Source organism: Odocoileus virginianus, chromosome 3, assembly GCF_023699985.2.
Source record: "Odocoileus virginianus isolate 20LAN1187 ecotype Illinois chromosome 3, Ovbor_1.2, whole genome shotgun sequence".
NCBI classification, from domain to species: Eukaryota; Metazoa; Chordata; class Mammalia; order Artiodactyla; family Cervidae; genus Odocoileus; species Odocoileus virginianus.
In genome coordinates this window covers 17,139,183-17,280,802 of record NC_069676.1, presented here as the reverse complement: position 1 = coordinate 17,280,802, position 141,620 = coordinate 17,139,183, and the positions used below count along the sequence as shown (strand labels likewise).

The window sequence follows — 141,620 nt, the reverse complement described above, 5'->3', positions numbered from 1 at the left end:
TCTTTTATAGTGTTTTATGATCAACACTATTTTTTCCCATTACTTCCTTTTTACCTTCTCTTCAATCTCCTGCTGAACTTGTGGGATTTTCTCTATTTCCTTTTTTTATTCCCTCTAGTGGCTTGAAAATTATTCACTCTATTTCTGTCCTCTAAGTAGTCATTCTTACCATACCTTTTAAAAAATCAGGCATACTTAGCTTACTATAGCAGAAAGTTAATGAGTGTCTCTTTGTCTCGCGCAATAAGACGAGATCTTAGGATTCATGAACACTACAGTCTCCCCTACCCACTACCCAACACTCACACACACACACACACACACACACACATACATACACACACTGTGAATGTCACTCCTGCTGGTATTTGAGTCCTGCCTTGGCACACCCAAGGATGGAGGTGAGCTGGGAGATGCCCTTGTGGGTTGTCAGTGTCTGCAGCCGCGGTTGAAGAGGCGCAGATGGATTCCAGAGGCCCTAACTTTCTGTGTGACAGGTCCTATTTGGGGCCTCAATTTCCCCATCTGTAGGAGAGTGTTGAGTCCCTCCTATGCTAACATCTGAAGATTCTGCCCTCACCTCCATGTCTTTATTCCCACCATTCAAAAGACCATGCAGGAAATGAATACAGGAATGAAGTGGGGGACGGGGGCTCCAGGAACTCGCAGGAGATGCTAATGTCATTATTTACTTCACTGAGCTAAATAATCTCGGGAATTGCTCATCAGGGCCTGATAATTCGATTGGATTCACGCACAATTAGGCCTTCAGAGCTGAGGAATTTGTCGTCAAGTTCAGGGAAAAGCTAGGCTCCCGGCCAGAAAGAATAAGGTGAGGGGGCAGTGACACGGGTGCCCAGACCCAGGAAATGGCCAACTGTGCCAGAGGGAGGCCTTGGATGTCCTGGTTAGTGGCTCCAGCTGGGGCTGGAGGTGAAGATCCACCAAGCAAATTCAACTTGTCGTTGTTCATGTATTATTAAGAGTTGATTTATATTTGGGGACTTTTTCTTTCTCTTTTTAAACATAAGGTCCAGAGAATACCACTGCATAAGAACCAACCTCAATTAAGGAACGCAGTTAATGTTTTGTCACTTTTTTTCCATCTATTATTTTGTTTGTGTTGTTGTTCAGTCACTAATCCGTGTTTAACTCTTTGCAACCCCGTGGACTGTAGCACGCCAGGCTCCTCTGTCCTCCGCTATCTCCTAGAATTTGATCAAATTCTATGTTCGCTGAGTCAGTGAGTATTTTTTTTATTGGAGTATAATTGTTTTACAATGTTGTGCTAGGTTCTGCTGTAAAACATGGTGAATCAGCTATTATAATGGACACACAGATCCTCTTCTTCTTGAACTTCCCTTCCACCACCCCCTCCCCATTCTTCCCCTCTAGGTCTTCACAGAGCACCGAGCTGAGCTTCCTGAGCTATATAGCAGGTCTCCACTAACTATTTTACACATCGTAGAGTACATATGTCAATATTAGTCTCCCCATTTTGTTACTTTTGCCTGAGATTTTTTGTTTTTCTTCTGTGAAATAATTCAGAATGATCAATTTTAAATCTAAGTCAGATCCATCCTCCCTCTGCCCACAGCCCTTCAGGGCTCCCACCTCCCTTGAGATAAAAAACCCACATCTTCTCCATGGCCCACAGGGCCCTGGATGACCTGCCCCATTCCTTCCCTCCCCTCTTCCTTCTCTCCTGTCTCTCACTTTGCTCCAGCCACACAGGCCTCCTCCCTGTTCCTCTAACACACCAGGCAGGGTCCTGCCCCAGGGCCTTTGCACCTGCTGTGTGCTCTGCTAGGATGCCTTTCCCCCAAAATCTTTTCTTCCTAGTGATTGGTCACCAATTTATCTTTTAATGCCCCTGTTCCAAGTCCCTCTTTGGTGCAGCCTTAATTCTCCCACCTAAACCAGAGCCTCCTCTCTCCTCAGTGCCTGGCTAGGAGTCGGGGTGGGGGACAAGAAAGGGAAAGAGACCTCCCCAAGGTCACACAGTACCTCGCCTGGGACCCCCTGAAGCCACTGGTCCTTGCTTGCTGTGCTCCCCCTTTGACAGTTCAGCTTCCTCATCTGTATGGGGGAAGATGAGAGTGTCACCTCAGTGGGTGATGATTAAGCAAATCTGCGCAGAGAAAGCACTTAGAACACATGAAAGATGGAGTCAGAGGGATCACTATAGACTTGGATGATCCTGGGGAAGTGGAGAGGGATGAGAGAGGGGCTGGCTTGCATTGGGACCCTCATTCAGAAGCCAATTTGGTTTGGAAGGGGTGGTCAGGGGTGTAGGGGTTAGTGGGGAGGAGGTGGGTTGGTGGGACAAGCTAGTCTGTTCAATTCCAAGAAAAGAAAGTGGATTAAGGGGCTGGGGGTGGGGAAGTCAAGAGCACTGGGTTGCCTAGCAACAAAGATGAAGCTGACAGACAGGATCAAGACCACTGATGTCCCAGAGTCTGAGGTTGGGGGTGGAGGTGGCATATAAGAAAAGAGTTGACATTCAGGATTTTCATCAGGGAGAAGACATTAAGCAAAGAATCTGTGGGGAGGGGACATGTTTGTCTAAATCCATTTGTTCAATCCATTTTTTTTGAGCACCTACTGTGTGCCAGGTGGTGGGAACACAGCAGTGAACAGAATAGACAGAAGTCCCCGCTTCTGTGGAGCTGATATTCCAGTGGGAAGTGGAGAACTAACAAGATAAATATGTAAAGTCAAATGGTGAGCTGAGCTGTGGACCAAACAAAGTAGGGGGCATAGGGGATGGAATGATGCTACTTTAGACAGAAGGTGATCAGGGAGGGCCTCTCCAATGTTGAGCACAAATCTGAAAGAGATAAAGGAGGGAGCCACACAAAGATGTGAAGGAGAGGGCATTCCAGGGAGAGGGCATAGCAGTTGCAAAGGCCCTGAGGCAGGAACATTACTAGATTATGAGGGATCGTAACAGGGTAATAGTAACAGGGCACTATTCCTTTTTTCTTTCTTTTCTTTTTTTTTTTTTTTTACAGATTTTTCACCTCCCTTTTCTTCTCTCTAGTTCTTTTTATTTCAGTTGTGCTGGGTCTTCATTACTGCAAACAGGCTTTCTCTAGTTGCTGACAGCGGGGGCTACATTTCGTTGTGGTGCACGGGCTTCTCACTGCAGGGGCTTCTCTTGTTGCAGAGCATGGAATCTAGGTGCACAGGCTTCAGTAGTTATGGCACCTGGGCTGAGCTGCCCAGGAGCATGTGGGATCTTCCTGGACCAGGGATCGAACCTGTGTCCCCTGAATTGGCAGGCAGATTCTTATCCATTGTACCACTAGGAAAGTCCAACAGAATAACATTCTAACTCAAAACTCCCTTATCAACAGCTGTGTAGCATTCCACAGCATGAACCTAAGGTGATACCCTTAACGAAGCCCCAGTTCTAGAATGGCCCTCCAAGGATCCCCACCTCCTCCTTTATCACATGTTGTTCAGTTCCCTCCAACTAGGTGTTAATGGGGTCTCTGACACTTCTTTTTTTATATTTAATTAATTAATTAGGCTGTGCTGGGTCTTAATTGTAGCATGCAGGATCTTTTTTGGCTGCATGCAAACTCTTTTTTGTAGCATGCTGGATCTAGTTCCCTGATCAGGGGTCAAACCTGGGCCCCCTGCATTGGGAGAGTGGGAGTCTTAGCCACTGGATCACCAAAGTCCCTCAGACTCACTTCTCAACAACAGAATAAGCAAAATGCGATGGGATGGTACTTCTGAAGTTCATTAAATTATATGAGATTGTAAATTCAGCTTTGCTATTTCTTTCTGTCTCCCCACAAGCCTGCCCCGATGGAGAAAGCCCCTGGCAGGACTCAACACCACTAACAGCATGCGACCAGTCTGCAGGGCTGAACCTGTCCCAGTTGTGCTGCGGATGAGATGGGGTCCTCAGGTGTCTCCTTGAATGAAGTCTCACCAGACCCTAAAGAAAGACATCTGGTTAAGCCAAGCTGGGTTCCTGACCCACAGAAACTACAAGCAGTGACGTGCATTGCTTACAGTCTTTATATTTGGGGTCATTTCTTGGTCGCCAGCATGTGTGGTTTCTTTAGACTGGAACGCGGTTTTCCCAATCCGGGCAGGAACACAGCGTGGGGCGAGGAGAGAGGAGTCTGTGTCTTGCTGGCAGGGCAGTGGGGAACCTTGGGCATTTGGGGGCAGCGTGGGATGGGATGGAGCTGGATTTAACTTGGTTGTTCTCATTACTCATTATGTCTGTGCAGGGACAGAGCTGCAGGGGGCAGCACTGGAGAAGGTGGGGAATCCAGGATGGGACCCCTGAAGCCTTCTGTCCCAGCAGGCCATATCGTATAGTTCCTCTGGGAGTTTTACATCTTCCTCATCCTCCACCCCACCCCACCTCCATCTCTCCCTGCTCCACTCCCGCTGCTGCTGCCCATGACGGAAAATGGAATTATATTTTTATAACTCCTTGTTTTTCCCCTGAACTGCGTTCCATGTGCACTGGGCTAAATTTAAAATCAGATGGATATAGGGTGATCGTGTTCACGCTCACTCTCCTTTGGGGGAAAAAAAAATAAGCGCTTCTATTCAGGTGCTGTTTCTCTCAAGAATGTGGGAAAGTGGGAGGGGCGCATTTTTGCTGTGGTGGGCTGGATTGCCACCCCTAGAGACCCCCAGCACGGCCCTGCTCACCGTGTGCTGCAAACCACCAGTTTATATGTTTGTTGCTTCCTCAGGGCCTCCGCCCTTGCTGTTCCCTCTGCCTGGCACACATTTCTTACACATTTCCAGGGCCAGATCCCCATTCAGGTCTCAGCTCAAGTATCACCTCCTCCGAGAAGCTCTCCCTGACCAGCTGGCTCAAAAGGCTGCTCGGCTGCTTCCTATCCCATCATCTTCTTGCATTTTCTTTCTTTCTTTTGTTAAACAATTTAACAAGAACAATTTATTATTTAAAATGTTATCAACAGACATTGAAGAGAATATGATTAATTTCATTATTATCTGCATTTTCTTTACAGCACTTGTTATCACCTGGAATTCTCTTAGGTTGATGATGGCCTCTCCCAAGTCCAAATGACAGGCTGGCAGAGGCCTGTCCATCCCCCTCAGCTTCTCTATGACTCTCAGCAGACAGGTATTAAGTGGCTACTGCACTAGACTGTGTATTCAGTGGTTCCCAACAATGTGTGCATGCTAGAATCACCTGGGACATATTAAACCCTGCCACCGTCCTCCACCCCGCCCCTGCTTGCCCTCAGATTCTGAGTTAATTGGTCTGAAGTGGGGGGTGGGTGCTTGATCCAAAGGTGCCACCAGGGTGTAGAATGAGAGGTTCTAGGTTTCCTCATCGCCCCAAAAGACCAAGCTCACTGCTGCCGTCAGGCCTTTGTGAAGAGGGTACCTCTGCCTGGAACCTCCTTCCACTTGCTCCCTTCCCATTTAAGTCCTCCACCACTGACTTTCTCTCTTCCTTATAATCATATATTTTTCATTTTGAGAAAAGTGCAAAGATGAATATAGTAAACACCTGTGTGTCTCCCACCCAGGGCTGACAATGAATGGTAAATGTTTGTCATATTTGCTTCAGGTCATTTTTCATTTTTTAAGAAACAAACAAAATGTGGGAGTGCTTATATCTGTATGTTCTCCCAAGCACACTTATATCTAGGAACAGTGAATAGGATTATCTTGTGCATTTAAAAAATGCAGGGAATTCCTTGGTGGTCCGGTGGTTAGGACTCTGCATTTTCACTGCCAAGGGCCTGGGTTCAATCTTTGGCTGGGAAACAAAGATCCCACAAATTGTGCAGTGCTGTGAGAAAAAAAAAGACATTAATGTACTCATGGCATATATAATTGTGCAACTTATTATTATTATTGTTTTACTAATGTTGTATTTTTGACTGCCTGGGTTCGAATTCAAGCTCTGCCATGTGAAGACTCTGTGACTTTGGGAAAGTTCCTTAACCTCTCTGTGTCTCAGTTTCCTCACCATCTGTTGCAGAATAACGAAATATTCTGAAATGTAACAGTTTAAAACAATAAACACTTATTATTGTCTCATTTCTAAGGGTCAGAAATCTGAAAATGGTTTAGCCAGATGGTTCTGGGGTCCTTCATGAGGTTGCAGTCAAGACATGGATTGGGGCTGCATCATCTGAAGGCTCAACTGGGGCTGAAGGAGCCACTTTCAGGGCAGTCCGTGTACACCGCTGCTGGCAGGAGGCTTCGGTTCCTCTCCACATGGACCTTGCCACAGTGCGGCTTGAGCATCCTCACAATATGGTGGCTGGCTCCCCCCACCTGCTCCCATCCATTGAGTGATCCAAGAAAGACACCAAGAAGGAAACCAGAGTGCCTTTTACATCCTAGTCACTCCTGCCTTATTTTATGCACTAAAAGCCAGTCGCTGAGTCCACTCACCCTCAGAAAGAGGAGGATTGGGCTCCACCTCTTGAATAAACTGTCAAAGAATTCATGGACTTATTTTAAAATTGCTACATTTGGAAAAATACAGATACTAATACTCTCTCCTTTTTAGTGGGTACTTTTTAGTAGTCGTTTCAGGATTGCTTTCTAAGAGTTGCTATGTGTTATCACACATAGCGTGCTTAGCACAGTACCTGGTACATAGTAGGTGCTCAATAAATGTTAGAAATCATTATTTTTTAAAAATTCTTCTTATTTATTTAATGAATTTATTTGACTGTACCAGGTCTTTGTTGTGCCATACGGGATCTTAGTTTCCTGACCAGAGATTGAACCCAGGCCCCCTGCATTGGGAGCATGGAGTCTTAGCCTTTGGACCACCAGGGAAGTCCCTAGAAATCATTATTGTATGGATTTAATTATGTTCTTTTTGACTATTCCACACTATTGCATTGTTAGAATATGCCCTAATTTACTCGATGGATTTTTTAGGTCAATTCCTGCTTTTCTGTTGTTGTTTTAATTATATGAAGTTCCTTTATTATTATTATTATTATTAAACCTTTTATTTCTCTATTGGAGTATAGCTGATTAATGGAGAAGGAAATGGCAACCCACTCCAGTATTCTTGCCTGGAGAATCCCATATACAGAGGAGCCTGGTGGGCTATAGTCCTCAGAGATGCAAAGAGTCAGGCACAAGTGAAACGACTTAGCACACACACCTCTCTTTATGTATTAGGCCAAGTGTTTCTCTGAGGACTAAGACTAAATATGGAATCAGTGGGTCATTGGCTGGATGTACTTGGCAACATCAACTCTCCTCCATCATTTCCCAAATCCACGGCTCACCAGGGTTAATGCCTCAGGGCCTTTGCACATGTGCTGCCTCTACCCGGATATCTACACAGCTTCCTCCTCACTTCCTTTAGGTCTCTGCTCAAATGTCATCTCCTCAGAGAAGCCTTGCATAATCACCCTGGCCCTCCAGCAATCGGCTTCATGTTTGATGAGAGAACTTGCCATTGTATTGTGCATTTTATTGGATTGTTGATTATATGTCTTCCCCACTGGAATGTCAGCCCTTTGAGGGCAGGGATTTATCTCTGTTTCCTCCACTGCTGCAGTCCCAGCATCCAGAACAACGCCTGGGAGTAAATACTGGCTGAGTGGATGCCAGTTCTGGGTATAGCTCTCCCCGGTTCTGACTCCTCTTCTCTTTCCACTGGGTTCCATCCTGAGCTCCCCTGAACTGAAATTAAGGATTTTACTCCTTCTGGAGGCTCTAGGAAAGAACCCACTTTCTGGCTTTCCCAACTTCTAGAGACTGCCTGCATTCCTTGGTCCATGGCCTCTTTCTCCATCTTCAAAGCCAGCCAAGACTGATCATGTCTCTCTCAAACTATTGCTCTCTTTCTCACTTTGCCTTTGTTGCTTCTGTTATCACATCTTGTTCTCAGGCTCTGGCATTTCTGCCTCCCTCCTGGGGTGACACTGAGCTCACCCAGGTAATCCTAGATCACCTCCCCATCTCAAGATCCTTAACTTAACTGCATCTGCAAAAAAGTCACTTTTGCCACATAAAGTGATATATGCAGAGGTTGTGGGAATTAAGATGGGGATCTCTTTCTTGAGGGGGAGTTATTATCCTGCCAGCCACAAAGAGATGCAGACATGGACACATTCATTAAATCCACCAACATTATTGAGCACCTACTGTATGCCAAGCTGTCTTGGGTACTGAAGACAGCAGGCGACAGGCAGACAACCATTCTGGCCTTCGTGAAACATAAGTTCTACTGAGAGAGACAGAAAACAGTCAGGGAAGCAGACAGAATATCTGATGTTTGCTACCAGGATGAGTCTGCCTGAGGGAGCGGTATCTTGGCACCTGACCCTAGAATGGGGGGTCAGTGTTGCCCAGAGCTGCATGCCCCTTGTTCAAGAACAACATGACTTCAGAGGGTGCTCAGCAGAAATAACTTCAAACTCCAGTTGCAAAGAGACTCTTCTTAAACGTCATTTCCATCTTCCCCAAGTCTCAGTTGGGCCCTGGGGGAGGGGGTGTCTGTAACACATTTTCTACCTGCTAATTCCATCACAGGATCAGTGCTCCTGCAGGCATCAGTAACCAACGAGATTCAGATTAAATTGGATTTTCAGTTACCTTCTAGATACGATGAGAAATGCTGATCTTTCTTTTATGTTTGTGATTAAGAGAAAAGGACTTTGAAAAACTCATACAGGGAATTTCTTGGCAGTCCAGTGGTTAAGACTTTGCCTTCCAACACAAGAAGTACTGGTTCGATCCTTGGTCGAGGGAGCTAAGATCCCACATGCCTTCTAGCCAAAAACCCGAAACATATAATAGAAGCAATACTGTAACAAATTCAACAAACACTTTTTAAAAAAACCTTAAAAAAATCCATACAGGTATTGATGTTTCAATGTCAGCGGGTATAAAGGAAAATATTAATCAAACACTTATGGGTGCAGGGAAAATTGAATATGTAAGAAGTCATTGGCACAGGTTTGTGAAATATTACCTGTCCATTTTACAGATCCCTATATTAGAGATTCCCTGATAGCTCAGTTGGTAAAGAGTCTGCCTGCAGTGCTGGAGACCCAGGTCAATCCCTGGGCTGGGAAGATCCCCTGGAGAAGGAAATGGCAACCCATTGCAGTATTCTTGCCTGGAAAACCCCATGGATGGAGGAACCTTACAGGCTACAGTCCATGGGGTTGCAAAGAGTTGGACATGATTGAGTGACTTCACTTTACTTTAACCCTAACACAGATCCAATACTTTGGCTATTGGAAAAGACCCTGATGCTGGGAAAGACTGAAAGTAGGAAGAGAAGGGGATGACAGAGGAAGAGATGGTTGGATGGCATCATTGACTCAATGGACATGAGTTTGAGCAAACTCCAGGAGGTGGTGAAGGACAGGGAAGACTGGTGTGTTGCAGTCTATGAGGGCACAAAGAGTTGGACACAGCTGAGCGACTGAACAACAACCTGCCCATTTTACAGATTGAAAAAGAGAGTCCTGAGAAAGAGGAAGGACTTCCTATGATCACAACCCACTTGTGGGCGGAAGGTCTTTTCTCCAGGAGGGGGAGGGTGAAGGAGCAAAAAGCTTGGGCTTCGACCTGCGGGAGGTGGAAGACCTGGAGGGCTGTGGGCAGAGGAGGCGCGCGGCCTCACTCAGGTGCTCATGGGCGCCCTCTAGCAGGCGCGGGGAAAATTCATTGAAGAGGAAGCGCAATGGCCGAGGGGAGACCAGTCCCAGCTCTGTCTCTCATTTGCTCTGTATCCCCAGGCGAGTGAAATCCCTCTCTGGGCTCAGTTTTTATCTGCTAACGATGGACCATAACAACTCCTTTTTCCTGGGGCTGCGGCAGGGACTCTGAGATAACGCGCAGAAGGTGCCTGTTGCCCCAGATTCCGGCTGGGTGTGCTGCCGCTGTGTTATTTTAGGGTGTCAAGGTTATGCTCACACACCCTCCCGAAGGTGGGAGGATGAGGTCAGCGGCACCCCCAGCTCAGGCCCCGATGAAGTCACCAAGACAGACGGGCGGGTGTAAGGACAGCGGTGGAAATAGATTTCCCACCTGCGCCCCGTGTCTGCCAGAGAGGTGAGAATGAACAAACATCACACCCCACAGGCTGTGAGACGCACCCTCAGCACACTTCGCTGCCCAGGAGACCCCTCCCTCCCAGACTCTCAGGGGTCTTGCAGGGAGCTGTTAGGGGGAGGATCTTAGAGAAACAGTAGGGACCCAGAGGCTGGTCAGATGGGGGAAAGGATAGTCAGAGGACCACGAGAAGTGCCCAGAATGCAGGAAAGCAGGATGGAAGTTAGGCAGGTTTCAGTTAGAATCCTAGTTCAGACTCATTCGCTTTGAAACTCTAAACCACTCCTTTCTGGACTCTGCTTTCTCAGCCACAAAGTGGAAAGAAAAGTCTCCTTAAGGAGCTTAACAAATATTTAGTGAGTGCCTACTGTGCACTAAGCCCTGTTTTGGGCACCAGGGACACAGGAGTGAACAAGATAGACCCAGTTCTGCCTTCCCAGGGCTCCCAGGCTGGGGGAGACAGACATGTCACTGGGCTGCTAAAATACCGGGGGACTATGGTTGTGGTAGGGGGCACCTAGGGTTCTGTGAACCCCAGCGGAGGACCAGATTCAGCTTGGGGAAGGAGATCAGGGAAAACAGCTCCTTCTAAGATGACCCCTGGGGAGTGAACAGTTCTCCAGGCCAAGGGGTACAGAAGAGGGTATCTGGCAACAGGCTCAGCATGGGCAAAGGCCTGGAGAAGAGAGAGAAGTTCTGGATGATGTGGTGATGTGGACACACCTGAAAGAGAGCAGTAGATGAAGTTGTGCCCGGTCACGGGCAGATTTTTTTTTTTTTAAACTGTACTGGGTCTTCGTTGGGGCACATCCCATGGCATGTGGGATCTTAGTTCCTTCAACCAGGAATCAAACCCACATCCTCTGGCTTGGAAGGTGGATTTTTTTTTTTTTTTAGTTGGAGGCTAATTACTTTACAATACTGTAGTGGTTTTTGCCATACATTGACATGGATCAGCCATGGATTTACATGTGTTCCCCATCCTGAACCCCCCTCCCACCTCCCTCCCCATCCCATCCCTCTGGGTCATCCCAGTGCACCAACCCTGAGCACTTGTCTCATGCATCCAACCTGGGCTGGCGATCTGTTTCACACTTGATAATATACATGTTTAGATGCTGTTCTCTCAGATCATCCCACCCTCACCTTCTCCCATAGAGTCCAAAAGTCTGTTCTATACATCTGTGTCTCTTTTTCTGTCTTGCATATAGGGTTATCATTTCCATCTTTCTAAATTCCATATATATGCATTAGTATACTGTATTGGTGTTTATCTTTCTGGCTTACTTCATTCTATATAATGGGCTCCAGTTTCATCCATCTCATTAGAACTGATTCAAATGAATTCTTTTTAATGGCTGAGTAATATTCCATTGTGTATAGGAAGGTGGATTCTTGACCTCTGGATCACCAAGGAAGTCCTCATGGGGCAGATTAAACCAGAAGATCATCCTCAAGTGCCCAGCTCACAGCAGCAGCCCCAGTTTCTAGGCTGTGAGCTTGCCCAGAGCAGAGGCTGTCCCCAGCTCTGTCCCCAGAGACTGTACTTCCAGCCAATACCAGGCCTAGCGCACTAAGTGCTCATTGTACAGATGAGAAAATTGAGGCTCAGAGAGTACAAATGATTTGTGCGGGTCATACAGCAAGTAGCTGGCAGAGCAGGGATTTGAACCCATCTAATGATGGTTTGTTCAGGGAAGAAATGATTATGGGTTCACGGTGATTATGGGCTGTTCTTGGTGCCCACTTAGAGCCCCTAAATGATTATGGGCTCTACTTCCACTGGAACTCCTTTGAGGCTCCCTTTTGTGTTGAGATGAAATCTCAAGGTCAAGATTTCTATGGTTCCTGTGGATCCTTTAACTCAACCATTGTGAGTGAATTGCTGTTTTCACACCTTTAAGCCTTTTGCCTGGGATGTCCCCTCTTCCTGGAACACTCTCTTTTTCTGCTTCTAGTTTATCTTCAAAAACTCCTATTCAAACATCAAAACCCTAGCTCCTATGCCCCTGCTTCCAGGCAGCCCACAAGGACATTCACAGGCAAACTCTTTCTCCCTTCTACTACCTGAACTCTGGAGCCTCCCTCTGCAGGAAGAGTCTGAGTAGAGCTCTGTTTTCCCCAAGAGTGAGGAGTCTTTGAAGCCTACGTCTGGAGAATGAAGCCACTCTGGCTCTGTAATCTCCTAGCACAGGGCTGGGCACACAAAGAGAAAGGGAGTTTACAGTGTGAAAATGAAATGAATAAAGACAGTTTTAAGGTTTTTTATTCTGGAGGTCTATAGTGCTATGAACCTTTTCCCTGATTCACAGCTCCTGCCCTCTACCCTATGCATACATCCTATGAAGTGCCAAGATGATGTCCTTGGCTGGATCTACAGGTTCTAGATGCTAGAACATCCAGGGCCTTCAGGCATAGTTTGATCAAGAGCCTCAGAACTCAGTCTCCTTCTCTGCCTTGCTTCTGCTGTCCTCCATTGACTTCTGTGTCCAGCAGACCACCCTCTCAGCTGATCTTTAGCAGCTCCCAGCTCTTGTTTCCCCAGTTTAGAGATTCCTGTCTTATAATTATCAATCACGTCCCAGGGCGGGTTCCCCTTGACTAATACTGAGCTGTGTGCTACAGCAGATGCCCTTGGAGCCCTATGTCTCCACGGCACTGGCAAACACTTATAAGGCTCATCCTGGAGTTTTCACTCTGCCCACAGCCAACATTCCTGGCAGCAGGCCGCAGGCAATGCTGGTTTAGGGCTGGAGGATGACTATCCCAGCTCCCTCGCTCTTGGGGTGGAACAACTCTGTGGGGTAGTCTACACTGTCTCCCAGAAGCTCAGCACGACTGAACCTCAAGTGGCTCGTGACAAACCATGTATCAACTGATCTCTCTATCTAATTTTCTACTTTCCTACCAGTGCTGAGCAGACACCAAGGCAAGGCTGCAGGTAGTTTATCTGGGAGGTGATGGCGTTTTAATATGCCCGCAGGGACTTCCCTGGTGATCCAGTGGCTAAGACTCTACACTCCCAATGCAGGGGGCCTGGGGTCTATCCCTGGTGGGAGAACTAGATCCCACAAGCCACATCTAAGAGTTTGCATGGCGCAACTAAAGATCCCACATGCTGCAACTAAGACCTGGTGCAGCCAAATAAATAAATAAAAAATATTAAAATACACAGTTACTTTTTAAGATAAATTAAAAATGCCCCCGAATTCTTTAACACACCTCCCTTTAGAAAGTGAAGCTTAATTCCCCTCCTCTTGAGTGTAGGCTGAATTGAGTGACTCACTTCTAAAAAATAGAACATGGCAGAAGTGACAGTGTGACTTCTGAGATGAGGTCATACACACAGAAAGCCAGGGCTTTCTCTTGGCTCCTTCTTGCTCTCTTTCTGATCATCCATTCTGCGGAAAGCCAGCTGCCATGTTGAAAGGACACTCAAGCAGCGCATGGTGATGCGCAAGTGGCAAAGAATTGAGGCCCTCCTTTCAACAGCCAAGTGCAGAAGTCAGCTTGGAGGCACAGCACAGACACGGGGACATACACACCGGCTATGTGACACGCTCTCGTGTGTGCACACAGGCCACTTCCAGCCTCATATCCACCCCACACCAGAGACATGTCAGGACATGGACTGGTCAGATCAGGGGCTGTAGGGAGGCCTGAAGGTCCCAGAGGAGCAGCTGACATTGAAAGCTGAGGGTGTGCCAGGATAGGAGAGAGATCATCTGATGAATTTCAGAGTCACACCTACCTCCCCACCCCAGCCACACCAGTGCTCTGCTAAAAGCACTCAAGGCCTCCTGATCTTTGCCTTTCTTTTTCTCTTTTGGCATAATTTAGATTTACAGGAAAGTTGTAGTGATAGTACAGACAGTTTCTACTCGTCACTCAGCTTTCCCCAATGTTAAAACCTTAACATCTGTCCCAGTGAACAAAGCAGCCTGGGCACGCTAAGATGCACAGATGCTCCCGATGTCCTCTGGATGTCTCCCTTTATTCCATGAGTGCCCTTTTTTCTGTTCCAGGTTCCAATCCAGGATCCCACATTGCAGAGTGTTCACTTCCTTTTAGAATTGCACGATGCAGTTTTTTTGTTTAAGATATATTTATTTATTTTTATTTTTGGCTGTGCTAGGTCTTCCTTATTGCCCACAGGCTTTCTCTAGTTGCAGAGATTGGGAATATTTTCCGAGCAATGTGCAGGCTTCTCATTGTGGTGGCTTCTCTTATTGTGGCACGGGATTAGTTGCACCGGCAAGTGAGATCTTCCTGGACCAGGGATTGAACCCGTGTCCCCTACACTGGCAGGCGGATTCTTAAGCACTAGACCACCAGTGAAGCCCATGATTGCAGTTTTGAAATGCTTTGCATTATTCCTATTTCAAGCCCCTCTGGGAAGTCAGCTTTGTGAAGGCGGTGGATAAAAGAAACTGAGGCTGATGGGACTTCCCCAGCGGTCCAGTGATTAAGACTCCAACACTTCCAATGTAGGAAACACGGGTTCGATCCCTAGTCAAAGAAGTTCTCCCTCGCCACCTTCCCCCTCCCCACCCTACTGGAAAAAAAGGAAAAGAAAGGAACTGAGGCTGATCGACAGATAGGAAGTCACTCCAGTCTGAGCCAGAAACAGCTGGGTCTGTGTGATGATTCAGGAGCTACACCTGCTCCCTTGCGGAGCTATCTCACCCCCGGAGGAGAAGGGTGGGAGGAGGGTTCTGGGGATGGAGAGAACTGCAGGAGCACTGGTGTAGCAGTGCGTCCTCGGCAAACCAGGAGAACACTATCAGGCGGCAGGGTGATGGGGTGGCGGGTGGGGGGAGGGGAGGGGATGCCTGGGCACTCCGGGATTAGGTCTGTAGGACCCTGTTACAGCGCTGCAGGTGATGATCTGAACAAGGGCGGTGGATCTGGGGAGTTTCTTATCTTCTCGCTGATCAGGGCCAGTCTAGATCTCTGGGAGGAGGGAGTAAAGGGGAGGGCGGGGAGGCAGATTCTTTGGATGTGGGGTTGACTCAGCCCCGGGAGAGAAGTAGGTGGCCTGTGATGATCCGGAAGAGGTAAATCCTGGGGAGACTGTGGAATCTGGGATCCCTAGAGTCTGGGACGGGGAGGGGGGGTGCGGGGTGGAAATCACAGAGGAAACAGGCTGAGCCTCAAACTCCACCCTTTACCTCCCTCTCTCTGCCTTTACCTTATCCTCACCTCCAGTCATGTCTTCAGACATCTGGATTCCAAATCTTGCCAATGACCTCCCAACTGTCCCTCACCCCAACTATCTCCCAGGAGAGACAGCTCAGACAGGTCCTCCGCACCCTGGTGCTGCCTGCCGGCTACCCTCCTCAAGATCTCCAACAGCTTCTCCTCCTCCCCTCTGGGGTGCAATGGGGGCAGGGCAGCCCAGGGCAGCCCCCTTCTTCCCCACAGCCCCCTCCTTCCTTGCCCCCCAACTCCAGTCTTGCACACTGCTGTCTACCCACACTGGCCAGTAGAGAGATATTCCAATATTCTCATCTCACCTAAGCTCTGACATCTTCTGAGGCTCCCTATTGCCCTCAGGATGAATTCTGGATTATTACTATTATTATTTATCTTTTGGCCACCAGCGTGGCATGTGGGATCTTAGTTTCCGGACCAGGGATTGAACATGTGCTCTCTGCCTTGGCAGCGAGGAGTCTTAACTACTGGACTGCCAGAAAATCCTGAATTCTGGATTTTTATATCCAGTGTTTGATGTCCTGAAGGTCTCTGTGGTCCCATCAGCACACACACTTTTCCCTGTCAGCCCCTAGAACTTCCTAACCCCCTCTCCCTTGTTCACACCGGGGGAGCCTTTCCATCATCAGCACTTCAGCCCTTTCTACTGTCCTTATTCCTCCAGAGCCTGGGAGTTCCTGGGGGCAGATGATAATCACCCATCCTCGCAATGGGTTGAGCACTTCCCTACATCCTCTCAGGACAGTCTTTGCAACTGTCCTGCAAGGTGTGTTTCATGAGTCTGATTCACAGATGAAGACACAGTGGCTCAGGGGCTTCCACGGTGGTCCAGTGGTTAAGAATCTGCCTTGCAACTCAGGGGATGTTGGGGAACTAAGATCCTACGTGCAGAGGAAGTAAGCCTGTGCACCACAATTACTAAGCCCTTAGGCTACAACTAGCGTCCTGTTCCACAACAAAAGATTCTGCAGGAGGCAACGAAGATCCCTCAGGCTGGGACTAAGAACCCGAGCAAACCAAATAAATGAATAGTTAAAAAAAAAAATAAATAAATAAAGACAAAAACAAAAACGGGGGGCGGCGGGAAGAAAGTAAGAGAAACAGAGGCTCAGAGTGGGCCTCTGAGGCTATAAGATGCCCAAGATCAGTAAGCCAAGAATAAAAGAGACCCTCCTTCCAGTTTCTTCCCTGTGACTGACTCCTGCTCTTTCTTTTTCAGCTCAGCTGTCACCTCCCCCAGGAAGCCACCCTGGTTGCCAGATGGGGTCAGGTACCTCCTGTGGGCCCCCAAAGCTGCCTGTGTTTAACCATCACAGCTCTGACATGATTGCCCGGTGCTGTGACTCTGTGCACCCGTCTTCCAGATGGAGTAACTGAGACTCCAAGAAGTGAAGCTTCCTCCAGCCGGGAATAACGGAGGGAGGGTGGAGCTCACCACCCTCAGAAGCAGCTGCAGATCCGGCCCTCCCCTCCCCCACTACCCGCGTACCCACAGACCCACACCTGACCGTTTATCTCCGCAGACGCCCGCCTCCCACACGCAGGCGGCCGACTGGCGTCTGCGCGGCGGAAGCTTGTAAACACATCCTAACGCTGGGACCGACTCGTTGCTGCGCTCCTTCACTGCCACGGGGAGGGAGATGCGGGGAATGCGGGGTGGGGGGACGCAGGCAGAGGGCTGAAATATGGTTCTTAGGACCTTGCGGTCCCACTTTCCTTCTGCTCCCCTGATAGTTGGGCCGGGGGTCGGGGGTATGGGGAGAAGGGCCCTGAGCCCCGACTCCCGGCTGAGCCCGTGACCCTGGGATGAAGACAGCTTCCCACGCTCAGTGCCCTTGGAAAAGTTCCACGGGACTTCCTGGCCTGGCCTGGAGGCTCAAGTAAGGTCCGCCCCTCCTCCAGTCCCCCATCTGTGTCCGACCACCCACTCCCTTTCCTAAGTGGCGTTGGGAGGGGTCTTGCGGGGACAGATTGATGGGTTGGGGACAGATGGATCGCGGCACGTGGGAGTTACGCCTGGGTTTAGAGCGGGGGAGGGTGGCGCGCTGGTCACCGCCACCATCGGCCCCTGGAGAGCTCCGGCTGCGGGAAAGCCGCCAGGCGAAGGCGAAGGGGCTCCCGGAGGTTCCTGGAGAAGAGGCTTTCCTACCTCCCATCCTTCCATCGCCCCCGCCACTACTGTGGTCCCATTGCGCAGGCGCGAGGGAGAGGCCCAGAGAAGGGGGTCGGCCGTCGCGAAACACACAGCACCGCCGGGTGCGAGGTCTGATCTCGGGGTGCAGATGACGCTGGGTGGGTCTAGGATCTGGGGTGACTTAGACTTAGGGACCCTGTGTCGGGCATTGAGTATCCCGCCCATTCCCGGGAAAGCTAGAGCTCAGCCGGCCCTGGCTGTGGGCAGAGCACGCCCCCTGCTGGGCACGGCCGGAATCCGCGCAGCTACGAACATTGGTACCCTGGATAGAGGCCCCCACTCAAAATGAGCACCCACCCAGCTCCCCGCTCCCCGGCTGAAACTGACCCCTGATACAGAGCTCCCGACGCTGCGCTGAGCCCCAACTCTGAGCTAAGCTCTAGACCCCGAGTCACTGGTCCCAGGCTTAGCCTCCAACCCCGGATAGAGACCCTGGTCTGTTCAGACAATCGCTCCCTAAGGATGTCCGACCACCTAGAGGAGCTGTATCCATTGCTCCCAACTCACTAATCCCACCTCTGCCACGACCTGTCTGAGTGGCCTGGGACAGGTTACTTGTTTTTCATCATCTGTGAAATGAGACACCTGTAGGGTGTCACAGCATTGTAGGGTTGCTGTGAGAATTTGGTGAGTTAATGTATGTAAAGTCCTCACAGTGACTGGAACGTAGTAGGTGCTCAGTAAATATTAACTATAGTAGTAGTAGTGTCAGTCACTCTGTCCTATCCCACTCTTTGCGACTCCATGGACTGTAGCCCACTAGACTCCTCTGTCCATGGAATTCTCCAGGCAAGAATACTGGAGTGGGTAGCCATTCCCTTCTCCAGCGGATCTTCCTGATCTAGGGATCAAATTCAGGTATCCTGCATGGCAGGCAGATTCTCTATGGTCTGAGCCACTATGGAAGTCATCAACTATAGCATTGTTATTATTGCCAGATATACTGCTAGGCACTTTAAAAGAAAAATAACTTTGTCGAGACATAATTTATATACCATACAATTCGCCCACTTAAAGCATACAATTCAGTGGTTTGGTATGTTACAGTATTCATTTTCTAAAATTATGGCAAATATATAATAAAAATTACCATTGTAAGCCTTTTAAAATGCACAGTTCAGTGGCATGAAGTACCTTCACAATGTCGTGAATCCCCACTATCATCTCCAGAACTTTTCCATCAACTGCAACACAAACTCTGTCCTCATGAAACCCTAACTCCCCATTCCTGTCCCCCCAGCCTCTGGTCATGTCTATTCTACTTTCTGTCTGTGGATTCTCTCATTCAAGTTCCCTCATATAAGTGGATCATACAATATTTATCATCTATTTTTTTTTTCTTAAATTTTGACTGCACCTCACGGCATGCAGATCTTCCCTGACCAGGGATCGAACCTGTGCCCCATGTAGTGAAAGAGAGGAGTCTTAACCACTAGGCCACCAAAGAAGTGGCGAATGTTGATCATCTTATGATTGGCACCTTAAACCTATTTTTAAGCTTCATTCATGTTAGCATGAATAACTTCCTTCCTTTTTATGACTGAATTATATTTCACTGTTTGGAGAAGGAAATGACAACCCCCTCCAGTATTCTTGCCTGGAGTATCCCATGAGGAGAGGAGCCTGGCTAGCTACAGTCCATGGGGTCGTAAGAGTCGGACACGACTTAGTGACTAAACCACCATATTTCACTGTGTGGGTGGGTTGGGTTTTCCAGGTGGCTCAGTGGTAAAGAACCTGCCTGCCAATGCAAGAGATGTGGGTTTGATCCCTGGGTGGGGAAGATCCCCTGGGGAAGGAAATGGCAACCCACTCCAATATTCTTCCCTGGGAAAGTCCATGGACAGAGAAGCCTGGTGAGCTATAGTCCATGGGGTCACAAAGGCTTAGCAACTGAACAATAACAAATGGATGGATCACATTTTGTTTACCTATTCCTCTGTCGATGCACATTTGGGTTATTTTGTCTTTAGGCTAGTGTAAATCATACTATTAAAATTGTTATGAAAAAATATACTTGTTAAAGTCCTTCCTTTCAACTCCTTGGGGTATATACCTAGGAGTGGAATTGCTGGATAATATGGTAATTCTATGTTTACTTTTCTGAGAAATGACCAAGCTGTTGTCCACAGAAGTTTCACCATTTTGTATCCCTGCCACAAACTATGAAGGTTCTAATTTCTTCGTATCCTCCTGGACACTTTTCTTTTTTGGCTGCACTGCCCAGCATGTGGAATCTTAGTTCCCCAGGATCGAACCCATGCCCCCTGCAGTTACAGGATGGAGTCTTACCCACTGTACCACCAGGGAAGTCCCTCCCAGGCACTTCTTATTCATTCTTTTATTTTTTGGCCTCGTTGCTTGTGGAATCCTAATTTTCTGACCACGGATTTAACCTGTGTCCTCCTTTGTGAAATCACGGAGTCCTGGTCACTGGACCACCAAGGAATTCCCTTCATTCATTCTTATTTGTGGGCTTGTAGGCTTTATTTTTTAAAATTTTATTGTTTTAAATTATGAAAGTATGATAACACATTTATTGGAGACCTGGAAAATGCAGAACAAGGTTACATATAGTTCCACTATATATTACAATTATCTTTTTAAGTAGATAAAGATTTTTAGTTGGAGTTTCAATATCAAACTCTCAAAAATTAACAGAATGAATATACAGAAGAGTAGAAGGATATGAAGTGAAGAAGTGAAGCCGCTCAGTCGTGTCCGGCCCTTTGTGACCCCATAGACTGTAGCCTACAAGCCTCCTCTGTCCATGGAATTTTCCAGGCAAAAGTACTGGAGTGGGTCACCATTTCCTCCTCCAAGGGATCTCCCCAAGCTAGGGATCGAGCCTGGGTCGCCCGCACTGCAGGCAGACGCTTCACCGTCTGAGCCCCCAGGGAAGCCCCTGTAGAAGGATATAATAGACCTGAAAACCACTATGAACCAATCCAACATAATTAAGATTTATACAATTTCCACACAACAGTAGGATGCAAACTCTATTATTATTTCCATGTCAGTGCATAGGAACGCCAATACAGAGCGACCGGGATGAGAAACTAGTACCTGGCTGTGAATGGGAGGAGGTGGGACAAAAATTACTGGGCTAAAATCCTGGACCTGCCACTTTCGCTTGCAGGTCCTCAGGCAAGTCACTTCCACTCTCGGGGTCTCAGTCACCTGATTTAAAAAACTAACAACAAAAAAGGGTGGGATAAAGAGACATTTCATCTCTTTCTGCCTCCTGAAGTCTGTGCCAGGGTTGTGTGTGCCCCACGTAGAGGACAGAACTCAAGCTGCACTGGTTGTGCAGCCTGCTCTGGCCCCCCTGGTCCTAGCTGCAACTGGGACCCAGGGGTTGGAGATTCAGGGAGGAAATGGAGCGGCAGGGGCTCTGGGAGCTGCTCCTGGGTCCTGTTCCCAGGACTCACAGCTGCATCCTCTGGGGGCCCCAGCTGGCCCCATCGCCCCACCCGCCAGCGGCCTGGAGGCTCCTGCAGATCTCGCTGGCTCATTCCCACGGACATCGTGCCTGGATCTGGGAAGTCCCCTGGTGGGATCTCCAGGGTCCATCCGCGTAGCGACTGCATTAAACCTAACCTGGTGAATTTATCTGCAACCCAGAAAGATGTATCTTCAACACTGGGTTAGATTCAGCCCGTCTGGAGGGTACAGCAATCTATATTTTTTATCTACATTTTTAATGGTCATTAAAATGGTCATTCTGTAGTAAAGGGTTCCCGGGGCCGTACTTTAAACGGAGTCCCAGTGGGAGAAAGGGGCAGTCCCAGAGCCACACAGTTGTTGTTTTTCTTTCTGGCTCGCTTTGTCTCCATGATCCTCATATCTCTGTTTTTGACTCTAAGTCTCCTTCCTCTCCTTTCTTGGACTGGCCCCGGGGTTGGCCTCTCCCCTGGCATCCGGTCCCTTTCGTGATTCCGGAGGAATCCCCCGAGCCGCCTGGCCCCGCCCCAGGCCCCACCCCCACCGCGAGGCGATCTGCTCCCATTGGACTCTTCGTACACCGCCCGCGCTGCCATTGGCTGAGCCTACGTCCTCGCTCGCCCCCACCTCCGCCGGCCCCACGGCGGTCCTTTCCTGGAGGGCGGGGGCGGGGCGGGGCCGCACAGAAGGGCGGGGCAATTGGAGGGCGGGACCGAGCTTCCTGCCCCGCCCCGCCGGGTCCCAGTCCTCAGGCACGAGTCTCGCAGCCACAGCAACGGCCTCTCAGAGGCGGCCGGACAGAACCTCGACGGTCGAATCAACGACTGAATCCCAGAGAACAGGTAAGCGAGCGGTGCTGGGGCGCCCCGCATCTCAGCATACCTCGGGGGCCACTTGGTCTCTCTGTTTCAGTCGCTCCCTCTGCTCTGACAACCCCCCTTCAATCAGAATTCCTGCCTCAGTTTCCATCTCCCTCTCTGTTTCTCCCTTTCCCTCTGTCTCTCTTGCTCTGTGGGTCAGGGGAGGCGGACTGGATCTGATCTGCCTCCCCCCACCCCCCGCATGGGTAGTGCTCTGAGACCAGAGCACACCCAACAAGAACTCTGATGGACTCTGCCCGTTTCACAGTGCAGGGCGCCAGGTCCCAGGGCCAGATATCAGAGCCAGGAGGGCATTCCAGGTGTGGGCAGCCAGGCCAAAGACGTGGAGGTGAGGATGTGTGTGACTTCTGGCTGATCCAGGCAGCTGAGGGCGTCCGGAGCCAGGCCCACCCAGACTGGCCACCTGGGAGTTCCCCAATAGCCTGAAGCCTTGGGCTCAGTTTTGTCAGCTGTGAACTGGGGCTTCGTCACTGAGGTAATTGGTAGTTGACCTGACCCAGATCTGTGTGCATAACCACCCCCTCTATCCTGGGGGGGCTCAGCTGGAGGAGGGGCAGCCCCATCTGTAAACAGGCCTCTGAGGTTACTTCCTGAGCAGGTTTCAGCCCAGCTGGGGGAAGTGAACGTCCTGGGTTTGGGGGTGTGTGGGTAGCATGGGTGAGGGCAGTTCAGCCCAGTGGTTGGGGAGCTTGGAATTTGGAATCAGACAAACCAGAGTTCCTGCTCGGCTGCTCACCACCAGTACCTTGAACAAGTTGATTCCATTCTCCCAGCTTCAGTTTCCTGTCTGAGGGACATAACAACCCCCCCCAGGGGTGAGGGCAGCTTGCAGGATTAAATGCAGGAACATGGGTCTTGCGTGTCTCTCCCCTGATCCCCACCTCCTCCTTCTCATCCCCCTCACTCACTCTGCTCCAGCCACACAGCCGCCACACTCCACAAACGCACCAGGCACTCTCCCGCCTCAGGGTCTTTGCAGGAGCTCTTCCCTCTACCTGAATGCCAGGTGCCCAGGAGCCAACTTTAAAAAATAACAAGTTGCTAGATGGGCCGGGCCAAGGGCCGGCGGGGCCAGGGCTGGGCAGCTGGGTGGCTGGGAGGGGCGGAGGAGGAGCCGACCCAGGGACGCTGTACCTATGGAAACCAGAACAAAGAACTGTCGTCCCAGCCACAGGAACACCTGGGCTGAGCTTCTCCCACTTGGCAGGCGTGGTGGCCTGGGACGCCAGTGGTGGGTGAGTGCCCAGATCTCTTGAGGGAGGCAAATTGGGGACTCAAACCCCACTCTGATGGAGGGTGGGGGTTCCTAAGTTAAAAGACCAGTCAGGCAGGCCCCGTGGAGGCCCCATGGTATCCCCTTCTGCTGTGTGGTCTTAGGCAGGTCAGGGGCTGCCTGAGCCTCAGTTTCCTCACCTGAGACCTGGGGAGGGGAGGGGCCTTTTGGTTGCTTGGTGATCTGATGTGATGGGTTCAGAAGGCCTCAATGTCCCTGTCTGTCAAATGGGGCCACAACAAGGGTGCCTAGGACATAACTCCTGCTATTGTCATGGAAATAGCTCCAGAGGCAGGTGCTAAAGAATGACTCATGCTTGTGCAGGTGTTACAGACTGAGATGACCTAGAGACAGGCAGGACTTGGCCTTACAGAGAACTCGGGCTTTCACCCCAGAATCCGCCACGTATACGCCTCCATCAGATAACTTCCTCCAGCGTCTCACCACGTGAGGCACTCAGGACTGGTCTTGGCATCCTCTGGCCAAGTCCTTGGGATCTTCCAAGGCTCCATCCTGCAGGTCTCACTCTTCCCTTCTGTCCAAAGGGGCGGTGGAGGTTGGGGCGTGTCCACCCGAAGAAACCCTTCCAGAAGTGTTCATGCTTTGCTTCTATGTGACCTTAGGATATCTGTCTTTCTCTTTGCCTCAGTTTCCCTGGCTGGATAGTGGGGGCCCTTGGACAACATCTCTGACTTTCTGGCACTGAAAGGCCATCTATTCATTCAACAACCTGGTTCTGGGTGCTTACTGTGAGCCAAGCCTGGTGCAGGGTGCCCAGAACCCAGCAATGACCCAAGTCCATGTGGTGCACCCCTCCATGCCCCCCGGATTCAGCTCACATTCATCCAGAGAAAGTCATTAGGCTTAGCTGTAATTGCATGAAGGACTGGAGAGGCAGATGGATGGGGAAGTTAGTTGAGATGGGGAATTTTAGAGGGACTCCTGAGGAAGTGACATTTGAATTGAAGCTCAATAGCAAGAAATAAATAGCCATGCAGAGACGAGGGGCAATCCAGGCAGAGGGCACAACCCATGCAAAGGCCCTGGGGCAGCACCAGGCTCCATGTGCTGGCGGAACAACCAGGAGGCCTGTGTGTCAGGAGCAAAGTGAGTGAGGGAGAGAGAGGAAGGAGGGGAGGGCAGGGAGGGGACGGAGTAGGCCGTGCATGGCCTTGTGGGGCCCAGGAGGACTTGGGATTTTACTTTGAGGGAGGTGGGAGCCCTGAAGGGCTGTGGGCAGAGGAAGGGAGGACTCAGGTGTTCACCGGCGCCCTCTGGCGGCTTCTCCGGAGAGGAACCCGGACCGGGGACGAGGACCAGAGACAGGATGGAGGCTGCGGAGAGGTGAGAAGTGGGTGGAGCCGGGACTCTAAAGGGCTGTGTCCACAGTCCTGCCAGGTGACCCTCGAACCTCTGCCACTTGCTGTTAAAAATCAACCTGAGTCCCAGCCTCTCCTGTCCTCTGCAGTGGGGTGGGCTTCGGTCTCCCAACATTCATTTTTGCCCATCCGTTCTTTACCTCCAACCCCCGTCCCTCGCCCAATCCCTGCTCTTTCTTCAGTGGAGATCTGACCACCATGGGAAGTGTCCCAGTTCTTGCCGCAGTCTGGCAGGCAGGCAGACCCTGCCCATCTTTGGGGTGGCCCCCGAAGGCTCTGGGAAACCCGGTTTGAGAACCACTGGTATACCCTCCCCAACCCCCACCTCAGACAAACAGGTAGCCCCCAGCCCCGCTTTCTCCATATCCAAATGGGCGCCAGATGTGAGGTCTGAGTGATGGTTGATAAAGGGCTGGAAGCATCGGGTACCCTGGTGTTGGCTGGAAGCAGCAGGTGCTCTGGTGTTAGCGGAGAGTATGGAATGGGAACAAGGACCATGGGGCATTTACCATGGCGAGCAGAGACCTGGAGCCCCCTGCCACCCAACCCCACCCCAGGCTGCCCTGGGCCCCTACAGCCAGAGCTGAGGGAGAAAGGTGGGGCAGCAGCCCTGGCCCCGCTGAGCGGGCCCATCAATTATTGATGCCCTTTGTTGGGACATGAAGAATTCATGTGGAGGGCAGGCTGCTTCGTGGACCAGTGGCATGCCTTAGCCGGCCTCACCCCAATCATCAGAGTCACATGCTGTATTGTTGGGAATTTTGCCACCCAGTTGTTAATATCCCTGTTATTAAAAATGACAGACTGTCAATAAAACTGGAAGAAAAAATAAATTTAAAAAAAATGACAGGCTGTGAACTTATAGTCAAATACATTATGTTTAAAACAAAGGTATGGATGGGAATTCCCTGGCGGTCCAGTGGTTAGGGTTCCCAGCTTTCACTGCAGGGGACCCAGGTTCCATCCCTGGTGGATAAATGAATGGCACAAGCTGCATGGCACTGCCAAAAAGAAGAAAAACACCCACAGAGCTATAGAATACTGTCCGTCCATAAAAAGGAGTGAAGGGCTGACACTCATTACAATGCTGATAAACCTTGAAAACTGGATGCCCAGTGAGAGAAGCCAGACGCAGAAGGACACAGAGTGTGTGATTCCATTTATATGAAAAAACAGGCAAATCCATGGAGATGGAAAGTAAACTAGTGGTTGCCAGGGCCTGGGGGAGGGGATGGGGAGTGACTGCTAATGGGGATGGGGTTTCTTTATTATTATTATTATTAATTTATTTATTTAAAAAGGGACTTCCCTGGTGGTCCAGTGGTTAAGAATCTGCCTTGTAATGCAGAGGACACTGGTTTGATCTCTAGTCCAGGACGATCCATATGCCTCAGGGCAACTAAACCCCTGCACCACAGCTACTGAGTCAGCTCTCCAGAGCCTGTGAGTGGCAACTACTGAAGCCTGAGCACCTAGAGCCTACGGGCCCCACCAAGAGGAGCCACCGCAGTGAGAAACCCATGCCCTGCAACAAAGAGTAGCCCCTGCTTGCCGCAACTAGAGAAAGCCCAGGTGCAGCAATGCAGACCCACCATTCCTTCCCCCCAGATAAGAATAATAAATAAAATATATAGATATTTTATTTACTGGGTTGCAATAGGATCTCTGAACTTTGTTGTGGCTTACAGACTCTTACATACCATGCATGCAGGATCCAGTTCCCTGAGCAGGGATCGAACCTGGGTCCCATTCTTGGAATCTTAGCCACTGGACAACCAGGGAAGTTCAAGGGATGGGGTTTCTTTCTGGAGGGATGAGAATGTTTCCGAATTAAATAGTGGTGATGGTTACCCAGGTCAGTGAATATATAAAACCCACTGAATTGTACACTTTAAAAGCATGGATTTGATGGTATGTGACTTAAATACTTCAAAATAACTTATAAAAAAGCAAAGGTCATAAATGGTCAAAAATCCTAACTTTCAGGACTCCCTTGGTGGTCCAGTGCTTAAGACTCTGACCTTCCAATGAAGGGGGCACAGGTTCCATCTCTGGTCTGGAAACTAAGATCCCGCATGCCAGGCAGTGCAGCCAAAAAAAGAAAAAATATATCCTTTCTAATTATTTTACTGCATTGCACAATGACCTCTATGCTCTCGAGGTTATTTCTGTTTGGTGGAAATGGTGAGCAGTTCGTTCCAACTCCGTGGTCAAGTTGGAAGCTTGAAACTGGCCATGGCAAGAGAATTTACACCATGGATATTGGCAGATGCTACAAATCAGGGTTTGATGTATTGTTCAGCCATCCTCTAATCCAGAGGCTGGCCAGCCTTTTTCTATAAAGGGCCAGATAGTAAATATTTTTGGCTTTGCAAGCCATGTGGCCTCTGCTGCCTCTATTCAAGGCTGTGCTTTGATATGTATACAAGTGGGCATGGCTGAGTGCCAACAAAACTTTACAAAAACAGGCAGCTGGCCAGAGTTTGCCACCCCCAGTATAATTCCAGGTAATGTCAATAAAGAAAATTAAATGTTAAAGGGTGGTGTGTCTCTAGTTGCTTGCTTTCGAATAGCACAAAAAAACCTTGAGGGGGGATATTCCCTCACATTGGAAAACCACTGTTGGATTCTGCAAAAAAAAAGTCACTCACTTGGCCAATGAGTAAGTGAAGTCCAAGTTTTCTCTTCTCATATGAAAGAGAAGATCCAGAGACATCCATGTCAGAACTGCTTTCATTTATCCATAGCAACCATAGATTGGCTTTTGGTACCAGTTTTACAACTGGGCTTCCCTGGTGGCTCAGCGGTAAAGGACCCGTCTGCCAATGCAGGAGACATGGGTTCGATCCCTGGGTCAAGAAGATACCCTGGAGGAGGAAATGGCAACCCACTCCAGTATTCTTGCCTGGGTAATCTCATGGACAGAGGAGCCTGATGGGCTGTATGTAGACCATGGAGTCACAAAACAGACACGACTTAGCGACTAAACACCACCACCACCACCAGTTAGGCAAAACTCACTGAGAAATTTATCAAGCATCAATTGGCTGCGTGAAATTTACAATGAGGTTTGCTATTTTCTTAAGTTGCACGGTGCACATCCTTTATGTCAGTAAAGTTTATGGAAAACATACGTATGTACCTACATGCCTACATCCTCCCCCCCCCCCCCGCCCCCCGGAGAGCTGATGGCTAAGAACTTTGCAGCAGGTGGTGAATGGAATGAGATGTAGCGTTCCCAGTGCACCTGGGGAGGAGTGGGGCCCCTGGGAGTCGGAGTGGAATCCCCATCACCCCCACGCCCAGCGTCCAGCACCGGGAATGTGTGGGTGGAGAGGCCACCCCCACCTGGTGGAGACCCCGAGGCTGGACCATGCTTAGCATGTTGCAGGGACAGTGAGAGAGGAGATGAAGTGGGGAAGGTCACTGATGGGGCAGAGGTGGGGGTTGGCCCTCCCCCAGAGTTTGGGGACTGAAAGGATTGGGAGGAACAGATCTGCCGGGCCGAGTGCCCTTCCCCTCTGGGAGGGCTCACATAGAGTCCTGCCTCCCCGCCTCTGCCTGGGCAAGGAAAGGATGCTGTCATGTCTAGAGCAACCTGAGGCTCCAGGTCAATGTCTGGTCAGTTTAGGGGACTGTCCAAAATGGGGACAGGGACAAAGGTCAGAGCCGAAGAGAGAAAGTGGGGTTGGCAGAAGGCAAAAGTCTGAGGCAGGGATGGAGGCCAGGGTTCTGGGAAGAACATGGAGTATAGGAGTTGACAGAGTCAGAGATTCAGCAACTGGACACACATTTCACAGATGGGAAAGCTGCCCTCGGGGGCTGGGGCTGGTCTGGGGTCTTGGTGGGGAGACCTCAGAGCTGTGGGAGACTTGGACGGTGGGCTCCTAGGAGGCTGGGGTCCGGTCTCCTCTCTGCACTGCCGTGCCCCAGGGCCTTTGTACCTGCTGTCCCCTCTGCCTGGCTCATCTTGCCTCAGGCCCCGCCCTTCCAGTCCCAGCTACAGGGGCTCCCCCTCCAGGAAGACTTCCTGACCGCTGGCCTAGGTCACCTGCTGTCCCTGGCTGTCACTGCCCCCCACCCAGGCCTTAACTGTCTCTGAAATTATCCTGTTTATTCCACATTCATTGGTTCCTGCTGTCTCCTCCTCCCAGCAGGGGTGACCCCTCTTAGGCGGCTGTTCTGGAAATTTGGAGGGCTTTTTCCCCTACTTGTGATAATAACAGGATGTACTTGCATTTCAGGGGCAGGGGCCAGGGACACTAGGCATCCAGCTATGCTCAGGGCAGCCCCTCAGCCCACAACTTCCTAATGTCCTGCCAGAAATGTAAACCAATGACCAGGAGTTTTAATTTTCAATGAACATATCTGAAATGCAACTCCTGGGCAAATCAGGGGAAGATGGAGTTTTGGTCTGTTTGTTTGTTTGTTATGTTTTTGTATTATGGTACAAGTCACATAATATAAATCATACTATTTTAACCACGATTAACTTGTACATTTCAGTGGTACTAAGTACATTCACGTTGTGTGTAACCGTCACCATCATCTGTCGCCCGAATCTTTCACTTTCCTAAACTGAAACTCAGTCCCCATTAAACACTAAATCCCCATTCTGCTCCCCACCTCCCTACCCCATGGCCCCTGGCATCGACCAATGTACTTTCTATGAATTTGACTATTCTAGGCATAATGGAGTCAAACAGTATTTGTCTGCACCTGATGTATACTGGAATGCATTTTTAAGGTTAACCTGCAATATGTCCTACAAACAGATGGTACCTTTGGAGTTCTTTCTGTGATAGAAGTTTGTATCTACATGTTCACTGCAATGCTCCATTAAGGGGCAAACCTCTGACAGATTCACTCCGTCATTGAGTGCAGTGGGCCTAAGGTTTTCTTTTTTGAAGATTTCTGTTTTCTTATGTGGACCATTTTCATTTATTTATTTTATAATTTTATTTATTTTTGGCTGTGCTGGGTCTTCGTTGCTGCGGGGGCTTTTCTCTAGTTGCTCTAGTGCTCGGGCTTATTGCAGTGACTTCCCCTGTTGCAGAGGACGGGCCCTGGGGCGCTCGGGCTTCAGTAATTGCAGTCCCCGGGCTCCAGAGCACAGGCTCGATGGTCATGGCTCACAGGTTTAGTTGCTTCGCGGCATGTGGCGTCTTCCCACACCAGGGATCAAACCCATGTCTCCTGCATTGGCAGGCAGATTTGTTATCACTGAGCCACCAGGGGAAGCCCTTAAAGTCTTTGTTGGAATTTTGTTACAATATTGGTTCTATTTTATGTTTTGGGGTTCTTTTTTGGCCATGAGACATGTGGGGTCTTAGCTCCCCAGCTAGAGGTTGAACCCACATCTCCAGGATTAGAAGCAGAGTCTTAACCACTGGACCACCAGGGAAGTCCCAATGTATTTATCATTTTTTAAAAATTATTTATTATTTTTGGTTTTGCCTTTGTTGCTGTGTGGGCTTTCTCTAGTTGGGGCAAGCAGGGGCTGCTCTCTAGTTGAGGTATGCAGGCTTCTCCTTATGGTGGCTTCTCTTGTTGCAGAGCATGGGCTCAGGACACACAGGCTTCAGTAGTTGGGGCTCGTGGGCTCAGCAGTCGCAGCGCTCAGGCTCTAGAACACAGGCTCATAGCTGTGGCACATGGGCTTAGTTGCTCCCAGATCAGGGATCGAACCTATTTCTCCTGCGTTGGCAAGCAGATTCTTTACCACTGAGACATCAGGAAAATCCTATTTAACATGTTTAAAGTGAGGCATTATACATATATATATATATATATAGGCTTCCCTGGTGGCTCAGCGGTAAAGAATCCGCGTGTCAATGCAGGAGATGCTGGTTTGATTCCTGGGTTGGGAAGATTCCCCTAGAGAAGGAAATGGCAATCCACTCCAGTATTCTTGCTTGGGAAATCCCCTGGACAGAGACACCTGGTGGCTTATAGTCCAGGGTGTCACAAAGAGTCAGACACGACTGAGTGACTGAACAACAAATATATAGTAAGGGGCACAAAGGTATAAAATATGTCCACTGGATATAGGTGCAATGAGTGTTCAGCTTGATGATGTAAAATTCACGTATTGTAAATTCACTAAAGTGTTCACATCCCAAAACATTCTTCAACTGCCAAAAGACATCCTGTCTCCATTAGCAGTCACTCCCCATTCTGTGCTCCCCAGCCCCTGACAACAGGAACCCACTCTCTGTGTCTGTGGATCTTCCTGTTCTGGACGTTTCCTGTCAGTGGAATCACACCCTGTGTGTCCTTCTGTGTCTGCGTCTCTCACTGAGCATTGTGTCCTCAGGGTCCATCCATGTGGTAGCGAGTGTCAGGGCTTCACCGCTTTTCAGGGCTGAGTGATGCTCCCGTGTGTGGAGGGACCACATTTATTTGTCCATCTATATGTGGGTGGGTGTTTGTGTCATTTCCATGTTTTGGCTAGTACAAATGTGCTGCTATCTATGCCCATGTGTGTTTACGTTTTTATGTGAACATATATTTTCATTTCTTGGGGGGGGGCTGATGCTTAGGAGCGGAATTGCTGGGCGATGGGGTAACTGTGTTTGTTCGAGGACCTGCCAGAAAACTGTTGCCCACGGTAGCTGCACCATCTTCTGTTTCTCCCAGCCTCGGATGAGGGCCTGTTTCCCCCAGCCTCGCCAGCCCTGCTTCTTGTCTCTATTTCTGGCAGCAGCCACTCTTGTGGGGTGACGTATTATATTATTACGAGCCCGACTTCCATTTTCCTCCTAGCCAGTGATGTTGAGCATCCTTTCACCTGCTTATCGGCCATTTATATACCATCTTTGGAGAAATGTTAGATTTTTTTTTAACTGAGATCTAATTCATACACCATAAAGTTCACCCCTTGAAAGTCGACAATTTGCTGGGTTTTAGTGTATTCACATTGCTTTGCAGCCACCCAGCTCGATGACTTTTTACATTCATGTAGACCCAGATCGAGGCCCAGAACTGGAAACACTCCAGGGACTCCCCTGGTGGCCCAGTGGCTAAGATGCCCAACTGAAAACGCTGGGGGCACAGGTTCTCTCCCTGTTTGGGGAACTAGGGTCCTGCATTCTGTGTGGCATGGCAAAAAAAAAAAAATTTGTTTTTTTTTAAAGAAATATTCCAGAGTTTGCCTGTACAATCCTGCTCACTGTTCTCACCACCTATTAATTTTATTTTTATACTGGCGGGTGGAGATAAGACAGTGCCGCCTGTGGACTCTTGTTTCAGGGAAGTGAGGGCACGCAAATTATTTTGGAACAAGGAGGTGGCATGGGGTCTAGCAGGCCGGGATCCCTGGGGAGGTGGGGACCCAATCTCTTTTGGTCCAGGTATAGAATCTGCCTAATGAGCAGGAGAACCAGGTTCGATCCCTGGGTCAGGAAGATCCCCTAAAGGAGGAAATGGCAACCCACTCTAGTATTCTTGCGTGTGAAATCCCCTAGAAAGAGGAGCCTGGCGGGTTACAGTCCATGGGGTCACAAAGAGTCAGACGCGACTGAAGCGACTTAGCACACACACATTCCCAGCTGGTGCTCTATAAACACTCATTGAGGACCTGAGTGAGCGTCCCAGCCGAGCCCTGGAAGCTTCATCGGGCATTTCTGGCTCGTGACGATAGTGGGGTGATCTGGCCTTGGGTCCGCTGGGCAGTCCCTGGGAAGGCCCTGCCCCCGCCAGGCCCCTCCCGCTGGCCTGCCCTTGGACCTGGATGAGCACAGCTGGCAGGAAGGAAGGCTGGGGTCTATTTTGGTCCCCAGAGTGCTCCCCTGGGAAAGCAGTCATCTCCCTGTCTGGCTGTTCGGAGGGGGGCGCGTTTCTGACAGAACAATGGACGGAGGAGAAGAGGGGTGGGCCACCGTGCAGCTGGGCTAGTCCAGGTGTCACAGATCTGGGGACTGGCCCGAGGGGCTAAGAGTGTGGAGTCTCCCACTCCATCCCCACCCCTCTTCCTCCTATGCTTGGCAGGGTGGGGGTCGGGCAGCGCTGCTGCTGTGGGCCCAGGCTCTTCCTGAAGCCAGTAAATAGGACCAGCCTCCCCTCTGAACCAACATGCACAAGCTCAGGACTTGCAGACGGGAAGGTCAAGGCCCAGAGAGGGGCAGAGCCCTGCCTGGGGCCACACAGTAACGGAACAGGGCAGAAAGACCTGAGCGCCAGGGTTCTTGGGATCCAGGGAAAGCCCTTCTCCTCGCTCTGAGACTCAGTTTGTCCATCTGTAAACTGGGGGACCCAGGGTGTTGGGAGTTCCCTCCGGGTTTCAATGTCTGCAGACATCCCCCCCTTATTCATTCGCAAACACTGAGTGCCTGCTGAGTACCAGGCCCCAGGCTGGCCACTAGAGCAAGAAACATACAGCCCCTGCCCACGCCGTCAGGCCTGGTGTGACAGACACTGAAACCAAGTGCTCAGGACTGCAATGGAGGACGGACGCCGGGGAAACATGGGAGCCACGGGGGCACCCGGCACAGCCTGGGACATCCGGAAGTCTTCCGGGAGGAGGTGACAGTCACTCTGAGACTTGAATGAGGAGCAGGAGTTTACAGGTGATGAGACCAGGAGGGGTCCACATAGAGGGAACAGAATAGAATGCCCTAGGGACTTCCCTGGCGGTCCAGTAGTTAAGACTCTGTGCTTCCAATGCAGGGGGTATGGATTTGATCCAGGTTGGGAAACTAAGATCCCATATGCCACCTAGTGTGACCAAAAAGAAAAAAAGAATAGAATGTTCTAGAGAAATTGGTGAGACGGCATCCTTGCTGAGAACATAGCGGAGAAATAGGTCTGTTCAAAGAGCTACAGGACACAGAGCCTGAAGGTCAGAAGTCGGGACAGTGGTCCAGCCTCTTGCACAGGGAAATCTCACAGCCTGGGGGGCCCTCAGGTTGGCCACAAGTTTCTGTCCTGAGATGGAGTCAGTTCTCCATCTTGACAGTCACCATCCTCCATTTTACAGATGGGGAAACTGAGGCATAGGGCAGTTATGTTGCTTGGCCATGTGGTCAGAGCCAGGAACAAGCCCCAGATATCAGGGCTGGTTTTGTCACGGGGGATATCTCCCAGCCCCCCAAGACTGAGGGTGACTCCCAGGCATCAGCTAGGTAGCTGGGGTGCAGAGAGGGTGGGACAGGCGGTCCCTGTGTTGCTGTGTGGCCTTGGGGAAATGGCTAAGCCTCTCTGAGCCTGGTCTGAGCCATTCTGCAAATGGGCAGCCAGCTCAGTACAACATCAGGCAGAAGTGATGAAATAGGCACCGGCCACTGCTCAGGGCCTGCCATGTGATGCTGAGTCACCCGCACCCCGCTCCGGCCCCAGCCTGTGGACAGGGTCTGGGACTGGTGTAGGGGGCAGGGAGGCCCGGGTCATTCATCACCAGGCCTGTCCTGACCTCTGTGGGCAGCAAGAGGGCGGCTGAGGGTTGGGACTCCTCCCAGCGTCTGAGCTCACACAAAGAGGGGCTTTGTGGGGGCTCCCATGGCTGAGTGGGCACCCACATGGCATTCCTGGTCTGGCTGGCCTGCAGCTGGGGTGGCGGTGGATTCTGACCAGAGCCTGGGGCAGCAGTGGGGGAGGGCTGGGGGTGGGCCTCAGGCTCCCTCATTCATTGGGCAGATACTTCTGGAGTCTCCAGAAACAGAGTGGATAGGGAATCAGGCCATAATCTCCCCTGGGGCCTGTGGTGACGCAGACCACTGAGGCAGCAAAGCCAGAGTGTGGAGCAGGGATGGGGGATGCCTGGGGTGCTGGGTGACTCATAGGAGGTGCCTCACTGTCAGTTTGGCTATTCAGGGATGGCTTCCCAGAGGTGGTGTTCAGGCTGAGCTGAGGGATGAAGCTGCCAGGGGAAGAGGCAGGGGCTTGGAGGCCAGGGCTTTGGGGCATATATATGAGTCCACCAAGGAAGAGGCAGGGGTTTGGGGGCTAAGGTATTGAGGGATGTATAGGAGTTCACCAGGGAAGAGGCAGGGACCCAAATGGAGTGTGGGGCTTGGTCTCAAGAGCCGTGAGGAGCTTCCAGCTGGTTCTTAGAAGGAAAGGACTATGCCCAGATGTGCAATTTAGGAAGAATTCTGGTGCTGAGGGGGAGGCTTCAGAGCCTGGGAAATCTGGAAGATGGCCATGGCAGGAAGGACATAAGGGACAGGCAGAGGTCCAGGCTTCTGCAGTCGGAGGCGTGGTTGCTGTTCCAGGAGCACCAGCCTGCCACTCACCTCGGCCACCTGCCCGGTCCTTTCCTGGGCGGAAGCTGATGCATGTCAGTGTTTCTGTATCAGAGGAGTCATCAGAACACTGTGCTTCCCAAAACCCCACAAATGGCCCTGGGGAACCCCCACCCAGCTGCTGCCCCCCTGACTCATCTAGGGCCAGACTAAGGCCTCAGGGGTGTCTGCTGTAAACTCATGGGGCTGGGGAGATGGGGGGCTGCTAACTGCGCTCCTCCCCCACCCTGAACAGCCTGAGGCGGGGGCTGGGACCCTGTCTCCTGGAGCTGTGGAGTGAGGCCAGGACCCCCTGTGCTCACGCAGCCTGAGCCCTTCTCAGCTCAGAGCAAGGCTACAGTGGGTTTGTGAGGCTGGAGCCAGGGCCCACACGTAGTGGGATTCAGAAAGCCCTACTCATTAATATCCAAAATATATAGTCAGTTCATACAACTCAGTAACAGAAAAAACAAACATCCCAATCAGAAAATGGACAGACCTAAATAGACATTTCTTCAAAGACATACAGATGGCCAATAGGCACAAGAAAAGATGCTCAACATCACTAATAGAAGAGAAATGCAAATCAAAACTACAGTGAGGTATCACCCCACACCTCTTAGTTCAGTTCAGTTGCTCAGTCGTGTCCAACTCTTGGTGACCCCATAGACTGCAGCACGCCAGGCTTCTCTGTCCATCACCAACTCCCAGAGCTTACTCAAACTCATGTCCATTGAGTCGGTGGTGCCATCCAACCAACTCATCCTCTGTCATCCTCTTAGAATGGCCATCGTTAAAAAGTCTATAAATAACAAATGCTGGACAGGGTGTGGAGAAAAGGGAACCCTTTCATACTATTAGTGGAAATGGAAATTGGTGCAGTCACTATGGAGAACAGTATGCAGGGTCCTCAAAAACCTAAAAAGAGCACTGCCAGATGATCTAGCAATCCCACTCCTGGGCATATACCTGGACAAAACTCTAACTCAGAAAGATACGTGCACTCCTATGTTAATAGCAGCACTATTTACAATAGCCAGGACATGGGAGCAACCTAAATGTCCATCAACAGATGAGTGGATAAAGATGTGGTGTGTATATATATATAATGGACTACCATTCAGCCATAAAAAGAATGAAATAATGCCATATGCAGCAACATGGACGGACCCAGAGATTCTCATACTAAGAGGACTAAGTCAGAGAAAGACAAATACCATATATGATATCACTTATATGTGGAACCTAAAGTATGGCACAAATGAACTTATCTACGAAACAGAGATACCAAAGGAACATTTAGAGATACCAAGGGAACATTTCATGCAAAGATGGGCACAAAAAAGGACAGATCTGGTATGGACCTAACAGAAGCAGAAGATATTAAGAAGAGGTGGCAAGAATACACAAGAGAGCTATACAAAAAAGATCTTTATGACCCAGATAACCACGATGGTGTGATCACTCACCTAGAGCCAGACATCCTGGAATGCGAAGTCAAGTGGGACTTAGGAAGCATCATTACAAACAAAGCTAGTGGAGGTGATGGAATTCCAGTTGAGCTATTTCAAATCCTGAAAGATGATGCTATGAAAGCGCTGCACTCAATATGCCAGCAAATTTGGAAAACTCAGCAGTGGTCACAGGACTGGAAAAGATCAGTTTTCATTGCAATCCCAAAGAAAGGCAATGCCAAAGAATGCTCAAACTACCACACAATTCCACTCATCTCACACGCTAGTAAAGAAATGCTCAAAATTCTCCAAGCCAGGCTTCAACAGTATGTGAACTGTGAACTTCAAGCTGGATTTAGAAAAAGCAGAGGAACCAGAGATCAAATTGCCAACATCCGCTGGATCATCGAAAAAGCAAGAGAGTTCCAGAAAAACGTCTACTACTGCTTTATTGACTATGCCAAAGCCTTTGACTGTGTGGATCACAACAAACTGGAAAATTCTTCAGGAGATGGGAATACCAGACCACTTTACCTGCCTCCTGAGAAATCTGTATGCAGGTCAAAAAGCATCAGGTAGAACTGGACATGGAACAACAGACTGGTTCCAAATCAGGAAAGGAATACGTTAAGGCTGTATGTTGTCACCCTGCTTATTTAACTTATATGCAGAGCATATCATGCAAAATGCTGGGCTGGATGAAGCACAAGTTGGAATCAAGATCACCAGGAGAAATATCAATAACCTTAGATATGCAGATAACACCACCCTTATGGCAGAAAGTGAAGAATTCAAGAGCCTCTTGATGAAAATGAAAGAGGAGAGTGAAAAAGCTGGCTTAAAACTCAACATTCAGAAAACTAAGATCATGGCATCTAGTTCCATCACTTCATGGCAAACAGATGGCGAACATGGAAACAGTGACAGACTTTATTTTGGGGGCTCCAAAATCACTCCAGATAGCGACTGCAGCCATGAAATTAAAAGATGCTTGCTCCTTGGAAGAAAACCTATGACCAACCTAGACAGCATATTAAAAAGCAGAGACATTACTTTGCCAACAAAGATCTGTCTAGTCAAAGCTATGGTTTTTCCAGTGGTCATGTGTGGATGTGAGAGTTGGACTATAAAGAAAGCTGAGCGCCTTTTGAACTGTGGTGTTGGAGAAGACTCTTGAGAGTCCCTTGGACTGCAAGAAGATCCAACCAGTCCATCCTAAAGGAAATCAGTCCTGAATATTCTTTGGAAGGACTGATACTGAAGCTGAAGCTCCAGTACTTTGGCCACCTGTTGCAAGAACTGACTCACTGGAAAAGACCCTGATGCTGGGAAAGACTGAAGGCAGGAGAAGGGGACGACGGAGGATGAGATGGTTGGATGGCATCATCAGCTCGATGGACAAGAGTCTGAGCAAGCTCTGGGAGTTGGTGATGGACAGGGAAGCCTGGCAGTGCTGCAGTCCATGGGGTTGCAAAGATCGGACATAAGTGAGTGACTGAACCGAACTGAATGAAACAGAAACAGACCCACAGACATAGAGAACAGGACTTCCTGGTGGCGCAGTTTAAGAATCTGCCTGCCAGTGCAGGAGACGCAGGTTCAATACCTGATCTTGGAAGATCCCACATGCCACGGAACAACTAAGCCTGTCTGTCACAACTACTGAAGCCTATGCGCCTAGAGCCCAAGCTCAGAAAGGAGAGAAGCCACCACAATGAGAAGTCCTCGATCCAAAACTAGAGAGTAGCCCCCACCTTCTACAATTAGAGAAAGCCCACACAGCAACAAAGACCCACAACAGCCAAAAATAAAGACATAGACAACAGACTTGCAGTTGCAAGTCTGGGATTAGTTGGGAGTTTGGGATTAGCAGGTGCAAAGTATTGTTTACAGAAATGGCTAAACCACAGGTCCTAGGGTATAACACAGGGATCTATATTCTGTAATAAACCATAACAGAAGGCCCTGCCCAGATTTCACCACTACACATTAATTCCTTTAAGAAACAAATTCCCTTAGGTCCCATCATATCTTCAGTGTGAATGTTGTTTGTTTTTACAAGCTTTTCCTAAAAATAGGTTTTGCTATTTGTTCATAAGTTTCTGCATCAGGTCCTCCAACAACTCTGAATTTCCCTTCCCTAGGCCTTGGAGCCTATGATTCCCTCCCCATCTTGTTACCTGTCCTCTTGTCCAGGGCCTTCCTGGGCCTTCTTGATCTGCTCGGGAGTCCCTGCTAAGGGCTCTTGCAGCATCTCCGATGGCGGCACTTGCTGTTTGGTGGAGGGGGGCTGGGGGTGGGGGTGGAAGGGTCTCGAGGTCAGCTCTGCGCACCCAGTACGTCTGTGGAGTGGGCACATGGGCTCCCCTGGGGATAGGCTGGTGGCGTGCGTGCCCATTTCTCCCATGCGGAAGACAGAGGTCGCCAGCATTAGCCGCCCGCCCCTGCAAGGTCCCCACAGCTGGGCACCGCGGGCTGACGGCGGGTCTGTGTGTCTCCCCCCACAGGACAGATGGACACCTTCAGCACCAAGAGCCTGGCCCTCCAGGCCCAGAAGAAGCTCCTGAGCAAGATGGCCTCCCGGGCAGTGGCGTCCGCCTTCATCGACGACACCAGCAGCGAGGTGCTGGACGAGCTGTACCGCGCCACCAAGGAGTTCACCCGCAGCCGCAAGGAGGCCCAGAAGCTGGTCAAGAACCTGGTCAAGGTGGCAGTGAAGCTGGGCGTTCTGCTGCGCGCCGGGCAGCTGGGCTCCGAGGAGCTGGCGCGGCTACAGCGCTTGCGGCAGCAGGCGCGCCGCCTGGCCATGACCGCTGTCAGCTTCCACCAGGTGGACTTCACCTTCGACAGGCGCGTGCTGGCCGCCGCCCTGCTTGAGTGCCGGGACCTGCTGCACCAGGCGGCCGGCACGCACCTAACCGCCAAGTCCCACGGCCGCATCAACCACGTGTTCGGCCACCTGGCCGACTGCGACTTCCTGGCGGCGCTCTACAGCCCCGTGGAGCCCTACCGCTCCCACCTGCGACGGATCTGCGACGGCCTCACCCGGATGCTGGATGAGGACAGCATATGATGACCTCCGACCCCGCTGCGGCTGCCTGCGGGGAGGGGGGGCGGGGCTCGAAGTGGAGCGGAGCTAACCCGTTCCTTCCTGTCTGACTCTGGCCAATCACCCCTCCTCCAACACATACACACCGGTGACTGCAGCTCCAAGGACCTGGGTCCCCTGTCCTCGGGCCCAATCTCACCGGGCTCGGAGCCTGGCTCAGTCTGCCTGTGCCTGCGGCCTCCCCCAGGCACCTGGAGACCTCTGCCTGCTGTGGCACCATCTGAACAATGCCCCTTGAGCCACTGTCTGTACCCCTCAAATCACTGGGTGTCTCTGACAGCTGGGGGCTTCTCACTTAAGTGTTGCTTGGGCTTTTTCATTCCCGCAGAGAGGGTCACAGGGAACCAGGAGGGGGTGTTACAGAGTGAGCTGTCTCACCCTACCCCACCTCCCATTTCCCAGATGGAAGTCCTAACCCCTGGGACCTGTGAATATGACCTGATCTGAAAATAGGGTGATTGCTGATGTGATTGGTTGCAATGAGTTCATATTGGAGCTGGGCGGCCCCTAATCCACATGACTGGGTCCTTTTGAGAAGGGGACATGTGGAGACAGGCTCAGAGGGAGAATGCTATGTGAAGGTGGAGGCAGAGACTGGGCAGATGTATCTACAAGACAAGGAATGCCAAGAGCTGCAAGCCAGCACCAGAAGCTGGGAGAGAGCCTGGGACACCAGCCCGGCCCACACCTTGATGTTGGGCCTTCTGAGCTGAGCAAACAAGCTGCCGTTGTCTCAGTCTCCCAGGCTGGGCACTTTGCTCCACATCTCAGGAAATAAGGCCAGGGAGCCGCGGTGAGAGCTGTGGTGGGCTCAGGCCTACTGGCGAGGATGCCCCTCTGTCTGCTTGGCATCGTGGCCCTGACTCCCAGAAGGGAGGGGTCGGAGGGCACCTCTGATGGGAGGCCGTCGGGAAAGCCATCTTAGACACATGCCTGTTTTTAAAGGATCATTTCATATTTGGGAAACAAGTACACATAAATACTTGTTTTTATAAGACAAGCCTCAGAGACAAAGCTCAACAAACCTTGGCTTTGGCAACACCCGGCAGGTGGGACAATGCTTAACTTGGGGCATGGATGGACACGTGGGGGTGTGGGGGGGGTGTATTTGCAATTTGTTGGTCAGAAGTGGGCATAAGTTTTAAAAGATTGCAAAACCCCGCTGCAGGTCTGGCTGTGTCAGGTTGTTTTGAGCACCCTGGGGGGAGGGAGGAACAGTGTCCATTTCTGTGGAACCTGGTCTGTTTAGGGGAAATGTTGCCAACAGGAGGTCCGCAGGCCATATTAGGTGAGACGATGGGTTTGCTTAGCCTCATTCATTGTTTGAAACATTTGGAATTAGTTGCCAACACCTGAAACCAAGGAGATTGCATGTCCCAATCTATCAATAGATCATGAAAACTCTAGAAAACCTACCTGCACTGCCCACTGGTGAAGCTGCAGAGGTGGCCCGTCTTTGCTCCGCCACAGTCCTCACCACTCCCTTTGGCCTCTCCATGGCATGCTGGGCTGGCTGGTAGATTAGGACCTCAGATCCAGGGCAGCATTTCTGTTTGGTTTCAGCTGCCTTGAAAAAGCCAAAGACTTCCACCCAATAGTCAGCTGTTCCCCTACCTTCCACTTCCAAAGCAAACTTCCCCTCTTCTTGTGTGCCAAGAGACAGATCCTCCAATTCAAGAACAAACGTGTATTTTGATTATACTGAGAAGCTCCAGATGAAATCCTTTGCCCTCTGCTCTGCTGGCTGAAGGACATTCATGTGACAAGGCTTTGGACTTGTTGTCTTGACTCTTTTCATACATTTGAGATTTAATTTAGAAAAAAAAAAAAAAAGGACCAGAACTTCCCTGGTGGTCCAGTGGCTAAGACTCCACCCTTCCAATGCAGGGGGCCCGGGTTCAATCCCTGGTCAGGGTACTAGATCCCACATGCCACAACAAAGACCTGGTGCAGCCAAATAAATAAAATGAATTTTTAAAAAAAGAACCAAAGAGAACTATGTAAATTAAAGCATCTTAGAGCTTTTTCTCACCTGCCCAGGGTTTCTACCTATCAAAAATCAAGGTTGGGGTCTTCCCTGGTGGTCCAGTGGTTGAGAATCTGCCTTCCAATGCAGGGGACACAGCCTCCATCCGCGGTCCAGGAACTAAGATCCCACCTGCTATGGGGCAACTTAAGCTTGAGCGTGGCAATGAAGACTCAGCACAGCCAAAATAAAATAGAAAACAACTCCAGGTTGCACACAAATGTTATAGGTTTGCAGCCTGCTGGCAGGCTTTATTCCTGCTGAGCTTGATGACAGCCTAGCAGTGGTGGCAGAGCTTGGCTTTGGCAGCCCAGAGGTGGCTCGGTCCTGCTCCTCATCGTGACCTGGGGCCAGGCGGCTCTGCTCACCAGGCCCTTGGAGTAAAGGGGAGGCTTCTTTGTGTCCAGAGATGCTCTGCCCTGACCCGCTACATCACGCCCACCACTCTGCATCTCTGCCAGCACTCAGGATGTGGAAGTGGTAAGTGATTCCCAACTGACTATACAAAAATCAATATTCCTCTTGGCTGGGGTCTAGCCCTCACGCAGCTCAGGGCCCAGGGAGCACCACTGCCTCTGCCTGTGTCCCGCTGCCTAGTTTCTGCAGGCAGCCCCGGGCAAGCATCTCCCGGGCCCTGTTGAGACCTGCAGGTTGCCATGCTCGGTGGAGCGAGCATCCCCTAGGACATGTGTGCGTCCAGAGCTGCTCTGGACTTGTGTGCTGTCCAGGGGGCGACAGGACAGAGGACAAGATGGTTGGATGGCATCACCGAATCAACAGACGGGAGTTTGAACAAGCTCCAGGAGATGGTGAAGGACAGAGAAGCCTGTCATGCTGTGGAACATGGAGTCGGACATAACTGAGCAACTGAACAAAAAAAGAGCTGCTCCTGAAGAGGTACAGGTCGTGTGCACTTGATCGCTGAGGCTGCTGGTTCTTTCCTCAAGTCCTGTGGGCCCAAGGTCCCTATCAGGTATTACTGGTTCTGAGCACAGCTGTTTTTCTTGCTTGCGCCTCCCTTGGAATGGCTCCTACACCAGTAGCGCTGGAGCCCTGGGGCTGGACCCCATGCCCTTGGTCAGCCGGCTTCTTCTCTGGCTGGCGGGGTTCCAGCAGCACCTGACTCCTTGATCACACGAGGGGCGGGCCAGGTGAGTGACAGACACAGAGAGGCCTCAGCCAGCCCAACGTGTGGTGATTCTGATCATCAAGGACCCAATTCATAGCCACAGGTTTCTTTCCTCCTGGTCAGAGACCAGGCAGACAGTCCACTGGGGGTCAGACTCCCAGGCCCTGCTGCTAGGGCTGGCTGAGGCACTTGGGGATTTCATTTATTTATTTTTGTTTGCCTGTGGGTGTTTCATTATTTTTTTTAAGTCACCGAGTTTGCAATCCAGCTTCAAAAAAATTAGCAAAGCCAACTATAGGGTGCAGAACAGTTGGTCTGGGAACTTCCCTGGTGGTCTAGTGGTTAAGACTCCACACATCCAAAGCAGGGGACGCTGGTTCAATCCCTGGTTGGGAAAGTAAGATCCCACATGCCATGCCAAAAATAAAAAGAGCCAGGCTTCCCCAGTGCGTTCCTCTTCGGCTAGGAGTGGCCCCACAGGTGAGGCCATGTGAGGCTTGTTGAGGCTGCCTCGGGTCCGGCACGTCTGCGCCTGCAGGAAAGTCCTGCCAGGAGGTTCCCTCTGCCCGGGGGTGACTCAGTTCGCCCGTCTTCAGCAGCAAAGGAAAGTAGGGGACCCCGGCCCTGCAAGCCCCGTCAGTGGGGAGGCACCAGCGCCAGACGCCAAGACTGTGGGTGCTTTTTAGTTGTCTTATTTATTTAAATATGAAAGAACAATTCATTTCTGCCCAGTCTGAAAGTTGGTCCCCTGGGGAGTGAGAAGGTGGCTGGTGTGGGATCACAGGCGGCGGGGGGCTCCCCTGCAGAACATCCTGGAGCCTGGCCTGATCCCAGCGGGGAGGAGGGGATGCCCTGGCTTCAGAAAAGCCATGATTCCGGGAGACGCCCCCCCTGGCCCCCCACCATGTGTCCTGATGCCTCTTCTGATGAGAAGAGCTGTGGGTCTCAGACCCACAATCTTTGGGGTGAGGGAAGGTGGGAGCCAGGTGAGTCCTAGCCCTCCAGACTCCACTCTGGGGCCTTAGCTGTCCTCCAAATGGGGCAACATCAGCTGGGACAGAAAACCAAGAGACCCCCAATCCCACCTAGAAAACAAGTACTGGGCCCTCTTGGGGTCCAGCACCTTGCGTGGAGAGGAGCCGCCCTCAAGAGGGGCTTCGGGTCACAGTTCGCTGCGTGTTGCCTTGGCCACAATCACCAGCTTGGACAGCTCAGCCTTGAAGGCCCCAGGCCTGTGGGACACTGCAAAGGAAGAGACCCTGGGTTGGTGCTCGCCTCTGCAAGACCTCTGGGTCCTGAGTTGGGGGGTGGGGTGGGGGCAACGATGGGGGCAGGGCAGGGGAGGGGCCTCCAAGTGGACTCCGTAAGGAAAGGCTCCTGGTCCTGAGAGGCTCATGGGTGACGGACAGGGGAAAGGTGGGGAAGTCGAGGGCCTGTCTGGAGGGCAACGAGAGGCCACGGGAGAGGCTGAGGTGGGAAGAGCTGTAATCGCTTCTGCCACGCTGAGAATAGCAGAGGGTCGGAGGTTTGCCCTGGCAAACTTGTCTGGCCGTGCCCTGCTCTGCAGCCCCAGCCTGTCTCCCACTCCCTGTCTATCCTCCCCATGGCACTCCCCGGGGCTCAGGGTCTGCCAGCATCCTAGGCCCCTCTGTCCTTGATCTACACTCAGAACAGGCCCTTGACCTGGAGGACCTGAGGGCAGGGCGGGCCTCCTTCCAGGCCCTCCTAAAACCCCCAATCACACTACCACCTTCCCTCCCCTCCCACTTTCCACTTTGGTGCCTGGTGACACCCGTGGCCACATGGGTTCCTCATCTTACTTCTCCCCTATCCCTCAGGACTCTCAGGCTCCCTGACTTAGCTCAACTCCACATCCACTGTCTCACTCACTCATCCCCCACTGCTCTCATCCTTCCGAGCCCCAACTCTAGCACCTACTCTTTCTGCTCTGCATTTGGCCTGCATGGCTGTAGCTGAACAGGGGTCAGAGGCCACAGGGGTCTCGGAGCCTCAGGACGTGACCCCCTGCCTCTCCCGTCACATGGCACACACAAGGTCCCAACTTTTCGATGCCTGAACCTGTCACAGGGCCCAGGACACCCCCTCCCCCACACCCCACTGTGGAGCTGAGCAGACTTTCACACCCTCTATTCTCTGCAAGGGACAGGCCAAGCGTGCCTGCCGCCTGTAAGCAAAAAGTGGCTTCTACGTTTATAAACAGAAATCAAAGGGAAAACCGCATCTTATGATACGGGAATGTAGTATGACATTCACATGTCAGTGTTCACAGAACAAGGTCTCATTAGCATGCAGCCACCACATGCACTGATGAGTGGTTCATGCCTGCCTTGGCCCTGTGGGGGCAGGCCGAGTTATTTCACAGGGGGGTGTCTGCCCCTAAAGCTGAAAATATTTACCAGATGGCCCTTTTTACAGGAAGGATAGTGGCCTCCTCTCACCAGTGGCCCCTGGATCGACCCCTCATGGGGTTCTTATCCCCTCTCTCACCTTCCCTGCTGGAGAACCTGGTTCCAGCTCCACAAACTCCTCCACCTACCTGCTGTTTTGGTCACCTCAAACTCCTCATTCTTCAGGGGAACGTCACTCTCTTTCTCAAAAGCAGCTTTCGACTGAAAGGGAACAAGTGGAAACTTTTCTAATCAGGAAAGAACATGGCTCAGTTTGCTTCCTGGAGCAACAGAGAAGACAAGACTCGAGATGCTTTTTTAAGCACAGAAAAGAGAATCCGGTGGAAGTAGCGGGTTAATCCACTTACGAGATCGTCAGCTGGCTTCAAACCTCATGCCTTGCTGCAAATCCGAGGAGGGAGGCATCTAATTCAGTTTCTCCCTTTAGCTGATGTATGGAAATGGCATACAAGCGTGGCAGTCTCTTGAATGTAATTTTTAAAAATCAGAACTGTGTCTTTCTCAGATCAGTTAGAGTAATGGAGTTTTACAGTAAGAGTTTTACAGTAAGAATAGATTACTTTAGACACAATTTCGTGGTTGCAGTTTGGTCGCTAAGTCATGTCTGACTCTTGCGACCCCATAGACTGTAGCCTGCTAGGCTCCTGTTCTTTAAGAAGTGGAGTTTCCCAGGTGGCGCAGGGGTAAAGACTCCACCTGCCAACGCAGGAGAGGTAAGAGATGTGGGTTCAATTCCCTGAGTCGGGAAGATCCCCTGGAGGAGGTCATGGCAACTCACTCCAGTATTCTTGCTTGGAGACTCCTCATGGACAGAGGGGCCTGGCAGGCTACAGTCCATGGGGTTCCAAAAGATTTGGATATGACTGAGCGATGGAGCATGAATGCATGCAAAGTAAGAGACCCAAGAGAGTGATGAGTTAACAGACTGATGGTCAGTCTGATGTGTCAACTGGGAGAAGCCATGGTAGCGTTAGGCAATCAGACCCTGGTGGGGGCTGCTGGGGGGCCACTGCTGTGACAGAGGTTCGGCCTGAGCTGATTTTAAGTCAAAGAGATGGTCCTCGATGACCTGGGGATGCCTAGGGGAACAGCTGAGGCTTCCCTGGACGAAACTCCGCCAACAGCCAGGCCCCCACAGTGGAAGCTAGTTCCTATAGTGAATCTCTCATGTCTGTCTCTTGTTGGTTCTGCTTCTTGGGCTGATAAAGTAGTTTTCACACCATTCCTGACTCAGATGCAGAAGCAGGCATGGGCTCTGCAGAGTGGCCGGGCTCTGAAGGGGGTTGCGGGGGTCAGGAGCATGGCGGAAGGTGCTGGCTGAGCTGTGAACCACAGGTCACTGGCGCCAAAGGATGTGGGGCCCTCCCAACACCAGTGAGCCTGCCCCCTGGGCCCACTTCCGCCCCATTCCCAGGGCTGAGCCCCCTGCCTCCTGGCTTCCTGCCAGCCTGGCCAGCAGGGGACATAAGTGGGAGGCTGGTAAAGCCTTACTGGAGGAAGACCAGTCTCTAGGGGCCAACTGGGATCCCCTCTGGGTACTGCAACCTGCGACCCCCAGGCCTCCTTCTAAGGGCCTGGTATCCATCTCCTCATTATTGCCACCTCCCCACCCCCAATCTGGGGGTCTTCAAGGCACAGTCCATGGTGGGCCAGCCAGGCAGCCCCCAGTCTGGGCGACACTCACGTAGGCCATGCCGTACTCGATCTCGGCGCCCCGCACCTCTGCCTTGAACTGTGTGAAGTACAGGTAGGACTTGCCCTGGGGCCTGCGAAGAAAGGTCGGGAGACAGATCAGCCTGTGGCTACGTGTCCTCCATACCCTAAGAATCTACTTGGGGATTCCATTTTTGGGAAGGACAGACTAGGTGCCCTCAACATGATCTGCTCTTTGCTAGAACATTCTTCCAGCTCCACGGTGGACAAGCCTCTTCCCTTTCTGCATGGGAACTGTTTGAGGACAGGAACACTTGCGTCCATTTGCTGAACACTTCTTATACCCTGGACAACATCCCAGGTTTGCAGTGGGGGTGGGGCAGGGCGACATCCCCAGAGGGTGAGAAGTACAGCGGTTACCTAGGTAGCAGAGGAGGGTGCCTACAGCTGAGTGTGTCTCTAAGGGGGTGCTGCTGGGTGGGTCAGCTAAGAGGCGGCAGGGTGAGGACCCTGCTCTGGGCCTGTGTGGCCCAAGTCTGTGCCCACCTGGAGGGCTGGCACTCCCAAGCCCATGTGAGATGATGGTCTACAGGCAGGGGGATGCAGCTTGGATGACTAACCTGTAATGAGGGGGCCCCACCCTGGCTCCTCTCCTCTAGATGCTTTCTTCTGAGGCCAGGAAGGGGCACAGACAGGCTCTCAACAGGGCTGGTGGTGGCACGTTGAGGACATGGGGCTCCCACCCTCACACTACTCGGTTCCCTGGAGTGGGGTACTACTGCTGTAAGGTGCCTCGCAGGAGACGGGGACTGTGCACTCAGGCCAGCACACATTTTCTTAGATTAAATGTCACCCTCCCTGTTCTCTATCGTATCCCATTTCTTGATCTGTCCCCTGCATTGACCCCGGTCCCTGAGGGTGAGAGCGTGGCTGGGAATTCTGCTGTGTCGGACACGTGTCGATGCTTGAGAAATGGGTTCTGTGGGACCTCTCTGGAAGTCCAGTGATTAAGAATCCACCCGCCAATGCAGGGGATGCCGGTTTGATCCCACATTCCATGGAGCAACTGAGCCGTCATGCAACTACTGAGCCTGTGTGCCACAAGAGAAGCCCCCGCACCGTAACAAAGATCCGACATGCAGAAACTAAGACCCAACAGAGCTAAAAAAAAAAAAAAAAAAAATCAGTTCTGCTCGGGCGATCCATTCCAGGCCATGGGGCCCAGAGGAGAAGGGCCAGGATCCAATGACACTGCAAACCCTCCTCCCCATCAGGGGGCTGAGTGCCTCCTTCTCAGGCTCCTTGAGCTGGGCTCCAGGCCATGGGGTTACGAGAAGGGTGGGCATGGTGTCAGCCCCAGGGCGGGAGGTTAAGCCCTTGAATGATGAATGTAACTGAGGGTGATGAAGAAGCGGGCAGCGTCTGGGGAGCCCGGCCCCTTTCCCGGGACTGTGGCCTCTGCCTGAACGCTCCTGCCCCCCACCCCCCCACCCCCCTCTTGGCCTCAGTGTCAATGTGATCTCCTGGGGAGCCCTCCCAGGGAGCTCTCCCCATCCCCGAGGGTCGCAGGACTCTGTGGGCCGCCTAGAGCAAGGTGCCTCATCTGAGGAGAGGAAGATCCCACCCCAGGACCCTGGCTTACCTCCAGATGGTGCAGGTAAAGTGCTGGTGGTCTTCGCTGATCCCCAGACTCATCTGCCACTTCTGGGGAGAGAGGACAGACAGGTCAACCCAGGACACGAAGCCTCACCATCATGTACACAGCCCGCAGCGCACCGGGAATGAACCCCGATGGCAACTCTGGACTTGGGGTGCTGATGTGTCAGTGCAGGGTCACGGGCCCTCACAAATCCAAGTGGCTGCACTCTGATCAGGGATGATGGGCGAGGGGAACGGGGATATGGGAAATCCCTGTGCCTCCTGCTCAATTTTGCTGTAAAAAATAAAGTCCGTTGGGAAAAATAAAAATAAAAGAAGGAAAGACTGTATGCTCATGCTTGCTTGTATAAGTGCAGAGCAGTTCTTAGAGAAGATGCAAGGCTGTGATAACCATGGCGACACGCAGGATGTGGGTGGGGGCTGGGCAGATGGAAGGTGCCAGAGAGCTTTTCATGTTTTTTTTTTTTCTTTTCTCTTTCTGAATGACATGTATTAGCTTTTTAAAAAATTAAATTAAGAAAATAATACTTTAGGGACTTGCCTGGTGGACCAGTACTTAGGTCTTTGTGCACCCACTGCAGGGGCACAGGTTCGATCCCTGGTCAGGGAATTAGGATCCCACATCCCACTCAGTGTGGCCAAAACATTTTTAAAATTAATAATAATACTTTATGATGGTTCCAAAACAGTTTCAAAACAAAACAGTTCCAAAACCAGTTTATTCTCATTTTCAGGGCCTCCAAAAAGTTGGCCAAATGCAAGGTCTGGTGGCCTGAGGTGTTTCTGAGCTTTGCTAGTAAAATCAGAGTGTCTTGTCTTTCCAAAAGAGTAAAGATGGACTCCAATCACTGATAATCTAGAGCTTTTCCACTAATAAAAACAAGGCTGTTTTTATGTTAATTATGATGGGAGTAAATGGTCACTTATAAGCTTTCTGCCTGCAGCATGAAGGCCAGAGTCAATTACTTAGGTGGGGCAGGCAAGGCAAGTGGACCCATATATTTATTTTCTATTTAAAAACTACTGGGACTTCCCTGGGGGTCTAGTGGTTAAGACTCTGCACTTCTACTGCAGGGGGTATGGATTTGATCTCTGGTCGGCGAACTAAGAACCCGCATGCTGCACGGTGTGGCCAAAAAATAAAATTGAACAAAACAAACAGAAAAAAAAAAAACTCCTGCCCACAGTTTCAAAGGCTCACAGTTTTACGCTGTGAAATATATCTGGGATGGTCTTCCACAGCTCTTAAAAGTTCCATGACAGGCAAATCTTTAAACATTTTTTTTTAAGACTATGAAAGCAAACTAAATTAAAACCAAGAGTTTCTTAGCAGTATGGCCAACCTCCCCCTCTAAGTGGTTTGTTAAACGAACTTGACTGTGGTCTTGAGGCTGCAGGCTAGGGTGGGCGGTAGGCGCCCTTGGTGAGGCTCAGATTTTGGCATCAGATACTCACATGAGGGTGTGTTTTGGGGCAGCCTGTTCAGGTGTGTTTTGGGGCAGCCTGTTCAGACAGAGCCTCTGTGACCTTCTCCAGGAGGCTGGGGAGATCACGATCTAAGCGACCGGGTGTAAGTGATACACGTAAATGGTCACTGCTATTGTTTTTCATTAAAATATATTTATAAGTAACAGATGGTGAAATGGACCCATTTGTGTATTTTTTAAAGATTTTTTGATGTAGGCCATTTTTAAAGTCTTTATTGAATTTGTTACAATATTGCTTTTGTTTTATGTTTTGGTTTTTTGGTCAGGAGGCATCTGGGATCTTAGTTCCCCAACCAGGGATTGGACACTCACCGCCTGTATTGGAAGGCGAAGTCTTAACCAGGACCACCAGGGAAGTCCCTGTGTCTGTTCTGAGTTACCCAACTGTGACACAGATCAGTTCTGTCTCTGCAGTTGTCTATTCACTATCCCTGTGGAGTCAGTCCCTTCCTGCAAATTCCCAGTAATCACTGATCTGCTCTATCCTCATAGTTGTGCCTTTGCACAATGCCACCTGAGTGGAATCACAGCCGCAATCTCCTGAGTTGGTCAATCTCACTCAGCCTAACACATGTCTGGTTAATCTGAGTGGTTGCATGGGCATCAACAGCTCACTTACCTTTAATAGCTATATTGAGAAACAGTTTATATAATACACAATATGCTCTTTTTAATTGCATACTTCAGTGTTTCCTAGTACTTTCAGAGCTGTGCAACCATCACCTGGATAGCCACTCCCTTTTCCCGGGGATCTTCCCTGCCCAGGGATCAAACCCAGGTCTCCTGCATTGCAGGCAGATTCTTTGCTGTTTGAGCCACAAAGGAAACCCCTACCTAATTCTCACCATCCCCCAAAGAAGTCCTAAACCCATGAGCAGTCACCCCCACTCTCTCCCCCAGGCCCTGACAACCAGGAAACCACTGTGTCTGTGGATCGGCCTGTTCCGGACGTTTCCCATCAGTGGAATCACACCCCGTGTGCCCTTCCGTGCCTGTTTCTCTCACTGAGCGTCGTGTTCTCAGGATCTGTCCACGGGGTAGTGAGTGTCTGGGCCTCACCCCTTTCTATTGCTGAGTGATGCTCCTGTGTGAGAAGGACCACGTTGTGTTCACTCATCACCTGTTGAGGGACACTTGGGGGGCTTCCACTTGTGGCTATGACAAATCACGCTGCTCTGAACAGTCACGTGTGAGCTTTGTGCGGACTTAAGTTCTCATTTCTAACAGGCGGATACAGAGGATCCAGTGGGCCGTTTCCTGCCAACGGGGCAGTGGGCCAGCAGCCAGAGAGCCGGTGGGTCACACTGTCGTGTTCCCGTCTCTGCATGGTCTCTGATGATCATAGTTCTGGCTGGTGCTGCTGGAACAGGTCGTGCTGGACATGTCTGCTCTGAGGTGTTTCCCTTGGGAAGAATTTCCTCATCCGAAATGGAAGAACTGAGCCTGTCGCTGGCTCAGAATTTGTGACCCAGCCGCTGTCCCAGGAGTGAGCCTGGCTCTCCCATGAGCTGTCCACCCGCAGGATCCTGTCAGGGAGGCACTGCTGGTGATGCAGGCTGTGTCCTGCCTCAGGGTAGTGGTCAAAGGGCTGCACCCTGGGGACTTCAGTCACATTCCAGTTGAGGGGACCTGGGTCCTCAGCCTCAGGGGCTGCCATGTCCTCATGTGCAAAGTGGGGGTAATGACAGCCTCCCAGGGTTCTGAAGATGAAACATGATATGTGCCTGGCTTAGCACCGCTCGGGGTGCCTGGTAAACTGCAAGGTGGGTGGGGATATCATGATTTTATTATCTGACAAACTGACCATGGACACAACCATGGGCTTCCCATGGTAGCTCGGATGGTAAAGAATCCACTTGCAATGCAGGAAACCTGGTTTCGTTCCCTGGGTCAGGAAGATGCCCTGGAGAAGGAAACGGCAACCCATGCCAGTATTCTTGCCTGGAGAATTCCACGGACAGAGGATCCTAGCAGGTTACAGTCCATGGGGTAGCAAAGAGTCAGACATGACTGACTGACTAACAGTTTCACTTTCACAACCAAAGAGGCAGGGAATGCGCTGAGGAGGAGAAGGTGCTTTGGGACTAATCAGGAGCCCGAGTTGGGGCATGGCTCTACCAAGAGGTATGGACTGGGGTAGAATGTTCTACAACCTGTCACCACCCCACAGTGGACTGGACTGCTTGGAGAAGCAGTGAGGCCTGGAGGTGTCCGAGGGAGCGGTGAACAATCCCAGGATGCTCGTGGTCCTGGTGGCAGGAGGAAGGGCTGCAACAACCCTTGGTTCTACTGGGAAGGGTGTCACCAGGTGTTCACTACATTTCATTACAATACTGTTGCTGGGAGTCATTTACTTTTATTTACAAATCGGATGTATCCAAAATAAGGAAAGTGGACTTCACGTCACTCTTTTATTTTAATTATCTATTTATTTATTTGGCTGCGCTGAGTCTTAGTTGGGGCTTGTGGGATCTAGTTCCCTGACAAGAGATTGAACCTGGGTCTCCTGCATTCGGAGCGCAGAGTCTTAGTCACTGGACCACCAGGGAAGCCCCAACTTCATACCATCCTTGCCCAGTGGCTTTCGCCTGGGGGTAATTTTGTCCTCCAGCAGACACTGAAGGACACTTAGACACTGTCTAAATTCACAGGTTCTAGGAAGTAGGATGTGGACAGATCTATTTTGGAGGACCTCATTCAACTCACTACATTATGTGAAGAATTACCACAAATTTAGTAGCTTAAAAGCATGCCCATTCATTAGCTTACAGCTCTGTAGGTCAGAAGTCTGGCAGGGCTGGGTCCTTTGTCCAGTCTCACAAGCTAAATCAGTGTCAGCCAGGGGTTTCCCTGGTGGTCCAGTGGTAAAGACTCTGCCTTGCAATGCAGGGGATGCGGGTTTGATCCCTGGTCGGGGAACTGAGATCCCACATGCTGCATGGCATGGTCAATAAAAAAAAAATGAAATAAAAGTGGAAGCCAGACTGCATTCCCACCTAGAGATCTGGAGATTGGGGTCCTCTTCTAACTCACCTGGTTGTGGTGGGGTTCAGTTCCTTGTGATTGGAGGGCTGAAGCCCTGATCTCCCTGCCACCAGCTAGGGGCTGCTCTGTGCTTCTAGAGGCCATACATCCTACCTCCTCAAAGTCAGCTGTGGTGCTCTGGTGCAATATGCCTGTCTTATGCTTCCAATCTCTCTCACTCCGTCTTCTGCCATCAGCTGGAGAAACCAGCCAGCAAGGAACTGGGGACCTCAGTCCCCACACCGAAAGGAATTCTGCCAACAACTTGGATCAGTCTGGACGAGGGCTCTCCCCAGAGCCTGCAGGTGAGAGCCCAGCCGGGCTGACACGTGGATCTTGGCTTTGTGAAGCATCCAGCTGAGCCGACAGGGACTTCTGACATTCAGAACCATGGGAGAGGTACTTCCTCTGTGGTCCAGTGGATAAGACTGTGCTCCCAATGCAGGGAGCCTGGGTTCCATCCCAGGTTGGGGAACTAAGATCTCACATACTGTAACCAAGTCCTCATGCCACAACTACTGAGCCCTCATGCTCCAGAGTCCATGCACCACAATTAGAGAAGCCCATATGCCCCAACAAAGACCCAGGGCAGCCAAAATAAATAACTGGGAAAAAAAAAAAGAATGATGCGATAATAATTGGGCACTGTTTTAAGCTGTTCAGTCCGTGTTACTCAGCGCAGAAGATGAACACGATACTGCCCACAGAGGCTCATGAGAATGGCAGATTCAGGTCTCACATCCCTCTTTCTATCCATATGTCTATTCACTCTATGGAATTATGAGTAGAATCTGCCATCACCATTGGACTTGAGCACTATCTTTTATTGTTTAGGCAAGAATAGTCCAGTGTCCTCTAGAGAGCAGGTCTGTATGACAATGGATGCTGTCGTACTAAACTACATGGAGTTTTGAACAACTCACCTCATTGGTCCCTCCTTGAGATGCATAGGTGAACACACAGGTATATTTGTCCTAGAGAATTGAAGGGAAAACGTCTCAGCAGATAACTCAATAGTAGATAGCACTGGAGGTTCAGGGTCTCAGAATGTCCCTCTGAGATCCAGAATCAAGAAGATCCTGCTTCTGAGTATCTACACTCAGAGGAAGGAGGCAGAGTCAGAGCCTTCTGGCTGATGTCCCTGGAGGCCAATATCCTTGGAGGCCTGGAACTCCCCCACCAGCCTCCCCACTTGGGGAGCTCCTGGCTCTGGACAAACAACCCATGTGGCTTCTAGAAGGGGGAGATCACATCCCCTCCACCACCCACCCATTTAGGAACATGAAATCCGGAAGTAGGGACACCTGGGGTCCATTTCTGCTCCGCTGTGGGCCTTGGGCAAGTGCAAAGCTTTCTGTTTCTTCACCTGGAAAATGGGCCTCATATAAAGAGTCTGGCACAATATCGGGTTGTAAGGAGGTAATAAACAAATACTGACTATTGATATCGTTGTTAGACTGGAAAGCAGGACTGGGAGAGGAAGCAAGTTCTCCAACAAGCTGAGGATGGGCTAGACTAGACCTAGGCCTGCTGCCTCTAGATAAGGAGGGTCTGGTCTCAGATTTCAATGAAAAAGATGAGGGACCTTGTGCAATGTAAGAAAAGAGCAACATCTGTCCACTTCCTTCCTGGTCAGAGCTGAGGCAGAACGACCTTCTGTGGGGCCTGGAGGCATATGCCCCAGGGCTTCCAGCTCTCCTCTCCCCACCTCTGGGCCCATCCTGCCCTCCAATAAGGAGGGGCTCACTTGAGTCTAAACCAGACAATCCCGAAGGAAATCAACCCTGAATACTCATTGGAAGGACGAATGACTGATACTGAAGCTGAAGCTCCAGTACTTTGGCCACCTGATGTGAAGAGCCAACTCATTAGAAAAGACCCTGATGCTGGGAAAGGCAGAATGCAGGAGGAGAAGGGGGCGACAGACGACGAGATGGTTGGATAGCATCACTGACTCAACGGACAAGAGTTTGCGCAAACTGCGGGAGATAGTACAGGAAAGGGAAACCTGGCATGTTGCAGTCCACGGGGTCGCAGACTCGGACACAACTGAGCGACTGAAGAACAACACTTGGGTCTGAGGGATGGGGCTGCTTGGGCACGATGGGCAAGTGAGATGAGTTAGGGACTGAGGCTAGTGACCCAGCCCCCTCAAAGAAGCCAGCCCCCAGGAGCCTCGCCTCCTCTTCATTCATTCCAGCTTCCCTACCAAGCCCCGCCCCCTAGCCTCAGGCCCTGCCCCTGCCGGGGCCGCCCTCCTGGTCCCGCCCCCGCCGGTCAGCACCCCCTCCCCAGGCAATGCCCCGCCTGACACCATCCCTCAAGCCCCCGGGGTGTCTGAGGCACGTACCCCAGGGCCCACGTTCTGGGAGAAAGAATGCACCACGCCGCCAGGCCGCACGTCAAACGCCACCGTCGTGGGCTCGGACACCGCCTCCACCGGCCTCAGCGCCACGGCCGCCAGGAGCAACGAGACCCACAAGTTCGCGCCGCCGCTGCCATTCCTTCTTCCGCTGGGCGCTGCCATCTTGGGATCAGGTTCACGGGGGCAGGGACGGCGGACGGAGCGCGGTGAGGGACACGTAGGGAGTCTGGCGGAGGCCACGTCGCCGTCGGCGCGACCACGTGATCCGGAGGGCCCCGCCCCTCCTGCCCGTGCTGCCATCTTGGGGGCGGGGCTTGGAAGTCCCAGGCGAGTTCTGTGGTTGATGAAACAGGGTTTCTTGGTTTGGGGTCCATTCGTCCCTCACTAGGTAAGTGACTGACCCTTCAACTCTTCTAGTTAGCACGTGTACAACGAATGAAGGATATAAAGGAGCACCACTAAAATTCAGGTTAATGCATGTAGGCAGAATGAGGGAAATGGAAGATCACCATTGAACAAACAACTCTTTGTTACTCCAAGATTCGTGGATCCATGCTTAAAACTGGTGGGGAAGAGGATTTTTGCATTATCTCAAAGTATTTCCCCCCGAGATACATAATAGCTACAAAGAGAAAAGTAGTAATTTTAGAGGGGCGGCACCATCTTTAGCCCATTGAGCAAAGTCAACGTCGTTAAAAAAGACAGTGACTTCATGGAGCCACCATGGGATACAGAGAAGGACATTCTGAGTGGCATCTCCGTGGAATTTCTGTGCAAAATGCACGGCCTCAATCTGATCAGAGCAGATACCAGAGGGACCCAAGTTGAGGGACATTCTACCTAGGTAGCTGGCAGTTGTCTTTAAAAATGTCATGAAAGACAAAGGCTGAGGAACCATCACAAAATGAGGAGACCAAGACGTCGAAAGACAACTGGGATCCAGGATTGGATCCTTGCCTTAGTCTGGGTTGTTAAAACAATTTATTTCTTACAGCCTGTTCTGAGTGGGGGTACCTGCTCATGTTAAGAAATGCTTCCCTCTTTGCACCTGGCTGCCGTGGACCTGTTAGGAATTGGCTCCATAAATCGGAGGACAGCAGACTGTTTGGTGTTTCACACAGCACAGTTCTTTTGATGTCTCCATTTCCCTACCTCCCGTGTTTGACTTTCGGCATGTCCCTATGAAGGATTCAATTAGTGGCCAAACGCTGTAGGTGAAAAGGTATTTGGTTGTGAGTAGTTTAGAGTTTCCTACTCAAGAGGGGTAGGTGTGTGTATGTGTGTGGTCTTCTCAGACTGAACCCCAGCCTCTTGTTTCTGTTTTTCCTTTTTGCCTATAAAAACAAAACCCAAAATAGAAACAAACAAAAAACTGAAGGGATTTAAAGAAAAAAACCATCATTCCCAAGATTCTGCTTTTTAATCATGACATGAAATCTAGCAGTCAAAAAAGATTTGGTAACACAACTACCACGGCTTCTGTCTCCATGGTCAGGACACCATAAACAGGGTGAGTGTGGACATCATAGAGGGTGCATGAAGGAACTCCCTTGTGGTAAATTAACAGCTCTGTGTGTATGTATATATATATATATGTATGTATGTATTTTTTTTTTTTTTTCCTGGATATGAGGCATGTGGGATCCTAGTTCCCTGACCCAGGGATCAAACCTCGGTCCCTTGAAGTGGAAGCTTAGTCTTAACCAACAGATTGACCACCAGGGGATTTCCCAACAGCTCTGTATTTTGACTGTGGTGGTGGTTCTAGGAATCTGTACACGTGACAGAGTGGAATAGAACTACACACATATATGAGTGCCTGTGAAAGCTGATAAAATCTGAATGAGGTCTAGAGTTTAGTTCATTGTGCTGTATTCACATCATGTTCCTGGCATGACAGTGTATTAGGGTTAGGTAAGATGTAAGCTGAGTACATGAGACTCTGCACTGTTTTTTGCAACTTCTTATGTGTCTATGGTCAATTTAAAACAAACAAACAGGAACTTCCCTGGTGGTCCAGCGCATAGAACTGGAATGCTTACACTGCAGGGGACACTTGTTTGATCCTTGGTCAGGGAACGAGGATCCAGCATGCCACAAGGCAGCGCCCCCCTGCCCCCCCAAAAAAAGTTTTCTGCTTGAGATGGTTGTGGGTTGCCAACTGCCAAGCCTCCTGGGCAACCCTAGTGACTCCTTTCTTATCAAATTCTGTCATTCTGTGACTTGTGATTAGTTGTCTCTCCACTTTCACAGTGGATTATGGGCAAGATATATTCTTATTCCTGAGATGATTCTTAATATTCATTGGCTGAGCTTCCTACCCATCAAACATTTTGAAATCAGCAACATTGTTCAGTTTGCAACATGTATGACAATGCGCTTATTTCCTTCATATATAAAGAGTGTCTACAAATGAATGAGGCCAACGTATCAAAAGAAAGGTGGGCAAGGAATTCCCTGGTGGTCCAGTGGTTAGGACTCTCTGCTCTCACTACCAAGGGCTTGGATTCCATCCCTGACTGGGGAACTAAGATCCTGCAAGCCAAAAAGAAATTTAAAAAGGTTGGCAAATGATTAGCAGTAAACAAGTGCCTTAAAGCATGAAAATATTCATACACACATAAAAGAAATATGAGTTCAGATTACAGTGAGCTGCTGTGTTTCACTCCCTGAGCTTTTAAAAAATAACTAACAGGTGGTACTGAAGACTCTTGAGAGTCCCTTGGACTGCAAGGAGATCGAACCAGTCAATCCTAAAGGAAAGCAACCCTGATACTCACTGGAATGACTGACATTGAGGCTAAAGTCCCAATACTTTGGCCACCTTTTCCAGCCAACTCACTGGAAAAGACTCTGATGGTGGGAAACATTGAAGGCAAAAGGAGAAAGGGATGATAGAGGATGGCATCATTGACTCAATGGACATGAACTTGGGCAAACTCCAGGAGATAGTGAAGGACAGGGAAGCCTAGCGGGATCACCAGGGAGTGATGAAGAGGATCACAAAGAGTCAGGGATCACAAAGAGTCAGGGATCACAAACAGTCAGACATGACCTAGTGACTGAACAAGAGCAACACTGAAGGAATGGAGCAAGGGGCACACTTCACCAAGAGGTGTGCACATGGAGGCATTCTCCTTAGAAGGCAATATTGCAATATTCTTCAAAATTAAAAATGAATATGCCTTTCAATAATTCTAGGAAATTACCCTATTAATTCAGACATGCCCAAAACATGTACAAGGCTGTTTGTTTCAGGATCTTTTATAGTAGAGGTTGGTCAATGACAACCTGTGGGCCAAATTTGGCCAGCGGTGTGGTTTTGTAAAGAAAGTTTTATTGGCACACAGCCACATCCACTTATTTATACATTACCCTTGGCTACTTTTGAGTTGCAAGGGCCAGAGCTGAGCAATTGGAACAGAGACTGCCTGGGCCCACAAACCCTGAAATATTTACTCTCTGGTCCTTGACAGTCTATTGACCCCTGACTTATACAAAAAGCCCAGAATAATCCTATCCCTTGATAAGTGCCTGGCAAAATAAATTATGGCATTCCCAGAGCAAAACAGAAGGCAGGTATTAAAAAGAGAGACTGAGGGACTTCCCTATGGTCCAGTGGTTAAGAATTTTCCTGCCAATGCAGGTGACACAGGTTCAATCCCTGGTCCGGGAAGATTCCACATAACATGGGACAGCTAAGCCTGTGAGCCAAACTGCTGAACCCAGGCGCTGCAACTACATAAGCCTGCATGTTCTAGAGCCCATGCTCTACAAGAGAAGCCACTGCAACTAGAGAGTAGCCACTGCTTGCCACAATCAGAGAGACCCTGAGCAGATAAACGAAGACCCAGCACAGCCGAAAATAATTTTTCTAACAGGAGAGACTGGGGAGGGCATCGTTTTCCTCTCTGTACCGTTTTATTTTTGTCCACACTGCAGCATGTGGAACTTCCCCATCCAAGGATCAAACTTGTGCCCCCTGCAGTGGATGCATGGTTTCTTAACCACTGGACCACCCAGGGGAGTCCCTGGTTTACTCTTTAAGCCATTGAAAATAAAAGTGAACCTTTGCAAAGGATGGAGCGGGTGGTGGCCCTGGGGCCGAGGTCATTGTGCCATTTGAGACACTCAAGTATCATGAGTGCGCTCGGCACGGGCAGGGTCTCCAGCCTCCTCTCTCAGCTGTTGGGACAGACTTGAAGAGTCCGCCCCCTGCCCCCACTTGTCGGTGTGTCCTGATGCTCCAACCACCAAATCAAGCCTCTAGACAAGAAAAGATGCAAAAGGAAGTCAGGGCCAGGCTGCCCATGACAGCCTGGGCTGGGTCCCTCAGTGGCACCCACAAGCTGCCTCAGGACCTCTGAGACGGTCCTTTGGGCATCTTCTAGCTGTGGCATGGGGCCCCCTGCCATTTTGTGCCAGGGCAGCAAGGCTGAACAAGCAGCCCCTCTCCCACCACTGCCAAGACTGCCCTGCCCTTGGCTCAGTCGCTTCCTGGGACTTCCCTGCCCACCCATGGAACCCCCATCACCAGCCCTGGGGAGTTTAGCTTTGAAGGAACCTTAGGCAGGTGGCAACGCTTCCATCTGGAATTGTTTAATGTGTCTACTTCTTACACGCATAATTATAAAAGAATAAGAATTGACAAAAATATTTTCTTTCCGTAATATGTAGAGGTGGTTCATCTCTCTGGTGGGATTTTGTTGTTGTTGTTGGTTTTTTTTTTTTTTTTTAACCCGCCCCTGGCAGAACTCTTGGCGGGAGGGAAAGGAAGAGTAAGGATAACCCTGAGGCGGGGAGGGTTCCACTCCCAACCCTGGAAGCCCGGTTAGTGCGGGCCAGGCAGAAACGTGGGACCAGATGGCCGGGCTGGAGAGGGGGCAGCAGCCGCTGGCCAGCAGAGCCCCAGCTGGTCACATTTCAGAGCCTGCCTAACAGCCGGGGGAGAGCCGGGCCGGAGGGCTGCCCGCTCCCCTGCGCACTACTTGCGGTCTGTTGGGTGCACGGCTCCTGTTTCGAGTGCTGGCTGGGGTGAACCCGGTGGCCAGCGGCAGACTCAGATTCTAGATCTAGGCACCCCTAGCTTTCTGTCTTTTAAATAATAAAACGCGCCCCACATCCCGCCAAAAAAAAAAAAAATCACAAGAAGTGGGCGCAGGTGGGGAGGACAGGCAACTGCATGCTTCTGCACCGGTGGCTGGGCCCAAGCCTAGGCCTGGCCACCCCCCACCCGACCCTGCCCCCGGGGTGAATGGTGCAAAGGCCAGGCTTCTCTGAGTCTCTTCAGGCCTTCAGCGCCCAGTGGAGTTGAGGCTCCCAGACAATGGGGAGTGGAGGGATGGCTTGAGGAAGTGCTTTGTGGACGCTGGCCTCAGTGCTCCATCCTGGCAACCCAGAAGCAGCAGGCAAAAAACCCAGGAGCGTGAACAAAAACAAAGGTGTGGGGGCGAAGGTGGTGGCTCCCGGGGCAGGCAGTCCCGCGGGCTGGTGGGAGGAGGCGCGCTGCAGGGCCCATGAGGCCACTCTGTCCCTCCTGCCCCCAGCATGCGCGATGGCGGCTGCGGAGCCACTTGTGCTCTGACTGTGCAGGCCCTTCCCAAGGTGGCCCCGGGCTCAGAGGTGTTCCTGAAGAAAGTGCAGCAGTGTGACTTCATAGTGCTCGCCAGACTCGGGGCAGCGGATGCTGTGTCTCTCGTTGGGGTAGATCTGGGTGGAAAGAGAAGGCAGGCTGGTGGCACCGAGGACCTTGCACCCCAAACCTCGCCCACTGAGTCTGGCTCCCAGCATCTCCCCTCAGGGCCTCGGTCCCACCCTCACCACCCTGGGAAGAGGTGTTGCTCTGGAACTGAGGGATCCAGGTTCGAATCCCCCCTCCACAGACAACTTGCTGGGCAAGTGACAGCCTCCCCCCATGAGAGCTGAGTGAAAAACTCAGACCTTGTAGGGTCTGTGTGGCCAGAGCCAGCTAATGCAGATACTTAAGCACACATGGAAGCCTTGAGAAGCTGTGCTGCTCCTCTGTCCCCCAAACCCAGGGAGCGTGAGGAACTCATATCCGCAGAGGGGCTGGGGCTTCAAATCATGGAGACATTTGCTGCCCTCCACTTGAGCCACTGCATTTTACCAACAGGCCCCACTGGGGATTGGACACACCCAGGCTACAGGAAGGCCTCGCTCTAGGAGGGCCTCCCCTAAGGCTTTGCAAAGTGCTTCCTGGGCCCTCTCAATAACCAAGGGTGGGACCATCCCCTGAGAGAAGTGGCAGTGTGCTGGTGACGGGCCACGCCCAAGGAATCACTCAGTCCAGACCTGGCTGAGTAGCAGCAGGTGGATGGTGACAGCAAGGCGGGTCTTGCCTCTGGCCATGGAGTGAGGGTTCCTGGGGCAGGTGTGAAACCTGCTTCACACCCTAGGAATGCATATAACTGCTCAGAGATCTCCCCTCCTCCACCCTTGCCTTGAGTAATCCATCCTGGATGAGTCACAAGTCTCATCATACTGTCCCCAGCTCAGAGGAGTTGCCAGGCTGAGATCAAGACCTGGATTCCTGGGTCCTACTGCTCCCACAGCTTCATAGGTCCTACTCTTTCAGGGCCCAGGGCAGTGGCACGACCTGGGACAGACACCCACCCCTCTACGCCACCCTGGGTCCTGGGTGCCTGGTCACTTCCTCCCCCTGGGCTGTGAGGGCAAGGAGAAGCTCATCTGGTTCCCTACTGTGCTCCCAACCCCCAGTCGTGGGCCTGATCTGTGGCAACAATGTGAACAAGTTTGGCCTGTCAGCCTCCAGGCCAAGTGTTTCTGGGTGTCTGAAGCGGAAAGTGGGTGTGCTCCACCCCCCTCTCCTACCCCCCAAGGGAGCATCTTGTCTCACTTTCAACTTCCCCTGGGAGGCAGAGGCACAAGTCTCCAGGCCCCAATGTGCCAAATGTTTTTCCTGAGAGCACTCATTTGACCCTCAACACCTCTCAGAGGCGGGGGTCATCAAGCCCATTTCATAGACAAGGAGACCAGGCCCTAGGTTAAAGGACCTGCCACCTTGGTCACTCAGGGAAAGAGGGGCTACCCCAACCGGGAGACTCGGGCCTTCAGGCTCAGAAGGGACGCTTGAGGATCCACCCTGGCCCTGCCTGACTCCTCAGCTCCGAAGCGCAGCTGCCGCTGGCTGTGCTGGAGGTGCATGTGAGGCTGGGGGCGGGGCTGCTCCCAACAGCTCTTCACCCCGCTGGAGCCCCGCCGGCCCCCTGCCCTGTGGCCCACGCGTGCACAGCCATAGATCCCTGAGGCCTGTCCCTCCTGCCCGGGGATCCTCAGTTTTTCCATCTGTTGAATGGCAACGTGTCCTCCCCTGACAGGACTGAGCACGTGAAGGGTCCAGGAAGCAGAAAGACCGCGTGGCAGCAGCAGGTAATCAAATCTGTCCTCCTTACATCCAGCATCAGGCCTCCCCCAACCAACCCCCCGACCACATCCCGCCCCTGGAGTCCACCAGGCCTCTCGCTCCCCACTCCCGGCCCCTTTCCTGCTGGGACAACTGACTGGTGCATGTCCCACTGGCCCCACGGGCCTGTCTACATGGCTGCCTGAAAGATGACTGACTTTTCCTCACCCTTAGGAAAAAATACAGCCCTCCCCTGAGACCCACTCCCGAAGCCCAGCCCTTTACCACAAAAGCCCCACCCTTACCGCCGAAGCCCCGCCCACCACCAGAGGGACCAGGCGGTCACCCGGGCCTGGTCCTCGGCTCTTCCGCTGGCTGCAGCCGCGCTGGTCTCTCGTCCCTGAGCAGCTCCCTTTCACTAATTTCCTGTGTCCAGTGTCCGCCACAGCGGACCCCTAGGCCTAGCTGATTAGCATCCTTAAATGTCACCTCCTCAGGGAATTCCTCTCCGACCCCTGTTCAAGGTAACCCCCCCCCCCACCACCATGCCTCACGCTTTCTGGGTGGGGTTCTGAACTTCAAAGCAAGCTTCTTGGTTTAAAATAACGCGTGTGCTCCCCCAGTTCCCAGAGGTGGCCAGCAGAGGGCAGAGTGGACCGCGAGACATTTACTGAATGGACTCGGGGACCCAGAGAACCAGGGTAATTACCAATTACCGTGAGGAGCCAGGCAGTCAGATGTGAGGATGGGGACAGGGACATGGGTTCCCCCTACTGCTCCCCTCCCCACCCACGCTGCTGCCCACCCTGCGAGCTCCTGGGAGGAGCCACTCACCTGGAGCTGGTAAGGCTTTCCTGCGCGGATCAGCTGGGAGACGAGGAAATTTGTATGGAAAAAGTGCACGTTCTCATCCAGGAAGCCGTGCAGGATGAGCAGGCGGTTGGGCCTGGAAGACAAGGTTGGGGTGAGGGTCTGAGGCTGAACCCCCTTCTCTCACCCTGCCCCATGGCAGTGAGGAGGCAGCAGCAGCAACTTGGCAGCAGATGGTGGAGCAACCCAATGATCTGGCGTGACTGGCAGATGCCTGGGAGGGAGGGTGTGGCTGGTGGTACCTGGAATGCCCTGAGGTCCCAGAAGCTTCTGGAATGTGCTAGGCCTGCCCCACCTAACACCACCAGTGGCTACCAAGCACTTGACATGTGGCGTGGGTGGTGGAGGATGATTCCTTTTGAAATTTTGACATAAAAATAGCTTACTGAGGTGACACATGATTTAAAATTCACTCATTTTAAAGGGAACAATTCAGGGGCATTTGGTACATTCATAATGTCATGTAGCCATCACCTGGATCCTAAGTTACAGAACATTTCCATCACTCTGAAGCAAACTCTATGCCCATAAGCAGTTGCTCCCAGCCCCTGGCAACCACCAGGCTTCTGTGTTTTATTATTCCAGTGAACTGAGATGAATGCAAAAGTGAATGGAAGTGTCTGCAGAGCTGGGGTTCTGAGCTTGGCTGCACCATGGCAGCCCCTGGAGTCCAGGTCACCCTCTAGACTGAAGAGAATGGCCTCGCAGGGAGAGAGGCCAGGACAGGGTCAGTCTGGGACAAGAACCTTGGTACTAAAAAAAAAAAAAAAAAAGAACCTTGGTACTAAAGGAGGGGCCAGGGTGGACGTTCACCAGACAGAAGGCACATGAGAAATGGCCCTGCCATTTTCTTTCCGATGGGAGAATCAGAAACCAGTGCCCAAAACATACATGGACTATCAGAGCTGGGCCAACACACGTAGGTTTTACAACCATTGTGGATGTGGGTTCTGAAGTAGAACCCGCAAGATAGAGGCGGTTAGGGTTCAAAACCGACGCATGGGGCCCATGGCAGGCCACGTGCTTAGGAGGTGAGGGGCGCCAGGGCCGTCCAAAGCAGTGTCACTGTAGATCTTCCTCTCCATGTTTCTAGGGGCAGGGGTGGGGGGCTTCCCTCCCTCCTTGGTCCAAGAGGACCTGGGGGCCTGCTTTCTGTGAGGAGTGGTGAGGGAGGGAGGATAGAGGAAGGGGAGGGGGCGCCAGCGCAGACAGAAAAGGGGTGTGGAAGCCACGCCCACCCGGCCCCAGGAGAACCCAGCTTCAGTGGAGGGCCGGCCTTGGTGACCCGGCAAGTGGACGGAAGGGGGCCTTACTCATTGGGCAGCTTCTCCACATGCAGGGCCACGGAACCCGCCTCGTAGCCAAGCTGGTTGTTCTCTGGGACATCCATGTAGCGTTCTGTGTAGCCAGTGTCGTAGGCCATCCACACTGTGACTGGGGCGCCTGCGATGGCCACCTGGGGGCCACCGTGGGTGAAGGGGTGGCGGGAGAAAGAGACACACACAGAAGTCACGTCCTGGGAGCCTGCGTTTGGCCTGTGGTCCCGGGGCCTCCCCCGGAGGACATGAGGAGCGGGCATGCACACGGGGGCTGGCGGGGAGGGGCCCTCCAACGTGTCTCCCCCGTGGACCGTGCACTGTCGTGGGAGGGTGGGTGAGCTGGGCGAGCGCTCAGGCTGGACTCGGCCCCTCCCTGGGCCCACTGCCTTCCTGCCTCCTCCTCCTCATCGCCCTGGCAGCGCCGCCGGCCTGGGGGCCCCTCCCCCGACGCTCTCCACACCATGCCCCACCTCTGCCCGTCCGGGGCCGGGGTCCCGAGCTCAGCCTCCCACAGAGAGCTGCTGGCAGGGTTTTGTGCAGCCGGACGCCATCCTGGGGTCAGCAGTGGCGGGCAATGAGGAGGGGGGCTCGGCCCCGTGGGGCTGCTGCGGGGAGAAACAGCCACGTGGCAAGGCCCCTGCCGAGATGCCTCCCCCGGGGGGGCGGGCTCCAAGGGGCACGGGGGCGCTGGCAGATGGGGGAGAAGGCGGGGCGGGACCCACCTTGAACACCTGGGGCTTGTGGATCAGCCCCATGAGCGAGAGGAAGCCTCCGTAAGACCAGCCGTGGATGGCCACCCGGCTCAGGTCAATGAAGCCGTACTTCTCGGCCACGAACTGCAAGCCCTCCACCTGGTCCTCGATTTCCACCTGGCCCTGGGGGATGAGGCCAGGTAGCCCTCAGTGGCCTCCTCCCAGGCCCATGCCCCACTGTCTCCCTTCCTTCGCAGGAGGTCCTCTCTGGAAGTCACCCTCTCTCCAGGCCCCATGCAAACCTCTCAGGGTGGTGGTCAGCCAGACCTGGCACCAACTCTGCCCTGCCATCTCCTGGCTGGCTCTGATACAGTCACATCCCCTCGCTGGGCCTCAGTTTCCCCATCCCCAAAATGAGGAGGTTAACATGAAGATTTTACAGTGGGTGTGAGGATGAAATGAGATGCGAGGTGCCCTGTATTCAGAGGCCTGGTGTGTGCCAAGACTCAAACAGCTGGTGTTATCACCACCACCAGCATGACCACCTCCATCCTCATCACCACCACTATCGCCACCAAATTCCTCATCATCATCAGTATCACCCCCACCACCATCAGTATCCCCACTGTCACCACCACCCTCACCACCACCGCCACCGCCACCAGTGCCTGTCTGACCTAGCCCTTGGGGCTTCTGCTGATCAGGCCTACACTGACACGCCTGGCTGCATCTGGGTCTTAGGCACCAGGTAGGGCATATGTGTATCTGTCTCCCCATGGGGCACCGCTCAGAGCTGAGCAGCAGAGTGGACATTTCTCTAATTACACAGGCCGCCCCACTTAGGACTGACACCCTGGCCAGGACTGTCCTTGAGCAAGATGCCTCAGGGCCGCCCCCAAACCCCAGGTCCCCCCACTTTCACCACACAAGAAGGGAATGGGAAGAGACATTACCATCTGGTTTTTCAGAGCCCCTTCGAATCGAAGCCCTCGCTGACAGGAGCCCCTGCCGTCAATCACGACCACAGCATAGCCCAGGGAGGCCAGGGTGTTGAGCCGCAAGTACTTGATTCCTTTGAAGGAGTTATTGACCAGCTGCACCTGTGGGGAAGGCAAGGCAGATGTGAGTCTAAAGAGGAGGCCTGCGCTCCATCATGAAGCCTGTGGATGCCCCAAGAGGAGGCCGCTGCCCCGGGCCCTCCCTGGGATAACCCCCTATCTCTTCAGCTACGTTTGCCTCCTTTCTACCCCCCTGTTATATCTAGAAATAGACACAAAAGCTGATGGGGAGGCTGGCAGGTTGGTGGTGCCGGGCAGTGTATCCCCCAAGTAATGTGGCTTATGCTGGTCCCCTACTTCAGCACAATTCATGTTCGGGTCTCATCAAGTTCCGGGTGGTGTCCTGCTGGCTGTAGGGTGTTGACAGCACCTCCAGCCTCTACCCACTAGATGCCAGGAGCACCCCCACCCCAGCTGTGATGACTACAAATGTCCCCAGATGTCACCAAGTGTCTCCTGGGGGACAGCCACCCCAGCTGGGAACCACTGTCTTAGATGCACCTGCTTGCCAACCTGCCTGCCTGGCCTGTCCCCTTCTCAGAGGGCCGGGCCCAGGGCTCCAAGCTGGTGACCAAGGGTAAGAGTGGGTCACTGCTGGGTGGGTGGCCCAGACACATAGACGGGGTTTGGGGGGCTTCCCAGAGGGATGTAGAGATCAGCAGGTGGAGGGGGGTAGGAGGCTGTGCAGCGAGCAGGTGGTCCCCAAGAATCCCGTGTGGTCAGTGGGGACGGGAAGCAGCACTAGGAGGGGTCCCTCGAGCCCTGGGTGGAGCGGGGGAGTATGAAGGAAGGGCGTGCCCACCTGCGGGCCTCCATACACAAAGAGAACAGTGGGGTGCTTCTTCCCGGGCTGCAGGGCGTGGGGCTTGTAGATCATGCCGTAGAGCCGCACGTCTGACCGCGTGTGGAAGTGGAAGATTTCTGGAGGCACGTAATCCGGGGGGCAGCCTGTGGAGACAGAGTGGCTGTGGCTCTGAGGGCCAGGGTGAGCCAAGGCAGGCTCAAATCTGAGCAGGGCCCACATCTGACCAAACCCACACTCCCCCAAATCCAGAAGGTGGGCCAGGAGCACCCCGTCTTCTGTGCTTCCTGGCAGTTACAGAGTCTGCAGGCTGGAAGTGACCTGCACCCTGGGTGCCTGCACATCTGGGACCCTCTCCACAGCCCCCGACACTGGTTCCTCTCCCCTGAAGGTGACAGCAGCTCTGGGATCTGATTAAGATCAATTTTATGGTGGCGGGAGGGGTCTTCTCTCTGATTTTTATGGTTACTTCTGTTTTTGCAAAGCAACACTGGCTTTTCAATCCAGTGGTGAAGAGATTTTAAGTTTCTTGAAGTAAACAGGGTGTCAATTTAAAAGGCAAATGAATCAACAGTGATATAGGCCAGGGGTCCACAGTGTTTACTACAAAAGGCCAGGTAGTATTTTTGGTTTTACGTGCAAAAGAGACATTCTGTGTGTCTGGGTTGTCACCACACTTGTCCCTCTGTATCCTCAGGGGACTAGGTCCAGGGCACCCCCCCCCACACACACCAAAAGCCACAGATACTCAAGTCCCTCATATAAGATGGCATACACACACCCTCCCGTGTGCTTTCAGTCACCTGAGTTACTTATTATACCTGATACAACACAAACGCTATCTAACTAGTTGTAAACACAGTGCAAGTGCTATGTAAATGGTTGCCATGCACAAGTCAGGTTTTGCCTTTTAGCATGCTCTGTGGCTGGCTGAATCTGTGGCTGGGGGGCCTGTGGCCATGAAGGGCTGTGAGCACTTGACTCTGCTGCGGCCGCCCAGAGCGGCCACAGATGAAGCCAAAACGACTGAGTGTGGCCAGGTGCGGCCAGAGGGCCAGTCTGCCCACTTCTCACAGTGGTGACCCACAAACACAGCCAGATTAGGCTTTGGGGGAAAACAGTGCCCCCATGGGCCTGCCTGCACATCCAGGGCTGGGCATCAGGACGCCTGAGCCCCCTTCGCTGCCCCTGTTCAGTGCTGGGTGGCACCTTGTCAGGCCCCTCTCTTCCCTCAGTTTCCTCATCTGTGAACCAGGGCCAAGTTCCAGGACTGCACTGTCAGATGGAGGAGGCTGCTTATTTACTCATGTTCTGGGAGCAGTGATGGTAAGAGACTGCCCATTCAAAGTGTTGAAAGTATTAGTCGCTCAGTCGTATCAGATTCTTTGTGACCCCATGGGCTATGGCCTGCCAGGTTCCTCTGTCCACGGAATTCTCCAGGCAAGAATACTGGAGTGTGTTGCCATTTCCTTCCCCAGGGGATATTCCCAACCCAAGGACTGAAACTGGGTCTCCTGCATTGCAGGCAGATTCTTTACTGTCTGAGCCACAGGAAAGCCTGTTAACACCCACAACCCCCAGGGATCTTATGTCCTACGGTGTCCTGGAAATCTACAATGGGCAGCCCTGCGCAGGAGAGGGCAGCCTTATTAGTGAGTGATCCCCATGGCAGGGTGCTCTGCATAGCATTGTTTACATCTCGTGGGCTGCCATGGGGCCACTCAGTAGGTAATGAAGCATTTGAGAGATGAACTGAACTGACTGGCCTTTGCTTCCGCAGCTAGAATTGGAACCCAGGGTCACCCGGGTGGAGGCCTGGCCGCCCTGGAGGCTTCTGGATTAACTGACCAGCTGCCTCCCACTCCCTGAGGCCCCTAGTGACCAACCCCAGGCAGGGGCCATCTGCTCTGCACAGGTACACTTGGCCCTGTGTAGGGACCCCTCCGCCTGGCAGAGCCGGCTCCTGCCCTTTGCATGTGCTCTCTCTGGGACGGCAGCACAGAAACTTGAGGCTGTCTTGGGGGCCCCACGGGACAGTTCGGGGCTGTGGTTGCACCTGATCGGTTCTTGGGGCTCTGGGCCGCTTGCTGCCTTGCGCTCACCCACGTTATTCACCAGGGCTCGGGCGGCGATGCACTCGGTCAAGGTCTCAGGGGTCTGGGGTTACTCACTGGCTGCCTCCATCATGCTGGCCCAGAACCGGGGCTGCTTGTGCAGAGGGTCGTCGTCAGGGCCGCTCAGCTTGTAGACGTGCACGCAGGGTGGCGTACCCACACTGCTATAGTGGCTGATGAACATGTCGAAGTTCTGCAGGCGGGATGGGGCACTGAGACCGCGGGGTGCCTCCCATCACCCACGCTGTGGAGGCACCTTCCCCCATCACCCCCACCTGCATTAACTGCCTGCCGTCTATACCCTGTGAGGTGTGTTTGCTCGTGTGACCCTGCTGTTACCACCACCCCTACCCTGAGAGGTGAGAAGAGCCTGTCCCCTGACCAGGGGTCCCTGGGTGCTGACTGAGGGACCTGCCCAGCTTGCTGGTCCTACAGCCAGCAAACTACACTGGCTACTTGTCTGGGTGGAGGGTGGCCCTGTGGTCATGTTCCAGATTGCTGCCTGATATCCTGGAATGTTCCAAGGGAGGGCACATTGGGGAGGGGCCCACCTGGCTCATGGAGCAGCTGTGGGAGAAGCCGGGTGTGGTGAGGCGCACGATCTCGCCGGCCACCTCGTAGCTGACCACATAAAGGTGATGCTCCAGGGGCGTGTCCTTCGTGCCTTGGAAGTACACCAGCTTCGTCTCCTCGTTGACCCAGATCTGCAGGTGGCACGGGGGCTCCTGGTGACATGGCCCCCGGAGCCTCCCTCCCCACCCCTGGGAGGGCTCAGTGTTCTGTGAACAGGGAGGACTGTTCTCCCAGAGCTGGCTTCAGCCCACCAGCTGGAGAACTGTCTGGGAGATGGTCCTGGATCCCGCAGGGAAGAAGCCCACTCCACTAGAGCTGGGCTAACCACATGTCCTTGGTCCGACTTGGAATCAGAACTCCCAGTCTGGACAGCTCCTTCCAGGCGGGCCCAGAGCCACCAGTGGGGGGCTGAAGGCAGAGTGTGGGGGGTACCGAGGCTGAGGGAGGGCCTGTCCTGGGTCCAGCAGCCCCCAGTCCTGGTCCCCAGTGGGGACAGCCCACCCTCTGACCCAAGTGCTCAGGGTTAAGAAGTGTTAACTCCCTGCCCCGCTATTTCCTGGAGGAAAAGCCCATCAGACCTGGGCGTGGTTCTCAGGCAGTGACCTCAGGAGGAGGAAGAAAGCACCTCTTTCTGGGGACGGAAGAGGCACTGCCTTGCGGGGCGGACCGTGCAGCACAGGTGCTCTGAACAGGCCTCTGTGCCTGGGGACTGCTCCCAAGGATGGCAATGGAGGGGCGAATTCCAGATGAAGGCACAGCAATGCCCCAAGTGCTCTCCAGATGAGAGAGCTGACAGCTGGAATGTCCTAAAGACAGGCTGGCTCCACTCTTACAGCACACCTCTCTGGGGCCACCAGAAGCCGTGCAACCCTACAAACAGGAACTTATGTTCCTGTGCAAACAGGAAAGACCTATAGTGATTCCCCACTGTGGTCACTTCTGAGGACAGAGGCAGGTCACGGGGGCCCGGGGTGAGGATGGAAGGGGACCGTATAGAGAAGTTCAATTTTTACAACAAATGCTGATATGGTGGTTGTCACGTGCTCACTGGAAAATAAATGCAGGTTTTCTGAAAATGGAGGATGTCATCAGAAAATCCCAAACCACCTGTGGTTAAGTCGTGTGCTGGTTTTGTCACCAAGACTCTGCGAGAAGCTGTGTGGGTGGGAAGGAGGGTCTGCAGGTGAGGGACCCACTCAGACCCGAGGCACACGGGTGGAGCATGTGGCTGTGGGCAGGGACGGCAAAGGGCATTCTTTCCTTTTTTCTTTCTTAAAATGTTGCTTTTTTAAAGAAAATTTCTAAGTAAAAAGATAAGGTGTGCAGAGGGTTAAACTTTGACCACAAAGAAAAGTTTTGTTTTTTTTTCCATGCGTGAGCACGGCATGTGGGATCTTAGTTCCCCTACCAGGGACTGAACCCAGGCCCTGGCAGAGAGAGCACTGAGTCCTAACCACTGGACCACCCAGCAAGTCCCTGGAGAAAGATTTTAATACTGTCCTGTGTGTCTGCCAGCTGCTAAAAGCCTTCAAAGTACTTTAAAAGCAGGGTTCTCACCTGGGGCCGCTCTGCACCCCGGGCCATTTGGCAGCCTCTGGACACATCTGTGGTCATCACAGCTGGGGTGGGGGCCAGGGAGGCTGCTCCACACCCACAGTGCCCACAGTCGCCCCGAGTGTCCACAGCGCTGAGGGAGATACTGCTGTGGAGATGGGAGGGTTGGAGCTGTTTGATGGCCTCGTGTCACAGCAAGGAAACCCAGTCTTAGTGCCTGGCTGGCTGGGCCGAGTGAGGCCAGGAGCCCAGGAGTGCCTCCGTCAAGACTCAAGCACGGCAGAGCCACCCAGTAGGGACAGCTGTGGTCCCACTGTCATGGGCACAGTGCCTTACATTACCCAGGCCCGAGGAGGTCACTTGTCTCCTCATCGAGTGTTTTCAAACTGCTCTTTTCCACCGTATAAACAGTGCACATCTGTGTGCTAACCCAGGTGTGCCTTGGGTGCTCTTGCCTAGAATGGGGGCTGTCAGGTCAAATGAGGTGCAGGTTGACACTGTAATGAACGCCTTCTCTGCCCCCTGCCCAGGAGTGTCCAGACCCCTTCTCTTGGCAGCACACAGGCCACCCAGCTCTGGGCTTTAAAAAGGTTGGCCTACATCTCCTCTTGGGCACTTGGACAGTTTAGGTCTGTCTGAGTCTTTGGACCAGGAGACCTTTATAAAAGCTGGGAGGGTGGGAGGGCTCCAGGACGTCTGATTAAGGGGTCTCTGCATAAAATCGAGAATTCTGCAGACCTGGCCCCCAGTGATGAATGCAGGGCGGTTCCACGGTGGGCCCCACCATTGTCCACAGGTAGCTTCATGCAGGCGAAGGAGGCCAAGTGGACACTCCTGGTGGCAGGGAGAATGGGCCAGGCCCCAACCACCAGGATCTAACAAAGGAAACGCAGAGCACCCTGCTTCCTGACCCAGGATCTCCTGCTGGTGGGAAGTGCAGCCCCCATGGCACTCAGTTGCAGAGCAGGAGCGGGTGGCCAGGTGGGGGGCATGGGGGTGGAGGAGAAGCCACAGGCTCTCAGGGTCTGAAGGAGTCAGGACTGTGTGTGTGTGTCTGTGCACGTATATGTATACAGGTGTGTGTGGAGACTCGGGTACCTTGGAGCCGTGCCTCGCCAAAACCTCCCACTCGCCGCTGGTCAGTGCGATCTCCTCCTTGATGGGGCATTTAAATTCATCTGGAAGGATAGGAAAAGAGGTGAAAGGGGCCCAGGGAAGCTGTGACACGGACTCAAAGCACAAAATGGACTCACTGCAAAGCCCAGGCAGCTGGGGGGCAGGCAGGCGGAACAGCTGGGCCCCCGGCATGGGACACAGACCTGAGATCTGCATTTTTATCAAAAACATCCAATTTTCAGGACTTCCCTGGCTGCCCAGTGGTTAGGACTCTGAGCTTCTCCTGACTCCAAGCTTCCACTGCAGGCGGTGTAGATTTGATTCCTTGTCAGGGAACTATTAATAAGATTTCACATGCAGACTGATAAGGCCAAAAAAAAAAGGCACCCAATTTTAGAACCTCGTGGGCCAAACTACCTCCTTCCAGGCCTTGGACTTGTGACTGGTTAGGACAGGTTGGGAACCAGGTCTTGACTAAACTCTGGGACTGAGCAAAGGCTCAGTGGAGTTACAGTAGGCTTTTTGGGCTTTTTTTTTTTGGGGGGGGGTAGGTATCTCTTTTTTTATATATATTTATTTACTTATTTTTGGTCGTGCTTGGTGTTTGCTGCTACACGTGGGCCCTCTCTAGTTGTGGTGAGCGGGCTTCTCACTGTGTTGAGAAGTACGGGCTCTAGGGCACACAGGCTTAGCTGCTCCGCAGCATGTGGGATCCTCCTGACCCAAGGATTGGCAGGTGGATTCTCAGCGACTAGACCACCAGGGAAGTCCTCGCTTTAGAGTTCTTATCAGGTAAATAACAATATGTAATGTTTCTTGCCATGTGTTATAAATTTTATATTAAAAACAGTTTATGAACAGTGGTTACAGATCTTTTCTATTCTCTTGGGTCTGAAGCAGACTACTGTCAACGTCTCCTATGGAGGGTCAGATGTCCCCACACAGATCCACAGGGTGTACAGAACAGAGACCTGGGCTGAGCGACCATCACCAGAGGACCCAGGAGAGACACACACTCCTCTGCCCCTCGCTCACCGCGAGGTGGGTGCACCACTGCCTGCCCCCACACCGTCCCCGATGCCTTCACTGCTGGGCCCACACGGGGAGCCGAGTCGCACAGGCCTCCTCTGGGGCCGGTGGCCCTGCCGACGCGCTGCTCCAGCTCTACCGCCTCTGTGCGCCTCGTTACCAAGCCGCCCGAGACCCCCGCGGGCCTGGGTGATGGCACAGCCTGCGGTTCCCCTGCCTTGCTCCAACTCACTCTGAGCTCCTGAGCCTTCTTCTGGGCTCAAGCCCATGCTTCTCATGGTCCGGAGGGTCCCCCCAACCACACCAGGCCTTCCCTCCCTTGCCCCCCAACTACTCTGCACCAGCCACATGGGCCTCCTCACTGTCCCTCCCCCACACCAGGCCCAGTCCTACCCCAAGGCCTTCGCACCGGCTGTGCTCTCTGCCTGGAGCACGTTTGGCCACCTCTGCTACAGGTCTCTGCCCTGTGTCACGTCATCCACTGATGTGCTCCGGGCCTCCTGGTGTCTTTCACAGCCTCTGGATGTCTGCCTGCCTCCCCTCTACGGCAGAGATGTCCACACTTGTCCCTTTCTACAGTGACCCTCCCTGTGTGCAGGGCAGGGCAGCTTCTCCTATAAAGGGTCATGTGGCACAGCCCTGGTACACAAAGGGCCTTGGCATGCAGTCAGTGCTGGATGAACCCTGCTGCCAAAAGAAATAGTCGTGGCTGTGATAGCCCTTCCAGACCAGGAACGGCGTTGGGAAAGGCCAGTCTCTTAATCATAAACACCCACTCCCTGTGGGGTGGGACCCGTGAACAAGCCGTGCACTGAACCACCGGCTTGAACCGCAGGCAAGAGTGTTAAGTATCAGTTGGAATTGCTCACCTTCCCCAGGGCTGAAGGGTTGGGTCCAGTCATAGCCGCGGGGCTGCAGGACAGCAGTGACTTTGTATAGGTGGCAGAAGCCAGTCTTGCACTCGTTGGCGCGGATGAAGCAGAGCTCGTCCGCTCCTTCTGCTTGGGGGAAGGGGTAGAAGATGTCGTGAACCTGTCCAGGCAGAGAGAGGACGTGTCGTAAGTGGGGGCTGTGGCAGGAGTGGGTGGGGGGAAACTCGGGCTGTGTCTCTTTGAGAAAGGGGAGGCTTGGACAGCCTGGCCAGAGGGCAGTCCCCCCCAACCCTCCCTCCTGAGCTGGCTTCTCCACATTGAGAAGCTGGGGACCTGGGGGTGGGGACATGGGAAACCAGGAGGTGCGGAAGGACAGACCCCGCACACCCCAGCTCTTACATTGATCCACACGTCGGTGACCTCCTCATATACCACGTATGGCTGGACATCCCTGGGCACAGCCCTGGCGAAGGCTGCCCGCTGCTCCTCGTTGTCAGTGGTAGGGATGAACAGGGCTGGGGGCAGGAGGACCAGCTGGAGGTGCTGCTGGGGCCGGTCTAGGAACATGGCCCAGGCGCTGGAGGGTGAGATGGGAGGATGGGAAGCTCAGGGCTTGGTGCAGGCCAGCTGGGGCCAGACGCCCCCTGCCTATCGTGTGCATGATCAGAATGGCTCCTCCTGTCGGCTTCAGGGACACAAGCAAGTGACTACACAGCACATAAAGCCTCCCTGGCTGGCAGGCATGCCCAGGAGGGAGACGGGGGTGGTGGGGGGTGGGGGTGGGTGCTGACAAAACTGTACGATCCAGCTGTTCTGCAAACACCTTGCATCACTGGTGAACTTAGGAGACTTCTGCCAAATCCTCAGCCCTTATTTGTCCTTTGTTTCATATCCTGCTCTAAGCGGACAGTTAGTTTAAATCTTTTTTCTATTTATTTCTTTTTTTGTCGCAATGCACAGCATGCAGAATCTTAGTTCTCAGACCAGGGATTGAACCCTCGCCCTCTTGCAGTGAAAGTGCAGAGTCCTAACCACTGGACCGCGAGGGAAGTCCCAACTTCAATGTATTGTAAACAAAGATCTGTTGGGGTCAGAGATGGAAAAGTTGACTCTTAACAGAAAGACAGACCAGATACCCTCATCACGGGCCACTGTTCCTTTCTCAACTACTCAACCCTGCCTGTGTGGGGTGAGTGGCCACAGAGGTGTGGCCATGTGCCAATAAAGCTTTATCTCTGGACACTGAAATATGGATTTCCTATCATTTCCATGTGATGAAATACTCCTCTTTGGATCCCCGGCCCCCGCATCACTGGAAAACAGAAAAGCCATTCTTATGAGCTGCATGGTGATGGGCAGCCGGCCAGGTCTGGCCCCCAGGTGTGCTTTGGGGCTCTGGTGTAGTGTGTCTGCCCCAACCCAGGGCAGAAGTGACTGTGAGGGGTATCCTGGACTCTGAGGGATGACACTCACTACTTGCCGTCCTGGGTCCAACCAGCCCTGGCGAGGTACTCGACCTTCGGGAAGAGCAAGCTGAATGGCTGCACCAGCTCCTTCTCCTGCGTTGACACAATCTAAACGGGAACAGACAGAAGTGGGTTACCATCCAGCCTAGCTACGTGCTGCCACTGCCGTGAGGCACTGTAACTCCCCAGAGCCACACACTGAAGCCCTAACTCCTGGGACCCACAGAGGGGGCCTGACTTGGAAAAAGGGCAGTTACAGATGTAATCAGTTAAGATGAGGTCAGACTGGGGTGTGGGGGCCCAAATCCACAGGATGAGTATCCTTATAAAAGGGGGAGATGTGTACACAGGCGCCACGCATCCCATCTTGCGACACAATGCAGGGAGAAGGTGGCATCCCCAGGCCTCAGATAGCCAGGGACAGGTCTTTTGCCAGGTCTCTGGAGGAAGCCGCCCTGTCAACACTTTGGTTTCAGACCTTCAGCCTCCAGAACAAACGACAGACTTTGGGGACTGAAGCCTCCCAGGGGTCTTTGTTATGACAGCCTGTTGACTGGAAACCAAGGGTTCTGGCATGGCTGTTGCTGAAGAGCCAGGTGGCCTTGGGCAAGACAAGCCTCTGGTCCCTGTGGCTTCCTGGAGGTGACACAGGGCCAGCGGGGCATCTCCTGGGGAGGGTGGATGGGAGAGAGGCCAGCAGGGCCCAGCACATCCCACACCCAGGCCTGCCCCCAACCTCTGCATCCCCCACCTGTGGGTTAGTGGGCAAAACCTCCCAGCCATCTTAGGACCCTGCTCGTCTGAGGGAGGGCCTGGAACCATTTACAACAGCTGGTGGGGCTCGGCAAAGCCTCTTAGCACAGGTCCCTGGAGGATCCACCAGAACATTCCGGTCAGGAGTGGAGAAGGGGTTTGGTTAGGTCCTACTTGTGCCCAAACCAAAACCAACCCCTAGATCGTGAAAATAAGTGTAGTTTATCTCAGGCACTTTTCTGAAACATTACACAAGAAGCCGTTCTGGCTAAAATACGAAGGGGCTTCCCAGCTTACCAGCCTGCTCTGATCTCTGCCATGAGGGGCACCACCCAACATCCTCACGTGGAGTTGGGTATCCCCACCTCCCACCCTTCTCCCCACAGCCTCCTCTGCCCTCCTGGCTATGGATCCTGAAGAGTGACTCCCTGGGTGATGATGACCCCCATCCATGATGCTGACTAGGTGACGGAGAGAAGGATCCCAGAACACTGATGCGTCTGCTGAGGTGACGGATGAGGAACTGCCCAGAGGCGGGGGCGGGGGTACCCTTGGTCTAAGGTCAGGTCTGCACCCAGGTGACTGCACCCCCACTCCCTGGACTCTGTTCCAGAAGCTCTGCAAGCCACCACCTTTCTGGGCAGCCCAACCCCTGCAGGGCCTCCACTCGAAGCTCACTCACAGGGGTCCCCTGTCCGCACCTCAGGGACACTCCCTGTCTGAGTCCAGGTTCAGGGTGATGGGTGGAAGGGTGAGGCCTGGAAGCCGGGGCTCCAGGTGGAGCCTCTTTTGAGTTCACTTGGCCAGAGAAGCACCTGACCTGGAGTGGGGGGTGAGGGGCCACCTGGTCTCCCAGCTCAGACCCCGGCCTCCCCTCCTCATCTGGACACTTCTTCCAGGCACCCCGGCCACACTTACCTTGCCCTGACTGTCGATTTGGAACTCAGCCAGTTTCAAGGCGATCTTGGGGTTCTTGCTGCCTGCAGAAATGAAAGCGAGGTGGACCTGGCAGGTGGACCAAGAGGCCTGACAGCCGGAGTTGGGGCAGCGGCTGGCAGCGGGGGGTGCAGGTGATGCTCACGGGCTATGACCCAGCTGACATGGGGAGAGGGGAGGAAGGCACCAACTGTCCAAAGGTCCCTCTGTGGGTGTGTCACCCTCTCTGGCCTGGGGAACAAAGGCCGCCAGGCAGGACTGACTGTGAGCCTGGACCATGGTCCCAGTGGGGACGTGGCTACATCTTTGCTGTGTAAGAACAGAGATTAGACCTGGGCTGGTTGGGGATCACGGGGGGACACAAGACAGGAGGAAGACATCTCCCTGCCTCGGGAGACCTTGAAAGCTGGGTGTAAAGACGGCACATGCCCCTAATGAAAGCACCCATGATGCAGAAACAGGGCCCATGTCTGGCGACAGCTGGTGCTCAGCAGTCAGGAGGCAGGCAGCCTATAGGCTGGGGCGGCCAAGACAGGCTCTCCAGGGTGGGATTCAGTTCCTATGACACGTCTCAGCTCTGGCCTCATGGCTCTAGCACCCTGGCAGGTGATATCTTTGAGCTCTGCTTCCTCACCTTTCCAGCAATGGAAGGGAAAGACTGACCTCCCCATTCATACCAGGGCCTGGAAGTTTCCCCAGGAAGGCTCTGCCTAGCACGGCCCACAGTCGGCAGGGACAAGTCTCTCAGAGGCTTCCACAGGGGCCCCGAAGATGCTAAACCTGGCCTGCATGAGTATCTTGTGTGGCTCACCGAGTTCATTTTTCTTTTTTAAAATTGTGTGATTGCGCCTAGCGTGGCATGTGGGATCTTAGCTCTCCAACCAGGGATCGAACCTGCAACCCTTGCATTAAAAAGCAAAGTCTTAACCACTGGGTGTCAGTGAAGTCCTGCTAAAATTATTTTTAAATAATTTGAGACATGTTTAAGAACTGGTCGATTTCTGGGACTTGGTGGTTCAGTGGTTAAGACTCGGAGCTTCCAATGCAGGGGGTGCAGGTTCAATCCCTGATCAGGGGGCTAAGATCCCATAAGCCTCTTGGCCAAAAACTGAAATATAAAACAGAAGCAACGTTATAAAAAAATTCAATAAAAACTTTAAAAATGGTCCACATTAAAAAAAAATAAATTGGTAGATTTCGTGGGTGAGTCTGGATTTCTGGCTTCTCTTGAGACACGGGGCAAACTCTGACTCTCACAAGGCAGTGACAGTCCGACGTGCCGTCAGAGGGGCCACACCCTCCACTACCTCCCCAGGGCTCCTATTGTCTCCTGGGCCCCAAGGCAGGACACCAGTCACCACTGATGGTGGCGCTGGCCCGGCTGTTGTTCCTGAGCCCAGCCTGCTTCTCTGGGTTTATCCCTGCCTGGGTCCTGTGGGCCCATCCTGGTTGCTGCCTTACCATGTTCCACAAGGCTTCAGACATCTCCGAGCTGCCCTGACCTGTCCTGGGCCCTGACTATCCCAGGCCCTCACCTGTCCGGGGGTACCGGTAGGAGTCCGTCTTCCTTTCCTCCAGTGCAGGGGAGGGCACATGGATGATCTCCACTTCAGACTCATCCACTTCCTCGTACAGGATCCGCAGTGTCTTGCAGCCTTCTGACCCTGGGAAGGAGCGGGGTACCTGCTGAGGGTGCCAGGCATTCCCCTGCTGTCCCCCACTCCTGCTCACACAGGACTCTGCTCCCCCACGGTGAGGCCCAGACACCCAAAGTTGCCAATGCCTCCACCTAGGACATCCAGTCTCCAAGCTGTGATGTCCAAGCTGCCCCATCTGTGGGACTTGGTCACACCCACCCAAGCAGACCAGCACTCAGGACTGGGGCAAGAAAGGGTGCCATGAACATTGTCACAAGAAGGAAGCGAGTAGTCAGGAGCTGCTGGCTAAGCAAGCGGCATGGGGGCTGCCAGTGCCAAGGTCAAGGGGACAGAGCCCACAGCCATTGCTTTCTCAGTTGCTGAGAAGGGTCCCCTCTGCATCTTATACCCTCGTCTAACTCGCTAGGGTGGACCAACAACATCCGTCAAATGTGGTTAAGCCCCACTTGGCCTGCAGATCTCCACACCTGCTCTGCAGGGTGCTGGTTACAGCAAGTGGAGTGAGTGCCCCTGGGCTTCTGCATGCGGGGGGCTCTATCTGAGGGGTTCTGAGCTGCTGAGAATAGCAGAGTAAGAACCCTGATGTCATCAAGGCCAGCGGATGACAGCAGGGGTCAATCTGTGTCCCCAAGGGACCTATACCATGTCTGGAGACATCTGTGGTTGTCATGAAAGCTCAGGAGACCACAGCCCCCCAGAGAGAAGAAGCCCACCTCCATGCCCACAGGGATAAGGGGAGGAGACCTCATTTTGTAAACCATGAAGTTGAAGGGTGGGACAGTCACCTGCTTCTGGTAGGCAGAGTCATGAGCAGAGTGACCAGACCCGGCCCTGACTTCTGACCTGGAGCCCTTCTCCCTGGTGGGCCTCAGGCACACCAGGTATTGCGATGGTGAAAATCACTGGCCAGTCGGAGGAGTGTGGACAGTGTCCTCCCTAGAAACATGCTGATCCCCGCCAGGTCTCGGGAGTGCCAGCAGCCTACCCAACCCTGACAATTCAACCTCTACCTGGGTGCTGGCTAGAGTGTATAGCACTGGTTTCTCCCCACTGCACAATTTTCAGGCCGACCTTGTATTCATGGTTGAACCATGAAGCTTTCTTTACAAATCAACTTAAGGAAAAGGTGAGCTGATGTAAAGGTGGGAGTGGATGGCTGATGGGGTGGTGCATGGCTACGGCGGTGGACACCAATGCCTGGTCCCCAGGACCCTGGGTTTTGTGGCCCCATGGCCACTGGCACTCAGGTCAGAGGGACTCTGGGCAGCGGAGGCCTGGGCCAGTTCTGCTTATGTTGTGGAGGGTCTGACGCTACTCACAGGCTCTGGAAATGACTGTTCCCTCACTCAGAAGATAGACTGTGCTCTGCTGAACAAGGAAGAGGTGACACATCCTGGCCTTAGGCAGCACGAAGAAACATAGATACAAAAGGGCCCACTGCTCCGGCTTCTTCCTAACTCGCTGGCAAAACCCATCAAATTTCCAGGTGCATGTAGCTTCAACTCACCTCTCTTCCAGCTGGGAATGTCTCTAAGGCGGGATTTTCTTTTCTTTCCTCTTTTTATTTTAAATTAATTTACAGCTGTGATGGGTCTTTACTGCTGCAAGTGGGCTTTCTCAAGTTTCAGCTAGTGGGGCTACTCTCTAGACACTCAAGACATCCACAGGTAGAGTACCGATTCTCTGTGTTCTGATTACAACGGACAAAATGTGTGCATCCCCCCAGAATTCAAATGGTAGGTCCTAGCTCCCCGCTACTCAGTGTGATGTATTGGGAGGTAGGGCCTTCGGGACGTGATCCGGCCATGAGGGTGGAGCCCTCATGAAGGGGATCAGTACCCTTACAAAAAGGAGACCACAGAAAACTCCCTGCCCCTTCAGCACATGAGGACAGGGAGATAAGACGGCACCCGGGAGCCAGGGAAAGTCCCTCACCAGACAATGAATCTGCCTTGGTCGTGGACTCCCAGTCCCCGCAACAGTGAGAAATAAATATCCGTTGTTTATAAGGGGCCCTGGCTGTGGTATTCTGTAACAGCAGCCTGAGTGTCAACAGCAAGCTGGCCAAGGCTAATACTAAATGAAAAGCATGAAGGGTAGACTAGCATGTATACTGTGCTTCTGTTAATAGAAGAGCATTTGTAGAAGTGTGTTTATTTATTTTTTGCAGCACCTTGCAGCATGAGGGATCTTAGTTCCCCAGCCAGGGATCAAACCCACACCCCCTGCAGTGGAAGCACAGAGTCTTAACCCCTGGACCACCAGGGAAGTCCCTTGCACAAGTGTTTTTAAACCAGAGAGGCACTTACCCTCCCAAGAGGCTGTGGGGCACCACCAGTAGCCAGTGAAACGGTCAAATTCCTCCTGGATGACAAAGGTGGCCACACCCGCAGACTTGGGGTCATCGAGGACACTGGACAAGCCTGGAGGGGAAAAAGCCAGGTGGGAGATGAGGGTCTGGTTCAGAGGAGGGCTGCTCTCCCGGCACTGATGTTGGGGGCCATCCTGGGGGCTGTACTGGGCGCCATGGGGTATAGAGCTGTATCGCCACCCCACCCACTCCATGCCAGGAACATCCTTGCACTGCTGCGACAGCTAACAACGTCTCAGCACAGGGCCAGTGTCCCAGTCACCCCTGCTGAGCGGCTCAGGCTTATCGAGAGGGCACCAGGCCCTGGGGCAGGATGGTAGGTGGGAGCAGCCACAGCCCTCGGATTTCCACCGGCTTCTGCACAGGGGTGACATCACCCTGGGCAGGCAGGGGCCTGATGCAAGCCCGGGTCTGGTGAGCTCTGGGCTGGAAGCGTGGAGGAGGACAGAAGGGCAGGGGTACAAAGGCTGAGATGGGCAGCATCTAGCGGGCAGGCCAGGACCCCATGGCATGGGTGATTCACACAGAGGAAAGCCAGGCAGCAGGACTCTGTGGGATTACTGTAGGGGTGGGGTGGGGAGTTGTGGTGGCCAGGAGACCAGGCTCTGAGCAGGTGCTGGTGGTCTGGTGGGGGCGCATGGTGGGGCAAGGATCTCCAGCAGAAGCTGGAGTGGTGGCTGAGGGGACTGACCACAAGGAAGAGCGGGTTCCCATCCGCCCCGCCCTCCACACAGGGGCACAGAGAAGGGGCTGGTTGGTAGTGGTGGTGGTGTTCCATCGCCTCCACGTCCACCCCCTCCCCACCCTGCGCCCGGCCTCACCCTTGTGGCAGAAGGTCAGCCTCTGCTCCTCGCCCGTCTCGATGTTGGCCACCCACAAGTCGCTGTTGTTGATAAAGGAGAAGAAGGCAGGGTCGGCAGGACAGATCTTAGGGTCCATCCGTGGCCCCGAACACTGGGTCTTGATCTCCAGGGGCTTCATGGGGGACACCTGCAGACAGAGGCCTGGCTCAGTGGGGCAGGAGGCACCAGCCATTCCCTCGCCCTCCCCACCAGCGAGCGCAGCTCACCATGAAGCCATTCTTGCCGCCGTCCCCCCCAACGCCCTCCCCGCCAGTGAACGCGGCTCACCATGAAGCCATTCTTGCCGCCATCCCGGCAGTGGAAGAGGCTGTTGCTGGCCTGGAAAAGGAAGAGGCCGCTCTCGCTGTGGAAGTCGTAGGAGGTGATGCCGAAGACACCCAGGCGTTTCCGCTCCCGCAGCAGTTCCTCCTCCCGGGAGTAGACCCCGTGGTGTGGCGTGGCCTGAGGACACAAGGGGGACATCAGTGTCAGCAGCCAAGGCCCCGGCCCCCTTTCCCCACCAACTCTCTCCCAAACAGATAGGGCCAGGCCCCCAACCAATGCCACCCTACAGACCTCCACCCTCTGTCCAGGATCACAGGCCCTTCCTGTGAGAATATTTGAGCTCATTCCACCCACCATCACATGTTCCCACTCTCTGCGCGGGGGAAGCGACGGGCAGATTCAGGACCACCCAGATGCCTGACCTGGGGTGGCAGGGCAGCGGGCGGGTGAGCAGGTGCACTATGGGGGACACCATGCAGCTGCCCCATGGAGAATTCTGAACACCACATAGGAATTCAGAGAAACATTAAAAGGAAGAAACACATTTTTATTTTTTAAATTTCTTTTTCTCTGGCCGCGCTGCGAGGTGTGCAGGATCTTAGTTCCCCAACTAGGTATCGACCCTTTGCCCCCTGCAGTGGAAGCGTGGAGTCCTAACCACTCCGCAGAAGGGAGATCCCAGAAATGTGTTTTTACAGAGCAGAATCCAAAACAAAATGAGCACACACACAACCCCTCCCCCGCTGCAAAGAAAGCCATGCAAATATGAGTTGGTGGGCTTGGCAACTTCTGTCCAGGACAGGCAACAAGCAAAGGGAAGAGGGCTGCATGGGTCCTCTCCCTGGAGTACTGTCATATATTTATGATCCAAAAGCAGTCAATGCAAACCAGTACAAATGGCACTCTCCCTGCTCACCAGCCACATCCTCTTTGGAAGCAAGGTGACTTGGACCACATGGATCATTAGCTAAACGTCTATAAAAGGGCCTCAAGCCCAAGTTACTCTCACGCTTTTGATGAGGCTTTTAAAGGGAGAGGTGCTTCCAGCCAGGGCTGTCATCACAAGCCTGTGCTGCGGTTTGGGTGCCCCGGGGGAAGGGGAGGGCAGGCATAGGGCAGGTGTCCAGGGCCAGGCACTCCTCCTGGGGGGGAAGGCTGGGACCCCTCAGAGGCCAAGTGCACCTGCCCGCCTCAGCCACGGGGAGGGCCAGACTCAATCACGGGGCTCACCTGGAAGTGATCCAGCATCTGCTTCCACGACAGGAGCAGCAGCGCCTCCTTGCGGACCTTCCTGGGGATCTCGGAGTAGAGGAGGGAGTTCTCTCGGCTGCCGTAAGGCATCCCTTGTGGGGGAGAGAAAAGCAGAGTGGCTGCCTTTGGCAACTCTAGCCTAGCCCAGCGCTAGAGGAGAGCCTCAGGTGGGACGGGCCTAGGACCCAGACTCCCCACGGCTCCTGGGGACTGGGCCTGGCTGGCTCCACCTGCTTCTCCAGCCCCTTGGCCGCACATCCCTCCCCAGAGAATCCATAGATAGAATTTACACCGGCCAGCAGGAGCAGCAGGCTCTTCTACCTGAAATGTTTGAGCCAAATATGTCAGCCTCAGTTACTGAACAAAAAGCACCCAAGAGGACAAAAAATGGGGGGTCAGTGATCCCCGACTCCTCACAGGTTGGGCTCAGGTCGTGTATCCTGCTATACTATGGACTCTTGCAAAGGCCAGGAATTAGTTTTGGATCAGAGGAAGGGCAAAGCTCCAGAATGACAGGGAGAAGTGTATTCAAGCCCAGCCTCTCCCCCTCTGCAGTGCTGACACCAGGTTAGTCAGCTTCTGCAGGGCCATCCTAGGCACAGGAGGGTGTGAAGCAGCCTCCTTGGCCCTACCTGCTGGATGCCAAGAGCCCCATCAGTGTGACAACCACAGGATGTCCCCAGACACAACTGAGCATCATCTCCTGGGGCAGGAGCACCTGACTGAGAGCCGCTGATCTGTAGAGCAGAGTGGCTGCCTGGGAAGAACTCCATGTGGGTGAGTGAGGGAAGAAATACAGAGTGCTCAGCACATACAGCAGCAAATGTGGCAAGGACACATCTTCCAACCCGAAGTGTCTTTGCCTTGATAGACAATGGCATGATGGCTGTTAAGAATGTTAGCAGTGGGAACAAGATGGTTCTCTCGGGGAGTGTGGGGGTCCCAGCTCTCCAGGTACCAAGCTGGGGGACTGGGGCAGGGCTCCCTGGAAGCAGGTTGTGGCCCAGGAATGCACCATGACCGACAGCAGATCACACAGAGTGGGCACCTCTCTTTGACCCCTTTCAATCCCAAACTCCTCCAGGAGGAAGACTGGGTTTGGTACTGGTCTCCTGTCCTCATATGCACCCTCACTTCTAAGACTGGAGGCTGAGGGCCCCAAGTTTGATGCCTCTAGAGCTAAACAGAGCTTCACAAGTAATACCCATCCCACCGCAGGAACTCTTACAGGTAGCTTCTCAATACAGCAAGTGACTTGCATTTTCAACTCGTGACAGTTTGTTCATGAAGTATAGTTGGAAAAGAAGTGAAAATGCAAAGCTAACTTGGATGTACAAGTGAGAAGTGTTCGCAATTCAACATCTAAGGACTTTAAGCCAGGGGTCCCTAGTCCCGTTTGGAACCAGGCCTCACATCAGGAGGGGAGCGCTAGTGAGCAAAACTTCGTCTGTTTACAGTCGCTCCTTTTCCCTGTGTTTACCACCTGGGCCCTGCCCCCTGTCAGATGAGCGGCATTACTCTCTCAGGAGCAAATCCTACTGTGAACTGCACACGAGAAGAAACCAGGTTACAAGCTCCTCATGAGAATCTTCCTGAAACCATCCCACCTCCAGTAGGCAGAAAAACTGTCTTCCATGAAACTGGTCCCTGGTGCCAAAAACATTGGGGACCGCTGCTCTAAGCTGCTGCAGTTACTCACTCCCAGCTAGAGGCATGGACTTGACACTGCCCACCCAGGCCACCCATGGGGCCATCTTTCTTCCCAAGTTCACAAGACAAGTGAGGATGGGAATCATGTGGTGGGTGACTCCTTTCTTCTAAAATGTCCAGAACAGGCAAGTCCAGAGACAGGAAGTAAGTCAGTGGTTGCCGGGGCTAGGGGCTGGGATGGGGAGTGACCGCTCACGGGGATGGGGATTGCCTTGGGTGATGGAATGTTCTGGAACTAGACAGTGAGGATGGCTGCACAACCCTGTGACTGTACCCAAAACCACCGTGCCGTCTGCCTTTAAGAGAAGGGATTTGATAGGACGTGAATTATTTCACAATTAAACAACAAACAAGGCCCAGTGTGGATAGCTGCGAGGGGGCAGGTGGCCATTCTCAACCAAGCGCCATGGGCTCTGAACAGCCCCGGTCCACAGACTCTCTGGGAGCCCGAGCCTTCCAGACAGGAAGTTGGTGGTGCAGTCCTACCAAAGAACACCAGAGACACCTCCCCTCCCCACTGACTAATAAGCACAGACATGAAAAGGGATACGCGCTCTGGCACATTCCCTGAAGCAGCTGCCAGGCCCTGGTGCTGGTGGGTATCTGTGTGCACAGTAAGGGTCTGGGACGGCTGAGCATGGCCCCTGACTTCTGCTGTCGCTTCTCGTACTGGCTCCACCATCTCAGCGCCCCATCCCAGAGCCCCCCCAGCACGTCAGGTGGCCCAGGACTGGACCCAGAACATGAGAGATCTCCCTTACGCCTGAAGGGACTCCCAGTGCCATCTGGGGCCCCATGCCCTCCTCCGCTGGACATGTGACACCCACTTGCAGCAGGGAAGAGCCAACCCACTAGGAGCAATGGAGCCCTGGAACTGGAGCCCGTCTTCCAGGACAGCAGCAGGCACATTCCCTTCTCTGCTCTGTCCCACATGCATTGGGCTCCAAGAGAGACTTCCCAAAGGGGTGTGATGGGGCCCGCCAGGGAGGCAGGGGTCCCGGAGGAACAGGGGGACAGGCCACATACTCAGGGCACCAGAGCAGGCTGGGCATCAACCTGGGAGGTCCGTTCTGTTCAATCCATAAAAGTGTCTTACTACCAGCATTCCCCCAGCACTGAGCTATAAATGCATGGCGGCCCAGGGGACCTGATCCAGGAATCTGGACATGATGTGAGGTCAAGGGCACCCCAGGGTGCTGAGTGATACAGACTGGATCAGCTCGAGGGTGATCTAGCCCAAAAGAAGCAGGATGGCTCTGGGCTGTTCTAGGCACATTTCGGGGTCTCAGTGGCTCCAGAGCCCTTGTCTGAAGCTGGCCCCGACCTCTGGGGTGGGCTCTCAGAACCTTCTGCAGACCCCAGGCCCAGACCCACGCACAGGCCGAGGCCGACAAGAGGAGCGGACATCTGACCTACATCGAGCCCATCATATTCAGAGAAAGGTGGTCCGTTTCTGCTGGTGGCCGGAACCAGACATGTGACCCTGGGAGTGTGGCAGCAGAAGGCAGGTGGGAAGTGAGGGTGGAGCCGCAGAGAGAAACACATGAAGCGGATGCCTGGACTCCATTTAGCTCAGGCTTTTCAGTGTTGGGAGGCACGGGGCGGGCTGGAAGAGGTCCCTGACACACCCACGTCTTTACTATGAGGCTCAGAGTAACTCAGAGCGTTTCTGCCCTTTCAGCAGCTCTGTGGTTGGCTTAATGATGGCTCCCAAAGACTCCCAGATCCTAACTCCAGGAGCTGGTGAGCATGGTACCTGCCTGGCAAGAGGGCCTTTACCATTAGGATTGTGGTAAAGAGCTGGGGAGATCAGGCTGGATTATGCAGGGGGCCCTAATGAGCCTGATAAGAGGGAGGCAGGGAGATTTCAGACACATAGGAAAGAAGGCAATGTGACCAGGGAGGCAAAAACTGTAGCAATGCAGCCACAAGCCGAGGAATGCCGACGGCTGCCAAGAGCCAGAAGCAGCAAAGAACACATCCCCCCACCCCTTGAGCCTCAGGAAGATGACCAGCCCTGCAGACACCCAGCTCTTGGCCGAGAAACTGTTTTCAGACTTCTGGCCTCCAGCACTGAGACAAAATACACTTCTGTCATTTTAAACCACCAGGTTAGTGGTCACTAGTGTCAGCAGCTGTCGTGGGACACTCTTACAAGTACCTTGACCTGGAAGGGCAACTTGAACTTGAGCGAGCGAGGGACCCAAGTGAGACTGCATGCAGGACAGGGGAGGGACTGAGGAACACAGAACCACAGGAAAAAGAAAAAGAGAGGCTGTAGCTTGCCACAGTCACAGAGTCTGGGCCGCGTTCAGCCCTCTCTTTTTCCTCTCCCCGGGGTAAATGAAACCTGAAGCCCGCCCTAATCTCTCCTAGGCTAGAGCTGGCAAACTTTTTTCCACAGGGGCCAGAGACAGTAAGTATTTTTGGCTGTGCAGCCCACATAACCTCTGTCCCAGTTACGCCTGAAAGATGCCCGATATGGTCTGTACACCCACGGGTGTGGCCGCACACCAGCACAACTGGATTTCTAAAAACAGCCGGCTGCCGCGCACCGACCCTTCTAGACCATTCCTCTCTCTGACTCCACCTGCCAAACTGCCATCTGGTCTCCACGTGGGCCTCTGCAGGGAGGGAGAGCATCCGGCAGCCCCTGCAGTCACTGTCACGGGCCTTGGCGTGAGGGCAGCATGGGGTGGGGGGATGACCTTCTCTTGTACGTTCGCTCCATCACTCATTCCAATACTGACTGAGGGCTGACCGGGGTCGGGCTGAGGGTATGTGGAGCGTGACCCAGCCCCGAAGGTTCAGAGCTGGGGTTAAAAACCTGCCTCGGAGCAACAATCACGGGTCAGGCTGTGTCCAAACGAACATGACTGGTGCTGTTCCTTCTTGGTCTGGAAGACCCTCAGGCAATATTCATTTGTTCAACAGGTATCTGTCATCCACCTCCTAGGAGCCAGGCTGGGGCCCAGCTGTCGAGGCCACAGGTGTGCATGAGGCCACACTGTGCCCCAAAGGCCAGCAGGGAACACAAGCGCAGAAATAACTGCTGAAGACGTAGAAAGCCCTGCATCGAGGCACACCCCAGGGGGTGGAAGTGAGCAGCAACTGACATGCTTATCCAGGAACCCAGGGCTGGGAGAGCAAACCCCCAACCACCTGCCCATGGTGATGCAATTGTGCCACCTCTCTGTGAGCCTCAAGGTCCTTCTCAACACACCACGAGCCTGCAGCCTCCACGGGAGTGACCTTCTGCTCCCACTGTGGGGAGTCACGGTGCTCACCAGCCACCCCGGCCCAGCCCAGGCTGCTGGGAAGTGACTCAGGGGGCGGGCCTAGCTGACAGGCACTGGAAACAATCTCAGGGCCTTATGCCCACCTACCAGGCCCAAACCTGGAGCTGCTACTACATGGATGGGGCAGGACTGCCCTCTGTGCTGGCCACCACACAGCTGAGGCCCTGGGGGACCCTTGCCCCAGGCTGTCACTGTTCACAGCCGTCACCTGTGGGTGGGACCACATCATTGGAGGAACAGCTTGCCCCAGGCCCAGCCCTCTGTCTGGACCTTCTGACTCACTGATCTCTGGGGGTGAGAGGACGTTGTAACAGCTGGCCCGGAAACGTGGCGTGGGGGCAGGGAGCCCAGGGGCCTTACCCAGGTAGTAGAGGCGGTGGGAGTGGGGGCCTGACTCGTCAGTCTTCTGCACAAACTGGAAGTCATGTGGCGCCTTGTTGACCACGAGGCCCGAGTTCTTGCGGCTACCGTGGATGATGCTGCGGAGCCCCTCCCACGAGTGCTTCTGCACCTGGAAGCGTGACGCTGGGTCCTCCGTCTCCGCCGCATCGCCCCGCTCAGACGTCGGCGCCCCGGTGGCCATCCTCTCCGCCCCCTGGGAATTCAGCGAGAAGCTACAAGGAGGGTGGGGGAGGGAGGGAAGGACAGGCGGGAAGACGATGAGAAGCAGGGTGGCACCCAAATTCCGCTCACAAGCTGCCCCCTACCCCCGACTCCCCTGGTCAGGTCCCGCCTCTGGGCACCCTGCCTCGCCCCCTGAGGATGCCTCAAATTCTTCCACTTCTTTCTAGCCACGAACCCGCAGACCCCCACCACCAGCACCTCCTGGCTGAAACACTGCCACTGTCTCCCAGCTCAACCTCGCACATGTTGCAAATCTGATCCTGCGACCTAAAACCCTTCCTTGGTTTCCCACACTCAGCTGGGATAAAACCAAGCACTCACATGGCCTTTGCTGGCTTTTGCCCTCTGACCTCTGCCAGGCCTTCAAACCTCACCCCCCTTCATCAATCTAGGCCTTCTCTTAGCTTCAAAAACAAGCCAGGCTCCTTCCCACCCCAGAGCCTTTGTCTGTGCTGGCCTTCTGCCTGGAACACCTCTGCCCCACTCTATACTGGACTAGCTTCTAATCAGATCTCAGTGTAAGTGTCTGTCAGGGCTGTGGATGGCCATCTGGACCAAAACTGTCCATCCATCTTTCACTTGCCCCCTGGCTGCTCCACCCTCAGTGCGTTTCGTCATGTTGACTGTTCACGGATCTCCTGCTTGTTCCTGCCCAGGACCACCCCCCACCCTCCGCCCCACACTGTGTCTGTCCTGGCCACGGCAGTGTCCCTGGAACCTCACACGGCCCCTGGCGCACAGGAGGATTTCCTTGGAGAGCCACAGGGTGATGATCTCTGCCGGGAGACACTCTCTCATTCCCCAAGAACTGAGAATAAGAGGCAGGTGGGCAAATCTCGTGGCCCATGCTATCAGCTCACCAGCCAGCAGGGGAAGCTGTCCCGTCTCACCAGAAGGGCTCAGACAGCCAGGCAGACATCTCCTGGTCATCAGAGAGCCTCAGGTGAGAGGATGGACAGGCACCCCCTTCCCCAGAGGCCACTCCACTCTCTCCGCCCACTCCAGGGAAGGTTGCTGCTGTGTAATACCCTCCCCACCCCCCGCACTAGCGGCTTCTTGACTGAACTGGACTGGCCAGGCAAATATTTATTTTATGGAAATCTAAACACAGCCTTGGTGACCTGATTCTAGAAGAGCCAGGGTCATCTGGTGAGGCCAGCCAACATAGGCAGGCCAGCCTGGATTTCCTGTGAGGGTACCAGAGAGCCAAAGGTCTTGCTTAGACTCCTGGATACCTCATCCTGTGGGATTCGTGCCTCTGCGGGCACATGTACATGTTCCCTTTTAGGAGGATCTGGCTTTCAAGAAGTCGTGGATAGAGCTAGGGCTCCACCTTCACGTGGGGGCCTTATGACTTCCAGAAGGCTTTGCCCCTTACTAGTGCAAGATCCCTGCCTGCTGTGAGAGGCGACAGGAGAAAGAGACACGGTGAGGCACCCATGGCTGCTGACCACCCACTGTAGGCTGATCTTCAGACTCCTCTTTCCAACTGGGCCCCTGCTTGGTCCTTTCTGACCCAGCTGAGCTGGGGGAGGGGCAACAAACTGACATGGCCTGCCACCCCAAACACTTCAGCTGCCCCCACGCTGGCTCTGAAGACATGGACCACAGACCATCAGAGACTTTGGGGCCCTCGGGTCAAATAAAGCAAACCCTGGCAGGATGGCACCCTTGCTGAGGGGCACCCATGGCCTGTCCTGGCCTGCCACAGAGCTGCGGTTCACCTCGAGGGCAGCAGGGGCTGCAGGTGGGGCTGGGAAGGGGCCGGGCCAGGACCAGCTGGACGCTACAGAGCCCACGCGGCGCCGGCACTGTTGGCAACAAGCTCAGAAAACCAAGGCAGGGCAAGTCCCCTAACCGCCAAGCCCCACCCCCCCGCCCCCACCCACCACGCTGCCACCACAATTCCAGCTGCGATCACAGCAGAAAAACAAATTGGCTTCGGGTGCTCCCATGGGGAACCCCAGAGGCAGAAAGTAAGCCTGGCAAAAACCCTCATGGAATCTCATGGCTTATGTCCACAGCAAAGGAAAATAAAAATGATCTTGCCTCCGATCAGTGCAGAGAGCCCAGGAAGCAAAAACACGATCCAGGAGATGAGAAACGAAATGAAACATCGGGAGGACCTTCTAGGAACCTTCGAGATGTGGCTGGGCAGCCCAAGCTCGCAGGCAGGCCAACACTTGCTGCTGGGCCCTGGCCCTCGGCTCGCCTCTCTCCTCCCCAGGGGCAGAAAGAGAGGCTCAGAGAGGGGAGCAGGTGAATAGAATGCAGCCCTCAGGAAGCAAGCCTGTGCCGGCCCTGCCTCATTCAGCGCCAGCTGGGGCTCAGCTTCTTGAGTCAAGAGTTTACACAGCTGGGGAAATGAAAGCGGATTCCAAGCCACCTAGGTCAGACCCACCTACGCCTTCCTTCTGCCAATCGATAGGACGGCCCACAGCCCATACCACCCACCACCAGCACCCAGGTCGGGACCTGCCAGCAGGGTCGCTGTCAAGGCCCGCTCGGCTTCTGAGATGTGACTAAGCTAGAGCCTCTCAAGCTGGGACCACCTGCCCCTGGGGTATCAGCCAGGGTCCCAGGTGATGAGGGAAGCAGGGGGAGGCAAGAAGGCAGGGGGGGCCAGGTGAAGGGAGGTGGGGGCCACGGCCACCACACTCAGAAACACTTGGGAGCGGCCTAGGGACCTCATAGCACCCCTCCTGCTGGGGGCTCCCCCGGAACAGCAGGCCATCCTCCGCTCTATGAGGGCCACCCCCAGCACCGCCCAGGCCTTCAGCTTCTACCAGTCCATGAGCAGCCCAGCCCATGCCCGCCCCAGACCTGGTGCACAGGGGAGAGGAGACTCCAGCCCCGTTGGGAACTGACGCCCGAATGTGCGGGCACCACACAAGCTCAGAGTCACATCTGGGAAACAAATCACGCACTTAATGCCAGCCCTGTCTTCCAGAACCATCTCTTGTTCCCTTCCTGCCCACCCCTATCCTGATCCTTGCACTCACTGAAAGCAGGTGAGCCTGTGGATCAGAAAAGAAGGCAATGGCACCCCACTCCAGTACTTTTGCCTGGAAAATCTCATGGAGAGAGGAACCTGGTGGGCTGCAGTCCACAGGGTTGCTGGGGGTCGGACATGACTGAGCGACTTCACTTTCACTTTCATGCATTGGAGAAGGAAGTGGCAACCCACTCGTGTTCTTGCCTGGAGAATCCCAGGGACAGGGGAGCCTGGTGGGCTGCCGTCTATGGGGTTGCACAGGAGTCGGACATGACTGACGTGACTTAGCAGCAGCTGCAGATCAGAAAACTGATACTGACAGAGATCAGCTCAGCTGAGGAATTTTCGTGGTCCCTTCCTCTCGTGCTAGGCCCCACACGTAGAACAGACGAGTGACTGAGCCTTGTGAGGATAACTGTATTTGATCCTCACTGAAACCTTGGGAAGTGAGTTCTGGGCTCTTCCCTAAAGGTTACTGGAAAGCAGGTTCTGAGGTCAAGTGGCCCACCCAACCTTCCCCACAAGAAAGGGCAGAAGCCCCAAGCCCACATCCTGACCATCTGGCCAGTGGTTCTCAGTCCCCTCCCCAGGGGACACTGGGTGATGTCTGGGGACACTTGGGGTTGTCATGACTGGGGGTGGGGGTGGATGCTCCACTCCTGCAATGCCAGGGCAGGCACTGAAGGACCTAGCCCAGTGGCGAAAATATCAAGGCGAGAACTTCCACATTCCCAATGAGGGGGCCCGGGTTGATCCTTGGTCAGGGAACTATATCCCTCATGCCGCAACTAAGAGTTTGAAGGCCACAACTAAGACCCGGCATGGTCAGATAAATAAATAAAAATATATTTTTTAAATGCTGAGGCTGAGTAACACTGCCACCCTCACAGAAGAGCCAGAAGCACACTGTGGGGAAAACCAGAAAGCTGGGAACAGCCAGTTTGTCTTAGACCCTCCCTCCAGACCTATGATTCCATTAGAAATTTGGGAACCTCTGCAATGTCGCCACCAACCAGGGATCCCCAAGTGCCCCTTACCTTCTCCAATGTCCTGTGTTCACGCTGTCCAGCCGCAGCTTCTTAACCTTCCGCATTAACCACTTGACTGACCTCGAGGAGGGGGAACCTGCGAAGGGGGAGACCGCAGGGCTACAGCTCTGGCAGTGTGGAGGGGTGAGGCCTCGCTCCCCTTCAAACGCAGCCCTCCTGGGACTTTTTCGGTTGTACAGTGGGCTCAAGTTTGATCCCCAGTCAGGGAAGTAAGATCCCACATGCCATGTGGGGTGACCAAAAAAAAAACCCCAGAAAAACCAAAGGCAGCCCTCTGGTCTGCAAAGAACACTCAATGCCAAGGGCCTTCTCGTGCTCAGTTGTGTCTGACTCTTTGCCACCCAATGGACTATAGCCTGCCAGGCTCCTCTGTCCATGGGATTTTTCAGGTAAGAATACTGGAGTCGGCAGCCATTTTCCTTCTCCAGGGGATCTTCCAGACCCAGGGATCAAATCTGTGTCTTTGCATCTCCTGCATATATAGGGGGATTCTTTATCACTGCACCACCAGGGAAGTCCCTCTCATGGGGCAGATGTTAGAAATCTGAAGGCCTATCCAGGTGTTTGCCAGGAAGCGGGCAGTTCTCCCCAGCTAAGAGTCCTGAGAAGATGAGAGTTTCACACGACTCGGGAGACACCACCCACGGCACTTTTGGGGAATCAAATAAACCCACATTCCCCACTGCAGCTGCTCCCCGACGGCTGTCCCAACCCCACTCCTCCCAGGTCTTGACCACCACCTCCAACCACACTGGCCTTAACCTCCCTAAACACACAGACAAGCCCACCTCCAGGATTTTGCACTCCCCAGCCCCTCCACCTAGAACACCCCTGCCCTGCTTTTTGTGAGACCTGTTCCCTCTTGTCCTTCGGGTCCCAGTATCAGCTCTTCAGGGGTCGTTCCTGGCACTCGGTCCAGAGTGCTACCCTGTCAGCCCCATCTCAAATGCCTGGGCATTTCTGCAGGCACTCATTCTAAGACAGCAGTTCTCAGTGAGAGTAATTTCTGCCCTCCACCCTTGCCCAGGGCATCTTTGGTGATGCCTGTTGGTATTTTTTGTTGTTCTGATGGGGGGGTGGTTACCGACACCCAGTGGGCGGGGTCTAGGATGCTACTTGTCACCCTAGGGTGTCCAGGACAGCCCACTCCCACTGTCTCCAAGAATGATCTGGTCTCAGTGTCCTAAGTGCCAAGGGGGAGAAACTGTGTTTACTGTCTGGGGGGCAAAAACTGAGTGAGAGTCTTAGACTCACACTAGACACCAAAGTGACAGACACTGACACTGAGCTTCCCTTGTAGCTCAGTCGGTAAAGAACCCGCCTGCAGTGCAGGAGACCCAGGTTCGATCCCTGGGTTGGGAAGATCCCCTGGAGAAGGAAATGGCAACTGGTGGGCTGCAGTCCAGGCGGTCGTAAAGAGTCCAGCATGACTGAGCGACTAACACTTAGACACCAAAGTAAATCACCTGTGGTTTAGGTGGCTTAGGTGGTATACCAGGGTGGCCCCCAGGGCCCGTGAGTCACCCCTTCTCTGTTTGTGTGCTTAGATGTGTGCAGCCTCCCAGGGCCTCTGCAGGTCAGGTAATCCTGGTACGCAGACGCCTCTCAACGAGGCCCAGTGTCCCCAGGGGACAGTTTTGGCTGTCAGGACTGGGAGGCAAGTGGCTGGCATCTGGTGGGTGGAGACCAGGGATGCTGCTAAGCCCCCACAATAAGCAGGATAAACCCCTCCCACCGCAAAGAATAATCTGGCCCCTCACACCACTAGAGCTGAGGCTGAGAACCCCTCTCTGGGTAGATGACCACTCCCAACAGGATGTCAGCTCCATGGAAGCAGACCTTCACCTGTCTCTTCCCATTGTGGCCCTGACAGACAGGATGCACTCAACAGACATCTCAGGAAGAATGAACACGTACTTGTCCTCACTTGAATGCTGTCTAAAGTCAAAGGGACCGTTGGTGTGGGGGGCACTCCACCACCTTCTTGACAAGACAGGTGCCCCGATGGTTAAAGAAAAATAAAGCAGTGGAATTTCCCTGGCAGTCCAGTGGCTAAGACTCTGTGCTCCCCACACAGGGATCCCAGGTTCGATCCCTGGTCAGGGAACTAGATCCTGCACGCCACAGTGAAGATCCAGCACAGTCAAGTAAATATTTGAAAGAGAAAAAGAAAGCATCACCTGGTCCCAGGATAATCACCTGGAAGTGAAGCAAACTGTCACTAGAAAGCAGCACCGATTTCACCGCAAACCAGGGAAAAAAACTGTGGGCTCTGGTGTCAGAGAGATTTGGGGTCAAATCCTGATTCCACTACTCGTGGGTTCTGTGACCTTGAAGGAGTCACCTAACATCCCTGTGCCTCAATTTCCCCAGCTGTAAAACAGGACCAACGCCCTGTTTGTTGGCAGGGCTAACACCTAAGACTACTGTGAGGATTGAATGAGATTACAGGGGTAAAATCACACACATAGAAACCACAGGGCAGCTAATACTGTCATCTGAACAAATTATTTAAAGTCAAGTTACTTAAATAACAAGTACTTAATAACAAAGTAACAAGTTACTTAAAATCTCCAAGAGGAGAACTGGACTCAAGCCCCTTTCAGAGCAAGAATCCACACCATTCCAGAACTGAGTGCCAGGCACCCTATTAGATGGGGAGTTGGGGGTGGAGGGTGGGCGTGGTGTGTGTGTCTGCATGTGTAGCCACACATCCACCAAATACTTTTTTTTCTCCTCCTGGATAGAAAGAAAAGTCTCCAACCAGAGCAAAGCTGAAGCCACTAGCCTGGGGCCAGGCTAACTGTCCCCCAGGGCAAGTGACATCAGGGCTGTAGAAAACCACTTCCTCCCAGATTCTATATCCTGGAACAAACAAATGAATCCCACTCACCCATACCCAGCAGTCCAGCCACCCCACCCCATCGCCACTGACCTTTTTTTTTTTTTCCCCCGCCACTGACCTTCTAAAGGGTCCAGAGAGCCTCCATTTCAGCTGCAGATGTGGTTCACAGACCTTGACAGAGTAAATGTGTCATTAACACGGCGACTTAACAGAGGACTGACTAACCCCCTCACGCTCCTGCCATTGGCGAGTCCCCAGTGGTTGAGCCTGATTCACTGTACCCAGTAGATCTTAATGATGCCTCACAGCCCCGCAGTGCTGTTTGCACGCCCTGGACCACACCCCGCAGGAAAGTCCTGCCACGAGGCGCCAATTCGACCAGGATCCAACAAGGGACTACAGGGACTGGTGACCACACTGCACCCTTCCTGGGCTTTTAGTCCCAGCTCCTGTAAAGGTTTATGCTTGCCGCTCAGGCAAGTGACTTCCTCACAGTCGGGGGCAGGGATGAACTCAAAGGGAAAGGGGCCACTTCTGCCGCACAGATGGGGAAGTGTCAAGACTCTGTTGGAAGAGGGTGGATGGCTGGACAGGGCTGGGAAGGGGGCTGAGAGAAGCGGGCTGGACCCAGTGGGGATGTGAGGTGAAGGAGTGGGGGCCGGACGCAGGGCGGGGCGGTGGCCTCTGCTCTCATATACATAGCATGTGTCTGCATGAAGAGAGAACAAGGTGGGAACCTCCAAAGCCGACGGGGAAGAGAAGGAGTTATTGAGTGCGGCCACCCCGCGAAAGGGGTCAGAGCCCAGTGGCCCGGGCAGCAACGGGATGGGAGAGGACGTCGGGTCAGGCTGGGCAGAGGAGAGATTGAGAGCTGGCCGGGCAAGCGGAGAGAACGCGCGGGCGAGGAGTGAGAAGAGACGCGGGGCGAAGGGGAAACGGAGGCGGGGACTGGAAGAACCGCGCGTAAGGTCAACGGCAGGGCCGGGGAGCGCGGAGGCCGGGACGGATGGTTCCACGTAGGGTCCAGAGTCGGGAATGAAGCGGGGCGGGTCAATGGCGGGTTCAGGGTTGCGGCCGAGGCCGGACGGGGCGTGGGGGTGCTGCTTACCGGTACTTGGGGCCGGCACGAGGGAGGCGGCCGAGGTGGGCAGGGCGTCCCGGGGCCGGCGGCACCTCAAACTCGCGGCTCCATGCCCGGGACTGCGGCCCCGGAAGTGGCGGGCGCGGGGCACAGCGGCGCCGGCGGACACGGGGTACCCGGCAGCCCAGGCCCCTTTGACCCGGAAGTCGAGCGGCCCAGGCGGCGGCCTGGGATTGGTCGCGGCCCGGCCAGTACCAAGAAGCCAGGGGCGCTTGGGGGAGACGCGTCAGCAGGGCCCCCCGCAGTAAGTGGGGTGAGACGTGCCACGGGTGGCGTCTTCCTGTGCGAGGAAGGGACACTGAGAAGAGACACCCCTGGTAACTTGGTATCACCCAACCAAACTGCTAATACTTTTACTAAGGGCATTATGAGAAATCTCTCATTGCCCAGGCGTTGGTGGTATAGTGGTTAGCATAGCTGCCTTCCAAGCAGTTGACCCGGGTTCGATTCCCGGCCAACGCAACAGTTGCTTGTTTTTTTCTTAAAAGCTTCCTTTACTGTCTATTTAAAATTTCCTAAACATCAAGCTAGTATTTCTATTACCTTGCAATAACTTCTACAATTCCAGAATAGCTTTAAAAAAACAAGAATAAATTTTAAAAGCGCCTAATCTGAATTTCTACTGTAGTAAATTTTAAAGTCCCATAGTAAAAACATGTAAGTGTTTCCATCTGGGTTTTGAACCAGGGATCTTTCTTGTAGGAGATGACAGTGATAACCGCTACACTAGGGAAACGGACGAGTCACACTTCTTGAGTTTACTATAGGCAATATTACAGAAGTTGTTACATTGTAGCTCCTGAAATGACTATTATTTGGCTCCGTCCCCCCATGTTGATTTCCACTCTTCCTAAATGTCCATCACTCTGTCTGATGTGGAAGCTAGAAGGAGGAATATAGCCCCCTCTCAACAAGCACAAACACACTATTAAAACAATCTAAGACAGAAATTGCTCTCAAACCTATCCTGAAGTCAACGTTTCATTAGTTCGTCTCATAGATTCCTTATTTTAAACTCTTTCCTGCCTACAAATATTAACCATTGCTGTTTCAGTCCAAACCACTTTCTAGAGTAATTTTCTGTAAAAGATCTCGCTGCTGGGTGCATCGAATTTGGAAGGGGGGGCGGGGAAATCAGGACATAGAAGTTAATTGAAGATAATTTAAATGAGTTTTCATCTTAACTGGAGTTAACTCATTTTAGAGCATTTCTTTTTTTAAGAGAGATAGTGGAAGGAAGGGAGGTAATCATAAGGATTTAGATTCAAGTTACTGTAAAATCTGCTTTTTTTTTTTTTTGCCCCTTGCAGGGCCAGGATTAGAAAGTGAGGTGGCACAGACCTCAGGTGCAAAAATTAAGGTGGCTCTAAAAAACTCAACAATCAAGATAAATAATATTTTAATACATTATCCTAAGATATTAATATCAAATTAATGGCAAAAAGCAAACTCACAGTGGACAAAATATCAAAATCTTAAATCAAGACAGGTTTTGGCAGTGTCTTACCAAGCCATATTGCAGTCTGAGGCAAGAACAAAAATGTGTGCCCTTCTATGTCTGGTTTTACATATTTTTAAGTCCTATTTCCCCCCAGAACATCATTGAGAATATTGAAACTTACAAGTAGGCATATTAAAATTCACAATATTAAGAACTTATAATTTTATGTTTCTGTGTTTAATGGAAGCAAACATATTGATAACACTTTCCACATAGGCTCGAGGCGGGGATTTACTATTAAAAATTACTTAAAACATACTGAGGGACTTCCCTGGTGGTCCAGTGGCTAACTCTCCAAGCTCCCTGTGCAGGGGGACCTGATTTGATCCCTTGTTAGGGCACTAGATCTCACATGCTGCACGTAAAAGTTCCAACATGCTGCAACTAAGACACGGGACAGCAAAATATATAATTTTTTTTAAATCATATTGAGAAGCACACAGTTTTCCTTTTCCTGCACTAGGTCTTAGTTGCAGCACATAAGATCTTTGATCTTAGTTGTGGCATGTGAACTCTTAGTCACAACAAGCAGGGTCTAGTTCCCTGACCAGGCATTGAACCTGTGCCCCCTGCTTTGGAAGTATGGAGTCTTAACCACTGGACCCCCAGGGAAGTCCCCTCTTCTCCTTACAAGGATCCCTTTGATTATAGTAGGCCCACTCAGATAACAAAATAATCGCTCCAGCTCAAGACCCTGAACTTAATCTCACCTGCAAAGTACCTTGTGCCATGGAAGGAAGCATCTTCATAGGTTCTGGACATTAGGATGTGGACATTGTGGGGGGTATTATTCTGCCAACTACACCTCCCCCTGCCATTAAAAATTCTTCTGCGGCATCCTTTTTGACAGCTGCATAGTATTCCATCTATTCATTCATTCAATAAGTATTTACTGACTACTTACTATATGACCATCTCTCTCATCCTCCCCCTCATGGCCCACATGGACCAGTGTGGTCACCTGCATCCTCTCAACCCCCACAGCATGTGATTTCTTGCAGCAGCCATTGCACCTGTGATCACCTGACTGAGGCCCCACCCCTCCTCTGCCCACAGCCCTCCGGGACTCCCATTTCCCTTGGGATAAAAGACCACATCCTCCCATGGCCCATAAGGTCCTGTATGACCTGCCCCATCCTCTCCCTGCCCTCCTCTCCTTCCTCTCTTCTTCCCCCTCACTCTGCTCCAGTCACATGGGCCTACTCACTGTCCCTCCACCGTCCTAGGTATGGTCCTGCCCCAAGGACCATACAGTTTTGCACAAGCTGTGCCTGCCACATTCTCCCACTTATTTCCAGGGCTTGCTCCTCCTTCTCCTCCAAGTCTTGGTTTTAATGCTACCTTTGAAGAGGGGCCTTCCTTGAGCCCAGCTAACTTTAATCTTCTCCCCTAACTTTGGCAGCCATAAATTCAGTCCCTATCACGTCACTGTTCCTTCAATGACTTATCAGTCTCTGAAACAACCCCATATGTAGATCTGTTTACTTCTTTCCCCTCTGTCTACCCCACTGGACTGTGAGCTTCACCAGTTCAGGGGTTTTGGGGTTGTTACTTGTTTGTTTGTTTGTTTAAATCAATTTTGTTCCCTACATGTCACTATGGGCTCAGGAAACATGTGTTGAAATTACAAACAAATGAATAGATGCTCAGAGGAGAGAAAATACCAAGGGATGGAGTGAAAATACCTGGTTTTGGGGATGGAGTAACACAGGTGGCTTCCAGGTGAAGGACAAAACCTTGCAAAGCCTGTTCTTTCCTGCATCAAGGTCTGAGAGGTCACTTATCTGCAAACAAAACAAAAACAAAAAACAACAAAAAAGAAAACCTTCTTTAAAATTATTTCTTGTACTTCCCTGATGGTCCAGTGGTTAAGAATCCACCTGCTGGGACTTCCCTAGTGGCTCAGTAGTGAAGAGTCCACCCGCCAATGTAGGAGACTCGAGTTGGATCCCTGATCCAGGAGGATCCCACATGCCGCAGAGCAACTCAGCTCATTGGCCACAACAATTGAGCCTGTGCTATAGGTCCTGGGAACTGCAACTATTGAAGTTCGGCCCCTCGAGCCTCTGCTCCACAGCGGGGGAGGCCACTGCGATAAGACGCTGCAACTAGAGAAAGCCTGAGCACAGCAGTGAAGACGCAGCCCAGCCAAAATATAAATAATTTTTAAAAATAAAACATTCATTTAAAAAAGCTCATTGAAGGAATTCATTAAAAAATCATTTCTGTGTCCTTCAAACCGACTCAAGGCAGCCAGTCTGCTGTGTGACGCCCAGAAAGTCTCTCCCCTTCTCTGAGTCTGTGTCCAGTAGATGTCCTTGAGGAGCCTAGGAACTCAGGTGCCTCAAACGAAAACGACGATAATTCCATCTTTCCACTAGGTGTCAGCAGGAGCCCAGACCACAGGCACCTTGCAGTATCCATACCACCCCACCATTACCCCCTTCCTACCACACATCCCGTCCTTCCTTCTAGCTCCTCACTGAGGCCCAGACTTCTATTCTACCAAAGTGCTCAGCCTTCCGGGGCCTTCAGGGAGGTTGGAGGGAAGAAGAGGAAAGAAAGAAGGGAAGTGGGTAAGGATTCAGTGTTTCCAGTCTGGGAAACATCTCTTGTAAAGGCTGTCTGCAACAGATCCCTTTGTACTTCCAGCAAATGTGAGCTGAGAAACTTTCAGTCACGTTTTACACTCTTTTAGGGGACTTCCCAAGTGGTCCAGTGGCTAAGACTCCAAACTCCCAATGCACGGGACCCAGGTTCCATCCCTGGTCAGGGAACTGGATCCCACACACCACAACTAAGATCTGGCACAGCCAAGTAAATAAATAAACTCCCAACAAACCCCTAGCAGCCCCCTTTTTAATAGCGGAAGAGACGCAGGTATGGAGAGTATAGTAACATGCTCAAGGAAACACAGAGAGGTTAAGTAACTTGCCCAAGGTCACACAGCTTATAAGTAGTAGATGATAGATTCAGTTGTTTCCCAGGTGGCTCAGTGGTAAAGAATCCACCTGCCAATGCAGAAGACGTGGTTTCAGTCCCTGGGTTGGGGAATATCCCCTGGAGGAGGAAATGGCAATCCACTCCAGTGTTCTTGCCTGGGAAATTCCATGGACAGAGGAGCCTGGTGGGCTACAGTCCATGGGGTCTCAAGAGTCGGACACGACTTAGTGGCTAAACAACAACAACTTGATGATAGACGAGAGATTCAAAGACAGGTGGTCTGGCTCCAAAGTTCATGGCACAAAACTAGACTGCATACTACATAGATGAAGTTCAAGGTAATCAAGATGACTAAAGATAAAATAAAAGCTCACTGAACAGGAATCAGCCACTAGAACATTTGGCCTTGGGCCATACCAGGGTCATTCATGAGTATATTAAGACATAGTAGGCTAAGAGCTTTCTGGGCAAAAGAACAAAAACCAGGACTTTCCAAGTGGCTCCGTGGCTAAGACTTTGTGCTCCCAATGCAGGGGCCCTGGGTTTGACCCCTGGTCAGGGAACTAGATTCCGTATGCCACAACAAAGTTTGATGATCCCACGTGTCACAACTAAGATCCAGTATAGCCAAATACGTTTTTTATTTTTTTTTTAAAGAGCAGAAACAGCCCAATTGTCCATCCATAGCTGTGTGATAAATGAGAAGACCCTTTATGTTCTGAACTGGGGCAGTCTGGGGAACTGTATGGCCTATGCCAGCGTTTATCAAAATAATCACAACTCAGAAAGGGCACCAATGTATATGAACATAGTGGGGTGTGCCCACAAAATGGCCCTGGAAGGAACCTGTGAAATGGGCAGCAAGGGTGACTGCCTATGACCTCTGGGTGAGAGGCTCCTGGAGGCTGGGGGCTGGGGGTTTGGGCAAGACTGACTTACTACTCCTCAGCTTGTATACAAGCTGCATCTCTATTTTGGAAAGCATTCCAAACATACAGAAAAACTTGTGGGACAGAAGAATCATGGCTCTAATGCAAACACCTTTTTTTTTCTTCTTTTTTGGCTGCATCACTTGGCAGGTGAGACCTTAGTTCCCAGACCAGGGATCAATCACATTTTCGATTAGAAATTAGTTTACAAACATCATGATAGTGAACTACTAGCTAATGAATTGGTTAACTAGTAATTAAATAATGATAGTTAAGGTGCCAGGTCCTGAACTAGGTTTTTTCTTTATTGCTGTTAAATAACTTAATTTATTTATTTATTTTTGGCTGCGCCGGGTCTTCATTGCTCTAGTCACAGAGAGCAGGGACTCTTCTCTAGCTGTGGTCGAGGGCTTCTCACCGCACTGGCTTCTCTTGTGGATCATGGGCTCTAAGGCACATCGGCTTCAGCAGGCTCTAGGGCACAGGCTCAGCAGCTGCATTGCACCTGCTTAGTTGCTCCGAGGCATGTGAGATCCTCCCAGACCAGGGATCGAACCCACATCTCCTGCCTTAGCAGGCAGATTCTTTACCACCAAGCCACCAGGGAAGCCCCTGAAGTACGTGTTTCCATAATTTCTTTATCACAACTCTCATTATGTCCATTTTACAGATGGGGAAACTAGGCTTGGTGATTTAAGTTACACAAGAAGCAGTGTACTGGGGAGACAGACACACAGAGAGATTAACTTCATAAACAACCTCACTCACTTGTTTTTTGCTATTGAGAAAAACTATTTATTCCCTAAGTGTTGGAACCATAACAGTCATGTTTGAATGAATCAATTCTTTGACTGATTGATTACCTGGGGAGGTTTGCAATAGCTGGGAACTCCCATGCCCACCTTATCTTTATAATTTTCATCAATTTATGAAATGATGCCTTCTTGCCTGCAGCCCATGTGGATTCCCCCCCCTACCCCCCCACACCATCTGAACACAATCCCTAGCAATGGGGGGGGGGGGAGGCATCCCATAAATTCTTTTTTTTTTTTTAAGATTTTTTTAAATTGGAGTATAATTGCTTTACAATATTGTTAGTATCTGCTGTACAACAATGTGTCAGTCACCCTTGTTACACTGAGAGGTATGATCATTAATCCCATTGTATAGATGGGGAAACTGAGGCCCAAAGAGATGAAGTCATCTGTCAGACAGCTGGGGAGCACCGATTCTAACCTGGCATTCTGACTCCAGAACGCACAATTCTAAACCTCTCCATGGCTAACCCAGCGCCTATAAATATAGAAAGGACCTTCTCCATCAAGAGATGATGACACAGTGAGCTTGTTATTTCTGTCATGGGGATGCAGGGATGGTTGATGAGAGAAGCAGAAGCCTTGGGTTGCTGGCAGAAGCTGCAGAATGAAGAGCTTCTGGCACAGAGGTAGGGGGCATGTGTGGATGAGACCTGCCCCTTTCCCTGCCTCATTCCTACAGGCTCTGCCTCTCACCTCCCTGCATCTCCAGGGCACTTTACAGTTGAGGTTATTCTTAGCTCTGCACAATCAAACCGTCATTCTCTGAAGGCTAAATGTGGGGGGAGATGGGATGTGGTGGGCGCAGGGTATAGAGGGATGTGAGAAAGATTTTCTCATCCCCCAGATCTGTCTCCCCGACCCTCACACACACACTCACACTCACACACACACACACACACACACACACACACACACAAATATCCTACTGGAGTTTCCCCAGAACTACACTCCTCTCCCACTCTCTTGGGCAGCCTGGTGAACTCAGCCTCACCGTGTGCCACTGGGCAGGTAGTTTTCCCTCTCTGAGCCTCAACTTTCTCATCTCTGAAATGGGGATGATAAAAATAGTGCTCCCTCATGGAGGGTCGTGTGTGTGTGTGTGTGTGTGTGTGTGTGTGTCGTGTTCCACTCTTTGTGACCCCATGGACTGCAGCCTGTCAGGGGATTCTCCACGTCCATGGGATTCTCCTGTCCATGGGATTCCCCAGGCAAGGGAGTGGGGTGCTATTTCACTCTCCACGGGATCTTCCCAACTCAGGGATCAAACCTGAGTCTCTTGCATCTCTCGTGTTGGCAGGCAGGTTCTTTACCACTAGCGCTACCTGGGAAGCAGTGAGTTCACAGCAGTGAGTTCACAGTGCAGGAAGGGTTTCCTCCCCCAGACCCCTGGCTCCTGGCGAGTCAGTGGAGTCCTTTCTCCTGTTGCTCACCTCAGTCCCCTCCCCACTTGTGCCCTGACCTGTCCCCGCTCAGGCAGGGAAACACCTCGGTCTCCACATTGTCCCTCGAACATCTCCTTGTCATTTCTGCTTCTCCCCAAGCCTTGCCTACCTATCCGAGTCATGGTTCTGTCCACAGTACACAGCCTGCGGTATTCAGGAAGGACTGAATGTGAATGAATGTGAATTCACATAAACTATGTGAATGAATGAATGTTTTGTGACTTCCTTCTAGAAATCTCTTTCCTTTAGCCAGCTTGCCCTTGAGTCTACTACATTCAAAGTGCATCCCCAGGACCCCTGGTGGTCCAGTGTCTGAGACTCCTTGCTCCCAATCCAGGGGGCCTAGGTTTGATCCCTGCTTAGGGAGCTAGATCTCACAAGCCACAACTAAAGATCCCACATGCTGAAACGAAGACCCTGTGCAGTCAAGTAAACAAATATTGAAAACCAAAAACAACCCCCTTAAAACAAAGCCCATTCCCTAAGGCAAGTTCATCCTCTAAGTTACTATAGCATGGTGATTAGGAACATGGGCATTGAGTCCCTAAAGCCTTGGTTCAAATCTCAACCTTGCCCACATCCCCCACCTCTTTTTTTTTTTTGGCAGCACTATGCAGCCTGTGGGACCTTAGTTTCTGACCAGGGATAAACCCCACACCTCCTACCATGGGAACTCGGAGTCCTCATCACTAGACATTGGACCTCCAGGGAATTCCCTCAACCTTGCCCCTTAATTGCTGTGTGACATCAGATAGGTGTCTCACCCTCCCTGTGCTTCAAGCCAACATCAGGAGTGGTTTCATGTCAGGGTTAATTTATGTGAGGGGAGGAGTACCCAGTCTGGTGGGTCCACAGTCCTTTCCCAGATTCCCAGACCTTGACCTTGAATTGGGTGGGATGGAGTAAGAGAGATTCCACTAAAGAACGGGGCACATTGGTGTGTCTAGGACATGGCGGGGTGCTGATGTGAGCAAGCTACTGCTCCCCACACCCAACTCAAGGTGCAGGGGAGATGGATGGGCACCAGCTCCTGGGGAGCCATGCGATAAACATTTCCTAGATGGTTGAAAGGAGGTCCAACTAGTCCATCCTAAAGGAAATTAGTCCTGAATATTCATTGGAAGGAGTGATGCTAAAGCTGAAACTCGAATACTTCGTCCACCTGATATGAAGAACTGACTCACTGGAAAAGACCCTGATGCTGGGAAAGATTGAAGGCGGGAGGAGGAGACAACAGAAGATGAGATGGTTGGATGGCATCACTGACGCAATGAACATGAGTTTGAGTAAACTCTGGGAGTTGGTGATGGACAGGGAGGCCTGGTGTGCTGCAGTCCATGTGGTCGCAGAGTCAAATATGACTGAGCGACTGAACAGAACTGAACTGAGATGGCAAACCTTAGGCTTGGAGGCCCTGTCTGTTTTCCTGCCCTCTCCTGGCTGTGGGAAGGGAGAGGAACAGAGCAGCTGGGGGGAAGGGTGGAAGCAGGATGGAAGGAAGCATGAGACAAAGGAGGGTTGGGGTCTATTTATTAGCTGTAATCGCTGTCTCGGGGCTGAATTAGACCAAATTACAGCAGCCCGCCCCTAAAGACAGCAGGCTTCCAGCATTGTCTGCGGGAGCAAGCAGACAGCAGTGGGAGCGGGCGGTGGCTGGGGGTGGGGGCCTCCTCTCAACAATGAAGCCCCCCAATTAGCCAGGGAGGGAGGCGGGAGAGCGGCAGCCGGGCCCCACCTCGCAGGGCTGTGCAGCGTCCCAGTGAATTCAACTCCACAAAAGCCAATTAAAGACGGCAGGGGGCCGAGTGGGCTGAGGAGGAAGGAGGAGGGACCGGGGAAGGGGACCACGTGATCCAGGGTGGGGGCACCTGGGCTGGGACTCCCAGGCCCACAGGGACCTGTGCAGTGGGGGCAGCTGAACGACCACCGCAAAGCACAGAAGGAGCGAGTTCTGTCCTTGGCCAGGCCTGTTTCCTCAGACATTATTAGGAAGACAGGGATGCCCTGGGGACCTGGAAGGGCAACAGGGCCCCTTGGGGAAAGGTCCACAGGACAGCCTTGGGAAGTACACACACACAGAGACACACACATACCCCTGAACAGGCCACTGGCTTTCTTTGGTCAACAAGGGTCAGCTGGTCAGTCCCTTGGTCATTAGCTGGTGGGCTCTGGGGTCCACTACTTCAGGCTGGGAGGTGGGGTGGGAAGGACTCTCCCAGGGGGAAGCAGGCCAGGCCTCCTGGAAGCTCTCCAGGATTGCTGCAGGCCCTCTCTGGGGAGTCTTCAATCCTGGGTGCTGTCCCCTCCCCACTCTCCGTGATCCTCGCTTTCAGAGCCCCCTCCCATTCTCTGAGCTCCTCTCTGACTTCTCCTCTCTCTGTGCCCCCTCCACTCTGAGTCCCCTCTGTTTCCAGAGCCCCTTCCCTCCTCTTCCTCCTCCTCTTGAACACCCCCCCACCACCAGCCTCCCTCCCTGGGATCCTAAAGATGAGAGTCCTCAGGCTGGCCTAGCTTGAGAGGCCCCACGATCCTTCCTCGGCCAGGTTTTGGGGGTTTTGAGGGAGACGGGCTCCCATCCATTTTCCCTTCTCGGTGTCAGAGCAGGCCACTTGTGGGTCTGCAGTCCACACCTGGTGGGTGAGATGGGGTGGGGGCTGCCATTTACCACACTGTGACTGTCAGCCATGGGTGAGTCCTCCTGGGGATTCAGTGGCAGGGGCGGAGGAACTCCAATGTGAATGAGCGTGTGTGAGGCATCAGCCGCTGCCGTGGGGACCCCACCCCCAAGGAGGTGCCTTCTGTGCCAACCTTCGCCCAACACTGGCTGCCAGGGAGATGCAGAGACTCCAAGACAAGAGATAGAGAGACAGAGGGAAAGGTGAGAGACCCAGGATGGGGAAGAGAGGAGAAAGGACACTAGTCTGGCCATAAGGCCAAACTGCTGCATCCACACAGGGCCCTCACGTGCATGTGCACACACACTGGTACATCTCAGCGCCCTCTCACGCATGCTGTGTACCCAGGTGCCTAGATTTGGAGTCTTACTGCTTCTCCCCTTTCCCTGATCAGCATCAGTGTCTGATGATCTCATGGGCATTCCCCAGCCACCCACGTATTCAAAGCACGTACTAGGGACCTGAGACAAGTCTGTTTCCATCCATTGCTTTCTCTCTAATCCCTCTCTGTTTCTCTCTCTTTCCTTGATTCTTTCTCTGTCCCCACCTCCCTGCTTTGACCACATCATGGGGCATACGAGAGCTTAGTTCCTTCACCAGGGATGGAACCCATGCCCCTGCAGTTGAAGTGAGCGGTTTTAACCACTGGACCACCAGGAAGTCTCTCCCACTGCTTTTTTATTCCTACGTTGACTCTGTCTCTCCCCATATCTGGTGCCCTGTCCTGAATTCTCAACCCAGACTGCTAGGTGCTAGGGATCACAGGAGGTGACATTCAAGCACACAGCTGTCACAAGAAGCAGCCTCCATGACTATCTGGAGGTGGGGCTGGAGCCAGATGACCTGGCTTCAAATTTAGCCCAAATTACTTCAACACTCCATGCAGTATCTTCCCCATCTATAAAATGGGTATAACAAGCATTGCTGTTTAGTCCCTAAGTTGTGTCCAACTTTTTGAGACCCCATGAGCTATAGCCCACCAGGCTCCTCTGTCCATAGGGATTCTCCAGGCAAGAATACTGGAATGGGTTGCCATGCCCTCCTCCAGGAATCGAACCTGTTTGCATTGCAAGCAGATTCTTTACTGTCTGAGCCACCAGGGCAGCCTAAGAATACTGGAGTGGGTAGCCTACCCCTTCTCCAGGGGGTCTTCCCAACCCAGGAATTGAACTGGGGTCTCCTGCATTGCAGGTGTATTTTTTACCAGCTGAGCTACCAGGGAATCCCTGTGTCCAAAGGATATCAGGAGGGAAAGGCAGTCCATGAAGACAAGCTCTTTGCGGCAGATCAAGTGCTTATGTACACTGAGGCTGTCATCACAGTGATGATTATGAGTTTGATCCTCACGGTGATGGGACACGGAAAGATTTAGGTGAGGGAGGACAGGACCATGCTTCCCATTTAAAAGATTTCCCAGGAGCCCTCTGGGGGAGCCCCAGAGTGTTCTACACAACCAGCTGGATGGTGGTTACAACGTCTACACACATGTAAGGGCTCAGTGTGCTGAACACGCAAGATTTGTCTGCCTCATGTGAGCAGGTGATGTTTCCATACAAAGTGGAAGAAATACCACAAAAGGTATTCCTTCATACAAAGAGAGCCATTTGGCACCAGGGAGTAGATGGGACTAGTGTCCCTGGAACCTCAATGTCCTTGCCTCGTTTGGTTATTTCTATGTCCCCATCCTGAGTTTGGGGGGGTTGGAAGTGTCAGAAACCCACAGTGCAGGAGGAGCCTAGAAACCTGGAGCTGTGAAGCCAGGCTCCTTTCCTGACTGTGTTGCCAATGATCTGGGGCCATCTGTCCACACGCCCCATTTCCCTGCTCGCACTGCCCCCAGCCCAGAAACTCGGCCCCATCTTGGCCGGAGGAGTCAGGTCCAGGGCTCTAGGGGCATCAGGTTATGGAGAATAGGTGACGGGTCCTCCTTTCTGCCTTTTTGGGTCTAAAATGATAACTGTGTTAAGATTTCATTGTTTCCAACACAGGGGGCCCGGGTGCAATCCCCGGTCAGGGAACTAGATCCCACCTGCCACAACTAAAAATCAAGCATGCTTCAACAAAGATGAAGATCATGTGTGCCACAAGTAAGACCCAGTGTGGCCAAATACATAAATAAATATTTTTAAAAGTTAACCCTATGCAGTGGGTTCAATGTGTCCCCCCCCAAAAATTTGAAGTCACCTTGAACCTCCAAGTGTAACCATTTTTTGGAAATTAGGTCTTTGCAGATGTAATTAGTTGAGATGAGGTCATGCTGGATTTGGGATGGGCCCTGGATCCAAGGGCCTGGTGGCTCAGACGGTAAAGAATCTGCCTGCAATACAGGAGAACCAGGTTCAATCCCTAGGTCTGATCTCTGGGTTAGGAAGATCCCCTGGAGGAGGAAATGGCAACCCACTCCAGTATTCTTCTCTGGAGAATTCCAAGGACAGAGGAGCCTGAAGGCAGACTACAGTCCATAGGGTCAAGAGTTGGTCACGACCCCAGATCTAATGGCTGGTGTCCTTCTAAGAGGAGGGGACCCCCAGGGAGACACAGAGGAGAAGATGATGCTAAGTTGGAAGCAGAAATTTGACAGGTACATCTATATACCAAGGAACACCAAGGATTTGGGGAAAGCACCAGAAGTTAGGAGAAAAAGAAAAAAAAGTGAAGTCACTCAGTCATGTCCAACTCTTTGCGACCCCATGGACTATAGCCTACCACGTTCCTCCATCCATGGGATGTTCCAGGCAAGAATAGTGGAGTGGGTTGCCATTTCTTTCTCCAGGAGATTTTCCCAACCCTGGGATTGAACCCAGGTCTCCCACATTGTAGGCAGACGCTTTACCATCTGAGCCACCGGGGAAGTTCAGTTAGGATGAAGGCATGGGACAATTTCTCCCACATCCTCCAGAAAGAGCCAACCCTTCTGGCACCTTGATGTAGGACTTCTGGACCTCAGAGCTGTGAGAAGAGACATTCCGTTGTTGTAGGCCACCGAGTTTGGGATCATTTGTTACAGCAGCCACAGGAGATGAATACACCCTGTTTTCCCCTAAAATCATAGATATTTGTTGTACTAATAGAATCTTTAGGGAATACAGATTTTATTTATTTATTTAAATTTTTTAAAAATTATTTATTTATTTGGTTTTGCCAGGTCTTGGTTGTGGAATTGCAGCACAGGATCTTTTCTTTTTTTTTTTTTAAGTTATGTCATGTGCGATTTTTAGCTGCAGCATGCAAACTCTTAGTTGTAGCATGTAGGATCTAGTTCCCTGACAAGGGATTGAACCCAGGCCCCTTGCATTGGGAATGGAGAGTCTTAGCCACTGGACCACCAGGGAGGTCCCAGATTTGACTTAGAAATATAGCTGGGCACACCTGGGCTCCCAGCCTGGCCCCTGTTTCTAGCTGGGTGTCCCTGAGGACAAGTCATTTCACCTCTCTGAGCCTCAGTTTCCTCATCTGCAAAATGGGATAACCATGCCTGCTGCAGGCGGTGGTTGTCCAGATTAAATAAGATAAACTGTGTACTGAAGGGCTTGGTGCTGAGAACACAGCAAACACTCAGATAGTAATAAAAGCTTAAAGTCTACAGCTGACAGACACTGAGGTAAGCACATTTTAAAAATAAAGTTTAACGAACATTATTACCAGCTATACCCAGAAGAAAACAACAGGGACTCCTAATTCCACTTCCCGCTGGTAACTCCTCCCCACCCCCTCCCCACCCCCCCACAAACCACACTGGTAACTTTTTGGTGAGCATTCCTTTAGATGAAAAAAACAAAAAAACATTCCAGCACCATATGTGGGCTATTTGAACAAACCAATCGTGCAAAAATGTTATGAGCTCTAACACGCTCCTAGTCCACACTATTAAGTTTATTAAAGACTATTGCTAGCTTTTAAAAGAGTGGTGATAAAACTGGGATTACATTTTTTAAAAAGAGTCTTTATCTTTTATAGACCATTAGGATATTTGTAAATGAGATGTCATGGCTGGGAATAGCCACAAAGGCTTCCCAGGTGGCTCAGTGGTAAGGAATCCAGCTGCCAACACAGAAGATATGGGTTAGATTCTTGGGTAGGAGATCCCCTAGAGTAGAAAATGGCAACCCACTCCATTATTCTTGCTTGGAAAATCCCTTGGACAGAGGAGCCTAGTGGGCTACAGTCCATGGTGTTGCAAAAGAGTTGGACACAACTCAGCAATTAAACAACAACAAATAGCCACAAATTTGAGACAGGGACAGGGAATGGGAACTCACTATTCTGTACTCTTCCTTTTGCGTGTATTTTGAAAGTTCCCCAAATCAAATGCTTTTAAAATGCCTTGACCCAGGGACTTCCCTGGTGGTCCAGTGGTTAAGACCTTTCCTTGTATTCCAGAGGGTATGGGTTCAATCCCTGGTTAGGGAGCTAAGATCTCGCATGCCTCAAGGCCAGAAAAAAAAAAAAAAAAACAAAAAACTCATAAAACAGAAACAATATTGTAACAAGTTCAATAAAGATTGTTAAAATACATGGTCCACATTAAAACCAAATAAAAAAAAAACTTTTAAAAATGCCATGACTGTCTTTTTACTCCTATGTAATAATATTTAAAGAAAAGAAAAGGGAATTTATGCTCATATAAAGACTTGTGTCCATGAGGTTCTCAATCCTTTGGCCACCTGATTTGAAGAGCCAACTCACTGGAAAAGACCCTGATGCTGGGAAAGATTGAAGACAGGAAGAGAAGCGGGCAACAGAGGATGAGATGGTTAGACAGCATCACTGACTCAGTGGGCATGAGTTTGAGAAAACTCTGGGAGATAGTGAAGGACAGGGAAGCCTGGCGTGCTGCAGTCTATGGGGTCGCAAAGGGTCGGACACAACTTAGCAACTGAACAACAAAAAAGACTTGTACGCAAATGTTCATAGAAGCTTTATTCATAACCAACTACTGTATTGTTAAGAAAAAAAAATGTATCTGGTCTTTGTCCCAGGTTCCTGAAAGATAACCTCTAGATCCTTGGGTTTTCCATGAACAATAGAAGTGTCTATTGTTGACAGTGGGGCTTGACCACATCTGAGTTTATGCAAATGGGACGACTCGGGATGGGGACTGGTCATGCAGGAAACACTGACTGACCTTAAGGGATGGAAGGGGAGGGTGACTGGAGATTAAGTTCAGTCTCACAGCCAATGATTTGATCATTTATACCTATGTAATGAAACTCCAATTAAAACTCTGAGCACCAAAGCTCAGTAGAGCTTCTTGGTTGGTAAATGAATCTGAAGTGAGAACAGTCTTGTTGGCGACTGCACCCTTAACTTATGGGGTCTGCCTTAACTCCAAGTGGTTAGTGTCAGAACTGTATTGTACTGTATAACAAAAAGCCTAGGAATGACGGAGATGTCATCCTAGGTAAATGGAGAGATTGTAGTACATCCACACAATGGAATACTATGCACTAAGAAAAGAGAAGAAACTATACATCCACACAACACATGGATGAATCTCATACAGTTATCCATGGTGAAATGAACCGGACAAAAAGAGTACAGATGGTTGGATTCCATTTACAGAAGACTCCAGAAAGTGCAAACTCATTTTAGTGACAAATGACAGGTCAGTGGTTGCCTGGGAATTGAGGGGGAGAGTAGGAGGGAGTGATGATAAAGGACAGGAGGAAACTTTTGGGGGTGATAGATGTGTTCACTATTTTGATGGTGGTGATGGCTTCATGGATGTCAATATCTAGCAAGTTGTACACTTTTTTAAAAAAAATCACTTCATTGTTTGTTTTTCGGTTAAATAGTAGTCTTTTTTATAATTTTATTTATTTATTTATTTTTGGCTGTGCTGCCTCTTCACTGCTTTCAGGGCTTTCTCTGGGTGTGGACAGCAGGGGCTACTTTTCATTGCAGAGCTTGTGCTTCTCATGCAGTAGATTCTCTCGTTTTAGAACATGGGCTCTAGGGTGCATGGGCTCAGTAGTTGTGGCTCCCAGACTCTAGAGCATAGACTCAATAGCTGTGGCTCACCAGGTTAGTTGCTCCAAGACATATGGGATCTTCCCTGACTAGGGATCAAACCCATGTCTCCTACATGGGCAAGTGGATTCTTTAACCACTGAGCCACCAGGGAAGCCCTGTAAGTTATACACTTTAAATGCAGTTCATTCTATGTCAGTTATACCACAAGATAGCTTTTAAAAACTGTATCCATCAGGGACTTACCTGGCAGTCCGGTGGTTAAGACTTCATGCTTCCAATACTGAGGGTGAGGATTCAATCCCCAGTTGAGGAACCAGGATCCCACATGCTATGTGGCCAAAAAAGAAACGCATCTATTGGTTCTTTCTTCGTCCACCAGTAAATATTTATTGAGCACCTACTGTGTGCTAGTCTCTCTCTTTGGAGCTAGGGGACATAGCTGTGAACAAGAGAGATCAAGATACTTGCCCATGTGATAATTTAGCTGGGGAATACAGACAGCAATAATGCAATTTAAATACACGTTCTTTGGGGGCTTTTTCTTTTTTTTGGCCACAATAAGCAGCAAGCAGGATCTCAGTCCCATGACCAGGGAAAAGGATGGAACCTGTGCCCCCTGCACAGAGTCCCAGCCACTGGACCACTGCCAGGGAATTTCCTGGATACACATTCTTTATAGAGTCAATCCTCTTTATTTTCAGGCTTGAAAATGAAAGTGTCAGTCAGTCAGTCATGTTAGAATCTTTTTCTTTCCATTTATTTTTATTAGTTGGAGGCTAATTATAATATTGTAGTGGTTTTTGCCATACATTGGCTTGAATCAGCCATGGATTTACACATGTTCGACTCTTTGTGACCTCATGGACTGTAGCCCTCTAGGCTCCTCTGTCCATGGAATTCTCCAGGCAAGAATACTGGAGTGGATAGCCACTCCCTTCTCCAGGGTATCTTCCCGATCTAGGGATCAAACCCAGATCTCCTACACTGCAGGCAGATGCTTTACTGTCTGAACCGTGCGGAAGATCCATTTTCAAGTTTGGTATATGCAAAATCACCTTGTTGCTAACATTTTTTTGTAGCTCCAAAGCAAATACGTTTGACTCTCATGGTCATTCCTGGATGAGTGCAGAATGGTGAAAAATGCGTCACCACCACGTGTTTTCCCTGCTGAGGCTGAACCAGGCAATTCCTGTCTTCTGATTTCACTCAGATTGTCAACAAGTGTCCTTTGGGAACAGTCTGAGTGCCGTATCTTCTGCGCCATTGGTGGTGGTGGTGGCTGTGGTGGCTTGGTTGTCTAAAATGGCTCCAAGCGGACCAGCGGCACTCAGAGATGGGAGCAGGGTTGGGATGCAGCTCCTGGGATGGGGACCCCACCCAAGGAGGAGGGATGGAGGGGCCTCTCTTTAAGAAGATGAAGATCCAGTTCAGGCAGGGGTGGGTCTCAGAATGGCCCCACCCTACCACCCACTCCAAACATCTGCCTAGGACACATGGAACCACACACCTGTGAGCTCACGGCTCATGCCGGCACGTAGGCAAAGGTACACGTGCAAATGCGGGCACACCAGCCACCAGCATGCACGTGCACACACACACACACACATTTCTCTGCAGATTCTTCAAAATCAAAGACCCTGTGAGAACCCAGGTCAGTCCAGCAGCCTCTCTGCCTCCTGGCTGGGACTCCAGGCCACTTGTGTGAGTGAGTGTGTGTGTGTGTGTGTGTGTGTGTGTGTGTGTGTGTGTGACAGAAAGACACAGAAGGGGTAGGACCCAGCAGAGGAGCAGAGGCAGGCGGGCACGGGTAGACGCAGAGGGCAGGAGGTGCTCCCTCTGTCCCACGGCTGAGTTGGCATCATGCCACAGTCCTCACATCAGGCCTGGGAAAGGAGGTTCTTTCTGACGTAGTTTTCTAAAAGAGCAGGTGTGTGTGTTAGTCACTCAGTTGTGTCCAACTCTGCATCCCCATGGATGGTAACCCACCATGCTCCTCCGTCCATGGAATTCTCCAGGCAAGAATACTGGAGTGGGTTGCCATTTCCTTCTCCAGGGGATCTTCCTGACCAGGGACTGAAGGTGGAGGCCTAGAAAGGCCTAGGGGTTGCCCAGCTATTCATGGTGTGGCCGGGGGCCTTTGAAAATAGAGGCTAAGGTTAGACCATCAATTCTGCTGGTCTGGGAAGCACACACTCTTTTTTGTCTCCTTTGGCCACACCTCATGTGGAACTTCCTTGACCAGGGATCAGACCTGCACCCCCTGCAGTGGAGGTGCAGAGTCTTAACCACTGGAGCCCCAGGGAAGTCCCAGGGTGGCACACACTTTATCCTCTTTTTAAGTGGTTTCACATAAAAATCCAGATCTCAGGCTTCTCTGGAAAAAATGGTTGGATCTGGCCAAGCTAGACTTACTGTTCTGTGGTGACACGTGGCCGTGAGCAGAGGCTGGGGTGAGACGTGGCTGGCTGTGGTTGTACCTGTCGTTTGTCTCTGATGCCGTTTCTGCGGGTGTCCACAGCTTTGTGAATCTGTGGGTCTGTGTAGCATGGATTGTGCCTGACCATGGTGTGAGGGTGTGTGACGGGATTGGTGGACCATGTATATGGGATGTGGTCACCGTGTCTTTTCCATGCTCCCGCAGCCCGCAAGTGTGTGTCTGGCTGTGTGTGAGAGGTTTCTTCGTGAGCGCCCCTCCTTTTCAGTTCCCCACATGTCTCAGTGCTCTGCGTGAGCGTGAGTGCGCGCGTGACCTGTACAACCATGACCATCGGTGAGGGTCTGCGCCTGTCCTGGTGCGTGGGTGTGCTGATGACGTCTGTGACGGTAAGGGGTGGCGGACGGGGTGGGGGGCGCGGCGTGCGGTGTCCCTGAGTGGAACCTATAGGTGGCGTTCTCTGGGGTGTGCAAGTTGTGTGTACAAGGGATGGCCCTGCTCCTGGGGTCCAGGGTCCAGCCCAGCACAGTTTTCCAGGACCTACCAGGCCTGAGATGAAGAGGCATTTTCCTCCTTTCCTCCCTCCCTCCCCCCTCTTCCTCCTCCTCTCTCTCCCGCCCTCTCCCTCTCTCCACTGCTCCCCCCTTGCTCCCAGTCCCGCTTGCTCCCTCTCTCCCCTCTCTCAGCTCTCTGCCTGAAAGCAGCAGGGGAAAAGTGGCCGCAGGCTGCTATCAGCTCCAATAGGCTTAAGTGGCCCATTTCCTGGGCCGGCTGGGTGCCCACCGCAGACACCATTAGGGTAATGAGCCCACAGCCCCTCCCAGGCTCCAGCACCCTGGCAACCAAGGAGGGGGTGTCCCCAGGCCCACGGGGCTGCTGTTCCCTCCTGTGTGCACTTAACGGGGGATGGGAACAGAGAGGAGGGGAAGGACAGCCCCAGAGAGAGGCAGACACGGAGGACAAAGATGCGCACGGGGTCACATAGGGCAGAAAGGCAGAGACAGAGGCAGAGAGAAAGCGAGCAGGAGAGCCAGAGACACAAAAGTTCAGAGACGGAGAGATAGAAGGAGACGGAGGGGAAGAGGCAAAGAAGCTGAAGACAGACCACAAGTCTAGCGGGGAGGGAGAGAGTGGAAAGATAAAGGCAGACAAAGATGGACGGACACACAGTCTCCAAGGGGAAGAGCCCCAGAGAACCAGGAGAAAAAAGACAGAGAGAGGGACGGGCCAGAGTGGGGGGTGGCGAGGGAGAGAAATGCAAGAAAAAGACAGAAAAACAGAGACAGAAAGAAAGGAGAAAGATGCAAACAACCAAACAGCAAAAGAGAGAAAGTGATCCAGGCCCATGAACCGACAAGTGACATCTGTCAGAGGGAGATGGGGGGTGCACCATAGAGAAAGCCTGGGAGATCCTCCCAGGGAGGGAGGCAGGAGTGGTCGGGGAGTGAGGAGGAGACTAAACACAGACTCAGCTGGGGACACAAGTGATAGAACCAGCCCAGGACGTTCCCTCTGCCCTGCCCCTAAGGTATTTTGGCGGTGAAACCAGTAGTTACAGGTACCCTGTGTTCACAAGCTCTCAGACCCTGCACTGAGCCCTGGATGGACCTCATTTTGATCTTTAACTTATTTACCCAGCACCTGCTACATGCCAGGCACTGAGCTAGACCCTGGGGACAATGCGGCAGTGAAAAAAAAAACAGGAGGAAACCCCTGTCCTGATGGTGCTGACCTTCCAGTGGGAGAGACAAACCAAAAAGTCTGTAAGAAACAATCAGAGATAGCAGTTACAATTGCTCAGCCTCGGGCTTGGAGCACCCCCTCCTCAATAAGGTGCCACATGATCCAGTGAGTCCACCCAAGACAAATTACAACACAGGAAAATGTACCCACCAGGGTTTGTAATAGCATTATTCATAACAGCCAGAAAGTGCAAGCAATCCACATGTCCATCAGTGGATGAATGGACACACAAAATGTGGTCCACCCAGACAGTAGAATACTATTCAGCCTTAAAAAGGAACATGGTTTCCCTGGTGGCTCAGGCAGTAAAGAATCTGCCCACAATGTGAGAGACCTGGATTTGATCCCTGGGTTGGGACGATCCCCTGTAGGAGGGTATGGCCAACCCACTTCCGTGTTCTTGCCCGGAGAATCCCCATGGACAGAGGAGTGGGGCAGGCTACAGTCCATGGGGTTGCAAAGAGTCAGACGCGACTGAGCGGCTAAGCACACAGCACAGCACAAAAGCGAACAAAGCGCTGATTCATGTGACACGCGGACGGACCTTGAAAACTTGATGCCTGTGATGAAAGAAGCCAGACACAAAAGGCCACATAGTGTCTGAGTCCATTTATATGAAACATCCAGAACAGGCAGATCCGTGGGGACCGGAAGTGGATTAGTGGTTGCCAGGAGCTGGTGGAGGGGTAATGGGGAGGGTCTGCTGATGAGGACGGGATTTCCTTCCAGAGGAGGGTAAGTGTCCTGAATTAGACTGTGGGTACACAACTCTGTGAATATATTAAAAACAGAAGAAAAAGAAACCCAGTATGAATTGTATATTTAAAGGGGTGAATTGTACAGCATGTGAATTATATCTTAATAAAGCTGTTTTAAGGGCTTCCCAGGTGGTTCAGAGGTAAAGAATCCACCTGCCAATGCAGGAGACACAAGAGACATGGGTTTGATCCCTGGGTCAGGTAGATCTCCTGGAGGAGGAAATGGCAACCCACTGCAGTATTCTTGCCTGGAAAATTCCATGGACAGTGGAGCCTGGTGAGCTGCTGTCCATGGAGCTGCAAAGAGTCGACACAACTGAGTATGCACAGTCTTCTAAAGTTGTTTTAGAGAAAAAAAAAATCTTTGTATCCAAGCTGGAGGTCATAAGAATGCCTTAAACACCAGTTCTTTGCAGCTCCAGAGACAAGATCTGGGGACTGACAGGGAATTCCCTGGTAGTCCAGTGGCTAAGACTCCACGCTCCCAATGCAGGGACCCTGGGTTCAGATCCCAGGTCCGGGAACTATTAATAGATTCCACATGCCACAGCTCAACCCATGCGTCAAAACTAAGACCCAGTGCAGCCAAATAAATAAGTTAAAATATTAAAAAAAAAAATGATCTGAAAAGCTCAAGTGGGAGCAGAGGAAGCCCCAGAAGTGGGGAGGGGAGAGAGACAGAGCAGGCAGGGGCCATGGCAAAAGGTGTTCCAATAGGATGCACCTTGGAGTTGCCTCTTCCTTAATCAATCAATACCTTAATCAATCAATCCAGGGTCCCTCCTGGGGTAGTGGCTCCCTGATATGCTGACCAAGTTCAGTACCCAACCAGAGAACACCTCCAGTTTACCACATTCCTGAACTAAGAACTGGTGACATTTGAGGTGGGCAGAGGGGATATGGATGCGGCACTGACAATGCCGGAGTTGGAAACTTGGGGATGTCCTGTTGGTTTGATCCTCCACATCCATCCATATGCTCAAATCGTCAGGTTATGTGCATCATCTTGTTGTATCTTCCCCAGGATACTTGTGAATTACAAAGGGAAAGATGGTAACTTTTCAGTGGGGAGTCCTGGTTGGCACCACTGTAATCAAGGAATTAAGGTGAACATCATCAGTGATGACACAACTTGACATTACATGCCTCTCCAGAAGATGCCCTGAGAGCACACTGCTTCTGTGGCACCCTTTCCCCCAAATGCCTAACTTCAATCTAGTTATAAGCAAACTTCAGGCAAACCCAGACTGGGGGACATTATACAAAACTATTTGACCCATGCTCTTCAAAAATATCAAGGCTGTGAAAGACAAGACAGGAGAAGATGAAATGCCATGAGTGAGCCTGAACCAGAATCCTATTAATATTTAAGAAGATTAAGTTAATATTTATAATAATAGGATTAATCATCCAATAATATTAATCCCATTAAGAGGGAAAATTGGTGAGATCTGAGTAAGATCTGTTGTTGTTTTTCAGTTGCTTGGTCACATCCGACTTTTTGCAACCCCGAGGGCTGCCGCATGCCTGGCTTCCCTGTCCTTCACCGTCTCCTGGAGTTTGCTCAAACTCGTGTCCATTAAGTTGGTAATGCTATCTAACCATCTCATCCTCTGCCCCTGTCTTCTCCTTCCGCCCTCAACCTTTCCCAGCATCAGAGTCTTTTCCAATGAGTTGGGTCTTTACATCAGGTGGCCAAAGTATTGGAGCTTCAGCAACAGTTTTTCCAATGAATATTCAGGGCTGATTTCCTTTAGGATTGACTGGTTGGATCTCCTTGCAGTCCAAGGGACTCTCAAGAGTCTTCTCCAACACCACAATTGAAAAGCATCAATTATTTGGTGCTTGCCTTCTTTATGGTCCAACTTTCACACCCATACATGACTACTGGAAAAACCATTGCTTTGACTATACAGACCTTTGTCAGCAAAGTGATGTCTTTCCTTTTAATATGCTATCTAGGTTTGTCATAACTTTCCTTCCAAGGGGCAAGCATCTTTTAATTTCATGGCAGCAGTTATAGTCCGCAGTGATTTTGGAGCCCAAGAAAACAAAATCTGTCACTGCTTCCACTTTTTCCCCATCTATTTGCCATGAAGTGATGGGACCGGATGCCATGATCTTAGTTTTTTGAATGTTGAGTTTCAAGCCAGCTTTTTCACTCTTCTCTTTCATCCTCATCAAGAGGCTCTTTATTTCCTTTTCACTTCCTGCCATTAGAGTGGTATCCTCTGCAAATCTAAGGTTGCTGATATTTCTTCCAGCAGTCTTAATTCCAGCTTGTGATTCATCAAAGCTGTATATTGTCACCTTGCTTATTTAACTTATAGGCAGAGTACACCATGCTGAATGCCGGGCCGGATGAATCTCAAGATCTATATAGTTCAGTTAAATAGTATTCAATGGGACAATCAGGGAAACTCGAATAAGATCTTAAATCAGTTCACTATGTTGTGTAAGTGGCAATTTCCTGCAGTTATCGACAGTGTTAGATTAGAAGATGAGTCAAGGATAGAGAGGTATTCTGTGTACTATTTCCACAATATTTTGTAAGTCTAAAATTATTTCAAAGGAAAAAGGAAAAAAAAATCTGAATACCACCCAGGCTTTTGCCAACAAATGTATATGCAATCTGAGAAGCAGCTCCTCTAGTCCCAGCCAAACCTTCAGATCATACAACCCTGGCCAAGAATTTGACTGGAACATCATGAGGGACACTGAGCCTGGACCAGTCAGCTAAGCGGGTCTGGATTCCTGGCCCACAGAAGCTGTGAGATGACACATGTTCATTGTTTTAAATGGCGACACTTTAGGGAAACTTGTCACAGAGCAATAGCTGACTATTACAGCAGGAGACGGACTGCTACAAAGGAAATGTTTCAAAGGCAGCCGCTAAGATTTTGGAGGCTTAAATATCCATTGGTTTGTGGTGGCCATCTAGAATACCTGTGGGCAGCTTCAGATCTCAGAGAGATCCACTCACTCACTTAACCAACATTTGCTGAGTATCTACTGTATACCAGGCACTGTTATAGGAACAGGGACATAGCATGCACAAAGCAAGTAAAAAAAAAAAATACTGCCCTGGTAGAGTTCACACTGTTGTGGGGGAAATAGTTAAGAAACAGTATCAGTACATAAATATATCATATTAGATGGTGTTAAATGCTACGGAGAAAAATAAACTAAGGAAAAGAGGTGGGATATAAGATGGGAGTTGTGTGAAAAATCTTAAATAAGGTGCCCAAAGAAAGCCTCACTGAGAGGCCAACATTTGAGCAGAGGTTTAAAGCAGTGAGGGAATGAGACATGTAGAGTCTATAGTAAGAGCATTTTTTTTTTTTTTTTTGGCCACACAGCATGTGGGATCTTAGTCCCCCAACCAGGGATTGAACACATGCCCCCTGCATTGGGAGCACAGAGACTTAACCACTGGATTACCAGGGAAATCCTGGGAAGAGCATTTTTTTTTTTAATTGGAGGATACTTGCTTTACAATGTTATGTTAGTTTTTGCTGTACAACAATGTGAATAAGTATACATATATCCCCTCCCTCTTGAGGCTCCCTCCCATCCCTCTAGTTTATCAAGCGAAAAGCATTTTAAAAATATATTTATTTATTTGGCTGGGGCAGGTCTTAGTTTTGGCATGCGGGATCCTCACTGGTAAGTCGGTTTATTTCTATGTGCCTCGATGTCTCAGAAGTTGTAGCGCATGGGCTTAGTTCCCCAACCAGGGATTGAACCCATATCCACTGCATTGGAAGGCAGATTCTTAACCATTGGACCACCAGAGAAGTCCCCAAGGGAAGAGCCTTTTAAGCAGAGCAAACAGCCACTGCAAAGACTCTTAATGGAAACATTTCACCCACATGCGCAGACACACATGATCAACTGGTAACAAATTGTTACGCACTTTGCTTTATTCATTTAATAATAACATCCTGAAAGTATTTCTCAGTACATAAAGAGCTTCTCTCTCAGTACATAAAGAGCTTTCTTGTTGCTTTCACTCACTGTATAATATCTCATGACATGTATTTCTCATAATTGATTTAACCAGCCCCTAGTTGATGGGTGTTTATGTGGTTTACACTCTTGTTACACACATACACACACACACACACACACACACTGTGCTGTGAGAAACAGTCTTCTACATGTGTCATTTGGCACGTGTGTGGCCCCATCTGGAGTGTAAATTCTCAGCAGTGCGATTATAGAGTCTGAGGGCCGGCTTATTTGTATTTTGGTAGATGTCATCCGATTGCCCTCATGGGAAGTTGCCACTTTTAAACAGCTTTCTTTCGATTGGCAATGACAGATAAAGCTGCTATAAACATGTATGGACCTAACTTCATACGGACATATGTTTCTCTTTCTCTGGGGTAAGTATCAAGGATTGCAACGGCTCCTAAGGGAGGTGTGTGTTTAACATTTTTAAAAGCTGTCAAGTGGTTCTCCCAAGAGGTGGTGCCATTTTCTGTTCTCATGGGAAGGTTTTATGCAGGAGAGTGACTAGCTCAGGCTGACATTTCCCAGAGGGGCCTGGGGACATGGGAGGGGGAGGCAGCTGTGTCACAGGGAGCCAGGAAAACTTCAGAGGGCTTCCCTGGTGGTCCAGTGGTTAGGAATCCAGCTGCCAATGCAGGGGACACAGGTTTGATCCCTGGTCCGGGAAGATAGCGCATGCTGCGGAAGAACCACGCCTGGGTGACACAACTATTGAGCCTGCGTGCTGAAATTACTGAAGACAGGATAAGGGATAGTCAGGGAATTTGGGATGGACATGTACACACTGCTATGTTTAAAATGATAACCAACAAGGACCTACCGTATGGCACATGAAACTCTGCTCCGTGCTGTGTGGCAGCCTGGATGGGAGGGGAGTTTGGGGGGGAGAATGGATACTAAAGCACGAACACCTAGAGTCTGTGTCCCACGAGAGAAGCCACGGCATTAAGGAGCTTGAGCACCACAACGAAGGGTAACCCCCACTCTCCACAACTAGAGAAAGCCGGTGCAGCAACGAAGACCCCAGAACAGTGAGTAAATAAAGAAAGAAATAAAAAGGGGAAAAAAGAGGACATGGGAGCATCATCCAAACAAGTGACACTGGCAGCCTGGACCACATGTGTGATGGGAGGATGGAGAAGCATCGGGAGTGGGAAGGAGAACACTTGGCAATTGATGAGAAGCTAGGCTCAGGGTTCTGCTGAAGGTCCACAGCAGAGATGTGGGGGGACTCCTTGGTCCCCTTGGGTACCCTGGAAAGAGCCAGGTGGGAAGGGAGTCAGGTCCTTCCCAGGCTCTTAGGGGCAGTTGCAGAAGCTGGGCTGGGGAGCTGAGCAGTGGACCTTAACTTCAAGGACAACCCTATGTGCAGTCACCGTCATTTCAAGGTAGAACTCTTTTTTAAAATTTGGCTGCATCAGGCCATTACAAAGAATGAAATAATGCCATTTGCAGCAACATAGATAGACCTAGAGATTGTCATTCTGAGTGAAGTAAGTCAAACAGAGAAGGAGAAATATCATATGCCATCCCTTATATGTGGAATCTAAAAAGAAATGATACAAGTGAACTCACAAAACAGAAAGAGACAGACTTAGAGAATTAATTTCTGGGAACTTATGCTTGCTGGGGGGAAGGATGGGGGGAAGGGGTAGTTAGGGAGTCTGGCATCGACATGTGCACACTGTTTCATTTAAAATGTATAACCAACAAGGACTTACAGTATAGCACATGGAACTCTGCTCAATGTGTGGAAGCCTGGATGGGAGGGGAGTCTGAGGGAGAATGGATACATGTATATGTATGGCTGGGTCCCTTCACTGTTTACCTGAAACTGCCACAACATTGTTTGTTAATTGGCTATGTGCTTGTGCTAAGTCCCTTCAGTCGTGTCCGACTCTGTGCGACCCTGTGGACTGTAGCCAGCCAGGCTCCTCTGTCTATGGGGATTCTCCAGGCAAGAATACTGGAGTGAGTTGCCACGTATAAGGGATATGATATTTCTCCTTCTCTCTCTGACTTACTTCACTCAGTATGACAATCTCTAGGTTCATTCATGTTGCCACAAATGGCATTATTTCATTCTTTGCAATGGCCTGGTGCAGCCAAATTAAAAAAAAAAAAAGTTCTACCTTGAAATTGGCTATACCCCAATACAAAATAAAAATTTTCTTTTAAAATTGGCTGCACTGAGTCTTCGTTGCAGCCTAAGGCATGGGATCTTCGATCTCCATTGCAACATGTGGGGTCTGTTAGTTGTGGCATGCAGGATCTTTAGTTGCAACATGCAAACTCTTAGTTGCAGCATGTGGGATCTAATTCCCTGACCAGGGATCAAACCCAGGTCCCCTGCATTGGGAGCACAGAGTCTTAGCCACTGGACCACCAGGGCAGTCTCAAGGTGGAACATCGTGGATGGCATAGGCAGGTGTGGCCCCCTATTGGGAGACTGTCCTTGACTGCTCTCCTTGGCTTTCACTGGCTCCACCTACCTGGTTCCCACCTCCTCTGCACCAGGTAGACCTGGCTCCCAAACCATCTGCTAATCCTGCAATTCAGCCCACATGGGACCCATTCACCTCCCCAATGTATCAGTTCTCTGTGGTGGTGGTTGTTGCTCAGTCGCTCAATCACATCCAACTCTTTGTGATCCCATGGACTGCAGCATGCCAGGCTTCCCTGCCCTTCATCATCTCCCAGAGTTTGCTCCAACTCACTTCATTGAGTCAATGATGCAATCCAAACATTTCATCCTCTTTTGCCCCCTTCTCCTTCTGTCCTCAATCTTTTCCAGTATCAGGGTATTTTCCAATGAGTCAGTGCTTCACATCAGGTGGTCAAAGTATTAGAACTTCAGCTTCAGCATCAGTCCTTCCAATGAGTATTCAGGGTTGATTTCCTTCAGAATTGACTGATTTGATCTCCTTGTTGTCCAAGGTAACAAATCCTGCCCAAACATTAAAGCTTCAAACAATAAATATTTATGATCTTATTGTTTCTGAGGATCGAAGTCCAGGACAGACTCATAGGATGATGCTTGCTTAGAGTCTCTTATGAGGTTCCAGTCAGATTGTTACCAGGACTAAACAAATGTTTGGTGGGAATTAGAAAATGATGCCCTTGCAAGACTGTGGGTAGGATGCCTCAGTTCTTCACCACGTGGGTCCCTCCAAAGGGCTGCCCAAGCATAAGAGAGCTGAGGCACAGAAAGGATAAGTTCCTGACCTAAAGTCACACAGCTAAGAGGCAGACAAGCCAAGGTTTGAGTCTGCATGGTCCAAAGCCCCTGGGTCTAACCACAGACCCATATTCAAAGCTCTCTTGGTCCATGGCCTCTGTACAAATGTCTTCCACATCTTAAGTGAATGCAGACATCTTTTCACAGCTTTCCTGTGCCTGCCCTGCTCAGAAATGTTCCAGCGTCCCCAAAGTTTATCCTAACATTCTCAAGTGTGTTACCTTTGTCCTTGGGCTGGTTGTCACCTTGAGAGTCCTTAGGGGCTCCTATGTGGTCCAACAGCCACTGACATCTCTTGGCCTCTTTTTTTTTAACCCTGAAGTCTTCTCTGGATTTGAGGCATTATAGTGTAGTGCTTAAATGCACCAGCTTTAGAGTCACACTGCTTGGTTTCAAATCCCTACCTCTGCTACTTCAGAATCTGGGTTCTTAGGATAGTTCTTGGGTTCTTAGTATACCTAACCAAACTTTCTGGGCTGTTTCCTTATCTGTCATGGAGTTGTCATTAGAATTAAATTAGTTAAGTCGTATCAAATGCTAAGAATAGAGCCAATATTCAAGAGCCTTAGAAATAGTTAGTCTTAAAAAAAAAAACCTGGTATGAGTGGGGTTTTCCTGGTGGTCAAGTGGCTAAGACTGTGCACTCCCAAAGCAGGGGGCCCAGGTTCAATCTCTGGTCAGGGAACTAGATCCCACATGCTGCAACTAAGAGTCTGTGTGCCACAACTAAAGATCCCATGTGTTGCAATTAAGACCTGGCCAAATAAATACATTCATTAAAATAAAACAAAACTGGCATGAGTGTCTCATTTCTAGAGAACATTTCCCCTCCCCCATCTCCCAAGTTAGCCAAAAATGCTGTTTCCCTAAAATTTCCAGTCTTCTCCCAGGCAGAATTGCACTTCCCTGCCCCTCATGAAGTCAACTGGGGGCCATGAGATTGCCTTGAGCCAGTTAAATGTGAGCTTAAGTGACATGTGCCCTGTCTTTGTGTGTGTGCTAAGTTGCTTCAGTCCTATCTGACTCTTTGGGACCCTATGGACTGTAGCCTGCCAGACTCCTCTGTCCAAGGAATTCTATAGGCAAGAATACTGAAGTGGATTGCCACGCCTTTCTCTAGGGGATCACCGAGGGGTTGAACCCATGTCTCTATGTTTCCTGCATTGGCAGGCAGATTCTTGACCACTAGCACTACCTCAGGGGGCTGCTCTTTCTAGGTGGAAGCTCCAGTAGCCAGAGCACAACCCATCACATTGTCTCTTTCTTTCAACTAATGAAAAGTTTGAGACGGTGGTGACTCCATCAACCTGTGTCCTGAAGAAGTCCATATACAGCCCTCAGCCAAATCCCAACAGAGGGGCTGGCACAAGCAAGAAGTACATCTTGAGGTTTTGAGCCTGAGCCCCTGAGATTTAGGGGATGTTTGTTACAGCAGCAAAACTTTAGCCTTCCCTAACTGATACATCCCTGGTTTTTCCGAAATCTGTTTCCACCACAGAAACAAGCAGAGATTTTTCATTACCTGATAAAATATGCCATGCTGTAACTGTTGGTACGGCCACACCTAGGACAATAGAGGCCATTTTTGCACCCCTGGGATCCTGGCAATATCAGCTACTGTGTGCTCTTCATCCAGGAATTCAGAGACTAAATTGAGAGCTTGAAAAACGGTCATCATCCATGCCACCATCTTCCCTGATGTCTGTCTGTACATCTCTCCATCTCTTCTCAGAGCTGGCCCTTCCCAGACCAGTGACATTTTAAGGCTCTATCTCTCAGTTATCTTGCTGATGACACATTTGCTATTCCTGTTCTAATAGCAATTTTGCACACAGAGAAATTTCCTCCCATTCCCTCCTACATCTTTTCTTCCCCCCAGCCACAAGCAGGAAAAGAGCTTCATCTGGCATCACTATGTGATCCTGGGCAAGCCTCTCTGCCCCTGCTGGACTCAGTTTTCCTTGCTGTGGTTCCAGTAACATTTTTCTGAAGGCTATTCTGTCTCTGCTATCCCATGTGGCTCCAGCATTTTTGCTCTTTGCTCTCATTGAGCTGGGAACCTGACCTCATGGAAATCATTTTCCTTAAACTAATTCCTCTGCTTCCTTGTGTATAAAATATCCATCCGTGAAGACTTCACTTTCCTCACCACATCAGTTGGGATTCTTCGGATTGAAAGTCACAGAAGACCCATCTCAAACAGGTTGTTATTGGTCATTAAATGTCCATGAAAACAGCAACAAAAATTGATTCCCCCATGTCCTGCCTTTCAATGCCAACAAAAAAAAAAAATGGTACCTGGACTTTCGTGCCTCTGTTCATATCATATCACCACCCTGCTTTCCAAGCAACACAGCATAGGTGTGGCAGAAACACAGCCTCAGGTTTCCTGATGGCTCAGTAGTAAATAATCCGTCTGCCAGTGCAGAAGGCACAGGTTCGATCCCTCATCCGGGAAGATCCCACATACCATAGAGCAACTAAGCCCATGCACCACAACTATTGAGCCTGTGTTCTCTAGAGCCTGGGAGCCCCACCTGCTGAGCGCATGTGTCGCAGCTACTAAAGCCTGAGTGCCCTAGTGCCCATGCTCACAACAAAGAGAAGCCACTGCAAGGAGAAGCCTGAACACTGCAACTAGAGAGTAGCCTCTACTCTCTGAAACTCCCTGCAGCAACAAAGACCCAGCACAGCCAAAAATAAAGAAAGAAAGAAAACAGAAATACAGCCTCTGCATCACTATATTCCCTTAACAGAATTTAATTGCACCCAAAGTTTAGCTGCATGGGATTCTGGGAAATGTAGTTTCTAAGCTTCCAGACCCAAAAGTAGAAGGAGAGAGACTCCAGGCTTCCAGAAACACCATGATGCCCCAGACATTTATCTCAATCACATCTCATCTCAATGTGGATGAGACCATTTTAGAACTTCAGCCCAACTTGTTGCCCTTTGAGTCCAGTTGCATAAATGATCCCAGGCAAGAACCACCCAGCCATACCACAGAATAATTGAGAAATAATAAACTGTTGTTGTTTCAGACTTTAAGTTTTGGGATGGTTTGTTATGTAGCAATAGATAACTGATAAATTACTGGCCTACTGAGAGAATGCCACTGATGGACCAATTAATTGATCTATCCTTTTAGGCAAGGAAAGAAAGGCTCAACAGAGACAACAAAAGCTTGCTTTCTCTCTGCCTCTCTCTCTCTTTCTCGTCTCTCTCTGTGTGTCTCTGCCTCTCTCTCTGTCTGTTTCCCTGCTCTGCCTGGCCTCTGTCTCTCTCCCTCTCTTTCACATTTTCTCTCTGTATCTCCATATTATCTCCATGTCTCTGCCTCCCTTTGTACCCCAACACCCACTCAACTCGGGACCCTGGGGTCTAGGGAGGACCTCCACTAAGGCAGGTGGTCAGACAACCTGAAACCCAGGGATTAGCTGCTCTACCCCTCCTTCTCCTGCCAATGCAAGCAATTTGACACTGCTGACTTGTCCGCTCCGCCTTGATTAAATTTCCTCGTCTTCACCTGTGAAGTCCCGCGTGTTCACCAATGCTGCCCTTCACTTCTGCATGTTCCCAGTCCCCATCCAGGTCACTAGACAGCCACAGGCTTGTGAACACTGACTGCACCTGCCTGGGTCCAGCCTGAGCCTCCCCACCTCCCCAACCTCCCCAGCACATATGCCTGTATCGCCATCCCCCACCCAGGAGACTTGGGGACATCAACCATGTTCCCAGATAAAACCTCACTTAAAAGAAATCTTTGGTTGGCAGCTTAGGTTTTTTCCATTTTTCTACTGCTTGTTTTGAGGAGACAAGAAAATATGTGAAATTCATGTCTCTCATCTTCAGATTAAAAAAAAAAAGTTTGTTTTCTAAATAATTATAGGCTTTACAGGAAGTTGTAAAAATAGCACAGACATTCTTTTGTACCCCTCCTTCCCCCTCCACCAAGTAGTAACATCTTACATAACTCTAGTACATTCTCAAAATCAGGAACTTGGCATGGGGACCAGTTGTTAGGTAGGATGTGGGTCTTCACTTTTCGAATTATCACTTTAAGCTCCCCTCTGGCACTCACATCTAAACATGTGCAGACACACTTCTGGTGTTGAACACACATGCTATACATACACACACCTGAATCCATGGGCATGAGTCACTCACACAGCGTTGCACACACACATATGTACAGGCCGATTCAGATGCCTTCACAGATGTATATGTGCACACAGTTGATTACACAGTCATGGAAAGGGGCACTCGAACACACACAGGACTCTACACACCTACGTGAAAGCGCACACTCGTGCAGTCACACCCATGCACAACACACACAAGCCACACACCTGCAATCCACATGCACAACAGTCACTCACATACACACACAGACACCTATGCAAAGGTGCATACACAAAGAGCCCCATCCATGCATGCATGCACACACGCACACACAGACACACACACACAGGCAAACATGTTGTCCTGCCCTCACAATACCCATGTTGGAAAAATCCACACAAGCTCACAAGGATTTATTATTAATATCATCAGCAGCCCCCCAAGTCATTATTCTGGTCACCATGGTTTCAGAAGGACACAGTCTGCATTTGCCAGTTTCTCTCCCTCTCTCCACCCCTTTTTCTCTCTCTCTGTTTAAAGAAGACATTTGATACCTTGATATAAGTTTTACTGGCTTTGGGGATTTCCCTGGAGGTCCAGTGGCTAAGAGTCCATGCTTCCAATGCAGGAGGCCCAGATTCAATCCCTGGTTGGGGAACTAAGATCTCTCATGCCATGTGGTACAGCCAAAAAAATTTTTTTTAAGTTTTACAGGCTTTGGATTTAACTGACATAGACAAATATTCAAAGTTGTAGGAGAGAGAAAGGAGGCTGTTATCAAGGTCTGCAATTTGAACCTTCACAGACCCCCAACCCATGATCCATCCCCTGTAAACCTGGCCTTCATCCATCCTGACAGGGTCTTGGGAGTCCCCCAACACTTCCACTGCTCCCATCTGAAATTCCACCTCCCCACACCCAGTTTAATCTCTGCCAGCATCACAGTCAGGACCCTTCCAGCAACGTGGGATTCCCCCCACACGCTCTGCTCCTCACCAGCCTGGTTGCAGTGCCCCAAGTGGTTCATTTTCCCTTGAACCTCAGGGCCTTTGCACATGCTGTGTCCACCACCAGGAACACGCTTTCCTCTCGGGCCTCTCATTTGTGCCAATGCACCCTTCTCTGTCGGCTCACACAGTCAGAGAAGCTGGCCCTGGTCACCTGTTACTTACTCACAGTATCCTATACTTCTCTCTAATGCTCTGTGTTAGAATACTTCCTTGTTTGGTGCCTGTCTCCCTTTCTGAGTTGTAACCTCTATGAAGGCACAGATCTTTGTCTGTCTTGCTCACTGCTCATCTAGAATAATGTCCAGCACATGGCAGATGCTCAGTAAACATGTGGTGGGTAAATGGATGAATGGATGCGGAATTTTCCACCCTCAGGTCACACCACCTGAGAAAAGTGAGAATCAGATGGGCTTATGCTTTTGAAGTGATTAGGAGATGAAAAGGGGGGTGGAAATGGTCTTACTCATCTTAGGATTTTTTACTGGGGTCCAGCTGCTTTACAGGATCACGTTAGTTTCTGCTGTATGATGAAATGAATCAGCTGTAAGTACACATATATCCCCTCTCTACCACTCCCTCACCCCACCCCACCAGCTCATCACAGATGCTGAACTGAGCCCCCTGTGCTACAGAGCAGTTTTCCGCAAGCTATGTCACACACGGTAGTGTATACATGTTGCTGCTACTCTCTCAATTCATCCCATCCTCCCCTTCCCAAACTCAATGTATCCATTCTCTATGTCTGTGTCTCTATTCCTGCCCTGCAAATAGCTTCATCTTTATCATTTTTCTGGAGTTTTATAGTTAGGAACAGAGCAAGCTCACATTTTATAGACGTGAAATTGGTGAACATAGGTTTGTGTCTGTGTAGAAAAAGCTTTGGTAAGGTGTGCTCCAAACTGGCTAGAGAGATGGTACTAAGAGGTGGAGCTAACTGAAACATTTACTTTCCTGCTTCATATCCTTCTTTAATTTTTTTTACAATTGCATTGTAGTGAACAATGTAATTATCAACTGCCTTGCAGTTATAGGTAGCAGATAAGCTGTCATTTAAAAAATGCTTTAAAATGAGCATGTGTGTTAATATGGCAATTCAGCCTCCAACAATATGGCAATTCAGCCTCCAACTGCTTATCTTAAGGAAATAGATATGAACCAGTATAAAGAGTTAGTCCCAAAGAGCTTTGTCACAAAGGTGCATTAACCCTAAACTGTGACCAACTGGAATCTCCAATGATGAGGCTCCTATTTAAGTGGCAACGTGGCCATATCAGAAAATAGAATGTAGCAGAGAATTTCAATATGCAAAATATCAGGACTACCCTGGCAATCCAGCGGTTAAGACTCTGCCTTCCACTACAGAGGGTGCAGGTTCCATCCCTGGTCAAAGAACTAAGTTCCCCACGTGCTAAGGGGTGCTGTCCAAAAAAATCTTTTTTAATATGCAAAAAGATTTTCCCATCTATTATGTGAAATAGTGTGCTGAATGAATGATTCAAAAAATTGAATGATTCAATTTTTGTAAATATATGAATGAGAACATAGATATATTAGGGGTGAGGATATTTAAAAATTGCTAGCAGCAATTCCCTCTGCATGGGGTATTTGTGGGTGACTTTTATGTTCTCTGTTGTTCTTCTCTAATCTTTAAATTATCTGCAGGCAACTTGCACTCATGTAATAAGAAGAAGACAACAAGGAAGGCTATTTTTTGAGAAGATGAGATGAAATGAGCCCCTTTCCATCTTCACAGATCAGGGTTCCTCCCACTCAGTACTACTGACATTTGGGGCCAGATGAGTCTTGTTTTTAAGGATGGTCCTGTGCATTGTAGGATGTTTAGGGACATCCCAGGCCTCTACCTATTATATGCCAGCAACACCTCCATCAAAAATATCTCTAGGGCTTCCTTGGTGGCTTAGTGGTAAAGAATCCAAGTGCCAACGCAGGAGACATGGGTTCGATCCCAGGGTTAGGAGAGATCCCACATGCTGCAAAGCAGCTAAGCCCGAGCATCACAACTACCGACCCTGTGCTCTAGAACTCACACGCCACAACTGCTGAAGCCTGAGTGCCCTAGAGTCTGTGCTCCGCAACAAGAGAGCCCACTGCAATGAGTCCACGCATCGCAACCAGAGAGCAGCCCCCGTTTGCCACAACTAGAGAAAGCATATGCACAGCAACAAAGATGCAGTATAGCCAAAATTAAATAAATAAATAAATGAAAGCATAAAAAAATTTTTAATGTCTCCAGACATTGCCAAATGTCCTCTGGAGGGGGGCAAACCCCTCAATCCAGCTGACTGCCACTGACTGTTTCTATATGCCCACCCACCCACACACGCTCTCCTTGGTTCTCTGATCCCTGAGCTGGCTCTCACAGGTGACCTGGGATACTGCAAGGGACAAGAGTGACACAGGGATTATTTGACTCCTTCCCCATCAGCAGAGCCTCGCTGCCAAGTCTTTCACCTGTCCGGGGCCTCCTAGCAGCTGCTCTTAGCAGAAACCTGAGCTCCTCTTCTCGGCTGCGGCTGGCAACAGAGGCTGGGCAGGCAGGTGCATCCAGACCCGTAGAGGCACAGTGCGGATGAGCCATGGGTGGAGCTCTGGGGACCGGGTGGGCTGGGCAAAAAGCAGAAAGTCTGACCACAGCTTAGGAAATCTTACCCTTGTGAAACCAGAGACCCTTGGATACTTAGAAGTTGGCTATATTCCTCAGCAACGTTCAACACTTGGTTGACTAGATATGTGGTGCTTGGTGTCTTAACCATGGATTGCTTCAATCATTGCATGTCTGCGTGCTTAGTCGTTTCAGTCCTGTCTGACTTTTTGCCACCCTGTGGACTGTAGCCTACCAGGCTCCTCTGTCCATGGAATTCTCCAGGCAAGAATACTGGAGTGGGTTGCCATGCCCTCCTCCAGAGGATCTTCCTGACCCAGGGACCCAACCTGTGTCTCTTAGGTCTCCTGCATTGGCAGGTGTGTTCTTCATCACTAGTGCCACCTGGGAAACCCACCTGGCATGGTAGATGCTCAATAAGTGTGTGCCAGATGAATGAAATGAATTAGACTCCATCAGACAAATTCCATCTATGAAACAACTTTTGGACTTCCCTTGTGGTCCAGTGGTTAAGACTTGGTGTTCCCAATGCAGGGGGCACAGGTTCAAACCCCAGTTGTGGAACTAAGCTCCTACATGCCATGCAGTACAACCTTAAAAAAAAAAAAAAAAAAAAAACTTTTCTGCTCTCTTCAAACATCATGGAAGACAATTACAGCTGGTTGAGACAGGAACACCAAATGCAATATGTGATTCTGACTACACCCCAGATTGGAAAAGGAAAGGGCTCTAACAAACACAATGCTGACTGTTGGAGAAATTTGAATATGGATTACATATATTGGATAATAACATCAACTCGATGTTAAATTGCATGAATTTGTTGTATGATTATGTAAGAGGATGGCCTTTTTCTTAGAGGTGCCAAATCCTCTGGAGCTTGGTGACAATGCAAGATGTATCTATTAAAATGTGAACAACATAATGTGAGGTGGAGCAATGGGTACCCAAAAGGTCATGGTACCAGTCTTATAACCTTTGATATTCTTTTCAAAAGAAAAAGGGGAAATCTAATATATGGAACTACTCTGTAGTTACAAGAAACAAATGACTGATAACACACAACAACTTGAATAAATCTTCAAAAAATGATGTTGAGTAAAGAAAGCCACTCCCCAAAGCTTACACATTGTGTGCATTCCTCTAACGGACCTTCTTGAAATCACAAAACTGGAGAAACAGGAGACGTATCAGTGTTTGCCAGGGGTTTAGAGGGTTGAATTAAGGGGATCCCACGGCAGTTCAGTGGTTAAGATCCCACACCTCTAATGCAGGAGACACAGGTTTGATCCCTGGTTGGGGAACTAAGATTCCACATGCTGAGCCAAAAAAAGGATGGAGTAGAAGGAAATTGGGGGTGGCTTTAAAAGATCAACAGGAGGGCCCCCCCACAGTGTCAGAAGTGTTCAGTGTCAATTTTCTGGATATACATCTATAGTTTTGCAAGATGTAATCATTGGGTAGAGGACACCCCAGATGCTGCTCTGTTTCTAGAACTGCATATGAGCCTACAATTATCACAAAATTAAGTTTCACAAACGGTATATAATACTATCTAAAAATTTTAGGACTTACCTGGTGGTCCAGTAGCTAAGACTCTGAACTCCCAATTCAGGGGACCCAGGTTTGACTCCTGGTCAGGGAACTGGATCCCACACATCTCAACTAAAGATCCTGTATGCCGCAACTGGAAGAAGAAAAAAAAAAAAAAGATTCTGCATGCTGCAACTAAGATTCTGTGCAGTCAAATAAATAAATGTTTCCTTAAAAAATAAAAATTTCTGGGCCCTTACCATGTCCCCAGAACTGGTTAAGCATTTGACACGTGAGTTTAAAAATATATGCACCACAACCTGTCCAACTTAGTGACTGAACAACAACAAACCTGTTGGTGGGGGTGAGGGGGGGTTTCGTGTCACTGTGTCCATTTCACAGAAGCAGAAATAGTTTCTGAGGCACAATGGGAGCTTTTTGAGCAGAAGGAAATCATATCAGAATCTCTGGAGGTGTTGGAGGGGGGGATGTGAAGGCTCACAAAAGACTATAATATCTATCATAAAGATAATTAACATCACATGCATACATGCTTAGTCACTCAGTCATATCCAACTCTTTGGGACCCCATGGCCTGTTAGTCTGCCGGACTCCTCTGTCCATGGGATTCTCCAGGCAAGAATACTGGAGTGGGTAGCCATTCCATTCTTCAGGGGATCTTCCCAATCCAAGGATCGAACCCAGGTCTCCTGAACTGGCAGGTGGGTTCTTTAGCACTGAATCACCAGGGAAGCCTTTAATTATCATCATGGTCACTTTCATTTCTTAAGTGGTGACTACATGCCTGACACTGTTTATGCGCCCTCCCTATGGTAACTCATTTTATTCTCACTGTATCCTGAGGAGGCTGATTCTATTAAAAAGAACAATAGCTCTGTTTTGCAGATGAGCAAACTGAGGCACGGAATTTATCCTGAGGGCAATAGGCAGCAGTGGAAGAGCTTAGAGCAGGGGAAGAACATAATCAACCTTGTAAGACTGTACGACTTGGGTGACTCTGACTACAGACACTTTTCTCCTGGATGAGGGTCAGCTCATTCCTCTTTGTCCCAGTGCCTGGGTTCCTGAGGCACTGTTTATAATGAACTGGTGGGATTTTTAGGGCTTCCCTGGTGGCTCAGATGGTAAAGAATCTGCCTCCAAAGAGAGAGACCTGGGTTTGATCCCTGGATTGGGAAGATCCCCTAGAGAAGGGAATGCAACCCACTCCAGTATTCTTGCCTGGAGAATTCCATGGACAGAGAAACCTGGAGAGCTATAGTTCATGGAGTTGCAAAGAATTGGACATGACTGAGCAACTAACACTTTCATTTTTTCACAGCACCCAGATTTACTGCTGGGGAACACTTCCTTCCCTAGATGTTGGGTCTTGGATGGGTTGTCAATCCACACATCCCACTCAAGCAGGGGACAGTTTCATGAATCTGAGCCAATTAGCAGAAATTTCTCAGAATTTTCCCCTGAGTGGGAGGAGGGCAGGATGAATAATACCTTTGCTGCATTATTCAGTCAACCATGGTGACCAAAGCTCCCTCAAGGGGACATCCATTGATTCCTGCTCCGCAGATCCCCAGAACTGCTCTGGGTCCTATATTCAGCCAACCCTGTGAACAACCCATTTCTTCTGTGGGGCTCACTGGTGTGGCTTCTGTTGCTGGCAACCAGAGCTCCTCCATTGAAACTCCACCTGGAAGGAAGAACTCCTGTGTTTCCTCTCCAGGACTGCTCTTAATACTTCAATTCTGACACCAAAATGTGCAGATTTTACCACACACAAAATGGTCCTCAGAGACCAGTTGGGTGCCCTGAATTCAACTTAACTCTGACACAAACCCTGAGATAGCATCAGACCCCACAGGTTGAGGACCCAATCCCAAAAGACTGCCCTCTGCCTTCAGATGCTAATTGAAAGTCCTGGCCATTATCACCTGGGCCTCTGACTGACCAGCTTATAAATAAGGCCCCCTCAATGCCTTTTTCAGGTTAAGTAATTTGCTAGAGTGACTCACAGAACTCAGGGAACTGTTTTGCTTAGTTTACTTACTAGATGACACATGTATTATGAAAAAATGCAACAGTCAGATGGAGGAGATGCACAGGGCAAGGTATGGAGGAGGGGAGGGACTTCTGTGCCCTCTCTGGGGTGTGCTGCTCGCCCAGCATCTCCACGTGGTCATCAACCTGCAAGTTCTCCAGACTCATAGAGATTTTTATGGAGGTTTCATTATGTAGGTAAAACTGATAAAATTGTTGGCTACTGGAATAACACCCATTTCACTTTTAATTGCTCTTACCATTTAGGAAATTCCAAGGGTTTTAGCAGCTCTGTGCCAGGAACAGGGGGAAAGACCAAAGGTATCTATGTCTGTATCTGTTATTGTTGTTCAGTCGCTCAGTCGTGTCCAGCTCTTTGTGACCCCATGGACTGCAGCATGTCAAGCCTTCCGGTCCTTCACCATCTCCCAGAGCTTGCTCAAACTCATGTCCATTGAATTGGTGATGCCACCCAACCATCTCATCCTCTGTCATCCCCTTCTCCTCCTGCCCTCAATCTTTCCCAGCATCAGGGTCTTTTCCAACGAGTCAGCTCTTCGAATCAGGTGGCCAAAATATTGGAGCTTCAGCTTTAGCATCAGTCCTTCCAATGAATATTCACGGTTAATTTCCTTTAGGATTGACTGGTTTGATTTCCTTGCAGTCCAAGGGACTCTCAAGAGTCTTCTCCAACACCACAGTTCAAAAAACCATAGCTTTGACTATACAGACCAGTAGATATCTGTATCTATCTTATGATAAATCAGAATATCAGGACTTCTCTGGCTGTCCAGGGGTTAGGACTCAGTGCTAACCCAATGCAAGAAGAGCAGATCTGATCCTTAGTCAAGGAAATAAGATCCCACATGCCAGCGGCACAGCCAAAAATTTTTTTTTAAATTTTTAAAATAAATCACAATATCATACCACTCCAACAGACTTTTCCAACAGCTTTCCTCTCTGCCTTTTATCCCATAATCATCTTGGTATCCTTCCACATGACCCTAAAGCTTTGGGGTGAACTTATAATGCCTATCTTATGACCAATACGTTGATTGTTTGAGTCTCCCTGTCCTTAATCACTCTTTGTCCTTCAAGCCTTTCAAATTCACCTGGCAAGACCTTGATGCAAAATGCACCCAACTGCCACACTCATTAGCATTAAAAAAAAGAAGAAGAAAGAAAAGTAAATAGCAAGCAGAGTCTTCCCTAGCTGTTCAGTCGTTAAGACTCTACACTTCCACTGCAGGGGACACAAGTTCTACACATGGTTGGGGAATTAAAATCCCTCTGCCACATGGTGCAGCCAAAAAATAAAGTACAAATAAATAATAAAATTAATCTCCCCCCAAAAAAGAAAGAAAATAGCAAAAGTTGGCAAGGATGTAAGAAGTTGGGCCCCTTGTGCACTGTTGGTGGTAATATAAAATGGTAAAGCCTCTGTGGAAAACTGTATGCACAGTATGTAGGTTCTTCAAAAACGCTCAAAATAGAATTACCAGATGATTCAGCAGTCCTACTTCTGGGTATATATCCAAAAGAACTGAAAGCAGAATCTCAAAGACATGTTTTCACATGTTCCTAGCAGCATTACTCACAATAGTCAAAAGGTGGAAGCAACCCAAGTGTACACTGAGAGATGAATGGATAGACAAAATGTGAGCCATCCCTTAAAATGGAATATTATTCAGCTTTTTCAAAGGAAGGAATTCTAACACACACTACAACAGGGATGAACCTTGAAAACATTATGCTAAGTAAAATAAACCAGACAATAAAGAATATTGTAGGATTCCATTTATTATACATAGGTTCCTATAATAGTCAAATTAATAGAGACAGAAAGTAGATTAGAGGTTAGGGTTCCTCCTCAGTAGGGACTAAGGAGAAAGGTGAATGGGGAGCTTTTGCTTCTGTTTGGGGGTGATAAGAAAGTTCTAGAAATAGTGGTGGTGGCTGTACCACATTTTGAATGTACTAAATGCCACTGAAATGTACACTTAAACTGGTTAAAAAGGCAAATTTTGTGTTGCATATATTTTACCATAATAAGTATACACACACATAAACTAATGAGATGTCATCTCCGTGATTAGGTTATACTATAAAAGACTCTGGCTTCCCATCTTGCTAGCAAACTGCTTCTTGTCTCCTGGGCTAATGTGCTTTAATGAAGCAATCAACTGTGTTGCAGAGACCCACACGGCAAAGAACTGACAGCCACCTCCAGTCAACAGCCCTCTAGGAACTGAGTCTTGCCCATAACAACATGAATTAGAAGTGGATCCTTCCCCAGTCAAATCTCAGATGAGACCACAGTCCTGCACAACACCTTGAGTTCAGCGGGAAAGCCTCTAAGGCAGAGAACCCAGCCAAGTCACATGCAAATTTCTGACCCACGGACACTGTGAGATGATACATATTGTTGTTCTCAGCCACTAAGTTTGGGGTAATTTGTTACACAACAATGGCTAATACACTATCATTATTATTACTTTTATTGTTATCATTAGCTTAATTTTATAAAGTGAAGAATTATATGGGCTTTAATAGGCACACCCTTGAAGGATGGAGTCCCTGCCTCCTGGCTAGATGTTTGCCCCATTCGGAGCCTCAGTTTCTTCATCTGTAAAATGGGATTAATATGGGCAGGTAATGAGGATGAGATGCAGGTGATATGCTTAGCTGAGGCCCTCCAGGTGGGAGTCGTCAGGTGCACGGGCTCCTGTGATGAGAATAATGATTGGGGGCACAGAGACGTCTCATCTCTGCCTTGTCTGGTGTCACCCCTCTGAATACAGGATATGAGGCTGGAGGGCTTTCAGCAACTGTGCGCTTGTTAATGCAGGATTTGTGCCTCTCCATTCTGCCTATATACCCTGTCTGCGCATGGGGGAGTCCGTGGCAAGGGTTCTGCGTGTCCCCTGGCTCCATCTGCGACCTTGAAACTGCTGGGTCCATCGTTATAGACGACGCGTTCCCAGGAGCCTAAGGGCGACTGGGCTGCGGGGAGGTAGGGGTAGGACTGGGCCTGGAGAGAGCTGGGGGAGAGAGGTAGCTCGCTTCGCTCTTCGGATCCCCCCTCCTCGCCTCCTGTGAGTCTCGAGACCCTCAGCACAGCCACTTCTTCCTGGCTCTTGGCAGAGAGGGCAAGCGGCAGGCGTTGCCTTGGCAACGCCGGGATGCCCAGCAACAAGTCCGTGGCGGGTGTCACGTGCCTGGCGCAGACCAATCTGAGCGTCCGCCGGGAAGCAGGTCAGTTTGGGCCAAAGTCCGCCTCCCTCCGTCCTCCCTCCCCCGCCTGCCGCTCGGAGCTAATTACCGTAATTGCTGTGGGAGAGCTCCCGAGTGCGCGGGGGCTGGGGCTGGGGGCTGGGCAGGCCCCGAGAGGTTGAGCATGCAGGGCAGAGAAGCAGGACCTTCTTACTTCAGCAACCTCACCTTTGCCTCCATAATTGTCATCAAAGCGCTCATTAAGCGCCTACTGTGTACAAACTACTGTAAGGGAGGAGGGCCAGCGCGCTAGCGGTGAGGGTGGGGAACCCTAGCCTTTTGCTTGAGTATTTCCGAGTTTGGGGGCGCGAATCAGATCAATGGGTTTGATTCCTAAAATTCGTGGTCTCACGGAACTGTTCGATGGCGGTTGACTGTACTGAATCACACACAAACCCCCACCTCCCACCCACCCTCCGCTGAGTTTCGATTTCCTTCTGTATGAAAAATATGGAAAATACGCTTTTGAAGGGAGTGTATACAGATTCAGTTCTGGATAGACAGGTTCGAATCCCATTGCTTCCATTTAGCGTTGTGTGACTCCCTTAACCACTCTGAGCCTCTGATTCCCCATCAATTAAAAAGCAAGTTGGAAAATCCCAGTATCTATTCATGGGGATTTTAAGTATCATTGAGAGAATGTATGGGAGGCACATAGTAAGCATTCAGTAAAAGGAAACTATTCATCATGGTTCCAGCTTTCAGTTATGGTCTGTGAGACCTTCCAAATGTCATTCAATGGCTCTGAATTCAGTTTCTTCCATAGATAAAATGAAGGGATTGGATAAGGGACCTCATGGCGAGTTGGCTGCCACTGAAGTTCATTTCTCTGAATAATTCTTTTTAAAAGAGCCAAATCAGAGGTTTTCAACGTTAAACACTCCTATGGGCATTTGAGCTTTCCATTCTTCAACTAGCTGATCTCTTGT

General features: G+C 51.1%; 3 protein-coding genes, 2 long non-coding RNA genes and 1 other non-coding gene across 10 annotated transcripts; 4 read left to right on the top strand and 2 right to left on the bottom strand.

Annotated features, from left to right (window-relative positions):
• The first annotated feature begins 21,614 nt into the window (after window positions 1-21,614).
• TNFAIP8L1 (TNF alpha induced protein 8 like 1) lies at window positions 21,615-40,391 on the top strand. Of its 2 annotated transcripts, XM_070464930.1 has the most exons (3): window positions 21,615-21,756; window positions 22,043-23,030; window positions 38,629-40,391. In XM_070464930.1, the coding sequence occupies exon 3, from the start codon at window positions 38,634-38,636 to the stop codon at window positions 39,192-39,194; it is 561 nt and encodes a 186-aa protein (XP_070321031.1). In that variant the 5' UTR covers window positions 21,615-21,756; window positions 22,043-23,030; window positions 38,629-38,633; the 3' UTR covers window positions 39,195-40,391. The 2 variants fall into 2 exon arrangements, with proteins under 2 accessions (XP_070321031.1, XP_020725414.1); XM_020869755.2 differs by lacking the exon at window positions 22,043-23,030.
• Window positions 40,392-43,061: 2,670 nt separating this feature from the next.
• On the bottom strand, window positions 43,062-55,228 carry MYDGF (myeloid derived growth factor). The gene is made up of 6 exons (XM_070464929.1): window positions 54,988-55,228; window positions 53,561-53,611; window positions 48,110-48,171; window positions 46,499-46,580; window positions 44,943-45,015; window positions 43,062-43,627 (listed from the first exon to the last, which is right to left on the bottom strand). Exons 1-6 carry the CDS (start codon window positions 55,162-55,164, stop codon window positions 43,548-43,550), a joined length of 525 nt encoding a protein of 174 aa, XP_070321030.1. The 5' UTR covers window positions 55,165-55,228; the 3' UTR covers window positions 43,062-43,547.
• LOC110151032 (uncharacterized) lies at window positions 55,229-63,845 on the top strand. The gene is made up of 3 exons (XR_002317932.2): window positions 55,229-55,390; window positions 62,361-62,412; window positions 63,010-63,845. It is a non-coding gene; the product is annotated as an uncharacterized lncRNA (long non-coding RNA).
• DPP9 (dipeptidyl peptidase 9) lies at window positions 59,586-97,758 on the bottom strand. 4 transcript variants are annotated; one of them, XM_020914207.2, is made up of 22 exons: window positions 97,578-97,756; window positions 96,588-96,640; window positions 93,613-93,700; window positions 89,317-89,570; window positions 83,927-84,039; window positions 82,700-82,873; window positions 82,391-82,559; window positions 81,508-81,621; window positions 79,076-79,204; window positions 77,523-77,584; window positions 75,859-75,959; window positions 74,785-74,962; window positions 74,383-74,545; window positions 72,467-72,546; window positions 69,793-69,945; window positions 69,299-69,434; window positions 67,128-67,273; window positions 66,221-66,367; window positions 65,298-65,450; window positions 64,570-64,712; window positions 63,221-63,332; window positions 59,586-60,711 (listed from the first exon to the last, which is right to left on the bottom strand). In XM_020914207.2, the coding sequence occupies exons 3-22, from the start codon at window positions 93,666-93,668 to the stop codon at window positions 60,619-60,621; spliced, it is 2,676 nt and encodes an 891-aa protein (XP_020769866.2). In that variant the 5' UTR covers window positions 93,669-93,700; window positions 96,588-96,640; window positions 97,578-97,756; the 3' UTR covers window positions 59,586-60,618. The 4 variants fall into 4 exon arrangements, with proteins under 4 accessions (XP_020769866.2, XP_070321028.1, XP_020769887.2 ...); XM_070464927.1 differs by lacking the exons at window positions 59,586-60,711; window positions 63,221-63,332 and adding an exon at window positions 65,046-65,180 and having other exon boundaries at window positions 64,624-64,712; window positions 97,578-97,757; XM_020914228.2 differs by lacking the exons at window positions 59,586-60,711; window positions 63,221-63,332 and adding an exon at window positions 65,046-65,177 and having other exon boundaries at window positions 64,624-64,712; window positions 97,578-97,757.
• LOC110151035 (uncharacterized) lies at window positions 76,909-78,727 on the top strand. The gene is made up of 2 exons (XR_002317933.2): window positions 76,909-77,112; window positions 77,504-78,727. It is a non-coding gene; the product is annotated as an uncharacterized lncRNA (long non-coding RNA).
• A 242-nt stretch (window positions 97,759-98,000) lies between the features above and the next one.
• Window positions 98,001-98,072, top strand: TRNAG-UCC (transfer RNA glycine (anticodon UCC)). Its single transcript has one exon. It is a non-coding gene; the product is annotated as a tRNA-Gly (tRNA).
• The last annotated feature ends 43,548 nt before the right edge of the window (window positions 98,073-141,620 follow it).

Bases quoted from the DNA above. Each gene is read 5' to 3' on its own strand.
- MYDGF (XM_070464929.1), bottom strand. From the start codon at position 55,164: ATGGCAGCGCCCAGCGGAAGAAGGAATGGCAGCGGCGGCGCGAACTTG. The intron at 48,172-53,560 runs GTGAGTTGTTCA...CTCTCTCCCCAG, and splicing joins CTCAAGGAGGGACCAATGAG to AAGTGGCAGATGAGTCTGGG. The intron at 45,016-46,498 runs GTGAGTGTCGCC...GTTCCCTTTCAG, and splicing joins TCGAGTACGGCATGGCCTAC to TCGAAAGCTGCTTTTGAGAA.
- DPP9 (XM_020914207.2), bottom strand. From the start codon at position 93,668: ATGCGGAAGGTTAAGAAGCTGCGGCTGGACAGCGTGAACACAGGACAT. The intron at 82,874-83,926 runs GTGAGCCCCGTG...TTGTGTCCTCAG, and splicing joins AGATGCTGGATCACTTCCAG to GCCACGCCACACCACGGGGT. The intron at 74,963-75,858 runs GTGAGTGTCATC...CTCACCCTCCAG, and splicing joins TGGACCCAGGACGGCAAGTA to CGCCTGGGCCATGTTCCTAG.
- TNFAIP8L1 (XM_020869755.2), top strand. From the start codon at position 38,634: ATGGACACCTTCAGCACCAAGAGCCTGGCCCTCCAGGCCCAGAAGAAG.